This window comes from Ictalurus furcatus, chromosome 4 (assembly GCF_023375685.1).
Source record: "Ictalurus furcatus strain D&B chromosome 4, Billie_1.0, whole genome shotgun sequence".
Lineage (NCBI taxonomy): Eukaryota > Metazoa > Chordata > Actinopteri > Siluriformes > Ictaluridae > Ictalurus > Ictalurus furcatus.
In genome coordinates this window covers 6,103,408-6,247,500 of record NC_071258.1, presented here as the reverse complement: position 1 = coordinate 6,247,500, position 144,093 = coordinate 6,103,408, and the positions used below count along the sequence as shown (strand labels likewise).

Sequence of the window (144,093 nt, the reverse complement as noted above, 5' to 3'; positions counted from 1 at the left end):
GTAACAGCTTATTTGAAGGACATGCATATACTCCATACCTAACCTAACACTTACCTACTGTAAATATATATTTTTAAATTATTATTAACAGGACATTTATGCATTTTCAATGTTTCAGCTCCATTCTTACAGTTGACATTCAAGTTTCTTAAATAAGTGAACATGTAGAAGCTATACATTAGGGCACCATAATAGTGTTATAGATGCAAAACTGCTTATTTCTTTGTAAGAAATCATGCAGTTAACTGGGATATGGGTTTGTACTGGATGGATAGGATGTATAAAACATTGTGCTTTCATAATAGTTACATTACATTTACGGTATTTGGCAGACACCCTTATCCAGAGCGACTTACACTGATCTCATTTGTACATCTAAGAATGGGCTCAAGAGCCCAACAATTACAGCTTGTCGGTACTGGGGTTTGAACTCACGACCTTCTAAGAAATAGACCAACACCTTAACCACTGAGTGGTGATCACCGCCTTAGTTTTTGATCCAAGTGGTGCAGGCAACTTCTCTTTACCTATTTCAATCCGGGCTAAAGAATTCACCGTCGCGATTTGTTAGTGGAGAATGCACGATAAAAATTTTTTTATCTAGTTCTACAGAGAGCTACGTGATTCTGACATCAAAACTATCTAACAGCAGAATGGGAAAAAAACCCTGTGCTATAGTTACGCCCCAAAGCTTAGCCTTGTTACATTCAGTTACATTCTAATGCACAGCTTGTGTTTCATTATACGCTGCTACAGTCTGAATGAATTAGACAAACACTGTGTCGTTATTTTGGATTTATATGATAGTTTTATAATGCTGAATGTTTTGAGTCAGTTGAAAATGCCAAGCTATGGCACATATTCAGGCAATGCTTATTGTATTATTGAAAATGTACCATATCGACACGTGACTGTACTGTATCGAATTCTTATTTTGTGTATCGTTAAACCCCTAGAATACTGCACAGGCTCTCCATACAAGGAGAACACCTCATTAATGTGAATTAAGTAACTTGCGGCATAAGAACACAACATTTGCAGTTATAATGGTCCCAAACAGTCCATTCATAGTAACTGTATCCTCTTCAAGTCAGGTTTTCATTATCTCGTAGATACCCTTCAATTTATAAAATATTACCATAGTTGTGAAATGCTCATTACACTCATTCCAAAGCATCATATTTTCTGCATGTGTTGATGCTGCATCCTGTTTTGTAATGCCTCGTCTGGAGCCTCTTAGCTAATGTGACTGAATGAGGTTATGCCAAATACACAGCAGCAGAGCTTCCCTTCAGGCGAATAATGACTTGTTCGTTAAAAAAAAAAAAAAATAGCAGCAATTTCCATCTCTCTACTCCTTTCTGACCTTGTCTGAATGTTCCTCATGTTTCAGTCTCTCCAACAACTTTATTTCCTCCAGACACGCATCATGAATAATATATCTCATACCAAACCTAATAATAAAGAATGGGAGAGATTTGTGAAACTGCATAACTGGGTATTTTTTTTTTGGTCTTATTAAATTCAAAACAGAGAAAAAGAGATGCTGGTGAGGGATCAGCTGTTTATAGCTGCTGCAATGTAAGTGATAAGGGGAACTGACCTGCTTAGCAGACGTTCTACAACATCTGCTAAAATAGCTGTTACTTAAGAGGAATGAGTCAGTTCAGGATGTGCTGTTATAGGAATATGGTCAACTCTGGGGTGGTAACTGACATCACACCATTATGTTGTGGATTATTTTCCTATAACAGCATCCCTGAAGTGTTTTATTCCTTACTTACAGAACAGGATGTTAATTGCATCTCTGTCTTTTCAAAGGCTATTAGATTTTTTTTTTTTTAGGAACGAAAAAGGAGAACTTGACAATATTAAGCTCAAAGAGAATCTCATGCAACATTCTTCATGACAGTCGGTAGAGCATGAGACAGGGTCATGGTTTTGAGTCCCATGCTGAGCACCAAACCCAGCCATTGGGGTTGTACAAGCTAGTGCGCTCTCCATGCCAGTCCCAAGCCCAGATTAAACGGAGGGTTGCGTCAGGAAAGGCATCCGGTGCCCAATCAAATATGCAGATCATGTTTGGAGATGGCGGAGCCGCTGTGGCGACCCCTAACGGGAGGAGGAGAAAAAAAAAGTCGAAAAAAAAATGAAGAAAAAAAGAAGAAAAATAGGATAAAACAAATAAAAATAAGAAGAAAACGAAGAAAAGAAGAAGAAGAAGAAGAAGAAGCAGCTCAGGGGTTAAGGCACTGGGTTACTGATCAGAAGGTTTGGGATTCAAGCCCCAGCACTGCCAAACTGCTGCCACTGGGCTTTGCACAATTTACATCTGCCATTCTGGCACAAACCTCTAATGTGGGCGGGGCTTAACAGCAATTTACTCTCATTGGCAAGTGAGATTTGACCAGGAAGTAGAGACATCAGTGTTTTGGAGAGCGTTCTGGATGCGGTTCTCTGTATAGTTAAAGTGTTTGTAATGGAAATTACTTACTTACTTATTCAGTATATTACTTTATATTAAACCTTAATATTCGTAATTAATATTTGAGGTTTGGGTAGTCTCATACGACTATTTCATTGAGATGAGCTCTCAGGAGAGGCACGGCACGGCGGCTTCATCATCATTGTTGTCATCCTTCTCAGCTGGACACTCGAGCTGTCGATCCAAATCTCACTTCCAATGAGAGTAAATTCACTGTTAAGCCCTGCCCACACAAGAGATTTGTGCCATGATGGCGAACGTAAACTTGCGGAGCGTAAACAAAAATTGGCAGCGTATTCATAAACCATGATTAGCGAAAAGGAAGCTTAGAAAACTGTTAACAAAAAATGCTGTTTATTTGAAGACCATGTTAAACTTTGGCCATTGAGTTCACTGTATTCAGTTTCAGAGTGTTTTTCTTCTCGCACACTGTATATTTTTGCTCGCTTCTTGAAAAGTTACGTTCAATGAAAACTCTTGGCACAAATTTTATTCCATACAATATCCTTGCTAACCCTGCTCTCTGACCCCAACTTCCTAACAAGCTGGGATATGCAAAGACAAGAATTTCACTGTGCAGTAAAGTACAGTATTTGTAACAAATAAGGGCTTCTTCTATTATAAACAAGTAAGGGATGTAAAATTATCTGGAATGATGTGAAAAAACCTGCATAAAATATGGTTTATAGGTTTTATAAGCGTTGCTGTCCCAGATACAGCTCCATTTTGTGTTGCCAGCGTTCAGGCCAGGTTTTGATAGACTGTAATTAGAACCATATTATATCTGACCCCCGGATGAAAATCACCACTGGCGTGTGTAATGAACAGTGACAGCTAGAGCTGCCAGCTTCAAAAGAAGCTGAGGACTCGTGTCTGGTCTTATTGGCTCGTCTTTTCTTTTCATGTGCAATTCCTCCGTCTATAAACCATAGCCAAATCATTGGTGCAACACACACACACACACACACACACACAAATAAAGATAACTAGCATTAAAAAAAAAAAGGATTTGATGGTTTTCATTCTCGATCTTGACTCAGTCTTGCTTTCATTTGGAGACATTCTTGACCTTGACTCCCATGACTTTGTCTTCACTCACTTTTGAATAGTCCTGGTATTAGCCTTGAGAATGTAGTTACACTAAATGGCCAAAAGTATGTGGATACCTGACCACAGAGTTACACCCATATGTGGGCCTTCCTCAGACTGTTGCCACAAAGTTGGAAGCACAGGATTATGTAGAAGGTCTCTGCATGCCTGACCTCAACCCCATTGAACCCCTTTGGGAAGAACTGGAACTCTGACTGCACACCTGGCCTCCTCATCCGACATCAGTGTCTGACCTCACTAATGCTCTTGCGGCTGAATTAGCACAAATCCCCACAGCCACACTCCAAAATCTAGTGGAAAGCCTTCCCAAAAGAGTGGAGGTCGATAGAACACCAATGGGGGACTAAACCTGGAATGGGATGTACAAGAAGCACATAAGGGTGTGATGGTCAGGTGTCCACAAACATTTGGCCATATAGTGCATAGGTGATTTCCTTCGTCCTAATGTATCAGAATGTGGTGATACAGAGTGAAGCGGTTTAACATTGATCGCGTCTTCATGGGTTCATGGAATGATTTCACGTCCATTGTCTAGCAAATTTGGTCTTGGCCAATTCCCATTCACCAGCTACCATCTGAAGAGGGTGAAGCCAGCCGATCGCATCTTTTTAAACTGCTGAACATGCTGCGTCACAGGGCAGCGTAACACACTCAGAGGAAAGTGCTATCTGCCCTCTTCTGCATACATGAGCTCATAGATGCCCACGATTGGCTAGAGTCGCTGTGATTGACAGGAGAAAGAGTACACCATCTGTCCCACCCAGAGACCACGGGCAATTTTGCTCCCTTAGGTCTCGGCCATGGATTCGAACTTTCACGATGATAGGACGAATGCTTTACTGTTGCGCATGATGAGAAGTTTTTTTGTTTTCTTGACTGATCTTCTAATGAACACATGTATTGATCACAAATTGTAATGTCCTACATACTCAGATTACACGTGCTGGCTTATTAAACTGTTGATGCCATGGACACCATTCATCACTGAGGAAGTGTATTGCTATTTCCATAGTGACAGCACCATGCGTTTTGGTTTTTAGTTCCTGTTTAGATTCTTTTCTCCTCCCTCAGTTTGCCTTGTTACATGGTCAAGCGCAAGTTTTCCAAAAGTCCATCCATCCATCTATCTTCTATACCACTTATCCTTTTCAGGGTCACAGGGAACCTGGAGCCTATCCCAGGGAGCATCGGGCACAAGGTGGGGTACACACTGATAAGAGTTCATCCTACTATAGCATTAGATTTTATTACCATTCTGTCACTTGCCTTCTGGACAGAGGCAGTTTAACTGGTAATGAGCTTACATTGTTTTTCAGAATACGAAGGTCAGTATGCATCCATCCATCCATCCATCCATTTTCTGTACCGCTTATTCTTACTGGGTCACGGGGAACCTGGAGCCTATCCCAAAGAGCATGTTGCACAAGGCAGGAGACACCCTGGACAGTGTGCCAATCCATCGTAGGGCACAATCACATACACATTCACACACCCATTCATACACTACGGACACTCTGGACATGCCAATCAGCCTACCATGCATGTCTTTGGACTGGGGGAGGAAACCGGAGTACCCGGAGGAAACCCCCACAGCACGGGGAAAACATCCAAACTCGGTGTGTTCCCCCTGCTTTGGGGGTTTTCTCTGGGTACTCCAGTTTCCTCCCCCAGTCCAAAGACATGCATGGTAGGCTGATTGGCATGTCCAAAAAAAGTGTCCGTACTGTAGTGTATGAATGCGTGTGTGATTGTGCCCTGTGATGGATTGGCACTGCAGCCTTGTGCCCTGTGACCCAGTAAAGATAAGCGGTACAGGAAATGGATTTATGGATGGATGGATGGCACAGTTAACAGAAAAAACTGTTTAAAAAGAAATTTTGCTTGGACTCTCTAAGTGTCGAGACCTAATTTGGAGAAGGACATGCTTATGACCCCCGAAGCATGCCCAGGACATTGCAATTTATCCAGTCTTATTTGTCAATTTAAACTGCTAAATGAAACTGGTGGCAGCTAAAGCTGGGCAATATAACAATAGAATATTGAAAATGTGATTTCATGTCCCAATAAAATTTTTTGATATTGCAGGGAATATTTATAAAATTTGTATTGATATCAAATTATTTTCGAATGGTTTTCTTTACTTATTTATTTTAAACCATTTTTTATTATTTAGAATTTTTGTAATTACATTTTTTTTTACTCTACTTTCAGTATTAAACAGTGTATTTATTTATTTTGCATTAAAATAAAAAGTATCTTCAAACTGAGTTTTCCACAAGTGTTTTAAATCAATACTATTGTTTTGAAGCCAGTTTATTAAAAAACCTATATCGTCACACATACAGTGTATTGTGATATGATGGGGGTTTTTTTTGTCATATTACTGTGCACAGTCGTAGTGGCAGCTTGGGGAAGGTTTCAGCTTAGTCCATCATTTTAATTAAGATCAAATTAATTAAATACAGTTTTGGATTTGAAAAATGATGTGGGAGTGCATTCCAAACTGCTTTCGTTCCCCACCTACACAGTTCTCACTGTCAAGGTTGTAGCCTTCAGACAGTAGTAGCCCGCTTTCTTTAGTTAGTTAAGTGAAAGAAACGGATACAGAAACAGACAGTTATGTAAACAAAAGGAGAGAAAGATGCACTTCAATCTCACCTCAAAGTCTGGCAGCAGGTCATCTTCATCCTCCATGCTGTAGGACACGCTGTGGACGTCTCTGCTTACTGCCAGCAGCTTCCGTTCCAGAGGAGATCCGGGCCCGACGTCCATGAACGTGGTTTCCAGATACTCCTTGCTGTGGAGGCCCAGGGAGTCTGCAGGGCCCCATATCGGTGGAGCAGAAGTAGTGTAGAAGGACTCGAGTGTGCTGGGGAGCGAACAAGGATCCAGCAGCTGCTGCTGAGATACATCTGTAGGACCAGAAACGCTCCTCCATGCTAGCAACGGGGGTCTTTTTTCCTCTTCGCATCTCACAAAAATGCCCTTGAAGAGGCCGCTGTTGCCCGTTCTGGACGAATGTGTGGGGCTGTCATCCAAAAGCGGGTGCTCCAATTCATCCAGGCTCTCCATCCTGATTCGAGGGACGTGACTGTTGAGGAGATCTCAGACGGAGTTGAGCACAGCTCTTGCTTTTATTCTAGAGCGTGTAATCCATCTTTAATATATTTCTTTTAATTGTTGCTTCATACAAGCATGAATCATCTTGTAGGTGTGGAATAAAGACGCACGCGTAAATTCCTCACCCACCCCCCACCCCCCCTCCTTTCCTCTCTTCCTTTCCTCCCTCCAAGCTTGTGTCAGGTTCGATTGTGCTGATAAGCTCGTCGATCTCGTTCACGTTTCACTTTCTGCACACGTCAGAAGCCATCTGCTCCGGGCCAAACGAGGGCCAAACCTGTGGTCAGTGTCACATTTCACATGATGGGATGAAACTCTGGCTTATAAATATTCTGATCAGCTTTGAGAAATGTAGGAGTCAATTGCAATGATGGAATGCTTTGTTAGCACGCCGTTGCAGTCAGGGTTGGGATAAAGAAAAAGAGCTTCAATTGCTAACTGTCCTGAAGGTCTGTCAGTTCTCACTGCCAATCTAAACGTATTGGACTCGACTAATGAGGTCAGAGCACTGGACTCGGATTGAGATGCAATGTAGACGATGGTAAGAAAAATAGTAAATGATCTATCGGAAGAAGGACAGCTAAAGGAAATACATATTGGATAAGCAGATGTTTGTGGGAAAAGCAAAAAATTGGTCCTACACCTGGCAGACTATTGAAAAAATTATGAACCCTACAGACATTTCTGCAGTATGGACAGTGTTTGAGTGTTGCAGAAATAGAGTCTGCTCAGCCGGTCTTTTCGCTGCCCACTCAGTGTGTTGCTGGAGGGAAAAGTGATGAAGAAATCACAGCTTGGGGGTATTGATTTATTTGTGAGTGTGTGTGTGAGCGAGTGTGAGAGTGAGTGAAGCCAGAGTCTTCCTTTGGGATATGTATTTTTAATGCTGTCCTGGCCGGAGCTTCAGTCAAACCGGGCGGGAAGATATCCAAAGATCGAGTACCCGATGTACTTCTGCTCTTGTCTCAGCGCACCAATCTGCACCAACAAAAAGAGAACAAGGTCAGTGTTTAATCTTGTCCTGATGCTCAATGCACAACAATCACTGATACCAGAGTGCGCTGACATCTAAAGGCCAGGCGTTTTGCTCGCACGCCTGGAAAAAAAACAGCACCAGAGGTCACAGACTGAATCGCAGGACGTCGGCCCTCGAGCGACATTCCGGGCACATGGATCGCTCAAAGGATTGTTGTGGCAAAGCGAGGGCAGAGGGTGACTTGTTGAGGCTCTTTAAAAGGGTTGGATGGCTTCCAATTGTTGGTAAAGCACTAAAACATTTATCATCGCAACCCCATTCTGGGCTTTCGGCCTTACTTCAAGCACATGACGTGCAGCATCAGTGGCTTCACGCTCTCAGCATACAAATCTCTAAAGCTAAAAGAGCTGAAACCGAGCCAAGTCAATATACTAGCAAAGAGAAAGAATAAGAGAAAGACAGAAAATTCCCAGAATCCTTTAACATCAAGCCGTCTGGTTTTGACAGCCGTCTGAAAGGAAAGTGATAGTTTATATATCCACATTTTTGTCCAAGACCTTGACATTAAGGACATTGGGTATTCTCTCTGTAGCTCTGCCAATCCACTGAGTTGGCAGGGCAGTAAAGCATCAGATCAATACTCTCACCCCCGCGCTCTGATGTCATCAGGAGTTGCATTCCTCTTGCAAAATGCCCTGCAGCTTCTATTTATGTTTACTTTGAGCTGGATTTGTGGAGCATTTGTCATTGGGACATGAGTGAAGTTTATGGATGTGTCACTTTACAATACAGATGTAACCAAAATTTGCACGAGTTATTCAGACCGAACGGATAATGTGTTCTAAATGGATACGGATATAAATAGGAAGTGCACTAATTTGCATTTCTTTCTTTCTTTCTTGTTTTTTTTTTTTTTTTAGAAATCTTGCCAGAAAGGTTCACATGGCATTTGGTTAAAACTAGAGGTGTGCACAGCAAAAAAAAAAAAAAAAAAAAAAGCAAGGTCTTATGCTCAAATATGAAGCTCACAGGACAAATAAAATAAAAAAGTCAGTGTACAACTGACCATCACACCATATGTGCGTCTTTCCCAAACTGTTATGAAGCACAAAGTTGTATAGGATGGCTTTGTACTGTATGCTGCAGCAATTTCACAATTTCCCTTCATTGGAACACTGGAAGAGGCTTAAACAAAAGCTCCATGAAGACATGGTTTGCCAAGTTTGGAGCAGAACAGCTCAAGTGGCCTGCACAGAACCCTGACCTCAACCCCACTGAACCTTTTTAGGATGAACTGGAACGCTGACTGCACCGCAGGCATCCTCATCTGACACGTATCAAAATCTAGAGCAAAGCCTTCCCAGAAGAGTGGAGCTTATTAGAACAGCAAAACAATGACTGACACTGGAATGGGATGTTCAAAAAGCACATGTGTGTGATGATCAGGTGTCAACATCCTTTTGGCCATATAGTGTATATTCATCCTTAGTAACTGCCTGGTCAGGGTAGGAGTCAGTCAGTACGTTTACATGGACAACAATAATCCGATATTAACCCGATTAAGACGATACTCTGATTAAGAAACTACCATGTAAACAGCCATTTTTAATTACCTTAATCCGATTAAGGTCATACTCGAAGTAAACACAAATCGAATTAAGACATGTGGAGTACTCCTGTTTTAGTCACATTATCGACGTGTATTACAGACATGTACACACCTTAATCACACTATTAACGTCGTGTGGGAGTTTTCGCCGCATTTTGCGACAGGACATGTACACACAAGGCACTGCTTAACCGTTTGACGGCAAACATGAGAGCACAGCTGCGTCAGAAACTATGTACTTACCTGCTATATTGTAGGCGAAAGACATGTATTTCAGCTACTATATAGACGGTAAGTACGCGGTTTGGGATGCAGCCCACGGCTTCAAGCAGTCGTCTATTAGCACATATAGCGCGACACATAATTAACTGCACTTGAAGCTTTCGTAAAATTATAAAAAAAAAAATAAAAACACCCAAATCTGTACACGGTACCATAACGAAGACCAACTGTATGTTGATACGTGAAATTCCGGAGGGAATGTCGGACGGCGTGGCACGGGGAAGTAAAGACGTGTGCCGTTAATGCATCTACGTTCTATAAGATGTAAAATGGGAACATGAAAGGAATATTCTAAAAGCGACTAATGTAAACACCTTAACCACAATATTGTCTTATTCAGAATAAGGTCAATAATTACACATTTTTTCCCCCCACAATGTTACTTATGACTATAAAAATCATGTAAAAGAGTCATATTTATATTATAGAAATCAGGCTCATGATATTTTGGCCCATAATTTTTTTTTAAAGGAATGACTGTGGTTTGAAATATGATTTTAACTACATCACTATAGCATTTGTGCATCTGTTTATTTTTTAAAATCACGGTTACAATGGTAAAAGCGAACAGAACCGAATATACTGTTCAGTTGTGTTGCATTTTCTATTAATACCAGATGCTTGGACCTGTACGTTTGTTAGTAATACATCAGCGCAAAACAATGTCCCAGATGTGTCAGTGCTTCAGCGTGCAGGCGTTTCAATAGTTATGGCAGGAGGGTTCCTGTGAGGTCTACAGCATCTCAAAGAGGAGTTTCGTAGCTCCCTGTCAGGCGGCACAGACCGCACGACATCTGCAGTGACATCTGTCTGTCATCTTTAACCTCCCCTTTTCCCCATCAGCACACTGCCTGTCTACCTGTCTGACTGCATCAGCACCAAACATCTGACTTCCTGTGATTAGTCAGGCAAACAAGTTGTGGCTCGGCTCGTCAGGGAACATTACGTCTGGAACGAACTGATTAGTAATTCTGTAGGTTTGAAGCAACATCTATACAGTGTAGTACACAAATACTTATACAGTGCCCTCCACATATTGGCACCCTTGATAAATATGAGCAAAAAGGTCTTTGAAAACCTGTCGTTATTGTTTAACCATTTGATATTTTGTTAGAAATATTCACAAAATGTTGTACTGCTCTCCCTGGGTGACTAGGAACTGTTGGGTGAATTGTTCAACCATGACTTCTTGTTTCTCAGGGGTATAAATATGAGGTAACACATACTCTAAATTCCCTTAGTCATTCATAACAATCTGTAAGTCCAAGGAATATAGCTGTGATGTGCGGCAAAAGGTTGTTGAGCTTCACAAAATGGGAAGTGACTATAAGAAAGTAGCACAAGCATTGAAAATGCCCATTTATACCATCAGGGCAATAATTAAGAAGTTCCAGTCAACTGGAAATGTTATGAATCAACCTGGAATTGGACGTGTGTCTATATCGTCTCAACATACTGTGAAGAGGATGGTTCGAGTCGCCAAAAAATCTCCAAGGATCACCGCTGGAGAATTGCAGATGTTAGTTGCGTCTTAGGGTCAGAAAGTCTCCAAAACTTCAATCCGAAGTCACCTACATCACCACAAGTTGTTTGGAAGGGTTTCAAGAAAAAAAAAGCCATGTTTCATAATAGGGATGAGTGCTATAGACTTAAATCTATCACAAGATTTCATTGTATTTTTTGCGGTAGCGATATAAATAACGATATGAAAATAGTAACATTATCTTTTTGTCGATACTTGTTGACACTTTCTCTTTGTCCAACTTCTGGCTTTCCTCATATTCTGGTCGGTGTTTTTGCTTGAGGTGGTGGAACAAATTTGATGTGTTTCCACTTTTTGTTGACACAGGGTTTTGACACACTATACAAATCGGAGGCGTTTGATTCGCATCTGATCTTCTGTATCCGGACCACTTCCATATTATGGAGGAAGCTCCTTTTTGCCGATTCGTTCTTCTTCCTCGTCTAGGGTTGGAAGTCCACCTTCCGCCGTTCCGCACTGTATCCTCAATATTGCGGGATGACAAATTATTATCATGGGGAGGAAGTGAACCGGTATATCATGGACGATATGATATGGTAAAGCCCTATTTCACAACATGTCTTGGGTGGTCTAAATTTATGCTAAGGAGAAAATTGTGTAAATGCCACTCTTTCTAGTGCCCTTATACATCCTTAATGATGTTAGATTTGATTCATGTTCAGCTGAAGGACATGGCATTGAGGAGTTGAGGAGGCGTCAATAAGAGTAATGAGCAGAAACTCTAATGTATAATTCATGAAGCTGTTTAGTAAGTGAAAATCCATTCAGCAGATTAGATGTAGATAGTAAAGTTCTCCGTGATGCTCCAGCTACAGTACGGTTCTGTTCCATTGCTCCTGTATGGAAGTGCATGGATAAATGGTGATGGAGAGTCAAACATCATGCAGAGAGACTGATGGAGAGTTCGCTGACCTCTTGCATTCTTCATATGTCTGGGCTCTGGGGTAGGGTGGCTAGACAAACGCTCTTTCTCACCAAAAAAAAATTAAAATCCAAGTCCAACTAAATCACCCTAAACCATGTGGCAAAATGTGTTATGGTCTGGTGAGACCAATTCCAAAATGTATAATAATTCCATAATTTCAAAAGGTATGTTTGGTGCAAACGAACACCATACCCATGGTGAAGCATGGTGGCGGAAGCATGCTTTTCTTCAGAATTGGCTTTTATCAAGGTGGAGGGAATCATGAATAGCTACAAATACCAGTTTGCCAAGAAGTCAAGATGTGCCACACTGATAGACTCTTAATCAAAAAGACTGATAATAAAATCAAAAGGTGCTTCAACAAAGTTTTAGTCTAGAGGTGTGCACATAATGAAGCACAGCGACGCAGCAGGCATAATAATATTAATTCAGGAATGCTTACTGTATTTTTCAATACACGTTTGTCTCATTGATTTAACAAGTAGATTTTATACATGAATCGGTTTTTATAAAAATGCAATGTGAAATAATGTTAATTATTCATTACACAGTTTAGGCTTTACTCAGGCAAAGAAAAAAAAAATTCAAAATATCATAGACAGTTTAGGGAAAAAATTGTTGAGTTGTTTGGTAATCAAAAGAGTCAACTCTTATTGGTGAGCTGAGTCAAATGATTCGACTCACTGAAAAGAGCCGGAATTCCTGGTTTCCATGTTTCCCTGGTTTGTTTCTTTGATGTTTCTTGTTTTTTATTAATGACGTCCTGCACTTGCATCTGTCTCAATGGACTCCATTATGGCGCGGTGAGTCTGCTAGAAAACTCTTCTACTGGCCCCATGCCTCCAAGATTGGTGGGTTCATGGAGCTCATGGTGCAAAGCAAAATCAAAAGAAGCGGATGCAAAATGAACCACTATTGGAAGCGAATCCTTTTTTCATGTTCCGCGTCCTAATCCTTTCCAATAGCTAAACGGCCTTTTTTTCCAGGTTTTATTCACAAAAACTATTAGAGTTGAGCAATTCGTTATGAATCTCCCTGAATCTACAGTCTGGACTAGAAAGACATCAGCCCTAGCATTGGGTGTATTCTTCCTACAACCACTGGTGGTGCTGTTGCGCTTGGTTCCACAAAGGTCCAAAAAAATAATCTGCCCTAAGACCACAGCGAATAAAATCTGATGCTAAAAATTAAACGTTCCATTGATGTCTTGTTGTATTCGAAAAACAGGAGGGCTTTTAATCATAATTATAATAATAATAATAATCTTAATTATACCAGCAACCCCCTGCTTTCAGATATACACATATTATCAAGCCAGTCATTTAATTTCATTAGCATATCACAAATAACACACCACACGCGTTCTCGCCACAATATTGTCCAGGACAAAAGCACTCAGCTTTATTGCCCTGTCCTCCCCCCAGTTCTCTGTAAAAGGCTGCTGTCAGCTGCATTACAGCACTGCCTCTCTTTCTGATTACTGACTCCCGAGCACATAAAACCCCCAGCTCAGAGGAGAGAAGCCTGCAAGGACAGGATGACAAATCGCCACAGACATTTTTGTAGTCACCCCCCCTTCCTTCCTCCCTCTCTCTCTCTCTCTCTCTCTCTGTCTCTCTCTCACTCCCCCCCATCATGCACATTGAAGCCAGTGTCCTACTACATTTCCTCTCAGCATGTCCTCAGCCCTCTTCTCCCTCAGCTCTGTTTGTCAGCCCTTTTAATTTGAAATGTCATTTTCCACTTTTAATTTAGAGGCGAACACAAACATCTCACTGATATTCGTGTGGCATATTTCTCTGGAGAGTGTTAAAGCAACTGCCAAAACACATTTTCCCCCTGTCCCAACTGGAGTCTATCAGCCAAGGTATGTTTAGTGCTTGACTTTTGCTTCTTTACGGAGCCACAAGACTAACTTTGCTGATAAATAAGGGAAGGTTATACACATAGCTACCAGTTTAGCACTGATTTAGCAAACATGCCTAACTCATCTGTACATAAGCAGTTATGTAATTTAGCAAAATATCCATAGAATTTAATAAACCCAAAATACTGGGCAGCTGTGGTTCAGGTGGTAGAGTGGGTTGTCTACAAATCGCAGAGTTGGTGGTTCGATCCCTGGCCTGCCCACATGCCAAAGTGCAACAACCCCAAGTTGCTCCTGATGGCAGGCTAGAACCATTGGTGTGTGTGTGTGTGAGTGAGTGAGTGAGTGAGAGAATGGGTGAATGAGACAAAGTGTAAACCACTTTGTAGAACCGCTAAGATTAAAAGGCGCTATCTAAGTACAGACCATTTACATGGCTGTTAGAAATATATTATACGACTCTTGAATTCTCAAATCTGATTGGTCAGAAGGTATTGGCTACATTTCTATAACAGCAGCTCATGTAATACATTATCATTTCTATACTAACAACTCATTCACAGGGACTCATACGGCAGAAGCTCTACAGTACTCGTTTTATTTATATATATATATATATATATATATATATATATATATATATATATATATATATATATATATATATATATATTACATATACATATAAAAACAAGAACATAAAGCGATGTTTATTTAACATTTTTGCTGCAAAATACTGCATTTGTCTGATTCTTATTTGTTTTTTCATTTTTAGTTAACACTTTATCCTGATCAGGCTCGTGGTGGTTCCAGCGTCTATCCCGGGAACACTGGAGGCAACGCAGGATGTGACACCATTTTTCACACCTAAGAGGATTTTTAAAGTAGCCAACCAACTTCATGGGGTGGAGGGAGGAAACTGGTGTACGCAAAGGAAACCCATGCAAACACTGGGAGAGCATGGAAGACTTGTTGGTTTCCTGAGTTTAACCTGGAGCCTATCCCAGGGAATGGGTGGCACAAGGTTGGGGACACCCTAGACGGGGTACCGACTCATCGCAGGGCACAGTCGCACACCCATTCACACACTAGGGACAACTAGGAAATGCCAATGAGCCTACAAAGCATGTCTTTGGACTGGGGGAGGAAACCGGAGTACCCGGAGGAAACCCCCGAAGCAGGGCGGGAAACATGCAAGCTCCGTCCACATATGGTGGAGGTGTGAGGAAAACATGCCTCTCCCACCCCCACCCCGGGTTTAACCCTATGACTTAATTAGAAAAATGACTTCGGGGGCAGGCAGGAGTGGGATTTAAAAAAAAAAAAAGAAAGAAAAAAAATCAATCCCGGACACAGCACCAGAACAAATTATGTGCTGAGGAAGAAATTGATTTCTGCTTCAGGATGGTGGCTATGACTGTTTTTTGTTCGGAGACATCCTTAAACGATAAAAACGTGTCGTACGGTATCAGACACCATGCAAAAACAAGTCTCCTTGATATCCTGAGCAACTTGACATAATTTGAGGTGAGTGTGTGATTTAGGCATGAAATCAACACAATGAAGCTGCACCACTTATCCTACATGGGGTTGTGGGGAGTCTGGAGCCTATCCCAGGGGACTTGGAGTGCAGGGCGGGGGCCACCCCGGCTGAGGTGACAACTCTTCAGAGGGCACAATTGCACACACACTTGGAAATGCCAATCAGCCTACAACGCATGTCTTTGGACTGGTGGAGGAAACCGGAGTACCCAGAGGAAACCCCTGACATGCAGAGAGAACATGCAGGCTCCGCACATACAGGGCGGAGGCAGGATTCGAACCCCCAACCCTGGAGGTGCAAGGAAAGTGTGCTAACCACTAAGCACCCCCTCCTTCCCCCGCAATGAAAGTCAACAAGAAACAAGGTTTACAGATAACTGGACAGAGACGCAAGTGTTTATCCTCTGTTCAAAGTAAGTGTCTCATCTATTCAGAGTCCATAGTGCTAGTTAAAAGTGGTAGCTCAACAGTTAAGGCTCTGGGCTACTGATTAGAAGGTTGGGGGTTCAAGTCCCAGCACTACCAAGCTGACCCCAACTTCCTAACAAGCTGGGATATGCGAAGAACAGAATTTCACTATGCTGTAATGTATATGTGACAAAGGCCTCTTCTTCTAAATGGTAAATTTAAGCGCCACTGTATTTAAAAGTCTTGAAGTAAACACCAATGGTTAAGCATTAAAAGATAACTGTTGTCACCATACATTCATGTTAGTCCCATATGCGGATCTTTAGGATCTGGAGCTTCACAAATTTGAGTAGAATACCCCTGCTAATAAAGCATGTCGTAGCTGATATTTCACAGGTTGTGTTAGAGTTTAGTAATGAAGCATCCAGGTCTTTTCACACAGTGTCCCTGGCACAATGAAGAGCCACAAATGGAGAGCGAGTAGGCGTTGCTCATTAGCGAGCAAAATGTGTGCGCTAGCAATAGTTGTGCTATCCAGCGTGTGTATACAGTACATCCTGTTATTAATGGACCAGATCCTGATTTGCCACCTCTGCACTCCGGCGAACTTCTCCGCTTCGGTAATTCCACCACGCTAATACCTCCAGCTCAGCGGTGTCACACTATGAGCAGAATGGAAGCTGTATAATTCTTTCCAAATGACATTATAATGAAGGAACAAATTCGGAGAGAGGAGATTTTTTTTTTTTTAAATCGTGCTTCACGGCGTATGTGTTTGCAAATGAGCACATTAATCAGTCATCTCTCAACTTCGCTTATTATGCTCTTTCCTCTCCCACATGCACACACTTCTCTCTCTCGAGTTAGCAGAAGGCAGTCAATATTATAGAGTAGCCATGTGCGTGGAACTTAGCAGGATGATTTTCTTCCACCCTCAGGCATCTCCGGCAAGAGGGGGGTGGGGGGGCTGATGGTTGACGAAATATGCTGATAAGCTTTCAGCTTGTTTGGTTTTGCAAAATTCTCATAAGCCTGCAGTTCATATAGCACAAACATACAGTATCTGACTGTTTATGTGTAAGCTACACTTACTGGCCACTTTATCAAATGAACACCTTGTTAGTCCACATTGTAGGTCAGATTAGATTATGCAGTTACAGATTATGGCTCTTTTATTTTCTCTATCCTGTTATCAGGGTCAGTTTCTAACCACAGGTCTAACAGTCTGGCTGGTTATTTATGGTTCAGGTGTGGATAAATTCATTCAGCTATCCCACCAGGCAAACGAAAGCTCCCATGTGCTGCCCAGTCTCATGTTATGCTTGTATGCTTGCCTGGAAGTCCAATTAACCACCCTGGCACCTAAACGTAATTCAAAATGTAAATGTAATTCACAAATATGAAGCACTATTTGTGTTCTTTAAACCCTTTCTAGCAGTACAATAGCATTCCATATCAAAATAAGTAGAAGTTGACTTATCGGACATTTTCAATCGGTATTTAGAAATGAATCGTTTTATCACCGCAAGTCTGTTATAATATTAGTCAGGACACTGTTGGGTTTCTGTGTGTAGAGTATCATGACCCTGTGTTTAGCCGCTGGTGAGCAGGGCAGTGGGAAACGGCCCAAGAGAACCCATGTCACACCCCTCTTCATCTCCCTCCGCTGGCTTCCTGTAGACGTCCGTATCAAATTCAAGGCCTTGATGCTCACATACAAGACCTTGTCTGGAACAGCACCCCCGTACCTCAACACTCTCCTTGAGGCTTAAGCAATCTGCGATCGGTCAACAGCCGACGCTTAGGAGTGCCTACTCAGCGTGGCTCAAGGTCCCTTTCCAGGACCTTCACTCTAACTGTCCCTCAGTGGTGGAATGAACTTCCAACCTCAATCCGGACCACAGAATCCGTCACTATGTTCAAAAAACAACTCAAGACCCACCTCTGGATTCAATCTTATGTTGTCCACAGGCGCTTTCTTTCAGAATAAGTTTCCTTTAGCTAGTCATGCTCCTCTCCACTGGACTGGTGAATAACTGGAGTAAATAACATGAATAACGTTGTATATGTATTAGATTCTACTGTACATGTTTCTGGGATGCTGTTCGTGTTGACGCAGTAAAGTGATGACCGAGACGAGCGTAAGCAGTTTCCTTTTTTAGCTGACGCGAGGATTGTGCAGTCAGTGTCAAGACCTCGAGTCTGCATCAGAAGGATAAATGAACAGGAACTCAGTGGTACTCAGCACCAGGTTAATAGAATACTGATATATATTCATATAGCCACAAAAATGACAATATTTCACAATATCATGATACACAGTATGTATCACAATATTTAATTCGTTTGCTAAGTCCTGACAAACCTGGAGACCACATTATGGACCATAGACTTGGTTTAGTCATCATTAACTGCAAAGGTTCAGCAACCTACCAATAGAGTTGGTGAGTATTATAAAATCACAGATAGAATTTTGTACTCAGTATAATAATGCCCGTTATTATGATATCGATCATTATATTGTCTAACCCTTCCTTGGTTTGGTCTTTTTAAACGTTTCATTGAGGTGAACGAGTCCGTATAGAGTCGTTCATCTTGTTCAGTGTTCTCTTGTTCAGTGGGTTAGTGTTTGAGTCAGTGAATGACCAAGAACATGACTAAGATTCTGTCCTCTCTCATTCGGCAGGTCAGTGAGTCTTATGCTCAGGGTTTACGTCACTGACGAATTCGGTCATGACCGAGGTTCTCTCCTCTCTCATTCAGCGCGTCAGGGTTTACGTCACTGACGAATTCGGTCATGACCGAGGTTCTCTCCTCTCTCATTCAGCATGTCAGGGATTACGTCACTGACTTGTTCGGTCATGAACAATGCCACTTTTCCACTACACAGTACGGCACGACTCGGCTCACTTTACTTTTCCGAGCTTGCTTTTCCACTGTGGTTTAGTGCCGTCTCAACGTGGGTTCCATCTTCCACTCACCTTCACCGTGTACAAATACACAGTCAGGCCGTATTCTAAACGCCTTTCCTGTTCACTGAACACGGACCCTATTAAGGATGTAAAATATTGGCGCTCTAGAACCTACGTAGTGCTCGATACGACTAAGTTAGATTCAGCCGCGACAGGAGTGACTTCAATAAACGCCTGTTTGGAAATAGCTAACAAGTGAGATGTAAAAATCTAAGACACTTACATTTTTGGCAGCCGCTCTTATCCAGAGCAACTTACATTTATCTTATTTATACATCTGAGCAATTGAGGGTTAAGGGCCTTGCCCAAGGGCCCAACAGTAGTAGCTTGGCAGTGCTGGGGTTTGAACTTCTGACCTTCTGATCAGTAACCCAGAGCCTTTAAACACTGAGCCACCACTGCCCCAGACAGAAACCTTTGCTGTGATTTTATCTGTAATGAGAGAAATGATTTCCATTAATAGAATATTACCGTACGCAAAGCATGTATTAAACCACACATTTATTCAGGCGCAATACAGAACCAGTCCTTAAGGAGAATTCCCTACTCCATCAGAGAGTGGCTCATGTTTAGTATCGGCTCGGCTCGCTTGGGACCTCGACCGAAGTGGTATTAAAAAAAGCACCAGGTACCAGTTACTATCCACAGTGGAAATCCCCCAAAAAGCGAGCAGAGTCGAGTCGAGTCAAACCATACAATGGAAAAGCACCATTAGGTTCTGTCCTCTCTCGATCAGCAGGTCAGTGTTTGAGTCGGTGAATCTTTTGCACGTGACCGAGATTCTCTCCTCTCTTAATCAGGGTGTCAGTGTTTAAGTCAGTGAGTCATCCGGTCATCACCAAGATATCGCTCTCTCTCGTTCAGTGGGTCAGAGTTTTGAATTAGAGGTTGACCGACTGATCGGTGTTGCGGATTAATCGGAACCGAAAAATCCACACCGACAGTTTTTCCCGGTTGCGTTCGTTGCAGGAGCGGCTGAGAAGTGTTCTTTATACAGTGTACATTATACATAATACTGTCATTATACAGCATGAGAACGGCCTCTAGAGCCGGAATAAAAACAATCGCTGACAAGTGTTTTTTTTTTATTCATTTCGGATGTCTTTAGTTTTTATTCGTTTTTATTTGGAGTGTTACTTTTTTGGTTCAGTTTGGATGTCTATCATTTATTTCCTTCAATATGTATGAATAGCTTCTACATTCATATTTAGATATTTATTTCATTTTATAGTACATTTTCATGGTACAGTCAGTATTGTATTTATTTTGGTAATCAAGTGCAGTGATATTTCACTTTGAGCGTTGTGTTTTTATTCGGTATCAGCTTTCGGATATCGCGTCGGTAAAATCCGATATCGGTCGACCGCTAGTTTGAATCTGTGAATATTTTTTGCTCATGCCTGAGATTCTCTCCTCTCGCGTTCAGCAGATAAGTTGAGCCAGAGAGTTCAACGAGTCGCGTTTAAACTCAATAGGACCGAGGTGGAAATTTCCAGCGTTACGGCGAATAGAATTTAGAGTGTATTATTAGATGTTCTCAGATTGCTCATACTGGCTTCAACGTTCTGGTCAAACCGAGCAATGAAATGAATCTGTGAACAAATCGAAATGAATCATTTGACTTAAATGATTCAAGATTGCAATAGAACGATTGTAATAGCCCCTCATCATTCTTATTATTCCACTGAAAAGACCTTGTGATATAATGTATAGCACAAACTGGATAGTTTCACTGTTTAGAGATTTATACATATTAGTTTTTATCCCTTCCATCTAATTTCATGAGCAGCGTTCACTGGTTAATCTCCTATACACTTATTCCCAAACACTCATATTAATCACGGTGAATGAGCGCATGCTTAGATAGGCAAGGCTGAATTTCTGTCCGGATGAACGAGTGTTCCTGAATGATCATCATCGTCACTGCAATCAGTGTAGGACATAAGTAGCTGTTAATTGTTTGTCACCTACGCTAGGATCTTGCTAACACACCGGGAGCTGCGAAATACAACAGCGCACAGCATGGGACAAAGTGACAGAGCTATACACACTCTCACGAACACAGTGCCCTTCCTCGCTGCACTTCATTCCAGTGAAGTATTATTCTGCTCTCACTGAAAGGAAGAAAATGAGATTTGACCGCTGTTAAACCCGGCGATGTGTGCATACCATATGCAATCTCATAATCCCTTTTTCATCGTAATCTGAAATATGGTTTTATCAGGGCGATTGTGCTCAAAGGTGTATGTGTAGGAGAGTGTGAAAGTGTGTAGATTCTCAGGCATCACAAACATTGAGTGGGGAAGCAGTGTTGTAATAAAAAAAATTTTAAAAAACAACTATAGAAAATATTTCTACTGTTGTATTGTCCTTAGGGATAAATTGAGCACCAACGGAGAAAGCAAACACAGATCCTGGTTTTATATTTCTGCATGCAGATGAACTGAAACAGTGGAAAGAGTGCAGTGTTTCAGCAGCGTCCTTGCCAACACCAGCCACTGCAGAGCATCAATAACCCAACCCTAATGCAGTGTGTGATAGCAGCGTGAACCTTGTATCCTCGTTACATCAACCTGGCACTGTGTTAAAGCTAAAAAAAAAAATAAAAATCACAACAACCAGTCAGATTGTTAAGACTGGCTTTGTTGCCAGGTGGAGAAAACGGACCAATACACCATTAACCCGTAGCAAATCAGAATCAGAGTTCTGGACATCGATCGGTGGAAAAACAAATGAGGATTGACCTACATGAGCATCGCTGATGATTGATGATCTGAAATACTGAGTGCTCACACACTTCGGTCGCTAGATAGGTTTTATAAGTAGAAACTTTTGCTAAACCACTACAGTTAATATTATGTCGAGGGCGCACAAGTTTGATAGAAACTTATAGAATAATAAATAAATAAATAAATAAATAAATAAATAAATAAAGTTCTAAACTAGGGTTTTGATGCACAACCCTTATCAGTGAGGTGGAACCTTTAAGGGTATGTCCTTGTACTGTATTTTTTTATTAAGCACCATAATTGTGCAACCTTTATGTTTAATATTATCGGAGACTGTGATCTTTAAAAATAAACAAATAAATAAATTTTTAAAAGATAGTAGTACTAAACTAAGGTCTAAAGTTCCAAATCATTGTCTGCGTGGTGGTACATTGTTTTGCACTTTTAATTAGAGGAATTGTAGTTGAACAGTGTTAACGTACCATATAGAATTCAGTCTGTACAGGATTTCGCAACGTTCTCTTCTGATTATCGCGGCCAAAAATGCTCGATTTTGCGGCGGCTTTCCCCCCACCAACTTGCTGAGTTTTTTTTTACAGAAAACTACTTGAATTGGCGAAACTGCATTAGCATGAAATTGTTTCGCACGGTCTTTCGCGGTGGTGTTTGTTCGTGAATGAGACCTTTTAGCTGTACTCGTGTTTGACGCACGTGAATCGAAGACGGCTTTGGCTGAATGCGCGTCATGTGACGCGTCTTAGCCCAGAACTGTGGAAAATCTGCGGTGATTGTGAATAATTGCGAGCGCCTCTGAATATTGTAGAGCTTGATTTTACATTAATTACACAAATCGCAAAATTCTGGAGGGACAGATAATTAGACTTAAGGACCCGTGTTGTACCCTTGAGAGTACTGCCATGTTTAACATGGGCTAAGAATACAGGAATGTAATATAATTCCAGAAACAAAAAGGTACTAAACAAGGGTTTTAATGCACAACCCCTCATCAGTTAGATGGTAGCTTTAGTAAGTAAGTAAGTAAGTACATTATATTTATATAGCACATTTAAACACGGCAAAGCTGACCAACGTGCTGAACAGAGTACAAAAAAATTAAATTAAAAAACAGCATAAAATCAAACAGAGACAGACAATAGACAATCGTAAAAATGAGATTAAAACACCTGGGAGAAGAGATACGCTTTCAGCCTCTTTTTAAAAATGATAATAGAAGGTGCAAGCCGGATGTCCAGTGGCAATTGATCCCATAAACGAGGGGCGGCGACTGAAAAAGCTCTATCCCCCTTAGTTTTTAAACGGGATCGAAGGACATACAAAAGAAACCAATCAGAAGATCTTACAAATCTGCTAGATGAATGTGGTGTAAGAAGATCTTTGAGATAAGAAGGAGCTTGATCATTAAGAGTTTAAAAGACCTTACCTTTTGTTGCACCTTTAATTAGAGGAATATAATTGTAGTTAATTATAGTATTAACGCATAATCAGACCTAGGGACCTGTTTGTACCCTTGAGAGTACTGTCATGTAATGTAATGTAGGTACTAAACTAGGTTTTCGATGCACAACCCCTTTATGGGTACAGTCTTCTACTTTTATTTAGAGGAATATAATTCAAGAGAATATTATTAAGCTCCATAATTGCGCTTAGGGGCAACCTTTACGTTTAATATTATCGGAAAATGTGATACCATGTTAGAAAAAAAAATGTAAAAAAGTACTAAACTAGGTTCCAAGGCTCCGAATCTTTGTCTGTCGGGTGGCATGTTTATTTAGAGGACTATAATTGTTAGTTGAACATTATTAACATATAAGGACCTGTTTTGTACCCTTGAGAGTACTGTTATGTTTAACATGGGCTGAGAATAGAGGAATGTGACAACATCCCAGCCTTCAGTGTACAGAATTAAATTATTAGAGAGGAACATCATTAAGGTGCACTGGCACACAGTGGAGCTTTGAGTCACATTGTAAGTAAGTAAGTATTTATATAGCACATTTAAACACAGCAAAGCTGACCATTATACATTCTCTAGCTCGTATGCACATAGTACTTCTAGCACATGTGTAAATATATGAAATATGTCTAATAGACTTTACTGACTCATTCAAAGTAAAAGGTTTTAATATAATAGAGAAGATCTTACCCCTCTCCTGTGATGGTGGTCTTGCTTGTGTTCAGTTGAAGCTGATTGGTGTGTGTGTGTGTGTGTGTGTGTGTGTGTTAGGTGATGATCTCCATCTACCTGGGCTCACAGCTATGATCACACCAGCCTCCTGTCATGCTGTGTTTGCGCGCGTGCGCGGTTCCTCCTCACCACAGCACAGCCTGTTTGACTTTCTCAGGGAAGGAGGTGCTGTGGCTTTAATCCGGTTAAAAGTGGGGTATTTATATCACCGTTACCGTTTTAAGTCTCTCCGCAAAGACTTTCAAACTCAAGCGCAGCTCAGCAGTACTCTGTCGCTTGTACTTTCCTCTCTCTCTCTCTCTCTCTCTCTCTCAGTGACTCTACTCTTATCTCTGTCCTCGGTTATATTCCACACCACAGTAACAGTGCAGCCCAGGGTCTTAGTGTCTGCCCGTCTCTTTAGTGATGTGTCGTTCATGAACGATTCACTCATTTTGAACGAATCTGTAATATGACTCGGGAACAATGAGTTGTCTTAGAGAGTGATTCGTTCATTTTTGCATGAGCTGCAACATCCCCATAGATTCTGTACAGGAAACAGAAATTATTAGGTCACGTCTTGATCTTGAGGGTTCGAGTCGTTCGTTCTACCAGTGACTGCTGCATAGGCAATGCATCATGCAGTACCGGAAACAGAAATGATTCGAACACGTCTCGAGTCTTCGGGTTCGAGTCGTTCATTCTCCTGGTGATAGATGCATAGGCAATGCACCATGCAGTAAAAGAAACAGAAATGATTCGTTCAAGTCTCGAGTCTTTGGGTTCGAGTCGTTCGTTCATCACGTCACAGGTCCACTGCATTCAGTCTATGGGGTGGTCATGGGATGAACGAACGACTCGAACCTGAAGACTCGAGAGATGAACTAATCATTTCTGTTACTGGGGAACAGACTTGACAAATGTGACGTGACATTTGTCGTGAAGAACGACTCGGATCAGGAGGTGAGGTGAACTAACAGACTGCATAGCCTGAAGACCCAGCTAAGCAATTAATTTATCATTTCTATTTCTCATAATTCGGCCTTGGCTGCTAACTAAGTTAACTAATATTTGTCTCCTTCACGCTGATCATTGTACACACAAATGTGCCATTACTATAAGAACACACATGGCCATATCTCCCTGCAGTTCTTGCCTGGTTTCCCACTGAAGCTAAGCTGGGTTGAGCCTGGCTAGTATTTGGATTGGAGACCTCCTGGGGAAACCTAAGGTTGCTGCTGGGGGTGCTCACTGTGTGGTCTGTGTGAGGCCTAATGCCCCAGTATATTGACGGTGACACTATACTGTAAAAACATCACTGTTTTTCAGATGAGACATTAAACCGAGGTCCTGACTCTCTGTGATCATTAAAAATCCCATCCCCCATTGGCCCATATCTACCATGGCTCCCTAATAATCTTAAGCTCTGAATTGGCTACATCACTCTCCTCTCCTCTCCACCGATAGCTGGTGTGTGGTGGGCGTTCTGGAGAAATATGGCTGTCATTGCATCATCGAGGTGGATGCTACACACTGGTGGTGGTTTGAGGAGATTTCCCCCCATACAACTTTGAGTGCCTAGAAAAGCGCTATATAAATCTAAGGAATGATTATGATTATATAATTGTAACAATAATGTAGTAGATATAACGTAAATCAGATGTTCCCTGTCTCAGAGCAGAGAGCTTGAGATTCTATACTTTAAAAATATATATATATATATATATATATATATATATATATATATATATATACACCAACAAACAAATTATACAACTTCTCCCAGTCAACACAAGATTTAAAAAAAAAAACAAAAAAAAAACAATGCCTATAATTCACTTTGGGGAAGGAACACACTGTAGCCATTGCTGATAAATTTTTGGCAACATGTCATAGACTAAGGTCGAATGAATAATGTATCCTTTTAACCAGATGCACCATTGATGATGCCTCTAAATGATTTTTAAGAGATTTTGTCTGTTTTGTCTGTTTGTTTCTCTTAGTTTCCTTTTGATAAAAATATGAATAGGTCTTTGTATGCATGCATCCTCATAGATTTTCTGACAGACACAGGATGCTACAAAATATTCTTTCCCACAATATGTTATTATGACTAAGAAATGAAGAAACAGGAGAACGGGAACAGAATGTAAGAGAGAGCTTACAATAATGTTGTATTAGTTCACAAATAAACCCCCAGCATCCCTAAATTCATACCAGCAATCTCTTCAATTTATTTTTCACCAATATTATGACTACTATTTATGTTTAAAAATAGACACACCATGAGCGGAAATTATCCTGTTCTTTTTTGGATTTCCTTCACCAGGATATTCTAACCCTGCTGAGGATAAAGCAGAAAGCATGACACAGACACTAATAATCAATAAATGTCCTCTGGGATTATACAAACTATTTCATAATGACCACACTCACACTCCTAGCTATACTCTTGTGCACTCGTGCACTCTCTCTACTTTTTTTCTGTGTCATACTCTTTCATCGTTGTTGGATTGTGTCGTGTAGCATAGCAAGAGTGTGTTTGAGGTGTCGTTTGTCTAGTTCTGTTGTTGTGGCAGGTGTTTGGCACAGCATGGATTAATAGCCTTTCCAGCTTCACATCATGTCCACATTTACACACCAGCCAGATGAAAACAAAGATAGAGGGAGGACTAGGCTAATTCAGACAGCATTAGTTCAACATGGGCTGATTTCATCCTTTACAAGTGCTACACTGTGATTCCACTTCATTTCCACCCAGATGGGCAATATCAGTGTTTATGGGCAATGTCAGGTCTCCTTCCCAGCTAAAAATGTAGGACCAGTTTCATGTTGTGGTCCTAGATTTCCAAGTGTTTTGAGAAGTTTTGTATATAATGTTTTCTATGTTTCTTCAAAATTTGTACAAGATTGTTAGTGTAGAAATGCTCGCACTATTCATTCATTCATTCATTCATCTTCAGTAACCACTTAATCCTGGTCAGGGCCACGGGTGTAGAGTCAATCGCAGGAACACTGGGCGTGAGGCAGAAATACACCCTGGATGTGATGTCAGTCCATCACAGGACAACATGGCGATGCATTCATATTTAGGGGTGATTTAGAATATCCAGTGCACCTTCCAACATGTTTTGGGGAGGTGGGAGGAAACCAAAGCACTTGGAAGAAACTTGCAAGGTGGCTTAGTGGTTAGCATGTTGCCTCGCATCTCTGGGGTTCAAATCCCACCTCTGCCCTGTGGGCATTGAGTCTGCATGTTCTCCCCGTGCTTCAGGGGTTTCATCCAGGTAATCCGGTTTCCTCCCCCAGTCCAAAGACATGCGCTGTAGGCTGATTGGCATTTCCAAATTGTCTGTAGTGTGTGAATGTGTGTGCAGTTGTCCATGTGCCCTGAGCTCCCTGGGATGGGCTCCATGCTCCCCTGCGACCCTGTGTGGGATAAGCAGTATGGAAAATAGATGGATGGATGATTACCTGAATTTAGCATTGAACTCTAATAACACTATCAGGCAAATGATTATTCCAGTGGATTTTTTTTATATATATATAATTTCAAGAATATTATTTTTGGACCTTTACAGCCTGACCTTCTTTTAGCCACCAGTTTTAGGTTAATAAAACATTTAGTATTTCTGTTTCCTGGATTATTTGAGAACATTTTTGCATAATACTTACAAATATTCCTACAATACTGTTGCAACAATTAGGATGTAGGAAACGTAACTGAACATTATTGAACATAAGTGGGAATGTGGTGTGAGTAATGTTCTGATAACATTGTCAAGCAAACCATTATATATATATATATATATATATATATATATATATATATATATATACATATATATATATATATATATATATATATATATAATTATTATATTGCAGAAATGTTATTTCGGGAATGTTCTGGTCTAACCTTCTTATAACCTGTCACATACTTGGTGAACAGTTTTCAAATTTTCTCTTTTAGCTGGAACCTGTGGTGGAAGAAAGCTATTCCAGCTCAACATAACTTCTGTTTTTCAACAAACTCAAAAGTTCTCTGGTAATTTTAGTTCTTTATAGACATATAGATGTCTCTGATCTTTCAAGCAGATGTTGGCAATTGGAAATGTTTTTCAAGCACTGCTGCATGGCATGAAAATGACTAGAGAACACTGAAAGACATCTGGTGGTTATGGAATGATGGAATGATGGATTAGTTGCTAAACAAATGTCTTATAATGTAGTTGATGTGGGTTTATCACTTCAGAAGACTATGCTAGAATTCTTTTTTAAGTAAAAACAGCCCAAACGTGTAAAAATTGATACTATAATGACTGCTTTATATATATATATATATATATATATATATATATATATATATATATATATATATATATATATATATACCATCTTAATACTGAAAAAAACCCTGAAATACTATGGGATCAGATACTGACTACAGGGTGCGTGGGCATGTGTGTGTGTATGTGCCAGAAATGGACTGAGTGTATGGAGTGGAGTGCACATCAGCCCAATCAGGAGTCAAGGATTGATGATTGAGCCTAGTGAGTCACACATCACACTTCAAAGCAGATCATAGCTTCACTTACGTCTGCTGAGTCATACAATTCTTACCATCCGGTGAATACATTACACCAACTTTTATAGTACATATACTGTACAGCAGATATGACTATACATTGCTATGTCTGAAAATTTACAACATCAAGTCTCATATAACATTGATATAACATCGATGAAGCAAATATCCATTGTAATAGTCTTTAATTTAGGCAAGATATTAATTTTATAATAATAATGCTAACGCTTCACTTGAACCCTGTCAATGGGATATACTCTAGTTAGCATGTTTGATAACAGATGGTATGATCCATGTGTTTTTAAATATGGTCACTTTGTAAGCTATTTTAAATTGGCCAGAGAAAATACTCATTTCTGATTGGCTGACAGTTGCCTATTATTTTCTTATGTCAGGATACCAGTCTAAAATACTGATACTGCAACATGTAATTAAGGTTTAGGAATTTCCCAAAGATCATGTTTAATTGTAGAGCGAGCATGACATTGAACACTCTCTCTCTCCCAGCTAAAGTTGTCCTATTAAATAGAATATGATCTCATAATGGTAGCTGTTTAGACTTAATACACAGTAATTTACCTCTCTGAGAATTTATACAGTACGCCCCAGGGAAATTGTTGGCTTTTTTTGACATATTTGGACAAGCACACATTTGAGCCTCTTTGAAACAATGCCTATTAATCAAGTTGATGCACTCAACTTTTCACAAATTATATTGACAAAAAACAGATCAGTCACATGGAAAAAGTAAGTACACCCCTACATTTATCACACCTTCAAATCCATAAAATTCTAATCAAGTGTTCAAGATTGGTTGCCAGTGATTAGAACCTGCTTAGGGAGTGTAGGTGGAACCTGTCTTTATACTCCTCTCATATGTAGTGTCTGGTGTTCCCTTTGCTATTGAGGTGTGTGGTGTCATCATGGCAAGATCTAAAGAGTTCAATAAGGCCTTCAGAAAAAAGATCATGGATGCTTATAAGTCTGGCAATGGCTTTAAAAAGATCTCCAAATGATTCATCTACAAATGGTGTGGATTTCAAATGACTGGCAATTTGTTCAGGACTGGCTGTCCCAGCAAATTCAGCCAAAGACCAGACCGATTGATGCAAAAAAAAAAAAAAAAAAAGCCTCCAAGAACCCCAAAATTTTATCACAGGATCTGCTAGTAAGTCTTGCAACTGTTGGTGTCAAAGTGCATGCTTCTAGAAATCAGAAAGAAATTGCACAAATTTGAGCTGCATGGGAGGCGTGCCAAGAAAAAGCATTTGCAAGTCTACAGTTTGGCAATGAGCATATAGGCAAATACCAGGCCTTTTGGAATAATGTACTCTGGACAGAGGAATCAAAGATAGAGTTGGCCACAATAACAGCAGACATGTTCGGATCAGACCAAAGACAGCTTTTCATGAGAAGCACCTCATACCAACTGTGAAGCACAGTGGTGCCTCAGGAACTGGACAGCTTGCATTCATTGATTCAACGATGAATTCTGTATCATATCAAAGAGTGCTTGAAGATAATGTGAGGCCACCTGTCTGAAAGTTGAAGTTGAACCGAAAGTGGACCTTTCAAAAGGATATTGATCTTAATGACACTCGCAAATCCACCAAGGAGTGGCTCAAAAAGAAGAAATGGAGGCTTATGGAAAGACCTAGTCAAAGCCGGAATTTGAATCCCATTTAAATGTTGTGGGGGGATTTGAAATGGGCAGTACATGCAAGAAAACCCTCAAACATCTTGCAACTGAAAGGATTTTTTCATGGAAGAGTGCTCGAAATTTCCAGCAAGCCTGGTGGACAATTATGCAAAATGCCTACAAGAAGATATTTCTACTAAAGGGGGCAATACTAGTTTCAGAGGCCAAGGGTGTACTAACTTTTTCCACAGAAGAATATCACATCTACTGATATTTCTGTTGAATAAATGATTTAAACAGCTATTTGTGCCTTGTAGTTTTGTTCAAGTATATCAACTTTATTAATAGGCACTGTTTCAAAGATGATCAAATGTTTGCTTGTCCAAATATGTCACAAAAGACTATTTCCATGAGGAGTACTTCTTTTTGACTGTATATGTCAAGAAAACAGCTCCAAACTGTCCTGCCAGATGTATCAATTTCTTTACGTTATTTTCTCCAGAAGTGAAGAACCTGTTTTTTCAAAAAAAAAAAAAAAATTGCACTTACTGCTAAATACTGTATAACAGCATGTCCCAAAGTGTGGCAATGATTATTATACAAAAAAAAAAAAAAAAAAAAAAAAAAAAAAAGATCTATTAAACAACATGGTACACTTTTCTATCTGCTTATAATTTAATTTAATGTTGTGGAACATCTGTTTTCACATTGTATCAAGTTATAGCAGCTAAAAACAGCTGTTCCCTCACTTTTTCTTGAAGTTAATAAGACAAAAAAAAAAAAAAAGCAGCTTGTTACTGAGAAACTGCCAAATATAGCATCCTCAATTCTTTGACCTTCTCTTTTGGCGGAAATTTAAACAGCTTTACCTCTGATCAACTCTACCTCGGGGATAAAACACTGACACTGGAGACTCCTTTAATAAACGCCTGTAAACATCTATCAGAAAGCTTCAGCTTCTCAATGATTATGCGTTTTTCTTGTTGAAATAACAATATGTTTCTTTTAAAATGGGGTTCATTAGAATTAGATTATGTAGCATGTCCACCATTCGAGTCCCTGTGAAGAGAAATCCACACCTTCCGACCAATCAGGTTTGAGAATTCAACAGTGCTGTTGTTTAAGATCCAAATAACTGCCACACCTTTTATCATGGCTTACCATGATGTCATTAATAATGTTATAATGATGTTGATGATGTTAATAATAACATTTATACTATGTTATTAATAATGAAAAAACCTCTGAAGTGTTTCGCACATTTGCGGTAAATTTGGTAATTTTAGTAAATAACATACACTGCTTCTGCTTTAATAGTGAAATATCCACAATATCTAGACTGTGCATGTAGAATATCACCACAGTAAAACAGAGTAGCACATGCACATTTTGATCGCTAAACAAAGAGAAACAAAAGCTATAATGTTACAGCATGTTGACCTTTCTCCACAGCCCCAAGGCAAAGTCTGCAGAGTTCATCGTCACTGTGTTTTCGTGATTACAGCTAGCACACCATCGCCTCCGGATACTGACCTTTACATACATGAAGCTAATAATGGTCAAGGGAACAAAGACACACACCCCCAACACTCACACACACACACACACACACACACAGATACAAAGACTGTATAGTGAACCAAGCGTCATCCTGAAAAGAATCAAATGAAGCACATAGTGCAGACAGCGTGAAATCATCTCCAGCGACAGCTGAGCGAGCTCACACACCTGACAACACACAGATAAATGAGTTCGGCTCTCCTCCGCACTGCTGTTCGTTACACCTGAGAATACACACACCCACACACACACACACACACACAAAGAGACACATACACATGGAAATATGTATACAAAGCCATTTAAGCATGCATTCACACACAGCATGCAGAAAGATGCATTTAAAAAGCAAAGCAACTGTCCTGATGTTATGTATGTATATTTCATTAAAGCCATTGTGTTTGTATCAGATCAGTGCATTTGCAGTACTTTGCATAAATATTCACCCCTCTTGAACTTTCAAATTTGTACTGTTACAACCTGGGACTGATATACACTTCATTGATAATTTGTCAAGAATCTACACAACATGGCCAATAACAACCTGGAACTGAAAATTTCAAGGTTTTTTTTTTTTGGAATTGTTGCGTTCAAAAATGCTGCGGCTTTTTTTTTTTTTTTTTTTTTTTAAATTGTAACGCAATTTGCGAGTATTTTGTGCTTTTCTTGCGAAAAATTTCTTGAATTGGCAAAATTGCAATGGCACGCAATTGTTTTGCGTGGTCTTTCTCAGTGATGTTGGTTGGTAAATGAGACCTTTTCGCTGTACTCATGTTCCACGCATGTGAACTGAAGAAGGCTTTGACTGAATGAGTGTTGTGATGATGTCACATGACACGTCTTGGCCCAAATCTGTAGAAAATCTGCGGTAATTCTGAATAATTGCAAGCTCCTCTGAACATTGCAGACTTTGCTTGATTTTGCAGGAATTTCTGCAATCGCAAAATCACTAATCCTGTAGGGACTGCCATAAAATAAAAGCTTAGTTAGTTTAGCTTTTAATCAATTTATGTGAAGTATCTGCCATATAACCAAGTCCCTCCAGGATTTAGTGATTTTGCAGTCACACAAATGAATGCAAAATCAAGCAAACACCTTAATAATCACAAAAAAACAAAACTCTGCGGAATCCTGTATGGACTGCTATACAGGTGCATCTCAAAAAAAAAATTATATCGCTGAAAAGTAATTTTTTTTCCGTAATTTCATTTAAAAAATTGACCTTTCATATGTTCTTCTGTGCCTCTCCACTCTTCCTCCAGACTCTGGGACCTTGATTTCCAAATGAAATACAAAATTTACTTCCATCTTCCCCATGATTGTGGTTGTGTGTACTGAACCAGACTGAGAGATTAAAGGCTCAGGAAACCTTTGCAGGTGTTTTGAGTTAATTAGCTGATTGGAGATCTTCTCAGGTCGACATTTCTCTATTATAAATTCTTTATTCTAATATTTTGAGATACTGGATTTTTGATTTCCATGAGCCGTAAACTGTTATCATCAAGATTAAAACAAGTATATATTGAATTATTTCACTTTATATGTAATGAATCTAGAATATAGGAACGCTTCACTTTTTGAATTAAATTACGGGGGGGAAAAAACTTTTCCGCAATATTCTAATTTTTTGCGATGCACCGGTAAGTCCCTGTGTAAGTTGTTGCTAAAGAAAGATAATGTAGTAGAATGAGTGCATTAATATAAACCTGTGATTTGGCTTTCAGCCCTAACTGTCAGAGCTGCTGCTATATTAATTAATAGTAATTTCATTAATATGAAATTAATTTCATATTTCATTCATTTCATCTTCTGACCAATCAGAGCTGAGAATTCATCAGGATTGTAGTATAAATGTAAGCATGAGATGACTTAGCACAAGTTGGACTTGGAGCTGCTGACAAAGTCTGATGTCCCCCAACCATTATATTTTCACTGGTAGAAAAGCAAGTCTGTAAAGAATATACAGAAAAGTACAAAAAGATGACACTATACAGTATAAAGAAAAATACTGTATATCAGTGCATTCATTTGTCTTTTCTTTGAGAATTGCAAAGGCCATTTTACATTCTAATTATTTACCATGATAAAATTAGTGAACTATTTAATGAATAAACCATTAAAGGGTGTGATGGGGAGGTGTGATGCGACCCGGTACAAAGCGGAGCTAGTTATCATGCTGTAACTAGTAGATTATTTTCCTAAAACAGCATAACCTGATGTGTTTTATTCCTCTTTAACCACATCAGTTTGCTGACATTCATTTATTAAAGAATGACACAGCATACTTTTTTATTGGTTTATGGTTATGTATGTTTAATATTTGTTCTGAAAGGTCTGCAAATCCAGTTCACCAAGGTTTACCAAGAAACCACAAAGCAAAATGAACCAGTATTTTACTGTACATGGTAGTTTCAAATGCCTGGATTGGAAAACCATGAATCATGTGTGTTCCTCACTGTTTAGATAATAATAATAATTATTATTATTATTATTATTGGCTGATTATTATTCCAGAGCCAGAAAAGGTTTCATTTTTCACAAGAGACATTTCAGTGTAATCATGACTAATTATATTTTTCTGCTGCTGAGAGCGTTGTGGTATTATTGCCATTCTTATGTAGTTATTTTTAACATAATGGAAGATAATGATGGAGGGTTACTCATGCTTTATGCAGAAAAATAGTAAAGTGTCATGAATGCAGGAAAATAGTAGCAGAATTCCAAAGGAGGGATTTGCATTTTGCTTAATTCTTAAATACAGTATTATATATATATATATATATATATATATATATATATATATATATATATATATATATATATATATATATATATATATACATACATACATATATATGTGTGCGCAAACCATCCATAATGTATCATCTTTATGCACAATGTATCATTGTAACAATCTGGTGAACAAGGACCTTTTTTTTGCTGATGTTTAAATATTAGTATTTGTGTGTGTGTGTGTGTGTGTGTGTGTGTGTGTGTGTGTGTGTGTGTGTGTGTGTACTAGAGCCTCTGCATGTCTAGACAGTGAAAAAAAACATTGTCTTCAAGCTATTTTCTGATACTAAACGGTTCCACCTGTTCCTACCTGTTCAGTATCAGAGCTTATCAAATACACACACACACACACACACACACACACACACACACACACACACACACACACAGCAAGCTTTTCTAGAACATTCCTCAGGAACTGTAAAATGAGAGATTAAAGAATAATTTAAGTAGAGACACTGGAGGGAAAATGAAATAAAATGTAATCTATATAACTGACTATCCAGCATCTTTCTTTCCATTTTAGATACATCTCAACCATCTCACTTTCTGTCCTTCTATCTTCTTTCCTGCTCTACTGACATTCAAGCGAGAGCTCATCTTACTGACAGAAATGTGACTGAGTTCGCGTCTCTGTGCACTTATCTCTATCGTTATACAGCTGTTTTCCTCAATGTGACATCCTTTGAATGGAGTGCATAATTGTAACAGATGGCCATGAATCTGAAACACATTCTGTCATTACTCCGTATTTAGTGGTGTCATGAACAATCTCATTACCGTCCAATTTGTTTACCACTTCATCCATGAAATTTTCAATCTTGCATGCCAATCCATGCTATCTTCTGGTTGATATTTGGAAAGGCATCAACACTTCATGACCGCTTAGACTCAGATGAAGCGTAGTGAAGCGTACTGTATTTAGAAATGTACTGTATTTATAAGTGTACTGTATTTAGTATAGAGACTAATGGATGTATGGATGGATGGATGAATGGATGGATGAATGGATAGATGATGGATGGATGGATGAATGAATGGATGGATGGATGAATGGATAGATTGATGGATGGATGGATGAATGGATGGATAGATGGATGAATGGATAGATTGATGGATGGATAGATGGATGTATGAATGAATGGATGGATGGATGGATGGATGGATGAATGGATGGATGGCTGGATGAATGGATGGATAAGGAGGTTGGAACATACAGTAGGTGAGTGTGGAAGGTAAAGGATTATATATGGGAACATAGATGTATGTGTTGCAATAGATAGATAGATAGATAGATAGATAGATAGATAGATAGATGGTATTATGGATTGATGGGTAGATGAATGGTTGGATAAGAGAATGGATGGTGGGTTGTGTGGCTGGATTGATGGATAAATCAATAGGACTTGGTGGATGGCCGAATTTATGCTTGGATAGATGGATGGATGGCTGGATGGATGATGAACTATTTATGGACAGATAGATGAAGAGGTTGGAGGATGGATGAGAACATGGGACCATAGGAACATAGACGTATGTGGTTCTATAGATAGATAGATAGATAGATAGATAGATAGATGAATTGATGAGATCGTGAATGGATTTAACAAATAAAAAAGCTCAAATTAGAAAAAAGTAAATAGGTTATTCTACCTGCTAACTAAATTCATTGAAATCTGTTTTTCTTTATTTTCCCCTCATATAATATTCGTCCAGAGTGTGTTTGTATACACATATATATATATATCATTACTTGTCCATGTTATCTATATAGGAAAGACTTTTTTATCAAACATATAAGCTGCACAATCTTTGATGCACAATCACTGTATTACTGTTGCTCTGATAACAGGCAAAGATACAGGAAATTGCTTCCATTTATACTGGAAGAAGGGGTTTAGTCCAGATGGAGGATATTGTTGCATGCACAATTTATACTATGATAAAGGTTTATCTCTTGAATGAGCAGATATGCAGTGGAATGGTGAAATGTTTTCATTCAACACAACAGACCTCAAAATGGGTGCAAAGATAGCTTCATACTTTTATTACAATTTCCTCCTAGACTGGAGCAGGAAAACAAACAAACAACAAAAAAGAATTTACTATGAATAGCATCTGCTGTCAGATCAGGACATTTAAGGATAGGGCTCGATGAACAATAAAATAGCGAATATAGCAACAGTTAAATAGCAAATATAGCAAATATAGCAACTACACAACTACTACTACTACTAATATAGCAACTCCTCATTTTCTTGCAATAGCATGCAAATAGTACAGGTACTGACTTTGTATTTATACTACAGGAATCCCTGAGAAGCTTGAGATAAAATGAAGTCTGTCTGCTCTCATTTTGCAAACATCAATACAGCCTCACACAGCACTGGTAATCGTAGGTCTCCACTGTAGTGATTTTAAGAAGGGATTTCAAAGTGACAACACCACCACATCATAGAATATTACAGAAAACTCACTGCGTTCCTTCTACACATCATTGCCATTATCCCAGCATGCAGCATTTTCTCTCAAGTCACTCATTAATCCTGCATTAAATGTGCTCAAGCCAAGCTTCAGACTTGAACCTGCAGTGGGAAGCTGGGTTTAAATATTTGCTGTGAAAATTTTGGAGAATACAAAGGCTCAGATGTTATAATGATTAATTCACCTATTGATTTATTTAATAGATTTTTTAAATGAAGGACTATTCAACAGTTAGGATGTTAGGATGCATGGCATCATGGTCTCTAACAAATATCAACAGATATTAAATGAAAACCTGACTGAATCTGCCAGAAAGCTTCAAATGGGCCGTGGTTGGATCTCCCAGCAGGACAATGATCCAAAACATACATCAAAATCAACACAAAAATGGTTTACTGACCACAAAATCAAGATCCTGCCATGGCCATCCAGTCCCCTGAGTTCAAAGCCATAGAAAACCTGTGGGGTGAACTGAAGAGGAGAGTCCACCAGCATGGATCTTGAAAATTGAAGGATCTGGAGAGATTCTGTATGGAGGAATGGTCTCAGATCCCTCACCATGTATTCTCCAACCTCATCAGGCATTATAGGAGAAGACTCAGAGCCGTTATCTTGGCAAAGCGAGGTAGCACAAAGTATTGACCACGAGGGTGCCAAAAATTGTTGCACACCTCTATTTAACAAATACATTATTTTTGATAAACATGTGTTTTGTTTGCAATTGTTTGATATCCATGAGAGCAGAGTATTTTTGTGAATTTTTTTAACAAAAGATCTAAAGGTTAAACAATAAAGACAATTTTTCACAGCCTTCTTTGCTCATATTTACCAAGGGTGCCAATATTAATGGAGGGCACTTTATATACCACAGTTCTGATTGGTTAGAAGGTGTTGGTTCATTTTCTGTAATTGTGGCTCTGACAACAGCACGGTTCATAATAATGTTCGCTTGTTCTTACACATTATCATTTTTATACTTGCACATGGACTTTTATGCTCCACATTAACAGATTTTTACAAATGTGTGTAATTGTTGATATCAGTATCGGTTTTTTTTTTTTTTTTTTTTTTTTTTTTTTTTTTTTTTGGTAAGAGCTAGAGGGAAAGCTGTAACTTAAGGTTTTCCAACATGTGAACGGTTTCACTGTAAAATAACAAGCTGCAGGGTTTTTTTTTGGTTTTTTTTTGTCTTATTAGCTTCAAGAGAGTGAATAAAGATAGGCTGGCAAAGGAATTTCATAGCTTGTTACAGTGTAAGTGATAACAAGAACTAACATTAAATGTTACTATATCAAATGAAAGTATGATGTGTTGTTTTTAATTTAATTAATTAAAAATTGACTGCAAACTGCATGTAATCATATTTGTAATGCATGACAAATTGTTGTGGTATAAGAGGTGCAAATCCCTGTGGTACACGCTGTTATTGGAAAATAATCAACTTCACTGGCGATAACAGTAATTCTGCTTCATATTCGACTGCATCACAACATCCTGTCAGTGATTACTTTCCTATAACATCCAAGTAAATCTGCCATTTTCAATTCCAATCACCTTAATGGCTACACATAGACAATATGGAAAAAAAAAACCCCACCCAGAATGATTAGACCGGGGCAATTTTGTTAGTATGTAGTGTTATTTTCAGGTTGCGGTGGACTGGTTAGTGTGTGTAAGTGTGTGTGTGTGTGTTAACAAGGACATTTTACAGCAGTAAAAGACCTTGGTGTGATTATTGACTCCAGTCTATCATTTGAAGCTCATGTAGATAATATTACCAGGATAGCCTTCTTTCATCTCAGAAATACTTCGAAGATAAGAAATATATTGTCACTACATGATGCAGAAATATTAGTTCATGCTTTCGTCACCTCTAGACTAGATTATTGTAATGCCTTACTGTCTGGATGTTCCAGTAGGAATATAAATAAGCTCCAGTTAGTCCAGAATGCAGCTGCTAGAGTCCTAACTAGAACCAGAAGATACGACCACATCACCCCGATCTTATCAACACTGCATTGGCTCCCAGTGAAATCTCGCATTGATTATAAAATACTATTATTGACCTATAAAGCACTAAACGGTCTCGCGCCACAGTATCTAAGCGACCTTTTGGTTTTCTATGATCCGCCACGCCTACTTAGGTCAAAAGGTGCAGGCTATTTGTCGGTACCTCGAATAGTGAAGGCTACAGCAGGGGGAAGAGCTTTCTCTTATAGAGCCCCACAGTTATGGAACAGTCTTCCAATTAGTGTTCGGGACTCAGACACAGTCTCAGTGTTTAAGTCTAGGCTTAAAATGTGTTTGTTTACTCAAGCTTACCATGAGTAGACTTTCTGTTACTCAAAGCACAGTCCTAATAATCTTTTCTATAATTCTCTCCTTTTGTCAAGCCACACACGATTTTATGGAGATACTAGAGATCCTGATCCTCTCTGCTCTCCGGACCTGCCTGATCCGTTTCGGATGTCCTACCTCTGGATGGAGCTCTCATCTACTCCAATTCCAGATTGCTGGGACTACGGCTGCTTCTAAGGCCAAACAGACTCAATATAAAACCATAATGAACTTTTTCACACTATCTGTTGTTACCCAGATGAGGACGGGTTCCTTTCTGAATCTGGTTCCTCTCAAGGTTTCTTCCTCTTAACATCTTAGGGAGTTTTTCCTCGCCACCGTCGCCACCGGCTAGCTCAATTGGGATAAATTCGCACTTTTAATATCTGTATACCGTGTTTATATATTTCTGTAAATCTGCTTTGAGACAATGTCTATTGTAAAAAGCGCTATACAAATAAAATTGAATTGAATTGAATTGAATTTTGTATGCAGCAGCCACTAATGAAATCCACTAATTCCCCCACTGTAAGATTCAGTTTATTGAGAAGGAGAGTCTGGAGTTATATAAATATATAAATGAATATAACCTAATTTATTAACATTCAAAAAGAACTATGACTTCATGAAAAGGTTTCCTTTAAAGAATATACACACTCACTGACCATTTATTAGGGACACCTTTACACCTGTTAATTCACACAATGGATACAATCATGCAAATACAGGTCAAAAGCTTGAATTAATGTTTACATGAAACATCAAAATGGGGGAAATTGTGATCTCAGTGACTTGGCATGGTTGTTGGTGCCAGACGGACTCGTCTGAGTATTTCAGAAAGAGTGGATCCCAACATGATCTGTTGCTATTGTAGCCCCTCCTCTTCGAGGTTCGATGTGTTGTGCGTTCTGAGATGCTTTTCTGCTCACCCTGGCTGTAAAGAGTTGTTATTGAGTTACCATAGACTTCCTGTCAGCTTAAATCAGTCTGCCCGTTCTCTTCTGACCTCTCTCATCAACAATGCTTTTCCACTCAGACAACTGGTGCTCACTAGATGTTGTTTTTTGTTTTACGCACCATTCTGTGTAAACTCTACAGACTGATGTGTCCCATGAGATCAGCAGTATCTGAAATGCTCAAACCAACCCATCTGGCACCAAGTATCATGCCACGGTTAAAGTCACAGAGATCACATTTTCCCCAGTCTGATGTTTGACGTGAACATTAAATGAAGCGTAGGACCTGCATCTCCCTGATTTCATGCTTTGTGCTGCTGCCACGTGATTGGCTGTTTGAATAATTGCATGTATGAGCAGGTGTACAAGTGTTCCTAATAAAGTGGAACAATTATCAAGCTTGGGACATATTAATTTGTGGTCGTAAATGGAACACGTGCTGGTTGTTACTACAGAGGAGGGTGAATGAAGATGATGTACATCAGCAGACAAAACAAAAGAATTAGAAAAGCTGCTAATCATGTTCCACAAGACTACATATCTCCCTCTCAACTCTCTCTCTCTCTCTCTCTCTCTCTCTCTCTCTCACTCTGGAGATGTGTGTGTGTGTTTTCTGTGAGCGCAGCAGTTTTGCTCCCTACCTCTTTTTCCATTAACCTCAGTGGGAACTGAAATAGCACTTCATTAGGAACAAGAAGCAAGGAGGAACACAACAAAGACTAATCAAGAGGAACGAATTGCTATCACCATGGTCTAACATGCTCTTCCGCTCACACAAACACCTACCAGCGTGTACAGAAACCCTGCATCCTCAATACACATATATACACACCATTCCACCTGCACAAACATCCATGCAAATACTCACCCATCCATATATTAGTATTTTTTCAAATGATCAGCTTACTTAGCATACACAATAACAGCAATTGTTAACAGTAGAGCAATTTCAGATCTCCTTATCAAGGTACACTAATCAGAGAACACACACACACACACACACACACACACACACACATCAAACTCTCATACACGTAGAAGCTGTGGATCTTTTGAGCTCCATCAAGGTTTGATGACTGTAAGGAAGATGGAAAAATAATGAAATAATTGCTAGAGTAGCCATTTAGCGGGATTAGAGACACAAAGCAAACAGCTCTCAGATGAGAAAATGGCTCATGAGCCCTTCAGGCTTTAAAAGAGAGAGAGAAAGAGGGAAGATGCAGACAAAAAGGTGGTGGGGGTGGGGGTTGGGGAGGGTTCTCAGTCTCTTTGGTACTGAAAGTAATGAATAGTGTGTGGTGAGGAGTGAAGGCGAGCTCTTAATGGAGGCAGATTAAGGGCAATTGCTATTGAGAGCGCTGCAGAGCAGAATGACAGAATGAATGATTGGGGTGATGAGAAACAACAAAACATGGGGATGATAAAGAAGAGAGAAAGGATGCTTGTGACCGTAGATTTTGTTGGGCAGGTCGACATTGATAACAACACAGCCTCAAGGAAAATTAAGTCGAGAGGATATCACTCTTCACTTATGCTAACGACTACTAGCTACTGAATTTTTAGAGTAACACTGTAATGGGAAACACACGTACAGTCATCCAGCATACTCTCTCACAACTCGTCTCACTTTAGACGTGAATTTGTTCAACTGGGTTTGATACAGCAAACGCATTTCCCATCACCATTGAGCAAATATAATTAAGAAAGGCTTGCCAGCTAAACTTCATTTAGATTTCCAGCCCGACTACAATTCAAAAACCACACAAAAGACCTGGAACTAGAGATCAAATTCAGGAATTGTACAGACAGAGACAGATTTTTTCACGCTTTTTGCATGGGAAACAAGGTCACCATGGTGCATATGCATTTCTGGTTTACATTTACGGCCTTTGGCAGACACCCTTATCCAAAAGGACTTACATTTATGTCATTTTATACGACAGAGCAGTTGAGGGTTAAGGGTCTTGCTCAAGAGCCCAGCAGTGGCATTTTGGTAGTGCTGGGATTTGAACTTATGACTGTTTGATCAGGAGTCCACTGTCTTAACGACTGAGCTACACTACCTTTAGCCACTCCCTAAGCCCCTTGTTCCCTCTCCCAATCTTTGCAATATATCTTACAATAAAAATGGTTCTGTACATCATAGACACATTCTCTGCACTTACACTTCACCTTTGTTTGCAGAAATTTATCAGATGTAATTCCAATTATTTGTTATAAATCAAGGTCTTGGTGGCCGTGGGGTATTTTTTAAACTAGCCCAATTTGGCAAAAACCTGCAACCCTGTTTATTTACTGTGCTGTCTGTTGCTCCATGCTCAAGGATGGAGCAGCATGATTCCTGCCCCAATGGAGCTCTGTTAGCTCTTGTTACAGTTCCCATTTTTGACCACTAGGTGTAATTCAGGTGCAACTCTTAAGGTATGTTCAAACATATAGTGACTCACAGTGTGTCAAAAAGCGACTGGAGACCATTCGTTTTCAATGAGAGCTGGCGACATTTACCGTCGGCAATTACATGTGGGCATGTCCAGCGAGGTGAAAGAGTTGAGAAAAGTTTAAAATTTGGAGCGGCTTTGTGCAGGGACTACCAATGGGTATAAAGACAGTAGAGCTTGATCATGTGATCCGTGATCCTTCATGTTGACTGCAAGTCCGAACTGTTTCTTGAACTCAGACAATCCGGCGCTTGCACTTTCGAGGCAGAAAGATGACCGCAGTTGCAAAGAACACACACGGCTTCTCCTTCATCTCATAGGATATGATGCATATATACACCGGTGAATTTTATATACAAAATCTGTCCCTACAGAACGTTACATTTTAGCAGCAATAAAACTGGTTTGTTGTCAAAAATGGAATTACGCCACCCACTGATAAATGTTACAATGGCGACCAGTAGTAGGAATGCCTACTGGTGACTTCATAGTACAGCGACGGGCGACTTGTTTGGACGAACCTTTAGAGAATCTATCATCTAGAAAGGCAAGCAAATCAATGGCTTCAATTGTTTTTTAATGGTTGGTTTCTCACAAGAGTTCATTAGTATTTCAACAGAATAAAAAATGTATGGTGCTGTGAACGAGGACTTTATGAAGATTAACATATCTGCTCACTTGTCACCTTGTAAGGGTTTTAAAAAATGTACAGATGTTCATACATGTTGATTTGGAGGATTTTTCTTTCTCTCTTTGTTTTTCTTCTTGCCTGCTCCTCTGAGATGGATTATGACATTTGCCATTTCATTATGTTCTTAGGGAATAAAGGTTACTTTGGCACATCTTCGTGTGTGTGTGTGTGTGTGTGTGTGTGTGTGTGTGTGTGTGTGTGTGTGTGTGTGTGTGTGTGTGTCTGTGTGTCTGTGTGTCTGTGTGTGTGCATGCACCAGAGAAGGGCTGATGTCAATGCTGCAATCACTGTGAGTAAGCCAGGAAAGGCAGAGTGCAGAATAGACCAAGAGGAAAGGAGGAGGAGAAATAAAAAAAAAAAACAGGCAGATTAAAAATGGAGGGGGTGGAAGTGCTGAAATGGAAAAGTTCCCCAGGAGACCCACAAAGAAGGAGAGAGATAGAAAGTAAAGAGTGGTAGATGAAAGTGGAACCTTGTGTTTCTCTTACAGTCAATTAACTGTATTAACTTTTCAAGATGCAGTGTTTTCTTCTCCTTCTTTGCTATTACTATTAATTACTTCTGTCAAGAGCTTTTTTTTGTTTTTATTTTTATCCTGGTCAGGGTTGCGATGGATCCGGAGCCGATCCTGGGAACAATGGGAAACGACCGCAGTGCATTGCATGATACAGTGCATGCAGACATTCACACAGTCGTTCACACCTGGGGGCGATTTATAATTCATACACAGCGACATGCTTCATGGGAGAAGCATTATGGTGTGCGTGTGCGTGTGTGTGTGTGTGTGTGTGTGTGTTTCAGGCGCAGTAGTGTTACTGGGGTTTTTAGACCACACTTTAGTAAAGCACAGCCTATGTAACTTCTGGTGAGAGGTTGTGAGAGGGGGAGAGCAAGAACAACAACAAACGGTTGCAGAAAAAAAAAATACAGAAAAAGGGATAAACACAAAGCTAGGGAAAAAGACAACAGACAGAGAACACACTAGAGGCAGAATGTGTGTGAGCAATAGAAATAGAGAGAGAAAGAGGGAGATGGGTCAGTAAGTGCCGAGCTCTCCGCTTCTACTTGCTGCTGATGCTCCTGTCTTCCTGAAGCACTGAATGATTTATTAAAGTGTGGAGAGGGAGATGAGCGGAGGAGAGGAGAGGGTAGCCAGGCGAGGCCTGATTAACCGGGGGAGGGAGAGAGAACAAGCAACCCTCTATTATTCATCACTCCAGAGGAAAAGAGGGAAGAGAGGACAGCAGAGCGGAGATATTTTTATACAGCATGCTCTGTTTTATCGGTTTTAGTACTTTCTGCTGCAACTGTGTGCACACTCGTGCGTGTGTGTGTGTGTGTGTGTGTGTGTGTGTGTCTGTTACAGTGTATGTCATACAAAGTACATTATCTAGGTGAAATGAGAGGGGCAGGGAATTAATAGAACGAGGCTAAAAGAGTGAGTGAATGAAGAAAGTGGGGTGGAGGTGGTGGGAGGAGGAGGAGGAGGAGGAGAGAAGATATACTGGGTCAGTGATGAAGAGTTGAGAGCCGTGTTTGGGATGCTAAAAGAAGAACCTAAATTACACGTTTGTTTTTTTTTTGACCTCGAAGCACTTTCGAATAATAATCTTCCTCTAAACTGGTGGCACGGTACCACAGCTCCAGAGTCCCTGGTTCGATGTTGGGTTACACATGTTCACCTCGTGTTTACATGGGTTTCTTCTGGGTTCTCCAGTTTTCTCCCACCTCCTGAAAACAAGCCGGTAAGAGGATTGAGTACGCAAAATTGGAAATTGACTTTGGGAAAATCCAAGAGGGTCAATGATTTAACAAGACAATGAATACATGAAGGTACTATGACATAACAGGGTGTACTCCATCTAATCAATGGTGAAACACAGAATTGGTGTAAAGGATGAGGACTAAATGAATGAAAATGTTGGATCCTGCGAGATCCCAATCACCATGGACACCATGTCTAACGTAATATTTTGTTTGAAACACAGCTCTTGCTTGTCAGTTTGGAGTGGTTACAGACCCACCAGTTCCCCTTGCTATTTTGTTGTCTAAAATCATTCAAAGCTGCACTTGTTGAGCCATCATTAGACTTGAGTGGCACTGATTTGACAGATGCAATCTCACTGCACACAGATTTTAACACCTTTAATACTTTAAAGTAACCATCAAACCATTTATGACCCTGGATCCGAGCCAGAGAAAAGAAAGGAAGGGGCTTTGAAGCTTAAATAGGTGAAAACACATTATCTTAATGGTGTGTGTGTGTGTGTGTGTGTGTGTGTGTGTGTGTGTGTTGGGGTGGGGGTGGTGAATCCTTCATTCTAATTGCTTTCACTGTAATTGATTAGTGTGCAAATTAGAATGTCAGGATATTAGGCTTACTGACTCTCTTATGTAAGGATGTGGGATTTTGCTTTTTAACAGGCATGTGCTGAAAATTGTTTATCACAATAGTTTCAGTAGTTTCTGCACAATAATGTTGTCCTGGAAATGTCGAAATAGCATCACTGCCCCGTGTTTCGTTTAAGAGAAGACATGTCTGAAGTTTGCCTCTTTACATTTATACTGTTACAAGGTTAATGTAGTTAACAAGTGGTAACACTTTACTATAAGGTCCACAAATAAGCATAACTAATGCTGTCATAGTAATCCTTGGTGCGTCAGGAAATAATGAGGCATATAGATTAACAGCTTCTTGTAATGTGCAGTAATAGGCAGGACGCAAGAGCAGAAACTGTCAAATGTGTGTTTCATTTGGATGAATCCAAGAATCATACTTTACATTAACACTGAACAGGATCATTCTTAATCATAAGATGGGGAAAACATGAGCATACTTAGAACAAGGTATGGACTTAAATGCACGATAAGAGGATCCACAAAGACAATACACGACAGGGTATAAATAGGCAAACTAGTCAAGGACTAGAAACACAGAACAGGTGAACACGATAGGGTAAAACACCAACAACAGGACAGGGGCAGTGGCGTTAGCTGGACTGTTAATCATTTGAAGCTGAGGCCAGATTCTTCTCCATCAAAAAACTTTTCAAAATATACTTCTAAATAGACTATTTCCATTCATTTTAATTTTTTTTTTTTTTTTGCATGTCAGGGCTAATTGCTTAAAAATGTGAACGTTGGACAAAATATGATTTATTAAATAATTTTGATTATTTAAGTTTTATGATCAATTGCATTGATCATAAAACTTGCCTCGGGTGTTATCATTGTTTGCAGGACTACCAGAGTGTCAAAATATAAAACTTTTTGGCTGTCTAACACAAGACTACACTAGTTTGTTGTTGCTTGTGCGATGGCAGGTATAGTTTCTATTTACATTTTTCAGTCCAAAATGTAACTATATTAACATATTAATGCAGTAACTATATTAACATATTAATATAACTATATTAATGCAGGTACAATTCCACCTTCAAACACTGGGAGGAATTTCAATCACAAAATACAGTACATGGGCAAAACTTTTTTCACCAAACACCTATTCATCACACCAATACATGTATGCGGTTTTCCCCCAAACTGTTGCCACAAAATTGGAAGCAGACAATTGTATTGAATGTCTTTGTAAGCTGTAGAATTACAATTTCCTTTCACTGGAATTAAGAGGCCCAAACCTGTTCCAGCATGACGATGCCCCTGTACACAAAGCGAGCTCCATAAAGACATGATTTGGTTAAAGACACCAAGCTTGATGTGGAAGAACCCAAGTAGCCTGCACAGAGCCCTTACCTCAACCTCACTGAACACCTTTGGGATGAACTGGAACGCAGTGCCTGACCTCACTAAGGCTCTTAATTCCTTAGATTTATATAGCGCTTTTCTAAGCGCTCAAAGAGCTTTACATTGTGTGGGTAGGGAATCTCCTCAACCACCACCAGCTTGTAGCACCCACCATGATGATGTGATGGCAGCCATAGTGCGCCAGAACACCCACCACACACCACCTATTGGAGAGGAGAGGAGAGAGTGATGTAGCCAAATCAGGGATGGAGATTATTAGGGGACCATGACAGATAAAGACCAATGAGGGAATTTCACCCGGACACCAGGGTTATACCTCTATTTATTTACAAGACGTGTCCTCTTGTGGCTGAATGATCACAAATTCCCACAGCCATGCTCCAAAATCTAGTGGAAAGCCTTCCCAGAAGAATGGCGGTCATTATAACAGAAAAAGCGGAGTAAAATCTGGAATGGGATTTACAGCAAGTACATATGAGTGTTATGGCCAGGTGTCCAAAAACTTTATTAACCATATAGTGTGTCTTAACTGATCAATTGATATATATATATATATATATATATATATATATATATATATATATATATATATAAATTTTTACATTCATGAATTCCTTCAGTTGACCACCTCTCTTCTCTAATCAATTGTCATTACACAATAGAAAAAGCCCATCTGTCCATCTATTGACAGTTCTTTATATATTTATTCAAGTGCAGCTGAAGGCCTGCCATGTGAAAGGCTTGTCAGGAAGTGACGGGCCAAAATGCCATCGCTGATCCTCGCTGATCTCATCATCAGACTAACACGGACAGAGAGGTAGACCAACAGAGAGAGAGAGAGAGAGAGAGAGAGCGAGAGAGAGAGAGAGATTTGTAATAAACAGACGGTTAAAAGACAAGATTATTACGCTGTCTAATAAACCGTCACAAAGTATTATGAGATTGCATATGATAGCATAAACGTCTATAAATTCAGCTTGATTTATGACGTAATTATTTTGGAATTAACACAGCAAGCTGTAACAGCGTTAGGGGAGATGAAAATGTAAAATGCCAATGACTCGATTTTATATCAATAAAAATGTAGAATCTGTTTTTATATACCTGATGTACTGTATCTTATCAATCTTAATCTTAATACTCTCATTTATTAACAATACAAACTTTTTTTTTTTATGATTTACAAAGTTGTTTTTAAGACTTCTTTTCCCTTATTAGGACCGGAATATGATCTACAGAATGATCTACAACTTTTTTTTTTTAGCCAGGGATGCCTTCCAGTATTAAAAAAAAATAAAAAATAAAATATCCATGGACCCAGAGAACAGATTTTTACATTTTTTAAAAACATTTTAACAATTAAAATGTAATAATGCATTATTCAAATATGTACCATCCAAAATCATATATATTAATTGGAGCCATAGATTAATTCCTGAATTTCCCACCCAAACCCAAACCTATTGCATTGAGTTAAAACACTCTGCATCATATAAACAGTACTTATTATAGCTTTAGTACAATTGCAGTTACATTCAAGTTTTCACACTTGTTTTATATCTATTTGCTGAATTTTATGACACATTAATTAGTACATTAATAACTACCCTAATTAAAGAATAACTATAATGATTATAACAAGTTTGCTACTATCTTGTTATTGTGGAAATAGGTAAAATAAATAAATAAATAAATTTATTAAATAAAATAAAACAATCAATATCATAATTAATATTTGCCAAATGATTGCTAATATATATATATATATATATATATATATATATATATATATATATATATATATTAAATTGTATTGGAGTTCTGTTATTTGCAATTATTTATGCAAATGAAGTTTCAATTACTTTAATATGTGTACATTTTCATACTTACTAAAACTAAAACTAAACTAAAAATCTAGTCTTTGGATGATGTTAGAATAAAAAAAATGATTATTTTGCTATGAATACACACAAGAGAAAGACTTTTACAGAACAGTTTGTTGGGAAATAATACCTTTATTGTTTAATCAAGCAAACATCATTCGCTGCTTTTTAACATGTCATAAATACAACAGTTATCAACATTTTTGAGAAATTAAATAATAATCTTTTAAACAGGCGTAGAAACAAACAGGTGAAATTTCATGAATACATGTCATCTAGAAACTTCATCTAGAATTTTGTGATTTAGAGAAAAAATATTTTTTTAAAAAATACACAGTGCAGTTTCTAGTATGTACCATTCATAAGATTTAGAAGGAAAATGTATATCATGCCATAAGTACACATAGATTGACATATATAGAAGGAATCTTCAGGTTAGTGAAGAGGGACACATTAACAGTCATGAGTAAATCACCATGCAATAAGAAAGGGCGTGAAACCTGACGACAAATGCAAATGAAGAGAGATTGAAAAGTACAAGTGCACACAACTCGATGGACACGGTCCATGTTTCTGACAGAAATGTGCTAAACATCGGTGTTTTGGGTGCAGCCCACGTCTGCAGCTCTCCATCCGCCCCCTCACTGCTGCCATAATGGAGCTCCAATGAGGCTTCAATGTGCTCTGACTGCACAAAATCAAACATTCAGCTCAACAAATACGTGATCCTGTTCACTGCTCTTAACAGCAATACACATCAGCACAACGCAGGCTGAGTGGTGTGTGTCTAGTCTAGATCTGCTAGTGTCTAGTATTATAGTTGAGTATTTTGGCTGAATTAAACAATGTAATGACACTCAATGTAAAGGAGTCATTGGTCTCATGCTTAATGCCAATAAACACTTAACCTTAATGCTAAACATTATTAGTGGGCTAGCAGTTTAAATTTAATGCTAAGAATTGAACAATCTCAGTAACAAATATTAGACAGAAATAATGACAAATATTAGATACTAGTTTGGTGGTTAGTGTTCACGTTTAGCAGTTAGCCCAGTGCATAATACTATAAATGGGAGCTTTGCACGGTCATATACTGTCAGAGTTCTCACATTACTGTAGCTAAAATGCACATTATATAATGATATGTCCTGAAATTAAAATCTGCCAGAAAGTCAGATTAACCTACGCTCTTTTCTCACTTTATTCTTATGTCTTTATGTTCTTTCATTGTACTTTTCTGTTTGTGTATTAAGTTGTAGAGAGGTATTCACATGTGTACGCAGCATCCTGTTACTGAGCCAGCAGGAGCTAACTGTGTTAACTGTCTATCATAGGACAAATACACACAACTACACGCAATTCCACAGCTCACGGATTAATCATGAACATGTGATTGGCTTACGTACATACTTGATAAATGACATAAATTCCTCCATACAAACAGTAAACTGTTTAAAGGAAGTCATTCATCAAAGACAGAACTTTTGATTAATATTACTTAGAATGTGAGGACAAAATGAATGAAGCCAGTTTATCTTTGTTAGAGTGAATAATTAACTTAAGTGTTACAATATTTACAGTATTTCTGGAGGAAATTCACAATCATTGTTACCCTTCCCAGGAGTGGTCGACCAACAAAGATCACTCCAAGAGCAAGACGTATAATAGTCCGTGAGGTCACAAAGGCACCCAGGGTAGCTATTGGAAACATGTTTTGTGGAAGGATGAGACAAAAATAGAACATTGTGGTTTAAATGAGAAGCGTTATGTTTGGAGAAAGGAAAACACTGCATTCCAGCCTAAGAACCGTATCCCATCTGTGAAACATGGTGGTGGTAGTATCATGATTTGGGGCTGTTTTGCTGCATCTGGGCCAGGATGGCTTGCCATCATTGATGGAGCAATAAATTCTGAATTATAGCAGCAAATTCTAAAGGAAAATGTCAGGACTTATGTCCATGAACTGAATTTCAAGAGAAAGTGGGTCATGCAGCAAGACAACGAGCCTAAACACACAAGTCGTTCTACTAAAGAATGGTTAAAGAAGAATAAAGTTAATGTTTTGGAATGGCCAAGTCAAAGTCCTGACCTTAATCCAGTAAAAATGTTGTGGAAAGACCTGAAGCAAGCAGTTCATGTAAGGAAACCCACCAACATCCCAGAGTTAAAGCTGTTCTGTACTGAAGTACGGGCTAAAATTCCTCCAAGCCGATATGCAGGACTGATCAACAGTTACCAGAAACGTTTATCTGCAGTTATTGCTGCACAAGGGGGTCACACCAGATACTGAAAGCAAAGATTCACACACTTTTGCCACTCACAGATATGTAATATTTCCCTCAATATGTAAATGACCAAGTATAATATTTTTATGTCATTTGTTTAATTGGGTTCTCTTTATCTACTACTATTAGGACTGTGAAAACCTGATGATGTTTTAGGCAATAATTATGCAGAAATATAGAACATTCTAAACCTTTCAAGCACCACTGTAGATTAGCACTCGTAGGAGTTATCTAATTAACTCCAGGAGAGTTAAATGTTCAACACTGAGATGGTGTTCATTTAGTAAGATTTTTAACTCTGTTCAGTGTGGATTATATGAAACTCTCACAGAGTTAAATTAACACTGGCGCATTTGCTGAGTGATATTCCTATTCACTCCTTTTTTTTATTCATGTTAAAATTCATTTTAGGTGTTCTTTTTTTTGTCACTACAACAAAAGAGGCTTTTTTTTATTTTATTTTATTTTTTTATTTTTTATTTTTTTAACCAGCAACAATAACAAGAAGATGAGACAGCAACTGCAGAGACACATTTCTGTGTTTATGATGCTCTCTGCTGGTGAGCCTTGTTTCAGCTACTGTACATTAGAGAAATAGATAACAAACATAGGAACATGTCCATGATTGCGTCTCATCCAGGAAAGGGCATTGGCAAAGCATTGATGAGCAAAGTTGCACAGGTGAGGGATGTTTTTTTAAATGTTGGTTTTTCAGACAATAGGTAAATTAGAAGTGCTTGAGGCATCATTTAAGAAATTTAATTAATCGTTGTATTCAAAAGTAATGTGTATAATTGTCATATAAATATTGTGTTATTATTCATTTTCCGTCATGTCTGTAACAGCTAGGACAGGCCGCTGGCTGCACTCAGCTCAAGTTTACTGTGTTGAACTGGAACGAGTCAGCGCTGGACTTTACCGGAACCAGGGTCTCATGGACCTGACCTCTGACATGTTACCTTTACATGTGCTGCCATGGGAAAGCCTTTCTAAAGATAGCTGATAGAGATAACTAAATTTCAGGTTCATTTCAAAGTCATTCCAAGCTCAAAGTTATTGGTCCAGCACTGATGGAAGCAAAAATATATATATATATATATATGAAAATGAAATTTGACTTATCTTAATTATTAATTATGAATTGTCTGTTGTTCAGAAGATGTTTAAACTGTTTTATTCTATTAAACATGAATATTGGTAAATGTTATAATGCAGACTGTGAATGTATTTATTGATTTTAAGGAGATCATCACATCAAAAGATAAAAATTCTCATACAAGGGCATATATGTGTGACGGCCTTGGAAAACAGAACAAAGATGAAGTAAAATCTGCTTTTGAAAACAATCAACTTGTTGGATAAGTGATTATGCTGTATATTAATGTTTACAAAACCAGAAAATTACAAAAATTAATAAAAAAAACTATAATCTGTGACAATCCTGCAATAGGTATTAACCTGCAAAATGACAAAAAATAAATAAATAAATAATAAAAATGCACGTTATCATGCACTATCACACTGCTATGTTGTCAATGGGCATGTTAGAGAAAAACTTTAGTCGAAAGCAATAACATTAATGAGAAATGTACAATTCAAAGAAAGACATAAGTAAAAAAGTCATTATATATACACTGCTTTCAATTCTATTTAGATCAGTGTGTGTAAATGTGTAAATGGGACCAGGATTGCACTTTGCTCTAATAGACTATTTATTCTTTCCTCTCAAATATTTATCTAATTGTAAAGTGTGTTATGAAGATAGCTGTTATATTTTATTGCGCCTGCCAAACAGTACAGCTGTGAAAAGAGCCTGGGGCTGCTTGAGAGATTTAGAGGCAGTTCAGTAAGAGGTTGAGTTGATGTCCATGTACAAATTAGCCTTCTCAGAAGACCAAAACAAAATTTCCCCAGTTGTATATTCATTGTGTGGGGCATATCTGTGAGCAACGATTATGGAAGTGTTCCAAGGTGTAGATTCTTCTGAAGATACCTACTGAAGAGCTGTATTGCCATACTGCCAGTGTTGCTGGGTGTGCTGAAGGTGGATCAATATGTAGGAGACATGCAGCATTAAAAATTCTGCCACCTTGTGGTTGATGGAAAAAAATTGCTCTTGGAAAGCAATTACTATTACTACTACTACTACTACTACTACTATTAATGATGATGATGATAATAATAATAATAATAATAATAACGAAAGCTGCAAGCATTCAGGTGCCAAGCACCCAGACTCTGTAAGCCACACATTCACAGACACACTACAGTTGTTGCCTAAGCAATCACAGGAAAGAAGAGCCATAAATTTAGGCAAAGGGATTCAAGAGTGATTTGTAGTTTAATTCACGATGTGTATTTTTTGACCACGGACAGTGGTGAAATTCTTTGACTGTAGGAGGAAAGTTCTAGATGTACAAATGGACAGCAGGGTGGCATTGCTGTTGCAGTTGCCACTACTGCTGTGACCTGTGGTGTTGTCTGATGCTACTTTGACCTGTGATCATGATTGCTACTGCTCTGACCTGAAACTTTTTTCTTCTTGCAACTTAAAAACATCCAAGTTATTTATGTTTTTCTCATCATTCTGGGCTTTTTTCTTTCTTTGTGCAAGTTTAGACAGGTCTCAATATGATGTGAGCTACATTTGGTGAAGATTGGACAAAATTTGGAGGAGGAGCAGCAAAAATTGCAGTTAGATGTAAGCTTTTTTTTATCATGTTATTTTTACTTTTGAGCAGTAGGTTGAGATGGCACAAAATTCGTTGCATAGTCTCAGTTCATGGTCCTGAGAACCATCCATCCATCCACCCATCTTCTATACTGCTTATCCTTTTTAGGGTCACGGGGAAACCTAGAGCCTATCCCAGGGAGCATCGGGCACAAGGCAGGGTACACCCTGGACAGGGTGCCAATCCATCGCAGGGCACAATCACATACACATTGGTCGTGAAACCGTCTACCAAATTTTGTGTCAATGTACAAGTCGTTGCTGAGATACAGCCGCACTTCATGTTTGGCGGCTTCGAGGTCAGATCTGTTGGCCCATCATGGGCAAACCATTTGGATTATTAGAAATTCTTTTGATAGCCTTACTCTGAAGATGATGTGTGCCAAATTTGGTGACGATTGGACAAAATTTGTAGGAGTGAAAAAAAATGGATTTTGACAAAATCCAAGATGGTGGAAAATCTCATTAGGCATTTAAATTTTAGACACATGGTTCAAAAGTTATGACCATAAAAGTACTTCCAAATTAGGCCCAAATTTGACCCAATGGTGGTGATAGAGCATTGGCAGCACTTCAGCCAAATTTGATCAGAATGTTCCCTCCCCAATTAGTGTGCCAAATTCACAACTTTTTACCAGACGGTTCTGTGGACTGCCACAGACACCCTAGCAAGGAGAAGTAGAAGAAAAAGAAGAAGAAAAGGCAGAATATTAATAGGGTGCCTACACAACTTTTGTGCTTGGCCCCCTAATAATAATAATAATAATAATAATAATAATAATAATAATAATAATAATAATAGTTGTTATTATTATGCATTGTTAAGCCACATGGAGTCCACTTATTTATACCACTTCTGTTGTACTGTGTATAGTTTACAATACATGAAATGAAACACATACACTTAATATTTACTGTTTTTAATATAAGTTGATAGAAGTTTTTACTGTATCACAGAAAATGCAATATGTTATTTTGTAACAGCCTGTGCCAGCTATACACACACACACACACACACACACACGCATGCATTCATTCTTCCACACAGCCCTGTGAGAGGGGGTTAACATGTAAAGTGATACCAAAGCCTTCCTATGTATGAATGATGACAATAAAAATGCATTCTAAGCAACATACTGTACAGGATTAATGTTCGTGGTAAACATTTCACAATGACTAAAATAACAGACAATAAAGAAAAGCCCAGTACACTAAATATTTAGTTAGGAGAGTGGTAAATCTAATAGGCCTAATTCTAATCTAACTCAGTGTATCTCAAATTCATACAAATCAGACCATAATACATTTGTATGTTGTTAATGCACAACTAATCTCTCTAATCTAATCTAATCTCTCTCTGTCACTCTCTCTCTCACACACACACATAATCAATAATCACATCCAAATTCAATACTGAGATGATAAATGAACAAATTCCTAGCCAATCTGAGAGATGACAATTTCTCTCAGTATTTAAGTCACTGTGATCTTATGTTGATCATGCACATTCACTTGGGAAATAATCTAATCCAAATATAGCAGCTAAAGGTTAAAAGGTTTTATTTAAGGGTTCTTTGATAAACCTGGGATTTGAACACAAAACCTTCAGGTAACTAGCATTTCAGCCACTGAGCCTGTCATTAATAAAGAAAACTTCACATTTAAACCTTTGTATGGGTGTGGTGGTCCGGGAAAACCTGTCGGATCTTGCTGTGGCTGAATTCTGGCAAATGGCCACAAAAAGACCATCAAACAGTAGAAAGTAGCCTAAATAAAAACATTTTATATACATATATTTAACCAAACCAATGTGGAATTCCACCCCCCCTCAAATTTAGGCTACTTAAACAAAAAAGCTTGGAAGTGACATTTGCCAAACAACAAAAGCAAATTAACCTGTCAGAATATTGAAATATGGTTTTGATAACTTGGTTTTTATTTTGTTAAGAACTTTTTATTTGTATAAATGTGACTTATACACCTCTACTTCCAAGGCCTTGACATAACTTACATAATTAAGAAAATACAATGACTACAGGAAAAAACAAGACCAAAAAAAAAAAACCATCATAGATGTATTGTAGTGATTCTGTGGTGTAGTACAGGGGATTGGCCTGTAGAGGGACCTCTAGCATAGTGATTTTGGCCGCACCTTCGGGAAAAGCTGTAACAGGATGAAATACGAGATCAGACATTAAGCACAAAACTCAACAAGGCAAGAGCAAGAAAAAAAAAAAAATATATATATACACCTAAAGATATTGATGCACTGATACCAAAACCAGTATCGGGTATTGGCCCAATAAGGTAAATGGTCTACACTTACAGCGCCTTTTAACCTTAACGGTTCTACAAAGCGCTTTACACCGTTTCTCATTCACAAACACAAAAGGTGCTAGCCTGTCATCAGAGGCAACTTGGGGTTCAGTGTCTTGCCCAAGGACACTTCGACATGTGGACGGATGTGGGCTGGGGATCGAACCACCAACCCTGCGATTAGTGGACACCCCGCTCTACCACCTGAGCCACACCATATAGCCACCGCTGGAAAGGGGTCAAAATATACAGAAAATGCTGGAAAAGCAAAGAATGTGCAGGACCTGGAGGATTTTTCTGAAGAACAGTGGGCAGTTTAACTGCTCAGGACAAACAAGGGACTCATGAAGAACTATCACAAAACATAAAAACAGTCGTTGATCATCCAGGTATGTAAACTTATGACCTCAACTATATATTCAGCTTCACTAACAAGAAGCCAGACAGGAAAATATCTGGGTTATTCAGGTGGTGTCAGAGACCTATCCCATTCCTTCATTGCACAGTAGATACACTGGTTTAATACACGTGGCTGATGAATTTGCCAGTCAAACAGGAGATCTTTGCATGGTGAGAGAATGTATACGCTGTCATCTTTATGATTATACACTATATACACTCATATATATGTATGTATATTGCTAAGGAAATGTATTGTCTATCTTTGTACAGTATAGTCGATTAATTATTACTACTGATATAACATCACTGCTGATAAATGATTCATTTTCTATAACAGCAGCTCTGACAGCAGTAACAACTGTAAGGTTTATATGATAAAATTATATTCTAATACGTTATTGTTTCTATAGTAACAGCTTACACACTGACTTGTACGGTGGACGCTCCATATTTTAAAATCCACCAATTTTTATTTATTTATTTATTTATTTAAATGTGTATAACCTTTGATAAGGAGAAGTTTTCTTTTATTTTCATTTATTTAACAATTATGGAAGGAGTCTCCAGTGTCAGTGCTTTGTAGGAGTCAGATTTAAAGCTGGAACTTTTCTGACATGAGAAAGTCTTCAGGATTGAGGGTTTTCTGGTTTCTCAGGAACGTGACAAGCTGCAATTATTATTATTTTGAAATCAATTGACAGGGAAAAAAAAAAAAGAAGCTGACGAGGGAACGACAGTTCACAGACGTTCTACAATGTTAAAAATAACTACAGACGTTTAAAAATGATGACGTGTCTTTCTTTAATTATCATCATACCCCTCCCTTGTTGATTATTTTTCTAACAGCATGTCCTGTTGTGCTTTAACATAATAGTAACATTATGCCAACTAAATCGGCATAATATAGTATTATTTAACTACATACTGCATCTCTTTCCACATTAGATGCAGTAAATGATACAAATTTATTGTATGATCTATATTTGTGAAATATAGCCTCATCACTAATTAACTGTACAATCCATATTTGTATATTTTATTATATTATAGTCCAAATGAATGAATAAATCAGCTACTTCGTAGATCTAGTATTATTAATAATTAACTTGTATGATCCATGTTTGAACAGTACTGTACATATGATACTATTCCTAATATTAACCATATGTTCTCTTACCCCAAAATAGTTATTTGGGACCAAGCCCTCTCGCCCGCAGAGTGAAGCCCACCACCAATCCAACCCCTCGGGTTTCTGCAGGATGGTCACCATGTCTCCCTCCTTGAAGCTCAGCTCATCAGGCGCCTGGGCCGGGTAAGTCCACAGAGCATACAGCACACCGCTGTTCTCCACACCCATGGCCTCCTCCACTCCTGACATGACACACACACACACAAATATACACCTGTATTACTATTTCTACAGGTATTTCCCACTGAAACATGTAATGCTTTCACTATATACTGCTATATAATGTATGCACCTTGTATTAAATTTTGGTTACACGTCAAGCAATGCACTCATTTTAAATAGTGCACAATTAGAGAATCTAAGCCATAAATAAATACAAGTGAGATGAGAAAACGCATGCGAGTTGTTTATCGGAAACTATAGATCGAATTGGAAACATCGGAGATAAAGTCTTTATCGCTCTAATTAGGAGCATCTAGCTATACCGTGTCTTAAAATTGATAGTAGCACCGTCTCAGAGTCTTTTATGTATACGATTACATGATTTACCCTCACATCCTCTTAAGAAAACACTCATGTAGAGTCCCATATACAGTACAAATACACAAGTCTTTGGTTCTGTTTGTTAAAAAATTTGTGTTGCATTTCTGTCTTTAAGATGTACATGAAGGTTGTGGTCATGTGTCATGTAACTGATGATGTCATCCTGACCTCTAAGGAAGCTCTCACACTCTTCGTAACCCACAGCATACGGGTCACACTTCTGCACCGCCGTGGCGCCGTCGCTCTCCGTCACCGCCATGACGGCTGCACCGTTACGCACCAGAAACTCACACAGGGCCCGGTCGTTACAGGAGGCAGCGCAGTGCAGGGGTGTCCTACAAACACACACACACACACACACACACATTCAGAGTTCAGATACACATTACGGGTGTAACGCATTGCCAATATCTGTATCGTAATTTAAATGTGAAGAGGCGTGGTCAAAATCGGATTAAATATTAAATATGAACCCTATCACTCCACCCCTGGAAACGTCCCAATATATAAACAAACCAGTAGCCTAATTGAAACCACTGTGACCATTACCAGGCAGTTACTAAGGATGAATGAATGAATGTTTAAAGCTATGTATTTGTCTCATAACACATCTAATTTAAACAGGATGCCCGATCTATCTTTCTGGAAAACTTTCTTAAAAAAACAAACAAACAAAAACAAAATTAAAAAAACACAATAGTGCACCTCCAATTTGCATTTTCCACATTAGAAGAAGAAGAAGAAAAAGAAGCCTTTATTTGTCACATATACATTACAGCACAGTGCACATTATCCATTCATTCCAAACAATGTATTTGTTTACATTTGTTTTACACGCACATGGTGCAAATTCAGTCTACATACAAACCTGTGATACACACATAAACCACACATACACAAATGAGGGAAGGTGTGAAACTAACCAGCCGTGGCTGTCTGGAGCGCTGACATTGGCACCAATGTGTATGAGGAACTCCACTACAGCATAATGCCCACCACAGATAGCATTATGAAGGGCGGTGATGCCCTCATCATTTGGCTGGCTCGGGTCAGTCATCTAGTGAAAAAAGATACATTTAATACATATAAATGACATAGGTGACATTATGTGACACAGGTTTTATGCAATGTGTGGTGAGTCAGTGTGGTGTGGTGTGTTGGGGGCTTGCTGACCTGTACGGCTCTCTGCACCGTGTCCAGCTCCCCAACCAGAGCACCGTCCAGCAGCAGCACCAGAGGACTGAGACGGGCACGGGGCCCCTTTACGCTACTGCCTTTAGGCTTCCGCAGGATTGACTGAAGACCCTGAGACACACACATGTGCGCAACACATAAATGGTTAAATACTCCTGATTCAGAAATCTTCTTGTGATCATAGCTTCCTTCAATTAACACTACTCTAGCTTTTATAGTTATTGAATTATTACAGGTCCTAAGCCTAACTGAATGGTCACTTGATTTGAATAGGTTTAATATAATGCTTTTTGAGTTCAAAAAATATCGCTACGTTTTGAAGTTAAGCGTCTCCCCTCACCTTCTGCTGGGCTGGCATAGCCATGTTTGGGATCGTTGAAGGTGGAGAAGGTATGGATGGTGAGATCTCCTCTCCATCTGAGGAGCTGCTCTCGCTCCCTGTCTCGACCTTTGTTTGGGGTCCTTTCCTGCCGAATATTTTTTTCATCACCTGCTTGTACTGGTTGGGACGAAGGGGCATCATCTTCATGCTCTGCGAATGGTCGGCACTAATGGAGCCACGTTTCTTCAGAGCACGGGGGAACTCAGCTCGGATCTGGAGCAACACGTCCATATCAGGGACCCCAGGAGCCTCCGGGGCCACCACTGGCTGCAAGCGCGTGGGGCTTAGGGGCCGAGGAGCCGAATCCACCTCAGGATCATCAGTGTTAGCCTCAACTTTGGGCTCTTTACTTTGCTCGGGCAAGGGGGCCGGCTTATTTATCGAGTTTGGTTTTGTAAGCTCCACATAGGTTGACTTGGGGGCTGACAAAGAAACCCATACACAAAAATTACTACAATAACCATATTTTACTACTTACATTATCTTCAGGAAATGTTTCCCTTCAGGTTTTCATTACAAGCAAATTTTTCCACCTCAGCCAAGCCATATCTGGGTATAGACTAGCATTATCCATTAGTAATGTAATGGAAATGTGCAAATTCACACTTTCCAGGAAAACACGTGAATAATAAAAAAAAAAACAAGAATCCCACTTCCAACTCATAGTATTTCTGCACAGAATAGCTAGGAACTCTATTTAGTACCTTCTGCATAATAGACTGGAGGTCTCTGCTCTTGAGGGATAGGCTGAAAGTGGCAAAGCAACTCTCTGGGCATAGACAAAGGCTGGCATGTCATGCTGAGATCTCGCTCGCTCTCAGTGCCACGTGGATATCTGGTTGCTGCTGTATAGTATGGGTTCTGGAGCCTCATGATGACAGACAGGGGGATGGGTCTACTCGGACGGAGCCTGGGTGCTGCAGGAGGGATGGACACGCGGGAGATGATTGGCTGAGGATTAAAAGGTGACTGGGTGGATGAAGCACCATCAGGGGGCACAGAGATACGGGTGTTCCTGGGCAAGGAGCCATCGGCTGATGGAAGATGACGGGGCAGAAGGTCCTGCAGACAGAATGTTTCGAAGAACATGGAAAGGGTTGGAAAGATGCTTCAATGATACACCATGAACATTAAAGAAATAATAATGAATTTAAACTAATTTCATTTGAATTTAAACTAAAGATGAATGAATGAACACTAAATCTGTGCATCTCAGAGGTCGTCCTTTGTCCCATAAGCTTCATATCTGACTGCTTGATCACGCCAGTATGAAAGGAAAAACATTCTGCTCATGTGATGTTTTTATTGCGTCCCCTGTCTTGATGCACACCTCTATCCCAACCAGATGCCTTGTGAACCTTTCTGGCAAGTTCACATGGATGTTTGATGGAAATATAATAGGATCTGGGCATATATTTGAGTTAGATAGACTTCCAGTATTTCGCGTCGATGGTCTGGTGCAAAATTACTCCTCCAGTTCAAAGACATGCGCTGTAGGCTGATTGGCATTTCAAAATTGTCCATAGTGTGTGAATTGGTGTATGAATGTCTTTGCGATTGTCCCCCAACCTTGTGCCTCGTGTTCCCTGGGGTAGGCTCCAGGCTCCCCTGCGACCCTCTGTAGGATAAGCAGTACGGAAAATGGATGGATGGATGGATGGATGGATGTTTCACGCTAGTTAACTCAAGCTTATCTCTAAATCTATTAAGGCTAATCCTAATCACCACATTTTTTTTCTGTTCTATAACAGACAATTATAGAATTAGCCAATTGGGGTGATGCATTTCCTGCTTCAAACCTACTAGCCGGAGAGCTACACTATAAGCCTAGCGATATGGAGGTGAGAACCGATGAAGTAGCCTGCTGGAACTGCAAAAGAAAAGTAGATCGGGGTTTATAATATAGGTGTAATTTTCCCATATTATTCAAGTTATTTTAAGCTTTTTTTTCCCCCAGTGGAACAGCCATAAAGGTATTTTATGGCAACGTTATTAATATAGAAAGATCGTTTGATGGTAGATTGTGCTATAATTGATTAAATAACAAAGTCATGTTATCACCGCCCCTACTGCTGTCTGACATCTGAGTCACCTGAAATGAATCACGCTCCACAAATTAACCGCCACAGATCAGGGAAACAATCGTGATTTTCTTTAGCATATTTACTCACCCCACAGAAATTAGTTTCTGGTTACGCCTCTTTCGTGACTTACATCACGCACAGCACACAGTAGTCGATTTTAACCTGTGTTTCAGACCACGGTCAAGCCAACCGCTATAATAAACTGGAGTGCACATACTGTAAATACGGCGGTTTATGGTAACCTCCTGTCAGATATTTTAAGAAGCAGAAAAAAGGGCTACTGCTCATTGTTGGCTGAGTTCACAAGCTGTATGATAGAGCTGTTGTGAATTCTAGATCGTGGGAAAATGTGGAGCTGGTCTTCCAGGGAGTCCTGGCCAAAATGGCAGCATAGATAGTTTTGAGGTTTTGTTATTTAATGAGGCTTAGGGTCAGATTTGGCCCTCGGGTCTTGTGTTTGACATCATATTGTAAGTACGCTCTGTCACTATTAAGACGAGGAGATTAAAATTAAGCACACATACAAACACGACAACTTACAATAAATAAGTTGATCTCCACTTATGGGAAAATTGTAGGGCAGGGCACTATGTTGCTAATCTGGAAAAGGCTACTCTACCAGACATGCACACATACATACGCACACACCTTTCGAGGTAAAGTGGGTGAGTCCAAGTTGGACTCCCTCCAGTTGCTGTTGGGGATAGATGGTCTGATCCACTCATTCTCTGGAATGTGAGAAGATCAGAATAAGTGTGCACTCTGCTATTCCATACCTGCTGCTTATCATAGGCTTAGTTTAAAAAGGTTAAAAAGATATGCTCCAGATCACGGATAGGAGATTTGGTTCTTATCTGCGGTGTAGACTCACTGTCACTTGTGTGGTGTGGTTTTCTTTCATATGAAACATCCAGGTCTGTCTCGTTCCATTTTGCCGGGGTGCTCTGCCTCGATACACCCTCATCTGCATGACAACGATAGTGAGAGTGAATTTAAAGCAGGACTATAGAGAGAGAGATTAAGGACACAAAAACTCACACACACTTTTGACACTTTTCCACAATGCTGCCTTCAGAAAAGCATGATGACTCACACTACACACACACACACACACACACAAACACTAAACACACACCTCCATTAGCAATAAAGGGCTTTGAACATTGGACTGGAATTCTGACAGAAAACCTGCTTGCTTCGTGCTTCACATTTGACCTGGGTGGAGCTACACTATGGGTGCGATCGAGAATGATGTAGCATTTGTTACTGTTTTGCCGTAATCACTCTGATGATTTCTTGAATTTCATTCTGCGGTCTCATAGGTCACCATAAACCGTAATTGCATTTTGAGAGAATTAACTCATTATAAGATCCATGTTAATGTTAACCTCCATGGCAGCAAAGTGTTATTGCATCATAAAACATATGTTGAGCTGTGAGATCATAAAACATGTCTTCTGTTATATTACTCTCTTACAAGGGGAAAAAATCGTCTACCTTGGTCTTATGACATTTCAAGCAATGTATTATTCTACATGATCAAAAAATGGGTGACTTTAAACATCCGATTGCCATACTGTACAGTTTTCCTTCCACCTACCTGTAGTTTTAAATGTGCTGAAATTGCGTGGCAACGTGCTCGCTACCGATTGGCTGAAAGGTCCGGGAGAAGGAGCTCTGTCCATCCTGGGTGATCTACGACCAGTGGTGGAGGAGTCATACGAAGGCACTGGTTTGGCTGGGACTTGAAGCATGCTATGAACAGATTGTGGCTCATATTTGAAACCAGGTGAGAGTTCTGCGAAGGTGAACGAGCCACTCAAGTTCCGCTCATGTGACCTGGCAGGGTTTGGCGATGCCCGGCGTTGGGTATGTGGGGACTGATTTGGGGGCGTCTGGGTTCCACGAGAGTAGACAGGCTCACTGCGAGTGTTTCGAGGTTGAGTTGGTGCATACTGAAAGACCTGCTGGTTTGGGGAGGTCGGGAGGTTCTTACTACTGGTAAAGAAAGAGTCTGATGAACGAGTGCTGGGCTCTGAAGCTCTGATGGGCGGGGTGAATTGGGGTAAAGACATGGTGCCTCTATTCATGACACTTCCACCTGCATCTTTGCTGGTACTTGCAGTGGAAACACTGGTGGTACTGGGGCCAGACTGAGTGGAGCTGGTGGTATTCTGTGGTCTCAAGCTGGAGCTCTATCGTAAAAGGGCATAAGAATACAATGAAGAGTTCAACATGGTAGGTGCATCTGTCTGCTTATTGAACAATACATTCAACAGACTGCATAATTAAGTAGGCCATTTCGCATAAAATGCTGCTTATATTATGTGAGGTGTAATAAACATTTAAACTTATCAAGGCCACACTCCCTCCTTTGAAAAAATAGCATCCTCTTTATCTTGAATCATGGAAAAAAAAACTAGCATACTAGCATATTAGCTCGGGAAGATCTATGGTCATCAGCAAGCAATAGCTGGAAGATTCTCCCAAATCTTTAAGGTCTGGCTTAAAGGAGCGATTTGGCTTCCCGGTAAGTTACGATACGGACAGCCAACGGACAGTGCACTGAAAAGTTAAACTATTGCTAATAATCAGTAACGACTGGCCACAGACCTAATGCTTAATTAGTTCTAACTTTTCATTCATAGCTTTTGTTTTGGTATACTGTATACTACTAAGAGTCTGAGTAGATCACACAAACACTACATCATTAATAGTGTCAATTATTGTACTTTAATAATGTTGAATGTTTTAATCCATTGTGAATGGAAAGTTATGGCTCATATTTGGGTAATGCTGTATATCGGAAATAATATTCAGATAACCGGGACCAAAAATACTGCAAAATACAGCATGCAGGGTCTTTGTTAAATATGTGTTTCACAGAATGAAGCCATGGAGGCAAAGGGTTACAGATGTAGGCTAGCTAGATAATATTAAGCTCGGTTGTTCACAGTACTATCCAAGGACTATCGTCGCTGGACTAATTTCAGTAGCTGGTGGCAGTCAACATTTACATCAAAATTTATTGGGAAACAAGACTAAAAACAATGGGAAATTAATAGTTGAAACCGAGTGAACCAACCACAAGTAGGGTCTCTCGAGTGGTATCTAGTGTCCTGGTGGTGGCAGCTCAGAGACTGTGTATATTTGATATTTTTTATATATAGTCAGCGGTGGTCCATTTGCACTGATGGACAATTACGAACAGGCTACAGTCAGTAATTTTATACCAATAGTGTGATCTATAGTAGATCTATAGTAGCTGCACCTGATAGTCAGTGTATACATACAGTATATGTAAATGGTCTGCACTTATCCATTACGCTTTTATCCAAAGCGCTTTACACTGTCTCTCATTCACCCATTTACACACACCAATGGTAGCAGAGCTGCCATGCAAGGCGCTAACTTGCCATCGGGAGCAACTTGGGGTTCAGTGTCTTGCCCAAGGACACTTCGGCATGTGGAGTCATGTGGGAATCGAACTGCCAACCCTATGATTAGTGGACAACCCGCTCTACCAGCCTGAGCCACAGCCAACCAATTGGACTATAGTCCAAAACACCATCGTCAATTCCAAGACAAGTCCAATACCAGGACTAACCAAGATCAATTCAAGGTTGAGTGTTAAGGGGACTGAAGCTAGGTCAAGATTGAGATTAAAATGACTTTGCAAACTTTGTGGCATGTGAAAAATAAGACAACATTCAGTCAAAACCAAGACCATATTTCGCAATACTAATGCCCATGACTGAGACAAATACAAACGCCCAAGTCAGTGCAGAAAACATCTTGAGCCCTTTGTACCAAATAAACTGTAAGAACTGCTATTTGTACTGTTTCTGAGGTTTTTTTTACCTACACGTTTAACTGGTTTATCTCACGTCAATAAAGAGCTCATTTAGAGTCCCAGTAGGATGTGAGGTCAGACAGTAATTACGCTGTTAAATACAAACACATGTCTATGGTGGAGCACTCTTATATAACTGCCATACTGCATGCTTTCTTTACCCAACTGCCATACTGTATTTTTTTTTATATGTTTTGTTTGCATATGAAAAAAACAGAATCCTGAGCGAGATACTGTCAAGTTGAATTTTTTATTAAAATAAAAAGCTAGCATAATAGAGCAGTCGGATGTGAATGAGTAGAATGATTTACCTGTGCTGTAGAGCTTCCAGTGTTGGTAGAGGAGATATCCTGCAGGAGGGAATTAAACTCACGAGACAGCTCATCCGCCGTCGCCAAAGACGCATTCAGGTCATCCGTGATGGACCGGACTACAGGCGAAAACAACAGAGATATTCACACAAAGCCATGTCCAAACTACACAGCACACACCACAGACCACATGTGGCACACCTCCGTTTTGAAAAAAAAAAAAAAAAGGCAGGATTCTGAAAATAAAATTCCTAGTTTCAACAATGGATGTTATCATCACCGCTTCCTGTTTCCCCTCTTTTTTTTAAAAGGCCCATATTAATGTTTTCAAGATTTTGGGAAGCGATAACTTCAGGGAAGACGGGGAAATTCAGGAATGCTGGCAAAAGAAATACTTTTAACTGAGTTCAGATGTATTAGCTGTAGTAGTAGTAGTAGTAGTGAAGGAACAGAACTAGTGAGTGTAATCTGTCAAATCTTTACTTATACAAAACTATTCACACAGCCAGCAGAAAAATCCCGTTAAGCTAGTCACTTTAAGTTAAACGCAATCATAGCCTGTTTCTTATAACTGGCTATTAATCGAGAGCCTGTGGCCCATCCCCTGGATCTCAAAAAGAAAAGTTTGGGCATATGTGATGTAAACTGTTAGTAAGACTTTAAAAAAAAAATAAAATAAAAATAATAAAATATATATATATATATATATATATAAAATAAGATCCAAATCTGTATCACTTGAGAGCATTACTGTAAATGAAGCTCAATAATAATAATAATAATAATAATAATAATAATAATAATAACAACAACAATTTGTTCTGGACACCAATGAATGCCTTAGATTTTAAAAACTATAATCAGAAATTATATTTTCTAAAACATGTTTGTCTTTAGCATTACATACAGTATTTTAGACCTGATTGTTAAAAAATGTTTAGACATTATAATATAAGATTATTATTTTAAAATAATATATTTCAGGTATACAGTTTTAGCCTTATGGACAATCCATTTTTAATATTTGATATTTAGACAGAATCAAAATAATAGTTCATTTAAAATAAAAAAATAGTTCATAAAAAAAAAAAAAAAGGAAAAACCACCAAAAGGTCTCTTGAGTCTTCTCCAAAAGTGTGTTTGAAGGTGTCTGAGCAGAACAAACACGCGGGAAAAGTGCAGTCTGTGTGTGTGTACTGACAGACATTTAATCCTCAATTTTAGGATTAAAAAAAAGACAATATCTAAAGAATCCAGATATGTGAATAAATAATTTATGCATGAAAGTAACTGGAGCTAACCTTATTAACCTCTTAACTGGAACTAACCTTATTAACCTCTTAACTGGAACTAACCTTATTAACCTCTTAACTGGAACTAACAGTCAGTGCGTTTACATGGACAACAATAATTCACTATTAACCCGATTAAGACAATACTGTGATTAAGAAACTACCATGTAAACAGCCATTTTTAATTACCTTAACCTGATTAAGGTCATACTCGAAGTAAACACAAATTGAACGAAGACATGTGGAGTACTCCTGTTTTATTCACATTATCGACGTGTATTACAGACATGTACACACCTTAATCACATTATTAACGTCGTGTGGGAGTTTTCACCGCATTTTGCGACAGGACACGATCACACACGGCAGTGCTCAACCGTTTTACGGAGAGCAAGAGAGCACGGCTGCGTCCCAAACCGCGTACTTACCTGCTATAGGCCTGTAGTGGGGAAAAATACATGCATCTCGGCTACTATATAGACAGTTCAAGCAGTCGTCTATTTGCACGTACAGCATGACAAATAATTAACTGCACTTAAAGCGTTTGTAAAAAAATTAAATAAAAACACCCAAAACTGTACACGGTACCATAACGAAGACGAACTATATATTGATACGTGAAATTCTGGAGGGACGTCGGACGACGTCTCGCGGTGACGTAATGACGCGGGCTGTTAATCTAATTATGTTCTAGAACATGTAAAACGGGTACATGAAAGGAGTATTCTAAAAGCGACTCATGTAAACACCTTAATCACATTATTATCTTACTCAAAGTAAGGTCAATAATTAGATTACTGCTGTCCATGTAAACGTAGCCACTATTAACCTCTTAACTGGAACTATCCTTATTAAATGCTGAGTATCAAGTCATGGCAAAACAAAGCCTTGAAATTAAATGAATTCTTCCCTGAATATCATAAAATTCTCTGGCATGAAAGTACTATCATTTCACTTGTGGGGACATGTGTCCATTGTGTTTGTAAACAATAAAAAAGATGATCATATGAGAATTAAATGGCAAATAAAGAAGACAAGAAGATTATTTCTCACACAGCATGCTGCTGCCCAAGCTGTTGTCGGAGGACATGATTTCAGGCTCTTCCTGGAGGTTACTGCACAACTTCAGATTAATTCAACACACTTCCTGGGGGATTAAATGAGAAATTATTAAAACACTTCAATTCAGCCTGATCTAAAACTTGGAAGTACACTAGAGTGCCTTGCATAAGTATTCCTCCCCTTGAACTGTTCCACCTTTTGTAGTGTTATCACCTGGAACTAAAATGGACATAATTGGGATTATACATTATGAATCTACACAAAACAGCATAATATTGACATGGAAGGAAAATCAGTATAGTTTGCAAAATTATTTATAAATAAAAATAAATACATCACAAATGTTTTGATTGCATACATATTGCTGTGAACCAATCATTTAGTTTTGGTGGAACCAGTTGCCATCAGGAGTCATGCAGTTAGTTATTATTGTGTGCAATTAAAATGTCACTTGATCACTATATAAATACACAAGTTCTTGGAAGGTGTCGGAATATGTGAACAATACTTGTATTGCTCTCTGCTTGTATAAAAACTGTGTTGGATAAAAGCGTCCGCTAAATGAATAAATGTAAATAATTTGTTAGAGAGCATTCCTACTCAAAGAGCATCATAAAGACCAAGCAGCTACCAAAACATACATACATTATGATAGATGGATAGACAGATGGATAGATGGATGATGTGTGTGTGTGTCCCATTGGTGCCAATCCCATTGGTGCACCTATGGCACCATTCCTACAGTGAAACAGGATGGTGGTAGCATCCTGTTAAGTGGATGCTTTTCATTAGCAGGAAATGGGAAACTGGGTTAGGAGTTCAGCAGGGATCGGGAAACAGGGACTGAGTTGAGGGTAAGATGGATGGTGCCAAATACTGTGCAAATCCTAGAATAAAACATGGAGTGGTTCAAAACCAAGAACCTGTAGAATGCCCCAGTCTAAGCCCAGACCTCAATCTGATTAAGAATCTGTGGCAAGACTTGTTCTCCAATGGTCTCCATTTAATACATAACGTGAGCAATATTACCTGAACGAATGGGCAAAAATATCAGGATCCAGATATGCAAAGCTGACAGAACAATAGCTCAGAAGACCCACAACTATAATTGAAGCCAACTTCAATTATAGTGCAAAGCACTGTACAACTTACTAAAAGACCAATGTGAATGTAAAACTGAGCGTTACCTATTTAAAACTGAGTCACAGATGTCACAAGTCTCTCCATGTAAGCTGAATCATTTCACCTGAAGAGAATAGATCATACCAAATAGGTTAGAAAACACTGGCTACTCTTAGAAAAGAAGTACAATAAAAGTCTGTTTCGGGCGGAAAGAGGGATTAATTAAATGCTTTATTACTCCTGAACTTTCAGCTTTGTTTAAGCTGTTTTCTCTTCAGCACTGTGCTGCTGGACCTCCTCCAGTATCCCATAAATCCGTGGGCCTGTCTTGTTGTGCAAAATCAGTGTAGAGTGTGGCATACTGCTCCTCCTTTTCTTTCTCTCTCTCTCTCTCTCTCTCTCTCTCTCTCTCTCTCTCGGCCTCACCCTGCGAATGATTGTACACTCAAAGCCAACCTGGGCACCCATTCATTTTGTGACCTCAGAAACAGAAACCAGTTCAAGTTCAAACAGGCCTCTAATTCAGTCCCTGAGCTTAACTCCATCCTTCCTCTCCACACACACACACACACACACACACACACACACACACACACACAAACAAACATGAGCCATCATGCATACTGAACTCAAATCACACCTTCTCACTAGAATTCTAATAGCCAACAAAAAAAATCTGTGATTTATGAAGCTCTGGTCTCCTTGCTACAGCCTGGTGTGCTTACACTACTAATTATCAGTGCCTTTTACTTCCTTGGTTGTTGCTCATACACTGGGTGGGTGAGCTGCAAGTCCAGACAAATGCAAACAACCTGAAACACCTGTAGCAGCTGATGATGCTGTACACTCATTCCTACACCTGTAGCACAATACACCATCTGTTAGACACACTTGCTAAAGTTTTCCTGTCATTCATGCATTGACTCAGGTTTCTAAAGTTCCTATGAATGACATGAATTGTAATGCAGGATTGAAGGGGGGGGGGGGGGAGGGGGGGAGTATGGAAGAAGAAGCCTTCATTTGTCAAATATACACATTACAGCACAGTCTGTACAGGGGTCTGCCATGATACGGTGCCCCTGGAGCAGATAGGGTAAAAGGCCTTGCGCAAGGGCCCAACAGTGGCAGCTTGGTTTATTAAGAACCTTGCAGCCAGAACTACTGTCTGAACCGTGCTGTTACTGACAAGTAATGGACACCTTCTAACCAATCAGAATCAAGAATTCCACAGTCTGATTTCACTGAGAGGTTTTTTTTGTGGAAAACTATTTTAATTGGCGAAATTATAATCGTGCAAAATTGTTTGCACGCTCTTTCGCAGTGGTGTACTTAGCTGTACTCATGTTCAACGCACACGAATCGAAGAAGGTTTTGGCTGAATGCAGGTTGTGATGATGTCACATGACGTGTCTTGGCCCAAATCTGGGAAAAAACGTGGTAATTTTTCAAAATTACCACACTCCTACGAATATTGCAGAGTTTGCTTGTTCTTGCGTTAATTTCCGCCACTGCAAAATCCTGAAGGGATTGTTCACTGTACCATTAGTAGCCTACTTTATGACTAATCTAATTCAAATCAGATAAAAAAAAACTATGTTATAAAAAAAGTGGTGTAGTGTCTTACTGGCTATTTAGTTCATTTCACAAGGCTTTAAAATAAAGAAAATATGATATATGATTAATCAGAAATCAAATAAAAAGAGACATTTTCTGAATGCAGCAATAAGTAGTTTACTCAATATATAAATGGTGTTAATATTTAAATCAGACAATTTGTTCTACTGAGCACAGATATTCATCAAAGGCCATTACTGAACACTGATGGGAGTAATGTTAACTTATAACAAAACTAACGGAGAGCAAAGTGATGATGTTAATTGTTTGAAACCTGCTGCTATTGTTAATTACAAAAATCATTATTTCTCAATTTTTCCACACACACACACACACACACACACACACACACACACACACTTATTATAGTATTATATTATACCTTTAAATGTTACAGCAAGTCATTAATAAACTGCTTTCAGGATTGTGTCGTTGATCTTATGACGAGTGTATGTGAAATACAATGGCACAAGCAAAGTGACTGAATCCAGACATGAGATAAGAGGTTTAGGGTCACATTAGGAAGGGCATTTACTCATCACTGGGTGAGAGGGAACAGATGACAGGAAAGGAGTGATTGTGAAAGAGAAGAAGGTGTGAAATATGAGACATGAAACAAAAGATATAGCAGTTAAGTATGAGTCAGTGTTAGTCAGAATCAACCCCTGAACAAGATCTGGCTGAGGTGAGCATATTCCTTCTCCTGAAAGTGAAAATGTTTGCTTCCATAGCAAGCATTTACTCTTCACTAAAAGTGGAAAGTTAGGTCTGGCCTTCTTACATCACCACTCAGTCATGTATCTGTAGCCTTATACTAGACTTCCCTAAATCCTAACCTTCCTGTGGTCACTCCTGCTTAAATTCCTCCATCTGAGAAATAATCAGTCAGATTCTTAACTGTACAAATACAATACTAACTTGGGGTGGGGGGTACATTGATTCAACTGTAAGTGAAAATGACCCAGCCAATAACCCAAAGGTTGGGTTACACCAAACCACCCAAGACTGAGAAAATAACCCAATTAAATTACCCAAAAGGCTGAACCCAGCGTTTGGGTAGAGAAAATAACCCAGTATTTTTTAGAGTGTAGACATACCAACTAAGGGCAGGGATGGAAATATCAATAAATGAAACAAGCAGATTTCTTGTCCAGGCTATTAGTATTTTATTCATAGTTGCCCAGCAGTTAAGTAGGTTCAACAACCATTCCATCCATCCATCCATCAAGAAGTTTCCATACTGCTTATCCTACACAGGGTTGCGGGGAGCCTGGAGCCTATCCCAGGGAACTCATGGCACAAGGCAGGGGACACCCTGGACGGTGTGCCAATCCATCGCAGGGCACAATCACACACAGATTTGCACACCATTCACACACTATGGATAATTTGGAAACCAAATAATGGGCGGTTGGGGGGGGCTTTTGAAAGGCGGGTTATCAGTTGGTTTGAAGCAATGATGCACCGTTTTGCTCTAAAAGTTGTGCAAACTACTTGTTCTGAATCCCACCACACACCATCATCCATGGAGCAAGCTAGTTGACGGTAGAATGTGTGTGTGTTTTTTTTTTTAACATGGCAAGCTTAGATGAGAGACGAAATTTTCACAAAACAGGAACACGAATATAGAAACCCTGTCAAAACAAGCCAAAAATAACATCTGGCGCATTAAAACCGTCTCCTGCACACCCATTAGCACATTTCATTGCAGATTCCGAGTAAAAAAAAATAAAAAATAAACATGACACTGGGCAGCACATGGGGAATATTACATTTATGATTTGTCCAGCACTGAAGGGTGTCATAATATTGAGTATAAATTGAAAAGAGAATCTGAAGCAGGTCTAATATTAACATTAATATTACAAGCTCAAAAGAACCTTTATTTGTAGACGCACCACTTCAACAGACTGACAGCATCAGCTCACACAAACACTCTAACCTGTAATCATTTACTGACAAAGTCTCACAGGAAATGAACTTGGTTAGCAGGTGCAACTGGTTTCAATGAAATGTTTTCACCATCTGTTTGTTAAAAAAAATACTAAGCTAGTGAAATACATCTTAAATCAACAGCATTAGTAATCAGATAGGACATAATGTCTGGCATTTCTATAGCTGGTGGCTTTCCATGGCATCACGCCAAGTCCACTCCAAGCTCTGTTGGCCAGCATGTGATTCAGGAGCCTGTCTGTGATTCAGTCGAGCCGAGTGCCAGACATTCCTCAGCAGTCACACTGAGCAACCACCCAAAACAAACATCGCTACTAATAAGGGCATATTGGAATAAACACATACAGACTTACATGGGAGGTAGGTACAGATTAACACATACTCGTACACAAAACAAAACGTACACTGTACAAACAAAGAAACAAGCTCATGTGAGGTTGAACAAATCAAACATGCAAACTTGTAGACCTAAACTCTGAGCCAAAGCAAACTCACAAGAACAAAAACAAACTTGCACATACGGCACACATACAGTGAGGGAAAAGAAGTATTCGGGCACTTTTGTTTTGGTTATTTAATATACTTCAAGTGCAGCTATCCACTTCAAGTGGCTCAACTTTGGCCCATTGCTCTCAGCAAGTCGTCTTCACAAGGTTTCACTTACACGGTTCCTCTGATGGACTCGCAATTTCACAATCCCTCATAAATAAAGTCAGGAGATTGGGTAGGCCATGCAAGCACCTTCACCTTCTTTTGTAGAAACCAGTCTTGAGTTATTTTGGCTGTAAGTTTGGGCTCGTTGTCTTGTTGAGTCGTCCATATTTCTCCACAGATTAATTTTCTTGGCTGATACGATTAAATTCTCCACTAATATGTCCAGATACATTTCTCCATTCATGTTTCCTTCAATGACATATAATGCCCCAATACCATTTACAGTGAAGCATGTTCTGTGTGATTGCTGTTCCTGTTGCTTTTAGGTTGTCCTGCAACTCTTTTCGAGAGACTGTTGGCTTCTCTCTTAACTTCCTTCTCATTAGTCTGAGAGCGTGTTGTGAAATCTGTTCAAGGACAGTTACTTATGGTTCCATGAGCTTTCCACCTGCATATTATTCAACCAATTGTACTGACAGGGATGTTTAAAGTCTTTCCTATGGCTCTGAACATTAAGTCAAATTTGCACAGTGACCCAAAGTCAAATATGACCCAACCTCACAAACCTGCACAAGGACCCAAACTTACAATTTTTACAAAATTTCTGCTTGAATTTCTATTGCCACTGTGCCGTGCAGTATGGTTGTAAGCCTGGACCCAAAAATACAAGCTTGCACACTTGCAAACCTCATGCCAAACGGACACATGGACCAAAACTCGCATACAGACCACAAGAGCCAAAATCAACCAAGCCCACAAACCAAAAGAACACATGGACTCAATCTTCCATATAAACCAAACTCCAACCCCAAATCCCTCCTATACGGACCCAAACTTACAGAAGGAAAATTCACAAAAAGTAAACCCAATCTCTCACATAGACAAAATCAACCTGTAAGCAGTTCCAAAATCATACAGGTGCCTATAAACCTTGTAGGTATCTCATTATTAATAGTTCGGTGTTAACAATAAAGTAACTTTTGCTAATAAATTCTTTAAAAAACCCAACGACAAACACCACATTTGATATGTTGTATCTCTGGGTTTGGAGCAGTCTCCTTTTTGTACCCGTTTGGCTGAGGAATGCCACATGATATTGCAAGTAACCTAAAGTGAACACTGGAAAACAAAACTGTTAAAATTTTTATGCATGTATAAGCCTCACACCTCCGGGGTTGGGGGTTCGAATCCCACCTCTGCCCCGTGTGCAGGGAGTTTGCATGTTCTCCCTGTTTCCTCCGGATACTCCGGCTTCCTCCCCAAGTCCAAAGACACGCCTTGTAGTCTGATTGGCATTTCCAAATTACCGGTGGTGTGTAAATATGTGTGCGATTATGCCCTGTGATGGGTTGGCAGCCCATCCAGGGTGTCCCCCACCTTGTGCAGAGAGTTCCCTGTGATAGGCTCCAGGCTCCCCTGTGTAGGATATGCAGTACGGAAAATGGATGGATAGATGGATGCCTGGCAGATCTGCACACACTTGGACACATTTACTGACGGAAAATTTACAACCGTAGTTCTCAGCTAACTGGATCAAACGGTAGATTAGTAAATCCTAGGTCCCTGGGCAGGAAGCCCTCAACACCCCACAACTTAACACATGCAAAATACAATGCACAATCCATGATGAGTATCTGAGTAGTCTCTGTGCTATACAGAAGGCAGTCTTACCTTTAGTATGTTAGCACACCTATTGTGTGAAATCCATAGAATTCTGTCCAATTTTTTTTAAAAGTACTAACTGCTCAGGATCATGTCGATGTCAAACTATTTGCGTGTCTACACAATGACAAAACTTCACAGTTATGACTGAATGTGAAACTAGCCATTCATTTACAGACCTGGATGTTTGTGGGTTGGCATGGGATCATAACATCTTCAAAATGTAAAACAAAGTGTAAAGTATTTCTGACCCAATTCCTTAGAAAGAGAACCAGCTAGAATATGATGACAGCTATCCATTGAATTTCTGGATATTTTATTTCACGTCTGCCTGAAAAACAAAAACAGTCCAAATAGACCACACCTTCTGCATAACATCTGGGCACCATGTCAAGGCTTCCAGGAGGGCCAAGAAATTTGCATACAAGACTAACTGAAGGCAGGAAAAAAAAGACACATGCACATGCTACTTTCCTTAGAAGGTTTAATCGTAACACTGGAGTTTAAATAGACAAAAGACTGGATTATGTGAAGTTCTGCAGGGAAAATACAGTGCCTTTCAACACATCAGCTGGACTGACACACAATGCTGTAAGCAATACCAAGAGGTTTGAGCAATAGAACTACACCAAAGAGCCCGGCACACCCACTTTCTTAGTTTCGAGTTACCAAACAGGGATAGGTAATTCTTTAGAAACTGACAGGTTAGAACTTTTAACTTAAGGAATTTTTGAGGGTGAAGCAATTTATCATTCACTCCTCAAAAAATCATTTGTTACTCATCAAAGCAGCTAAATTTTGATCCTAATAATAATAATAATAATAATAAAGTCTAGATTCTATGGGTGCCTCATATTTCCTTTCCTCACTTCCCCTGCTTGTTCTTAGCTCCTCCCTCTGAGGAAGTGAGGAAATGATACAAAGAAAGAAAACAATTACAGGTGGAATGCCACTTCTATTTCCCAGCTGTATCAACTGTATAACAGATCTGCATGCGCAAATTACAATCTAAATTATGTAAGGAATAATCCATGATAGGGTATGGTGCTATCTTTTTACAGAGTGCCAAAAAACCATTCAGTCCTTTTTGACTAAGTCGGGCAGTCAGTGTAAGTGTGAGTTCTTTTGGCATGTGGTGTTCATGTCGTACAAAGATGAATCATTTGCTACACATTTCCTTTTAAACGCTGACTGTTTCCACTGATAAATAACAGGGGCTCATTCATTCTCTGACCGTGTTTTACCTTCACAAATATGTAAAGTTAGTAAGTGGAAGCAGTGTTCGCTACAAACAAGCTAGCTTATGGTTTACCAGATAAAATTATAGAATAAAATAAAAATTTGTCCATATCTGTCCACATATAACCAGAATGTTTATTGTTGTTCTCATCACTTTAATTTCTCCAACAAATCCCGACTTGAAGTAGGACCAAGCGTCAAGGCTTTTGTACGCCTTCAGGCTTTGCTTAGTGTATTTCCCCGGTGTCGAAATCAGGTGCAAATAAATGTCAAGAAAACCGATTTCTGGCCACATGCTGATGTCCATGGACCACAGGTTCTTGGGCAAGTTGTAAGAGTCACTGTCGAGTCCAACTGCCTTTAATTTAAGATGATAATTGTTGATTATACTTGTGTTTTCGCAGCTTCCCCTGTTAAAACCAGCCATTTTGCTGGATGATTTGCCGCTCAGTCTGGCTGAGGGGGCGTGTTCTGGCGGGAAAGTGTCGCCAAGCACATCCTCTATTGATTGGCTCTTACATCTTAAGACACAATAACGCTCTCCTGTTCAGTAGTAACTCAGGTTTTCCAGCAAGAATTTCATCTCATTGTTTCTTGAAATAAAGTGGCAAAAGCACTACAGTGACATATGATGTTTAAACTTTGATCAGTCTGTGGACTAAAATGAAGTGCCGCAAAAAGTATTGAATTAAAAAAAAAACAACACTTTATAAAGTTTAGAGTGACTTTACAACCTGTAATTGGAAGAAGATGAAAAAAAAACCTACTATAAAAATTATATTTGACTTTATTTAAGTGAAAGGTGAATCAGTTGGTTCAGATATAATTATAGAATTTTTGACCTCAACTCTGGTGCCAGAGTATATACAATATACGTGTGTGTATGTGAAATCAAAGAATAATTATTGGATTATAGGATCAAACATGATCATCATTGGAAGCATGTCTGAGCAGGCAAACAAACAACACAGCAATGTCGCTCAGCTGGATCTCATAGGTTTAGGCTTGATGCCAATTTTGGCTTGTTGCAACGTTCAGATATCTTTGTTGACAGATTACAGGTAGCAAATATACTCCTAACCTGTTCTGTTGTGTTTAAAAAAAAAAAACAAAAAAAAACAACCTACTCTGTTATCCAGAAATGTGCATGCAAATCACCTTGGTAATTTTGTTGTACATCCTGTAGATTTTTCTTCCTATTACTTCATGCCTTCATGCATAACAACAACTTAGCTCATTAAACTCTTACTATTACAGACTGCATGCAAAGTTCAGCTTATAATTCTCAAAAACATACACCATTGAAGAAAAGTTATAGCAAGAAGTAAGAACACGGCTCAGCGCCGATTCAACACAAATGCACAAGTTTTTTTGCGGTCCACCTAAATTTACGCAATGTAAATACGCTTCTCAAACCAATGAGGTGTGCTATTATAGAAAAATGTGTGACATGAAGAATAGTTACTGCAACCACCCTGACAGTGATTATTTTTCGATAACAGCAGTATTTTATTCCTATTATAGAACAGGACTTTCCCAAATATTACAACTTTCTAGTTATTTTATTTTTTTTAAATCACCACATTTTATTCATTTATAATTACATTTAATATTGTGGAATGTCTGCAAAACAAGCTATTTCCAGTTATCACATACGTTATGGTACCTATAAACAGTTGTTCCTTCACCAAACTCTCTTTTTTTTCCTCTCTCCTGAAGTTAATAAAGCAAAAGAAGTGCTTCCTGAGATGTTCTCGGTCCTGACGTCTTTACTCTTGCCGGACGACTTACAGGAACAGCTTTACGCTTAACTGTTACAAAGCACTGACACTGGAGACTCCGTCCATAAATGTTAAATTTCCTTACAGAAAGCTTCATCATATCAACAATTACACTATTTATCCTTGTTAGATAAAAAGTTTATTATTTTTACTTAGTCTTAGATTATATGGAGCATCCATCGACGGTGCAGGCTGGTACTATGGAAACGGTAATGTATTAGTATGAGCGCATTATTATAAAACTTTGATTGGTCTTGCAGCAGGACCTACTGTGAGAGATGCTGCCAATGTAAAATGAATCTGTGTTTCACTGAAGCAAGATATCTCAAACTGTTCATCTAAAGTTTCTAATAATGTTCTGTTTATTCTCATTTTTTTCCATTGCACGCTGTGTGACGTCAGCCTATGGACTAGACGGACATACGGTATGTCAGGAGGCAAAGAAAAACAGATTGGATGTCGGTGTGAGCGAATTCTGGAAAAACAGCCAAAAAAGGACAAAGAAATGAGATTTTCTGCCTTTTCAGAGACATGTCTGTTTTAATAAACTCTAAATATAAACTGATCGTCCAGAAAATTAAAACCACCGGCACTTTGGGTAAGTCCCCCTTGTGCCACCAAAACAACAATGACCCATCAACGCATAGACTCCACAAGACCTCTGAAGGTGTGCTGTGGTATCTGGCACCAAGACGTTAGCAGCAAATATTTTAAGTCCTGTAAGAGGTGGGGCCTCCAAAGATAAGACCTGTTTGTTCAGCACATCCCACAGATGTCCGACTGGAATGAGATCTGGGGAATTTGAAGGCCGTGTCAATAAATTGAATTCTTTGTCATGTTCCTCAAACCGTTCCAGAACACTTTTTGTAGTGTAGCAGGGTGCATTATCCTGCTGAAAGAGGCCACTGCTATTAAGGAATACAGTCGCTGTGAAGGGGCGTACTTGGTCTGTAACAATGTATAGATAGGTGGTACGTGTCAAAGTAACATCTACATGAATGCCAGGAACGAAATTTTCCGAGCAGAACATTTCCCAGAGCATCACAATGCCTCCACCGCTTTGCCTTCTTCCCATAGTGCATCCTGGTGCCATCTCTTCCTCAGGTAATTGATGAACACAAACCCGGCCTTCCACATGATGTAAAAGAAAAGATGATTCATCAGACCAGGCCACTTTCTTCCATTAGTAAAATTAGTAAGTAAAATTTATTTATATAGCACGTTTCACACAGCAAAGCTGACATTTGCTGACATGGACATTGCTCCATGGTCCATGGTAATGTTATGGCTGATTGGTGTATAATAGCAATTGTCAAAATTTTGATCATATGAAGGGTTTTCCTAAGGTGCGACACATATAATCCCACTAGACAATCACTTTACAACTTCTAACACTGGAGTGTCAAATTCAGGAGCTGAATCAATTCTTAATTGCAGTGCTGCAGCCTTTAGGTCTGGATCCGATACTCCTGTTCTAGGGAAAAGGTTCATAGTGCACAAAAACAGAGCTGGATCTTCCTAGATCCCAGATTTTGAAAGCCGGATATTAAGTAAAGCAGTGTTGAAGCCCTGATCCAACTGGGTATGGGCGAAAAAAAAAAATGTTGTTATATATTTCTCAAAAAGCAGCGCATTCAATAAAGCGTGAGATTTAAGATAGATTTAGGGTTAGATTTTTATTTACTGTGGGAGTCTAAACACGTTAGCACTACCTCATGTAGAGAGAATGTGGTCAAGACTGGGGAACTACGAGTTATGGAAATAAGGAGATAAAAGAAGGGCGAGGGGAGACAGGAAATTAGCGACACTAGGAAACTAAGAAATATGATTGCTGGAAAACAAGGGCATTAGGGCAGTGGGAAACTAGGAGTCTAGAACACAAGGAGATTAGGAACGATAGAAGACAGTAGGACACTAGGAAAGCAAGAGCAGAGGTAAAGTGTAAGACTATAATAGACTTACAGACTGCCACAAAGCACGGGTTATACACTACTGGCAAAAATACTGAAATTTGGAAGACGCACATTACATTAGATAAATGTACAGTAAGTGTTTCTTGACATAGATGACAAGAGGGCGGCCTTTTAAACCTTTAAATGTTTTATTGCCATTAAATTACTACCAGACTCTCCAGTTTCGATGCTCCTGTAGTGGAGGCTTGACTAACTAAATCAGGCATATAAATAATTACAAAAATGGTTGGTGTAAAGGGGTAAAGCAAGAGCAAATCACTGCAAACTGACGGAATAACTGGATAACTGGAATGATAAAATTATACGTGTTGGTTATATGGTCTTGATTGAATAGCAGCTCTGACAATAGTGCTGGCCACAAAACAAATCATAGGGCCTGCTGTTATAGAAAATAAATATAAACCTGTCATGTTTTATTCCTTACTAATTGAGTTGAGTTGTGTCATTTGGTTTTTGAAACTAAAAAAATTAAATAAAATAAACACACATCATGCTTCCATCATTAGCCTTTGGTAGCATTTGTCAAACATCTATATTTAATCACAGGTGTGACAAGCGAGACAGAAATACAATCTTGTAGAATGGAGAGAAGCTCAGCATGCATTGATGAGACTGAAGTGAAGGAACCCATGGGCTGTATAAACGTTTAGAGCAATCACAACCAATACCAGAATAACATTTAGTCCTAATATAAGCACTTTTTTTTTATCCCAAGAGTTCTGTCGTCTGTGCTTTTTCTATAATTTGTACTTTGACTGAACAATGTGTGCTTAGCGTAGGACATCTATTTTTAGTTTCTCCTCCGAAGGCATTACAGTGACTACATTTCATCCGTTCTTTCTCAATCAGTGCTGGTGTGAAAAGTATCAGCACAAACGGAGAACCAATCTCACTCGCCTGATACAACCGTCACTGATGCGTGCCTGCATGAATCTACCATTTGGGCTAGAAAGAAATCAGCTGCAGCCTCACTAATTCATACCATACTGTACATTTCTATTACAACAACTGCCAGTCATTACTGTTGTGCTCAGTTCCAGAAAAATCCAAAATGACCCAGTTTACATACTATGGTTGTGATAATCTGATGTAGATGCCCCAAAACACCAGATAACCCTGGTTTGGAGTCTTTCATATCATAGCCCATCAATTTCCAAACTTCACTGACATTCAGTAAAGTGTATCAGAGGTCACAACATGTTCTTACTTGTTTTAACAGAGGTAGTAGTTAAGCAAGTATTTGTGTGTGCAGCCAGGTAAACTAAGCTCAGGCATTTATTATTATTATTATTATTATTATTATATTCTACTTTTACAGTATGCAATCCGACCATTTTTGGATGCTTGAGATCTGCCAACATCTGATTCTCATTAAGGTTGCATGAACGGCGGTGCACGCGCGCACACACACAAACACACTTCAAAGAAGAAGAAGAAGAAGAAGAAGAAGAAGCAGAGAGAGAGAGTCAATGGAATGTCGGAGCATTTCTGTTTACTGGGCGCTGTTTGTTCAACGGTGATAACAGCAGCAGCTTCACTTTTTCACTCAGAACTGTTGCCTCTTGTGTTTGTGTAACTAACTCACAACACACACACTTCATATCTCGCCTGTGGTGTATAAAATATATATTTTTAAAAACCCCGTCATTTTGTTTGGACTATTACATTAAAATACTTTCTCTACCCAGATGTCGAGTCTTAAACCCCCCCCTAGTTCCAGATACCCACTTCTAACATGCAGGTTGACTTAATGCGCATGCGCAGCACAATTAAAAAGCCCCGAAGAGAAAATCACGCCGCTTTACCTACCCCAATAAAGCGGCCAACGGCTTTAATCCTGTAAACTGCGGATGAACACGGTTCTCCTAGGCCTTGTTAACTGCTGTGGTCTGATTCCGAAAGATCAAAATGGCATGCTGCATGACTTCCGTTTGGGAAAACAGCAGAAGAATTCCTCAGTACTGGAGAGATTCTCAGGAGTTTGTGTCGGACTGAGTCCTGCCCACTGCTCTCAAACTCCACCCAGGTGTGTGCAAGACTGGGGGAGACAGGTACACTCAGCTCTACTGTTCTACACTGCTCTAGCTCCTTCATGTTATTCATAATAATGTATTTTATTAGTAGTAAAAAATAAAATAAATAAATAAAGTATTTGTTATTAATGTAATTACAGATCACCAATTGATCCCCCTGTGGAAACTACTACTACTACTACTACTACTACTACTACTATTATTATTATTATTATTATTATTATTATTATTATTATTATATAAATATATAATAAAATCCAAATCGTGAAAAGCATTTTATATAGGCCTATATAAAACAGAGAGGGTATTTATGAAACAGCAATACAATTATATAAAATTGTAATATCATATAAAATCTACATATAATAATAATAGTAAAAAATTAAACATATTAAACTAAAAGTTTTTATTACTAAATAATATTAAATAATAATAATAATAATAATAATAATAATTATTATTATTATTATTATTATTATTATTATTATACTGTGGCCTCACACCTCCTGGGTTTGGGGTTTGAATCCCGCCTTTGCCCTGTGTGAGTGGAGTCTGCATGTTCTCCCTGTGTTTTGGGGGTTTCCTCCGGGTACTCCAGTTTCCTCCCCCAGACCAAAGATGTGCGTTTTAGGCAGATTGGCATTTCCAAATTGTTCGTAGTGTGTAAATGGGGGTGCGATTGTGCCCTGCGATTGGTTGGCACCCTGTCCACAGTGTCCCCTGCCTTTTGCCTGAGTTCCCTGAGATAGGCTCCAGGCTCCCCTGTGACCCTGTAAAGGTAAGCGGTACAGAAAATAGATGGATAATAATAATAATAATTATAATAATAATGATAAGGATAATGAGTCTTTATTGGTCACATATACATTAGAGCACAGTGAAATTCTTTTCTTTGCATACCCCAGCCTGTCAGGAAGCTGGGGTCAGAGCGCAGAGTCAGCCATGATATTATTTAATAATAATAATAATATAATAAGAAGAAGAAGAAGAAGAAGAAGAATGCATCATTATAATAATCTGTTGGGATTCTTCTTCTTCTTATTGTTGTTGGTGTTCCTAACATTTTTTACATTAACAATAATGCAAATAATATACAATAAATATTGTTTATGTATCATGTTTTATAAATACAGAAATTTATATTAACAAAATGATTTTTATTTAACTTATTTTTATGTTACACTTTTGCTTTTTATTATTCATAAATTACATTATTATTTTTAAGTTGTATTTTAATTGTTATTATTTCGTGGTTTTATTTTATTTATTTATTTATTTATTTATTTTTTTCGTAATACCATGGACACAAAGCAGCGCAGCCGCTGCGCAGATTTCAGCGATCTGCAGCACAAAAACGAACTACTGTTTTCCGGGAAACATTAGGTGAAGATTTGCCCAATAAAAATCGCAGAAAGCTTAAGTCAAAGCTTAACGGATGTTGTCGAGGCTCTGGTATGTGTATGAGCTGATATTCTTGAACATCCACACAGACACATTTTCTGGGAAGAGTATTTCGAAGAACAAAATGTATTAGACAGTAGTAAACTAAACTAATCTTGCGCAAAACTAACGCAACCAGTATGCACGCAAGTGCTCTCTCTCTCTCGCGCGCGCGCGCTTTATTTTTTTTTTTTTCCGTCCCGCCTTCGTTCAATGACGCGCTTCCGCCAAGATGGTCGTAGGAGCTTTCCCCATGGCGAAGTTGCTCTATCTGGGCGTCCGTCAGCTCAGCAAACCAGTGGCCAACAGGATTAAAGCAGGAGCGCGGAGAAGTGAATTCTTCAAGAGTTACATATGTCTTCCTCCGGCACAGCGTGAGCACCGTTACTGAGTTATATCTTTAAATTTGTTGTGACCATGACAGCGGGTTGATGGTTAGGCAGAAGCAGAACAGCGCGATTAGCAGCCAATAGGCTTTCCCGGAAGACATCGTTTAACCAATCAGGACCGTGGGCGGGTCAACAAACGCTTGCGATTGAATATGTAGAATTATGGATTAATCAGTGGACCAATGAAAAGCTGAAAGGCGGACACTTTAGCCTCGACAACAACCAATGAGAGTTGTTTCATTTTTATGGGGGTGGAGCCTAGTCGTCATTGCGTGTTCGTTGAACATTTGAAAGTGCCTTCTATTGAAATCCTTATACAGTATAAATAAGAATATAAACAATATCCAGTTGTGGATATCCAACTTTGTAGCATCAGACTCGATCAGAAATCGAGTCTGATGCTACAGAATTGTCTTATATAAAACCTTCATGCTAAATGTTCCTGTATGTAAGAGAGGGAGGAGTTGACCTTAGGTGGCATGCTTTCATAGTCAAAAATTGAGGGACGGTTATTTGCAAGTTAGCTTAAATACTTTTTTCCATAAGAAAAGTATTTATTATAATCTCTAAAATATGATGCATAAGATTTTTTTTTTAACCATTAGACCATCATATTTAAGTGTGCTATTTATAATCAATGACAATGAAATCTGGAGATACGAGGTTTCCACCCGACAGCGACGATATAATCTAATTTATACCAGAGCTCTTACGAATTCTAGAGCGTTCATTAATTTCTATAACAGCAGCTCTGATAGTGGTTTCCGGCTGTAATTCAAATCTCAGCTATAGTTTACATTGTAACACATTAACAGTAACTTGCATGGTGGACACTAAACTGTTGTTATTTAACATCAAAAAAGTATACTCCTCATTGACATGGTACAGCTTTATGAAATGATACATTTATATAACGTTTATGGAAGGAGTCTCCAGTGTCAGCACTAAGTTTTCTGCCACAGGAGAGTCTACAGGATAGAGATATTTGCGCCTTGATGTGTCTCGGTAACATGGCACGCTGTGTTTCTTTGTGTTACTAACTGCAAGGGGAAAAATAGAAGCTGTCGAGGGAATGATTGTTTATAGCTGCATGATGACAGGGATTCACTTGTTTCATGGATGTTCCAAAACATTTAATGTAACTATAAATGGTTAAAAGTATGACGAGTGGTCATACTGCAAAATAGGTATAATTTAAAATAAATAAATAAGAGGGATCCTAAAAAATGCATTTTTTAAATTTAGTACTGCCCTGAATAAGCTATTTCACATAACAGATGTTTACATATAGTCTACAAGACACAATAATAACTGAATTTAGTTCAAAAGTTTACATACGCTTGATTATTAATACTGTGTGTCGTTACCTGGATGATCAGCGACTGTTTTTATGTTTTGTGAGAGTTCTTCATGAGTCCCTTGTTAGTCCTGCGCAGTTAAACTGCCCACTGTTCTTCAGAAAAATCCTCTAGATCCTGCACATTCTTTGATTTTCCAGCATTTTCTGCATATTTGACTCATTTCCAACAGCGACTGATGATGTTGAGATCCATCTTTTTAAACTAAGGACGACTGAGGGACTCGTACACAACTATTACAAAAGGTGCAAACGTTCACTGATGCTCAAGAAGGCAACATAATACATTTAGAGCTGGGGGGGGGGGGGGGGTGTAAACTTTTGAACAGTATGATTGGTGTAAATTGTTATATTGTGTAAATTATTAGATTTTTTTTTCATTTAGCACCTTCAGAAGCTAAATAAGATATTTACATGTTTTCCAGAAGACAATATTATAACAGGACAGTATCTCTTCTCCGCACACCCTGAAAAATGATTTGTTCCTTGCGTAATTATAATGGCGTGTATATTAGTAAATTTAGCATTGGAGCATGTTCTGTTTCTCTGCCTTTGAAGTGTACCACTGGATCGAGATGAAAACAAAGATGAGGATAATGGGCTTCCGTGGCGCTGCCGTCAAACCACTTAACGAGGACGCGGCTGCGGAGCTGGGAGCCGAGCTGCTCGGTGAGACCATCATCTTCCTCATCGGCGGCGGCTGTCTCGTATTCGAGTACAGCAGGCAAGCGTCGAACAGCAGGAGAAAGGACGAAGAGCTGACGCACACTATCAACAGCCTGCAGGTGCAAATTGGAGAACTGGCCCTAACTACAGAAACTCTAGATGCTCAGCTCCGTGAGGTCAACAGGCTTCTTCTGTCTTTGCCACCTGCTCCGAGTGGCAAATAGTAACACCAAACATCAATGTGTGACGCTGGGTGGAACAGACAGACTAAAGCGGTGTGTGTGTGTAAAGTACTAAAATACAAATAAGCTCCGCCATGTACATATGACATTTAATGAAAATACTCACACACACACACACACACACACATATATGTCAACATTTAAGAGGTCATCAGAACCTGTGGTTTATTACATGTACTCATTTTATGGCTTGGTGTTCAGTATTGCGTATATGGAGAGCAAATGTTTAATTTATTGGCACAGTTTAACCCAAGTTAATTTGTTCTCTTATCATGCTCTGCGGAAACATTTCATATTTCTCCGTGGGACTTTTCTGTAGTTCGTTCTAAAACTGTATTGTATCTGGAACATTTTGATTTGATGCCTGTAGCTTGGTTCAGGTTTTAGAATTTGTTTCTGAATGCCTCAGAATTCAGTTCAGCTGAATTTGATAGAATCTATGAATTCCAGGAAAGTCTAATCTTATCCCGAAAGGGCCGGTTTTCATTTCAACCAAGCAGAAGTCACACCTGAGTCTGTTGAAAGCCAAGATCAACTGATTAAACAGGTGGAATCAGGTGTGGTTCCTTCTTGATTGGAACAAAAACCTGCACCCACTCCGGCCCTTTGCGGATAAGATTGGATATCTCTGGTTTATCCAGTATTGACTTCCTGTTGCTCAGAACAGTGAGGGAACATAAAGAGCTTTCACTTCACACACTGTATGTGGTTGTCTGGATTGTTTTGTGCATTTGGTAAGGTTTGTCATGCCTCCCCCTGGCTTCAGTTTCATAAAACTCTAAAACACAATTTTTCACTCATTGTCAGTTAATCCGTTAATGAAACAACTTAGTTGTGTTCGAGCAATGCAAAAGATACTGCGGATAGACTCTGGATGATTACAATGATTATAAGTTTGACAAAAATCGAATACATCCGACTTGTGATTTCAAGCCCCATGCCTGTGCACCGATCCTGTTTGTATTGATTGATGTCTGAAATGACATATGCATAGAGATGTATATTGATTATTGTACAATAAAACGAATACCCTGCCAATGTCTTGGCTGTTTTTTTTTTTCTTCTTGTATCTTCGTTATGATGATATTGAAAGCGTTTGAACATATTGGGTGGTCCTATAGTGTTCTATATTTTGAAAGGTTTTGTACGTACGCAACTGAAATTCTAAAATAGTGTAAAGAATATATTTCTCTGAGAAAGGTAGGTACTGATAGAAATGGAAAAATTGAGTGCCAAGCATCCTTGGGGATCTTCCTGTTTATGTTTGTACATACATGTGCTTAAAAAAAAAAAAAAAAAATTATTTCACATTGTTCAACAAAATAATCAACATTCAGATCAGCCATCAACATAATCCATTTTAATATAAATACAATAATAATAATAAAAAAAACTATTTTACATGCTCCTTAGATAAGAAGTCAACCACATAGAGTAGTTAACATAATGTAAAAAAAAAAAAAAAGTTATTGGTATTTGGGGTAAAAAAAGAGCTTTAAAGACGTTTAAAACTCATCCCAACGTTTAAAAATGCATACTTGAGTTCTACTCTACTATCAAGTATGCAAAGGGTACATCCGGGAAATCTGCGTATACTTGAAACGGTGTTGTGCCCTTCTTAGAACGCAAGTATGGACGACTGCGCAGCCTGAGCCCGCACTACATTAGCCAGCCAGCCAACTAGCTTAGCTAGATGTTGTTCAGTCGGTAGCTGTTCAATAATACCTCGCGTTTCACTTGTTTTGGAGGCTGAAGTCTTAAACCTGACACTTTGCAAAGGTAATAACCTGCTCTTCATGCATTTATTTTTCATTTAATGCAGCAAACTTGCATATGCACAGCACCCTTAATATGTTTCGCACATTAATTGTTGTTGGTCGCTACCTAGTGGTGTGTTGTGTGGCTGTGTTCCAATTTGGTCGTTTTTGTACATGTCGTACACTATGTAGGGCGTAGATAAACACTATTCTCAACTTACGTAGGGCACTTGTATAGGGGTTGTGTATTATACACTGTATAGTTGTTTGTGACTCGGCCTTATGATGTAACGGTAAACATGATGAGGTAGAGGCAGTTAGCAGACCGTTGTGATGGAAACTGTTTAGGTAGCTAGCTAGCTAACCGTACAAGTAGCGAGCTAGGGTGTAATTTTATTGCTATACTAACTAATATATTTGTTTATAGTATGTTTTAAATATGCAACTAAGGAAGGTGTCGTTAGCTAATACTGCTTTACTGAGCTATAGACGGGGGACGTGTCCGAAATTGTACATTTTGTCCCGACAATTAGCCAAGCATACTCAGTTTACTTACTAGGGTGCATTTATTAGCACACTAGCATGTTGCATTTAATTGTAATGTTTCATATGTACACTTATGTATAGATACGTGACTGTAAAATAACCACACTCCCAAATTAGTGCACTATATAGTGGATACGTTGTGGTTTTTGTTTGTTTGTAAAGACATTTATGTACTACATAGTCGGCAGATTTTGTTCTACAGAAATGATCGGTTATATATAGTTTGTATTTAGCATTATACAATTGTGCCCAAAAGTTTGCATACCCCATTGCATAATATGTTAAATCTTAATACTGTTAACAAAATAAGAGTGATCATAAAAATCCCATGTTGTGTGTTTTTTTTTTATTTTTTATTTTTTTTTTAGTTCTGTCCTGAATAAGCTATTTCACATAACAGATGTTTACATATAGTCTACAAGACAAGGTGATAGCTAAATTTATAAAGAATTACCCCGTTCAAAAGTTTACATACATTTGGTTCTTAATACTGTGTGTCGTTACCTGGATGATCCACGACTGTGTTTATGTTTTGTGAGAGTTGTTCACGAGTCCCTTGTTTGTCCTGAGCATTTAAACCACCCACTGTTCTTCAGAAAAATCCTCCAGGTCCTGCACATTCTTTACATTTCCAGCATCTTCTGCATATTTGACCCCTTTCAACAGCGGCTATATGATGTTGAGATCCATCTTTTCACACTGAGGACAACTGAGGGATCGAACACGACTATTACATAAGGTTTAAATCTTTACAGATGCTCAAAAAGGTAACACGATACTTTAAGAGCCAGGGGGTGTAAACTTTTGAACAGGATGATCGGTGTAAATTATTATTTTGTTTAAAGGTCGTTTTTTTCCCCATTTATTATTGCCCTTCAGATGCTAAATAAGATATTTACATGTCACCCAGAAGACAAAATACTAACAGTTTACACCGATCACTGGTAAAATATGCAGAAGATGCTGGAAAAGCAAAGAATGTGCAGGACCTGGAGGATTTTTCTGAAGAACAGTGGGCAGTTAACTGCTCAGGACAAACAAGGGACTCATGAACAACTCTCATAAAACATAAAAACTGACGTTGATCATCCAGGTAACGACACACAGTATTAAGAATCAAGCGTATGTCAACTTTTGAACGGGGTAATTTTTATAAATTCAGCTATTAACTTGACTTGTAGACTATATTCAAACATCTGTTATGTGAAATAGCTTATTCAGGACAGAACTAAATAAAAAAACAACATGGGATTTTTATGATCTCTTTTATATTGTTAACAGTGTTAAGATTTAGCAGATTCTGTAAGGAGTATGCAAACTTTTGGGCACAACTGTATATATGTAGTATTTATATAGTTTGTATATATTGTATATAGTTAATCTGTTTGACAGGTTGCATGACGTTGTTGTTGTTGTTGTTGTTGTTGTTGTTGTTCTTTACCCTCTACTTTTTCCCTGTGCATATTTGGAAGACGGTTCTACCTTAATCTGCAATGGACATTGATGTGAAAAGGCTAAAAGTGAACGAGTTGAAGGAGGAGCTGCAGAAGAGGGGATTAGACACCCGTGGCCTGAAGGCGGACCTGGTGGACAGACTGAAGGCTGCTTTAGAGAGCGAAGCAGCAGCACAGGATGCACAGGAAGTCACACCTGGTGATGGACAGCAAACCGAAGCAGGTAATAACAAAAACATATCATCTCACAATACTTGAAAACATTTCTACAATACATGATAAGATCTGGATCCTCCCCCCTCCCCCAACCAGTTGTGAACCGGTTGTGAATACATCTACACGGTGCAGTATGTCTTGCGCCAAAAGTTCAAAAGTGTGGAGAGCCAATCAGATTGCACATTTGAATTCTGAAGCTTGTGGCCAGAAAAGTGTACAGAGATTATCAGGCAGTGAGTATTTCGTGAGCAGGGCATCTAAGGTTGAGAATGTTATTCTACATGTGCAGTTGCTGGTGATGAGGAGCCTGGCTATGAAGACGTGTCTCACCAGGGACGGCAGGAAGACGAGGGCATTCAGATCAAAGACGAGACAAAAGTCGTCCCTGACGTAGATCACGATGTGAACAGAGCGGAGATTGTCGAGGAGCCTCGAGTCAAACCCGAAACAGAGATGCTGCCTGTCTTCACAGAAGGTCAGATCGCGTTCAGGTTTTACAGTGTCCTTATCTACGGATATAGAAATACAGGTTTAATTACTGCAATTTTGTCTGAGAAGTTGGCGAAGATACCACACTTATCTTTTAAAATGGGCCACAGAGCCCATAAAAATGGTCATAGCAGGCATTTTAAAGCTGGAATGACTTTTTTTTTTCTTTTACACACAGTTTAGTATCAAACCATGCAAGCATTAGACTTATTCATACTAAAACTGTTTGTGTGTTTTGTGAGTTTTGAGATTGTTTGATGTTAAACTAATTAAACAATTTAGCCTCATAGCTCCAGTACAAAACTTTTCTCAAACCCAAAAGACATTTGGGTTTGAGATCAAAAGATGGATATGAGACGAGAGTTTAGGATTTCAGCATTTATTTCCTTGTATTTACATCTAGACGTGTTAAACAACATAAAACATAGAACCTTTTGTATCAGACCACCCTTTTTTTTTTTTTTTTTTTTTTAGGTGAGCAAAAGTTTAAGAAAAGCTCTCACAATGTTTCTGTCATCACCTGTTGTTGTTGTTGTTTTCCTTGGCGGACCCATTTGGTGTCTGTTGCTCAGTACACCAGTGGTTGCTTTCTTTTTCAGGACGTTCGAAATTGTTGTACTGGCTATGCCCAGTGTTTGTGTAATGCCCCTCTGATTGATTTTTCCCTCTTTTTTTTCAGCTGCAAAATGGCTTGCTTTTCTCCCATAGACAGCTCTCTGATCTTCGTGTTGGCTTATCCTTTTTAACAACAAATGCAGACTTCACAGGTGAAACTGAAGCCTAAAACCAAGAGTCGATGTTCAGAGCCATTTATTGTTTAAACATGAACAAGTTTTAACATGTCAGTCACATATTGTTGTTTGTTTTTTGTGCTCACCTACAAGTTTGGTGGTCTGATACAAAATGTGCTATGTTCTATGACGTTCAACACATCTACATATAAATACCAGGAAATAAAAACTGAAATTCTAATCTCTCTTCTCATAATTATCTTTTGATTAGAGGTCGCCCAATAGTGGATTTTACCGATACGGATAACTAAGTTGGGCGGTACCTGCCGATAACCGATTAATCAACCGATAGTTTTTAATATTGATACTGAATGAAAACGTAGCACTCAAAGTAAAATATTGCTGAACTTTATAATAGTAATAATAATAATAAACTTTATTTTATAAAGCGCCTTTAAAAGCAGCTTCTCAAAGCGCTGTACACAAAATAAGCAGTACACAGAAAAAAATGATCAAAGTTAATAAGAATGACAACAATAATAATAAAAGTAGACCTCAACAGTCAAACGCAAGTTTAAAAAAGTATGTCTTGAGTTGAGCTTTAAAAATGGCAAAAATAAACAGTACTGACTGTAACATGAAAATATACTGTACTTTTTAAAAGGAAATGTACACACTACCGGTCAAAAGTTCAGAGACACTCGACTGAAATGTTTCTCATGATCTTAAAAACCTTTTGATCTGAAGGTATATGATTAAATGTTTGAAATCGATGTTGTAGAGAAAAATATAATTGTGCCAACGTATTCATTTCTTTCATTAGAAAACTAACATTTTATTTACAAAAAATATATATTTTTTTAAACGGATGAAATATTCCGAAAAGCAGCCAGTAAGTGTCCAGCGTAGGTGGGAACTCCTTTAATACTGCTTAAAAAGCATCTCAGGGAGATTCCTCAAGAAATCGGTTGAGAAAATGCCAAGAATACATTTGTGGAAATTCTAGGCAAAAAGGGTGTCTACTTTAAAGATGCTAAAATGCTAAATTATTTTGATTTTATTTTGGATTTTTTTTTTTTAATCACAACATAATTGGTATAGTTCCCATAGTTTGTGCTATTCCAGAGTTTCGATGACTTTATTAATATTCTAAAATGTGGGGGAAAATAAAAATAAAGAATGAGTGTGTCTAAACTTTTGACGGGTAGTGTGCGTATACATACATATATAAAAATATTAATAAACATTGAAGTAAATAAAAGATATTCATACAAACTGAACTGAAAAGTAACACTCCCAGTAACTCTTTTTTTTGTTGTTGTTGTTGTTGTTGTTGTCGTCGATATTTTAAACCCATATCTGAAGTATCCCGCACGTCGTGCAGAGTGTAGTCTCTCATATCAAAAACAAACACCACGAGGCATCAGTGCCATTTCGCCTCTAGAGGCCGCTCTCATACTGTATAACGACTTCTCAACCGCTCCTGCAAAGGACTCAACCGGGAAAAACTACCGTTATGGATTTTTGCCGATAACCAATAGTTCCAGCAGTCGGTTATCGGTGCTGATTAACCTGCAGAACCGATCAATTGGTCGACCTCTACTTTGATCTCCAACCCAAACATCTTCAGTCTACAGCAAAGACAAATGAATTGGCCTTGTTGCCCCAATCGTTTCAGAGAGGACTGTGTGACGTGAAACTCTTATTGTGTCTTCAGAGCAAAATGCACTACCAGGTGAGGTGAAGGAGGAGGATGACGTAAAGCCAGAACAGCAGCAAGACCCTAGAGCAGCCAGCGAGTTGGAAGAGGCCCAGCAGGCTTCACGTTACACGTCCCATCAGGACAACCAGGCACCTCACGGCCGTAAAAGGCACCACGACGACGCCCCCGGATATAGTTACTACGAGCATCGAGAGGACAAGAGGTGAGGATTTTGGTTGTCCCAGAACGTGTGTTGGTATAAGCCGTTTGTTTTAAAAGAGAAATTTTAGACGTTGATTATGTTTACTACTTTTGTTTTTTTTTTTATTCTAGGTCCCGCTCACCTCAGCCTCCAGCTGAAGAAGATGAGGAGGATTTTGATGACACGCTGGTGGCCATTGATACCTGTTAGTGTAATTTTGTCTCTCTTTTTCTGTAGAGTGCGGTCTTTGTAAACATTATAGTCGCAGTATAAATGTAGGAAATTACCTACATTTCAAATACAGTTTCTACTGTAGTTTCTGAAGTTTAGAAAAGACTTAAATGAGATTCTCCCTCTCTTGTAGATAATTGCGATCTGCACTTCAAAGTTGCCCGAGACCGCTACAGTGGCTACCCTCTTACCATCGAAGGCTTTGCTTACCTTTGGTCCGGCGCACGCGCCTCATACGGTGTGAACAAGGGCCGTGTCTGCTACGAGATGAGGGTAATAATGTTATCCCGCATAACCACTCTTTGTAACCGTAATGAGCAGGAAAGCATCACATAATGCACAGCATGTCAAACTGTGAGGCATACCGGGCTACTACAGCAGAAGACCATGTCGCTTTTCACTCCTGTCAACCAAGAACAGGAATCTGAAGCTTCCAGGGGCACAGGCTCACACAAACTGAACATCTGAAGTTTGGGAAAAGACCAGGCGATGTGTTGTGCCTCCTTAGATGCCTGCTTTTCTGTTCACCGCGGCTGTAAAGAGTGGTTACAGGATTTGGTTACAGTACAGGATCTGCTGAAACTAGGCCGTGTGAGGTGAAATGTTTGTCTGTGTGTGTCGTGGCAGATAACAGAAGAGATCTCAGTCAAACATCTTCCGAGTAGTGAGCCTGACCCACATGTAGTGCGCGTGGGCTGGTCTCTGGATTCCTGCAGCACACAGCTTGGCGAGTGGAAAACACACACACACACACACAATTGAGAAACTGCTTTACATTTACCTTCATTAAAATCTTTCTCTTGCAGGTTGTGTAAATGGCTCATTTTCTCGTGTATACTTTTAGGTGAAGAGCCATTCTCTTACGGATACGGCGGAACAGGAAAAAAATCCTCCAACTGCAAATTTGAAGATTACGGGCAGAAATTTGGCGAAAATGACGTCGTCGGATGCTATATTGTGAGTTCTGCAGGTATTTCCGAGAACACAATCCTAACCGTTCTTCATAACGATTGTGTGCGGTCATATATGCATGTGCTAATGTTTCAGGACTTTGACAGCAGTCATGAAGTGGAGATTTCATTCTCGAAGAACGGGAAGTGGTTGGATGTAGCGTTCCAGGTCAGAAAGGAGGAGCTGTCTGGTCGAGCGCTTTTCCCTCATATCCTGGTGAAAAACTGTGCTGTGGAGTTTAACTTTGGCCAAAAGGAGGAGCCTTTCTTCCCTTCACCAGAGGGATATGAGTTCATCCAGACTATTGCAGTGGAGGACAGGATTAGAGGCACTGTAGGTCCTGCAACCAAGGCTGACTGTGAGGTTGGTACCATCGGTAATCCCATTTTGTGTCAGATGTATGTTTGTTCCAGTAATTTATTTATTAATTTTTTTAGAAATTTGCACATTCCGAATGAAACCGTATAGGCCTTCAGTTAGACATCTCTGGTTTACATTATACGTTACAATACATTACATGATGTGGATTACATTACATTAGGGGTAAGGGTAAAACAGTGTACCTTTCATGTTTTTTTGTCTTTTTTTTATGTCTTGACTCTTATCTATTGCTGTTTTGTTTTTGTTTTTTTCTTTTTCCTGAGCAAACACACCATATAGTTTGTACATTGCTGTACCTTTGTCTTAGATCTTGATGATGGTTGGTCTGCCCGCGTGTGGCAAAACCACTTGGGCAGCCAAGCATGCTGAGACGAACCCCGAGAAGAAATACAACATTCTCGGCACCAACGCCATTATGGAGAAGATGAAGGTAAGCCTTACTACACCGTTATAGGGATCGGATTCCACGGCATAACGGGTGACATTTTTAAAGAGGACCTGTTATGCCCCTTTTTTACAAGATGTAATAGAAGTCTCAGCTGTCCCCAGAATGTGTCTGAAGTTTCAGCTCAAAATACCCCACGGATCATTTATTATACCATGCTGTAAATGCACCTTTTTGGGTGGTTGCAAAAATACACTGTTTTCGTGTGTGTCTCTTTAAATGCAAATGAGCTGCTGCTTCCCGCCCCCTTTCCGGAAGAGGGCTGCGCCTTCACAGCTCGTGCTTCGGGATACCACGCCAAGAAGAAGTCAGGAGAACCGATATGACTGACACCGTAAATACCCGTGTTCAGCCATATATGTATGAATTATACACAGACAGGAAGCGTTTTTTGGTTAAAAATTAAAACAACGACATAGCTCTGGTCTCCGTGAATACAATCAGAGACCATGATTTTATCCGCATTAGCTGTGGAATTAGCTAACAAGCACATTTGGAAAGGCGATTTGCAAACATTCACAAAATGTAAAGTGCGATACTTACGTCTTCTGGATATGAAGCTGGATCATGAACATCTGGTACTGATCCATGCTTGAGAACCAAGTTTTTAGCAAATCCTGCTTTATATTGACCCTCATTCACAAAGCAGTCTGGTGTAAAATGATTTGCACAAACATGTATGATTTTAACTATTTTTTGGGGCACATTTCCTTCAAAAATAAAACTTCTCCGCTGCGTCTTCAGTGCCTCTGATGCCGGGAGTACCTGAAGACTCTTATGTTCATTCTAACGGCCAACAATAGAACACTTCCAAAGCTTACGAAACTGAGACATTCTTCTTATCACTGTAGCGGCTCCAGCGTGGAGAACATGACGGACTGTGTGCAGCTCACTCAGGGGAGGATCTATGCTAGCTAATAGGGCAGAGTCCATCACCAGTCGTGGGCGGGGCCTGTTCTGACATGACTTCACATTGGATAGAAACCGTGAACGGCTCATTTTGAGACACTGTTTATGATTTATTGGGAATATAAAAAAAGGAGTGGGTGGATTTTTACCCTTGTAGGGAGGTTATGTACACACACTGCCGACACACGTTAATCGATAATAATCGATTATGAAAATCGTGGTCAACGAATGTCATTATCGATTAGTTGGTCTGCGCGCGGTACATTTACTCATTACGTTACTTCTGTTCTGAAAACACGCTTCGGAGAGTAAATACTAAAGGTGTGTCCCAAATAACGCACTATACACTGCGCCCTCTATCTAGTCTAGTGCAGTGTTTCTCATCCGGTGGTCCGCAGACCCCTAGTGGTCAGTGGTGTAATTGCAGGGGGCCAGTGGGAAAGTTTTAAAAATGTTTAAATCCATCCATCCATTTTCTATACCGCTTATCCTTTTCTGGGTCACGCACAGACCCATTCACACACTACTACAATTTGGAAATGCCAATCAAGCTACAATGCATGTATTTGGGCTGGGGGAGGAAACCGGAGTACCCGGAGGAAACCCCCAAAGCACAGGGAGAACATTCAAACGCCGCACACATGGCGGAGGTGGGAATCGAACCCCCAATCCTGGAGGTGTGAGACATCCATGTGACATTTTTTTATTTATTTACTTTAACTATAATTTTTTTTATTCTCTTATTTGGTCTCCATTTGCAAACCAAAACGTCACAATTCCAGTCGTTTTGCAAACCGCCTTTTGCACCACCTGGTGGTAATTTCTCGAATGACTCACATGTGACATGCGGTTTGTATGTACACGCGGTGGTAATGGATGTTCTGGTTGACCACCTACTGTAGTATCGATTAGTTGTTGCAGCTCTAATCCTGAATGTTGAAGGCTGTGTGTATATTGTTTGTAGGTGATGGGTCTGCGGCGTCAGAGGAATTACGCAGGTCGCTGGGACATTCTCATCCAGCAAGCCACACAGTGTCTGAACCGACTCATCCAGATCGCCGCCCGCAAGAAACGCAACTACATTCTGGACCAGGTACTGCCTCCAGCCTCATAATCCTCTACCAAGACAAAACTGTGGATGACCTTTAATGCCATCTTTCTAATGCGTTATTTATTTATCTTTCAGGGAGCCAAAATATGATAGAGTAGAAGAAGCATCAGCCTCTCTTTTCTTAGTTTTGTTGATCCTGTATTGTAAAGAAATGCTATTTTGTAACATGAGAGGAAAGTGATTGCTGTTACTGCTGCAGTATTTTCAGCGTCCTTTATTTTCTCATACTTTTGTATATTGTCTTGTGAGCCTTTTCAATACCATACAAGTAGATCCATTACAGTGTTAAGATGTTGAGAGACAAGTAAGCTCTGCCTGGTGAGTAAGAAAAACAACTTTTGTTGCTTTGGTAATTACCAGAAGTAACCTGCAGTATCATGTACAGTTGGAAATGTTAAGTGTTAATGTTTTGGTAAAGCACCAAGGTAAGTCAAAACTAACATTTTTAGATTTGTAGGAGCTACTCGTCTGGTTTGTAAGGTAAGTAAGGTCCGATGGTGGTGCTTTGGCTTGACCTTTGGAACTGTAAGTTTATTCAGGTAAGTAGTGTATGTGTGTGTATATATATGTCTATGGGACAGAAGCACCAATGCTGGAGAGGTAAGTAACGGTGAGTTATGGGACCCTTTCAGCATATTGTAGCACCATTACATGTAATTTTTAAAAGTATTGAATAAAAGATAATAGAACACAATAGCCCTGTGAAGTCAGAATAATAACAGGATTCAGTTTTGAAGCCAAAATGTCTCCTAGTCTTTTAGTCTTCCCATGATAGTGAAGGAGAAAAGACCCAGACTTTTATTTGAACTTGCATCTCCATAAATTCTTTCTAGGAATAGCATTGTTAAGTTCAGTTCATCTCGATATCTCCCCCAATATTTTTATCCCCCTCATGATAAATGCATTTTATAGGAGTCTGTCCGAATACTCTATTCTGATTGGCCAGAAGGTGTGCGTTAAAACATATACCACCGGTAGTTCCGGTCAGTTTAATTACTGTTCTCAATTAATGCGCTGCCTATAAACAACTGTAACCATAGTAACATACAGTTATAGTTGCATACAGTAGTAAAACTCACAGCTTCATTGTTAGTAGAGACGCGGCACAGACGCAGGTAATTCGCACACACGTCTCTCTCTCTCTATTAACTATTTACCATAATTAATTCAAATAAATGTAATCTTATCGCACTACTTTACAACTGTGTGTGATTTAGAGTAGGTAGAATTCTACATCTAACAATATACCCGTATATAAAATAACTCATGACAATTAACTGTTCTCTGACCATGTGTCGGGTGGTTGATTACCTCCACATCATGCATTAAATCCTGTAACACACAACTAGCTATGGATTATCCCTTATCTTATTTTACGATAAATAAAAGGCCGCGGTTGATGAGATGATCGACCGTGTTGTTTTGGGCTAGAAGTGACAGTCGAGTCTCATGAACACACGTGCATTTTGCAACGCGTATCTGAAATTCTTATTGAGATTGCAGCCCTGCTGTTTATGTTTTCATTTGGTCCCTTGCATTAGCGTATATTACTTAGATTAAAATGACCGATAATGTCGGCTAGCTAGCAGCTGGAAATCCAATACCGTTGGGATTGGTACTTTTTTCGACATCTCCATCTCAGGCTCGTGGTTTGTTTTTCTACCACAAGATTTTCTAATGACCTCATTTGGGCGAATGAGGCAAAATATAAACATATGGCATTTAATCATTGCTAAGCGAGCTCTTTCCTTTTAATGAAAGAAATAAACTGACAGATTTTTTTTTTCTTTCAATATCCAGAAACTCTTAGACCGAATGCTAATAATGTTTTGGCTAACGAAAAAGCTGATTGACGCAAATGAGGAAGTATGCAGTATTGCAAAAAAGGAGCTAGTTTATAACATTTCTGTCACGACTCTTTATGCTACGTCTTCTTCTAGGTGAAAATGTAAACAAACGTGTGATCCTCAGAATCGTGAGCTGTGATAGGGTCATCCGTGCTCTCAAAGGATCTGTTCGGTCGACTTTCTGCCGTCTGTTGTTTCGGTTGCCGCCACGTAGTTCGTTACATTAAGTGGAAAGATTTTGGCAGAAACCTGGATGAACATCTGTTCACAGATACACTTCATAGAAATATAAATCAGGCTTTTTTTTCCCATTTCAGATTCAGCTTTGTTTGAATTTTAGAACTGTGAAAGGGTCCCAGTTATCAGCTGTGTCGTAGGTGCGGATGAGCAGATACGGAAGGTAAGTCAGCGGAGTTGTGAGAGGCTGTCAGTAGCTCGTCAGGAAAAACCCCACTCTCACTTCATCATTGCAGGCTTCGCGTTGCCCAAACCAGAACACAAAGTAACAATAACGAACAGCTTCTACTTCTTTCTTGTCACCATTGCTAGACAAATGTATATGGATCAGCCCAGAGACGAAAAATGCGTCCCTTTGAAGGGTTTCAACGCAAGGCTATTGTAATTTGTCCCACGGACGAGGACTTAAAAGAGCGAACGTTAAAGCAAACTGATGTGGAAGGGAAGGATGTGCCCGATCATGCTGTTTTAGAAATGAAAGGTAGGAATGCAGTGGACAAAAGCAAACCACTTTTCAAACAGATTCAAGATCTCTGCTCAACTATTTGTATGTTTTTGTTTGTAGTCAAACTTGGACGATGCCCCCTACCCCTTTCATCATTGAACTAAGAACTCTGTCTGTTAGGCCCTTGACCTAAGTTTGATTTTTTTTTTTTTAAACATTTAAAAAAATTTATTTCTCTTTTCACCCCTCCCCATTAGTGGTGGGCGGTATACCAGTAAAAGCAGTTTATAACTGCAGTTCAGGTTCATAGTAGGAACTCTATTGGGGGGGTGGGGGTGGGTTGGTGGGGTGGGGTGGGTTAGTGTAATATCACTTACATTAAAAGCTGCTTTTAATGTAAGTGATAAGGGGAACTAACTTGTTTTGCAGACATTCTACAACATATACATTTAACTATAACCATGATGTGTTGTTCATTAATACATTTTAAAATTGTAATCGCTGGCAAAACAGTGTGATATGAGTGGAGTAAAAACATTTACACGTGCTGTTATAGAAAAATAATCCATTTGCAGGTCTGCTTTGTGCTTTTGGCATTGAGCGCATAACTGGGATTACTCCATTTTGTATTTTTAAAAAAAACTGCCTACTGAAGGTTTAGAGAGATTTCTATAGACCATTTAATAGGATAATAAAATATTCGCTATTTTGCAAATATAGGTTTTGTTGTTTTCTGATTTTATTTGTAGTGTAGATAACCTTACACAGACAAACGCAATATTCTTCGTATGTGCCGCCTTGGGCTCGTTAAGCTGCACGAAATTGATTTAAGTCGAATCTGTCATTTATTATATCTGATTATTTCTTTCCATAGAAATGCGTGTATGATCATACACTGCTACTGTCTGCACTATTGTGGTTTAAGGTATTGGCTATATCGCCCACCCCTTACTCCCCATCCTCCTTACCTGCTGAAGCACTGCAAACTGAGCAGATGATCAAGACTTAATCAGTACCATTATCTGGCTTCAAATTGACTGAAATATCCAACACTATCTTCCTGGCTTATTCATACTTTTTCATATTGAGTTAACTCTTGGTTTGCAGCGGCAGTGTTCATTTCTGCCATCTCTTCAATTTAAAACCTTTTGCCTATTTGGATCATTTGATGTTTTCACTTATTCCTGTCTATGTAAACTAGAGCAAGTATTGAATCCCATCCTTTCTGAGAGGCCATGTTTGCTCCAGGTCTTATTGTTTATGTTCTCATCTCTACATGATTGTGTTGTCACCTGTTTTTATTTATTTATTTATTTTATTTTTATAAAGGGTGTTGTGAAATGTTTGCTGTTATATGATATTAATTAAGATTTTTCTGTCTCCTGGTGGTGTGACTCTACTTGTCCCCACCATTTCTTCTCCCTTCTCTGCTACTCTTTTCTCCCTCCCTTTCTCTCTGTGTCCCGTCTGCTTTCCCTCTTCTTTCCGGCCCGATGTCCTTTCGAAGCTAACTTTGTGCTGCCGGAGTCTGGAGATTTCCTGGATGAGGTGACCTTCGTTGAGCTGCAGAGAGACGAAGCAGAAAAGATGGTGAAGCAGTACAACGAGGAGGGCCGGCAGGCTGCGCCTCCACCTGAAAAACGCTACGATAACCGGCAGACGGGTTACCGCGGCCAAAGCAGCAGCTTCCAACGCTATGACAACCGTGGAGGTCCACGAGGAGGCTATCAGAACCGCGGCGGCTCTGGAGGAGGATACAGACCAGGTCCTTGCTCTCTTTCGGCCTATATTTGATCAAATATTATTTTAATATTTTTTTAGCGTTCATAACTATTAAGCTGAGACGTATTTAAACCTAACCATCATGCATATCATGTATCGTAGAAATGTCTTATGATATTACCCACTGCTACACACCTCTTTGAGTAATTATTCCATAAAATCAAACATCCTGTATGTCATGAGTGTCAGTGCTTGATGGAGTTGCATGTATTGGTCAGGTTTTAAACGTGGAGGCTACAACCAGAACGGCTGGGGTGGGAATTACAGAGACAGCTCGAGAGGTGGCTACAACCGTAACCAGAGCTATGGAGGAAGCTATAACAGCAACCACCAAGGTTCCTATAGTAAGGATGGATACAACCAGGTAAGAGTCGTCCATCTCTGACACCCTGGTTCTCCACTGATGCTTTTCTACAATATGGAAATCTTTCATGTGATCCATGTAGAGCTACAACCAAGGATATAACCAAGACTACAACCAGAGCAACTACAACCAAGGCAACTACAACCAAGGAAGCTACAACTATGGGAATTACAGCCAGTATCCTGGATATGGACAAGGCTACAGTGATAATCAAGCCTCTGGGTACAACCAGCAACAGAGCTACAACCAGCAGTACCAGCAGGTAAGACCCGAGACAGATGATACCCAGTGTGTCTCCTTCATCTCCGTTATTAACATGGCAAGTATGTGCACATGTGTTTGGAACGTATTTATAAAACCTTATTTATTTTAATACTTTCATTTCCCCTTGTGTTACTGTCATGACCAGTGATTCATGACTCAAAATCGGGCCCATGAAGCATAACCGGGGGTGGGGGGGCATCATTTTCCAGTTTAGTTACAATAGTGGAAATCACAATCCACCATTATCTGTAATAAATCTGTATTATTGAGTTCTTATTGTTATTAAAATAGGCCTATAAATTCTGACAGTTCATGTGGTGTAAAGCTCAGGAAGTAGAGCTCCAATAACTAGCCAGAATATATGACTAGTTGAATAATGGGCCTAATATTTTAATAATTCATAGAATAAATTCTTACTCGGGGGTTATGGAACTTTTTTTTTTTACAGCTCTTTTCTTTCACCTCCTACTGAAACCAAACCGAAACCAAGTATTGGCTGAGTTTAAAACACAGAACAACGAAATACAGATGACATTTAAAGGGAACTTGTCAGAGAAGTGACATTTCCAGGGGGTTTATGTTATTGAGCTCTTAGCACAGGTGTAGCCTATATATGTTATGGTCATGTGACCTACTAACGATCAAGCACGACCACATGCCCTTCAAGAAGCCAATATAATGAAGGACAAAGCAAGTAGTCTGTATTAAACTCAGTTTTACAGTGCTGTGAAAAAAAGTATTTGCCCCCATACTGACTTCTTCTGTTTGGCTCCTGCTTGGTTGAAATGAAAACCTGCACCCACACCGGCCCTTTCCGGATATGATTGGACACCCCTGCTTTAAACCCTCGTTTTCAGCCGTTTTGATGGGTATTATGTCCTTGGCCAGTAGTACGCATCGATTTGTTAGTGTTTCGACAATGTGTATATTGTGAGAACACTCCCATCTTTGTCATTTATATAGAGATTGCTTTTCCCATGTGAACCAAAATTACTACAGACCTCCTCCAGCAACATTACTTAAAGGAGTCATATTATGCTTTTGAATGTTTTCCTTTGCCTTTACTGTGTGATGTATCTGTCTGTGCAAAGTTACAAAGCTCATAGTCTCCTCCAAAGGGATTTATTCTATCTAACAGAGAACACTGCTCCAGACCTGCCCAAAACATCTCGTTCGAAGTGCATATATTACTTCCGCAAACGTCTATGTCACTGTGAAATATTTGCATAATCCCGCCCAAAGGCAGCCACGAAGAAAGAAGTGAATTGTTTGACGCCATGTCGTGGAGCCACTGTGTGTTTCGATGCGAAAGCAAAACCCCTTTGTTTGGCCTAATAAATTAGGAATCAGTGGTTACTGTTTATTCATAACGCTGTTCCTGAGCAGTACAACCCAAACGTTTGCTTGTGCACAGCACATTTTACGGAGGACAGCTTCCTAAACCTGTGCGAGTACAAGGCAGGCTACACACAAACACTACTCCTGAAAAGTGTGGCGATTCCCAGTTTACTCGGAAAGTCTTGTGCTTACGAATCAGAACCTGTAAATGTGTGTGATTATTTTATGAAGTATCTGCTATTGACTGTTCAAATGCAGAGTTTTGTGTAGTAGACCTCTGCTAACGTGCTAGCTAAAGTTTGCCAAGTTGCCTCAGTTGTTTTAAATGTTTGTTTGTATGTCGGTGGTCTGGTGGACCGGGACGTTGATTGTAGCTGATGTTGTGATTGTTTCTTGAAACGGTTTATATCAGAAGAATCCTAACTTTCCAAAGATATATCACGAGTACCTATGTACACACAGATGCTGTGTACATAGCATAGTTCTTCACTTAACAAGGTGCCGGCAGGCCAGAGGAATTTACATCGTATCTGAAAGGTAAGAGAGTTACAAAATAAAAACTTACCACTATCAAACGTTCTGCTCAAGTCGTGCTTGTAAAGTTGCTTCCGTTTGATCATCCACATTTTCTGAATCTGACTTGGGCTCGAACCCGTACGGTAAAACCAATGACGTCGCGTAGGAGCTTAGAATTGCTTTAGAGTCCTCGGAGGCTGAAGCTAACTCAAGGGGCGTTATATTTCTGACACGCTTGAGGTTTTTGGCCAATCACAATGCAACGGGTCAGCTTTTGTAGAGGACAGGCTTTGGAGAAAACGGAACTCAATCGGAGCGTTTCAGGCAGCCTGGGAATAGAAGTACTGCAATAATGTACAGTATGTGACAAATAATGCGTTTCTTGAACATTAAAGCACATTAACCTATTATATTACACCTAATAAACAAAATAATGAAGGTTTAAAATGTTTAAAAAGCAAAATATGACCCCTTTAACAGACATGCATCTGGAAAGCTTATCTTGTCCGAATAGCATTACAACCACACTATTAGTAGAAATTTGAAATGAGCAAATGTTTACCCAAACAGAACTTAAGCTTTGTAGCTCAATAATCTCTTTGTCTGTTTCTCTCTTTCTCTTTGGCCAGTATGCCCAGCAGTGGCAACAGTACTACCAGAACCAGAGCCAGTGGAACCAGTACTACAGCCAGTATGGCAACTACTCTGGGCAACAGGGCAACAGCCAGGGCCAGTGAAATGTATGTGTGTGTATGTGTGTGTGTGTATGTGAGAGATCCAGCGACATTCTTATAATTCATGTAATCATTCTTGAACCTGCATGCATCAGCACTCATCCTATTTTATCATGACCTTATCCCTTTATATCCAGTCTTCTCCAGCCATTCTAGTCATCCTAGCAGGGTGTATGCTGCATTTTGGATTTGTTTGAGAAATGCTGATGATCTGGTCCAGGCAGAAAACCTTTTATATTGTAATTTAGCTTATAAGTGACTTATAAGTGAAGCAGAATCCAATGTAAAAGTACAGCTGGGCAGGTGAGGGTTAAGGGTTTTGGGTGGCTCTTTGGCAGTCCTGAAATCTTAACCTTACAGTAAATTAGAGGTAGTGCTGCACATATGGACAAGCAGCATATTATAGTTACAGGTTGCAATCACAGTATACTTAGTAGTATAAAACATATTTGAGGATATGTCAAGGTTAAAGCTGGACCTGCATTAATTTAACACATTTTCCCCCCCTGTCAGTCACCCTAGAATATTATCCAGACCCTCTTTAATTTTGTGCAATGCTCACAGAACTAAAAAAAACATAATAATAATAATAATAATTATGTTTGTGTTTGTGTCCTCTTTAGCATTATTATTGTGATAACGATTAGTAAATGATCTATTGTGCAGCTGTAAGTCTCAGTCCACTGAGCGACCACTGCCCTTCAAGAAAGAAGAGTGTTTGTGTAATTAGTTTGAATTGTACATTATGAATATAAGATATAAGATCTTTTAATTTCTATTTAGCTAATTCCGTCACCACTTTGCATCATGCATTGCTTGTGTCTGTTAATATAAAACAATTACGGTTTAATGTTAAAGGAAAAATCCACCCTGAACTACTAGGCATATTAATCTTTATAGTTAAACGGTTTCAACTGGTCCATTTTCACTTGGGTTACTGTTTTCCTACATTATCCACAATGCCCTTCGACGACCTGCTGATAGTGGTGCCAGTCTGCTCAAACTCTGTTCAACGGTCCTGTAGGTTCATTCTGTACAACATCAAGAAAATCAGACCCTATCTCACTGAACAGGCTACACAGCTACTAGTCCAGGCCCTTGTCATACCAAAACTGGACTACTGCAACGCACTACTCTCGGGCCTCCCAGCCAGCTCCATCAAACCCTTTCAAATCATTCAGAATGCAGCAGCATGTCTCGTCTTCAACCAGCCCAAATGACCCATGTCACACTCCTCTTCATCTCCCTCCACTGGCTTCCTGTAGCCGCCCGTATCAAATTCAAGGCCTTGATGCTCACGTACAAGACCTTGTCTGGAACAGCACCCCCGTACCTCAACACTCTCCTTGAGGCTTACGTTCCCTCACGCATTCTGCGATTGATTAACGATTAACCGACGCTTAGTAGTGCCTACTCAGCGTGGCTCAAAGTTCCTTTACAGAATCTTCACTCTAACCGTCCCTCAGTGGTGGAACAGCTAAAGACCCACCTCTTCTGTGAGCACGTAACTAACCCCTAAAACGCCAACCCCACATCATCCTTTAAAAAAAAAAAAAAACTTACTCTGCGCACTTTGCTGCTCTAGAACTCAATTAAAAAATCTTGTATGGTAGCACTACTTGTATTGTTCTCCACTTGATATTCCATTCGCTTTGCTTGTATTTCCTCATTTATAAGTCGCTTTGGATAGAAGTGTCTGCTAAATGAATAAATGTAAACATTAATGCTAATACATCCTCGAACACCGTCAGCTTTGTTATCTCGTAGCTCACTAACTACCCAAGTGAAGAGCAAGTGTGTTGTTGTTGCCTACTCCTGTATTGGCTTTCTCGTTAATATGACGTTGCTTGAAAATGGTGAGCAATGGATGTATACAGTGAAACGAAGCTCCTTCTCTTTTTTGTTTTTAGGAACTAACCGCGAAATATGAGCGTTCTCACTTACATTTGAGATCGCTGAAATTTGTTCTCCTATTAAGCACCATTGTAACTGCACTTGCAGTGTCCACCTGTGACATCAGCATGGCTCACAAGCCGCTGTCTTCTCACAGGTAGACCCTAGGAACCAACAAATTAGCATGAGAATCACAAATCTGTTCATGTAAGCATTTAAATATCTATTTAATGTGTTTCAGGGTGGAGGTTTCCTTTAGGGAAAGTGGAATGTTGATTTAGCACAGCTACATACATTGTAAATGATTACGGTTCATAAATGGCATAGCGGAAAACATGTGGTCTGTGATGTGATTTAAAATTTTTTTTTTTGGAACCGTCTGTCAGGTCTTGTTTAAAATGGAAAGCATTGTTTTGTTTTGTTTTTATTGTAAAATTGACTTTTGACATTTCACTTCAGTAATTGGAAAGATTTTAGCAACGTTGATAATGCTGATCCTGAGCAATTTTTCACAGGGTCTCATCGTGCGGTTTTGTTTTTCATGTTTTGAAAATAAATTCACAACGCAACACCTCTCGAGTCTCAGAAATACTGTACAAACCCCACACGTAGGCATTGCTCGATCCATAGAATAAAACGTCTCTTGTAGTTGTCATTCAACATTTAATGCAAACACATAGTAAAACAAATGTCTTTATTTTTTATTTATTTTTTTATTCCCCCTCCACAGTCATGACCAGAAATCTGGCAGTGCTCTAAGGTGAAAAATACTGTAGATTCATATTAATACATTCTCAATAAATAAATATTTACAGCCTAAGTTCAGGATTTAGTAAGACACACATTCAAGTTGGAAACATACATTCGGTGGAATGTTGTTAGAGGAAACATTTAAAAAACAAACAAACAAACAAACACTGAGTCCACAGTGTTCATTTCCTGCATTCCCCACTGGCTAAGTGTATTCAGTAGCCTTCTTCCCTACTCTGAGGGAAAGTGATGCATTATGGGAGTACAGCACCAGCCGACATGGACTTTTGGCAAGCCAGAGCGATTTACATTCCTATGACACGAGACACAGACGACATCCTCAACACATCTCGATGTAATTCACAGTACAAAACACAGGCGTCAGTGTGAACACAAAAGGCTAAATGTCAAGCTTTTTTGGTACACATGAACACAGCTGTGGCAGTAAGCACCTTTTTTTTTTTTTTTCTCCCTGTGGTTTAATCGTGCGGGTGGTGTAGAGGTGCATAGGAAAGTCCTTAACTCTTACACGCAGGCAGTAGTGGTGAAAGCAGTACTCTGATAGTCCAACTTTGGATGCTTCTGTAGAAATATTCATTAATATTCATATATATTGGCAGTGGATGCTGGTGATTATCTCTCGGTTCTGTTCTCGTCCAAAATGGCTCTGAAGGTGTAGGCTGATATCACGATGGTTTCCACTCAAGTTTTCGTAACATTAATGCATCTGTAGAAGGTGTGTGCACAGTTCGGTTCTTTGTTACATGTAATGAAATGTGTTCAATGTGTTTAAACAGTCTATTCCCAAATACTAAATTGAGGCGCAGTCTTTTTCTGTCTTGGCCATGCACCGGGGTTCAGTCTGGCTCCTTGCGTTTGTCTTTGTTTAACTGGAGCTCCTCCATTTTCTCCTGGAGGAAAGAGCTGGGTGCAGATGAGCCTCTCATTCTGATTGGCAGTGTGGCACTCTGGAACAATACAGGACAAGAGAGGTGATTTTAAAGACGAGGTTTGTCATTTTTTTTTTTTTAGCTCTCTGCTGCCTGCATTTAGAATGAAAAAAAAACTTTTGTTAAGTAGCTTCATCTGATCTGTTTAAAAAAAGATAAATGGCCAGCACATTATCTGCCTGTTATCTGGGTAAGGAGGCAATTTCAGGGCCAGAAAACTCAACAGAAGCTTCAAATCGAGCAAGAATCTGAAGCTATAATGGGCACAAAGACACTGAAACTGGACAGTTGAACATTAGAAAAAGACCAGGTGATAGCCCATGGTAGCCTCAGATTCCTGTTCTTTCCTGACAGGAGTGGAACCAAATGCGGTCTTCTGCTGTTGTGGCCCATTCACCTCAAGATTTGATGTTTTGTGCATGCTGAGATGCTTTTCTGCTCACCACGGTTGTAAAGAGTGATTAATAAGAGTTACTATATCCGTCTTGGCATGAATGTACAGGTGTTCCTAATAAAGTGGCCAGTGGGTGTATATTTAGTTTGTTTCGGTATGCAACAGTGACGGTACAACTGGAGAAAATATAAAACCACAAACGTACTCTATACACAAAACTACATACAAGGTACTTTTACTGTAGAGTAAGAGTAATATGTGCGCACACACACACACACACACACACACACACACACACACACACACACACACACACACATACAGGATGGTATAAATCACAGTGTACACAAACAACCCAAATCAATAAATAGGAACTTTTTTGCACAACTACCTTTTGAAAGGCAGGTTAAAATTAGCCGGTTTATTAAAACCGGTTACTTTATCTTAAACCCAAACCTTAAACTGGGTTTCTCTTACTCCTGCATCTATAACAGGGATGTAACTGAATATATTATTCAGAATGAACAGATCATGTGTTCTAAACGGATATAACTACAGATACTAATAGGAGTCACGGTGTTCGTGTTTATTTTTGACACTAATTTTTATGAGAAAGCTTGCCAGGGCTTCTGGTTGAGTCTAGAGGGACGCAGGGACGCAGGAAAAAGGGTCTGCGAGCAGGAGGTTGTTCATTTGATTTAGTTAGGAATCTCTCGGGCGTGAGCAAGTGGTCAGATACGAAGCCTGCAGGTGTGAGTGAGCAGTCAGGTATAAAGCATGTGCGATAAAGAAAGACAATGTTCATCAGCATGAACGGGAGTTGCTGCATGATGCATTTGCAAGGTTTATTCATTAATCCTTAGTAGCTGCCTGGTCCGGGTTACAGTGGTTTACACTGGCTTCTAGTTTGTTTATACTTTGGGAAATAGAACCAATTAAATTCATTAGAAATATCACAGGCAGATACAAACAGGGAAATAATAACTGCACGAGTGGGATTAAAAAAAAAATAATCATGAACTTTCCAGTTATTCCCACTGGCTGAAAAAAAAAAAAAAAAACCCTTACAGTTTATGCCACGTCCACTTCAGGTTTAAATCTGTACACAGATACAGATAGTGTCATAACCTTACACCCCCTAGTCCATAATATTATCGCATTATGCAGCAATAATTTTCCCTTCATGCTCTTCAGCCCACCAGTCGAAATTTCAGGAACTCCAGACATCTGTAAAGTTGAAATCCACGTTTCCCAGTGTGGACATCTTTTTCGTACCTTCTCAGTGGCTGAAGGAGTTTTGGAATGGTGCAGGTCTTTGCGGTTTGCCACTGGTGTCCATACTCCTGGGTCTGTCTGAGTGGAGCGGTCCGACAGCGAGGCGTTCTCGGCTATGCTCTGCGGTGTGCCGTGACTCTTGGAGTGGTCAGGTCCATTTCCATGAGGAAACACAAATGTTTCTTCCTCACAACCTTATTGAGTAAAAGAGAAACAAAGCAATTAGATAAACACTTTATAATTAGGTGTATTACATTTGGACACAGAGGCCTAAAAATTGTCAAAACTCAATGCATCATACAATGTTTTGAAATGTATCTTGGAGAGTGTTTTTGGAAATTGCATTAAATATGTGTGATAGCATGGGAAACCCTTCACATGGTAAAAATGTTTTTGTTATGTTTGTCTATATCCATCCATCCATCCATCCATCCATTTTCTGTACCGCTTATCCTACACAGGGGTGCAGGGAGTCTAGAGCCTATCCCAGGGGACTCTGGGGACAAGGCGGGGAACACACTGGAAGGGGTGCCAACCCATCGCATTGGCACAATCATACACCCATTCACACATTACAGACAATGTGGAAATGCCAATCAGGATGGTGTACTGCTTCTGGCGAGATTTTGCAGTGTGCAAGCGATGGACACTATACAAGTCAAAAATCCCCATAATGCAACCGGACTGGTGCGGACGAGCTCAGAAAAAAAATCGTGGAAGACAGCGTATCCGATCTTTTTAAGTATTAAATCTTGGTTAAACAGGACTTGTTTAACAATACCCGAATAAATTGTTAACTTGTTGAAGGTTTCCATCCCTTCAGGGTCGCGGGGAACCTGGAGCCTAACCCAGGGAGCATCAGGCACATGGCGGGGTACACCCTGGACAGGGTGCTAATCCATCACATCACATTACAATCATTCACATTCACACACCACGGATAGTCTGGAAATGCCAATCAGCCTACCATGCATGTCTTTGGACTGGGGGAGGAAACCGGAGTACCCGGAGGAAACCCCATGCAAACTCCGCACACACAGAGCAGCATCAGGAATCGAACCCCCAACCCTGGGTGTGTGAGGTGAACGTGCTAACCACTAAGCCACCGTACGCCCTGGGTGAAGGTTTAAACAATTGCCCACATTAAATCGCTAATTCAGTTAAGTTTCCTGTTGTGCATTTTGCCGTTAATGCGGTCGCTGTAATCTGGTGGTCCCTTTAAGATTTTTGTGTTTATAATGTCATCGAAGGTCACCAGAGGAAACCTCCAAAGCACAGGGAGAACGTGCAAACTCCACAAAGGCGAAGGCAAAAGGCGAGAATCGAACCCCTAACCCTGGAGGAGTGACGCAAATGTGCGAAATCTCAAAGACAAGTTCCAGCTTTTTATTTCAATTTGGTGACCTCCAAAAGAAAAAAGGGTTAGGCTTTAACCCAAACCAGGTTAAGATAATAAAAACATTTCTACATTATTTTGGGGATAATCGATATATGTAAAAGCCACAGTGACTTCCTATGGTTTATCCCATACTGCCACACATATCTTATTTTCAGTATCAATGTAATATCTTTAGCTGTCTTCAGCCAATAACTTTACCACCATCTTTACAAAGGTAATTGTTCTATGTACTATGTCATGGAGGAAATCTCACCCCAGCTTCCCTTTGTCCTTATCCCGGATCCTGGACCTGGAGTGCAGGGACAGGAGCCTCCGGAAACCTGGAACTTCATACACTCCATTGCCACCAGGTCTTTACAGTGCTTATGACAGTTTACCCCACAGTCTAGAGAGCAGGACACACAGAGATTGAGAGATATGATTGTGTTTAGGGTTTATTTTCACATTACTTGTCCTTTAGTAGAAACGCATAAATGTATCTGGTCTTACCTTTGCAGTGGTATCCTTGCTTTATGACTCCCCATAGCTGATGGACAAAAGAAAAACAAATAGATTGCATATTTATAAATGGCATCAAATGTCATAAGCAACTTTAGCCAATTAGGTGGAAAATGTAAGCGCAATTACAATTCAGTTCATTTCGCAGGACTAGTACAACGAGCAATAAAAACACTACATGGCAAACTAAAAAAAAGTCCTCACAAATCCTCGGCAGGTGTCGCAGAAGGTGGGCCTCTTGTACGTCATCTCATGGAAGTTGTGCAGGTTGTGGAGGTTGAAGCCCAGCTTAGCACATACTGACATCCCTCGCATGAAATAGGACGTGATCTCCTCTTTGCTAATTTTTCCTTCCCTGGGGAGAGAGAAAACAGAAATATAACAGAATCTAATTTGTGCCAAAAATTCAAAGATTAGGGTTTGTGGAAGTTTCATCCAGAGCATTTTGGACTAATTAAGAAATGTTTGGGGAAACAAACAAACAAACAAACAAAATAACCCAAACAATTTACCCAATTCATCTGCATGTTATTTTTCTATAAAAGAGAAAACGGGTTACATTCATTAAGCAGGTTGGTGCAATCTAAATTATTCAACCCCCATTGTAAATCATGTTTATTGTCAAAATTTACAGACTTTCAGCTGTTTGCAATGAACAAATCAAACAAAAGCAATTAAAATGAAATAGTTCAACACAACGAATGCTTCAGGTGGTTTCCCCGAATTCAACTGAAAATGCAACTTAGAATGATTTCTCCAGTCTCACAATTATTCAACCTCTTCATGGCGAGCATCTTAAGTACTTAGTAGAGCACCTTTTACTGTTATGACCTGCTGCAACGAGATGTATAGCTTCTGGCAGCATTCCTGAGGAATCTCACCACTTTCCACATGAGCAATGGCCTCCAGTTCAGTAATATTCTTGGGTTTGCGTGCTTCAACCGCCTTCTTCAAATCCCACCAGAGATTTTCTGTGTGGTGACTGTGATGGCCCTGTAGACATACACTACTAACCCTAACCCTATTTCAATTGTTTTATTTGATTTGTGCATTGCAAACAACTGAAAGCCTGTAAATTTCCCTAATAAACCTGATTTGCAATAGGGTTGAATAATTGGAGTTGATTGCAACTGTATTTTTTTTTTTTTTAATGGTGTATTTTTGAATAGGAAATCAGTTTCCTACATTAACTGCAAAAATCTACATCTTAACAAGTTAAAATATTTGCTCATTTTAAGCATTTATTCCTAGAAAGAAGCAAAACGGATCTGCCAATAGAATAAGAAAATATAATTCTTGAAATGAGTTACAATATTTAGAAATAGGTTTAATATTCATATTGTAATCTTATGCTAGGGAATACTAGATAAATTTGACTATATTTAAAATTGACTATATGTGTTAAGATGTAATTTTTTTTTTTTTTTTTTGCAGTATTATCCCAATATAATGGTGCCAGTGGGATTTAGCCCTTGCTTGATCTCTACCTAAAGAGAGTGATGCAGCAGGGCTTTAGTCCTTTAGTCTGTCCAGCTCTCTCACCTGCTCTCTCATCTGCACATTCTGTTCAAACAGAGCTCAAACATTCTTGCTAATGCTGCCATCAGTGCCACTGTGCTCGTCTTCTCATAGATCGATAACTAGCCGAGCCAAGCCTTCGTCATAACTTCGGGAGACGGTCATATAGCTACGTTGCATTCTGGAACTTTGAGTCCATGTAATGTAATGTAATGTGAAACAGAACGCTAGTTAGGGTCCTCCGTACCTGTCACTTTCATGAGTACAGTAGGAAAAAGGAAAATTAGCAGCTATCTTCTCAAAGTCCTCCAGAGAGATGTAGCCATCCATGTTCAGATCATAATTCTTCATGATCGACTGCAGAGGGAGACAGAGTCCACGTGAGCTGAGAAACATGTTACATAGTGTGGAATAAGGAAGTGAAAGAGCAGTCAGGAACTGCTGCCATTGTCACTTCCACTGCTGAGTATTTTAATTTTTTTTACTTACGTCCACCATCTGTTTGACGTGTTTAGAGATGGTGTCCGGGTCGAGGCGTGGAGTCACCCCTGACCCCCATTCGGCAACCACAGGGGGCTTCACTGGGGTTACAGGCTAGAATGAGACCGAAAGAAAAAGACAGACACGGAAACGGTTAATTTAAAAGATCATGTGAATGGAGTTTCGTTTTGAACAGTCTCTTGAAAGTTGGTGGAAAAAAAAAACACTGCAATCTGCTGTGCTATGCGTTTACATGTAACACACAGACCCAGGCATCAGAAGGTGTTAGAAGAACCTTCGTACGTAATAAGGCCCATACTCAAAGTGAAAGAGATAACGATCAGCCGCCTGTAAGTACTTCAGATCTTTTCTTGTGGTTTTCTTTGAAGCGTGTGTGCACAGAAGAAGAACACGCTGTTCACTGTACCCATACTGCTGAGGGATACTCCCTGTCTCGAAGTAGTTCACTCACAAGGTCAAGACATTTACCATGAAATGCAATATCCATGCAATGCAAAAGAACACATATATGAAGCCAAAGAGGACCAAATGAGTCAGATTTTAACATATGGTTTCATTATGTGTGGTGATTTCACGACTGGCGTGGCACTTATTGTCACATTATTTACAAATATGTATGTAAAAGCCAAGGTAAAAAAAAAAAAATTAGAAAATAGGTGAAGAATCCAACAACTTATACTCAGAGAAATAATGTTTAAGTTGTTGTTTATGGTCTACATGTAAAAAGTTGGGTTGAATGTAAGACTAATAGGAAACAAATGGATTCATGGCATATTTAACTTAACATTAACAAAGGAGATTAATGATTGTATTCATTTTAATATTATTTCATGTTCTGGTTTTTATATTTATTTATTTTGTAAGCAATATATCCTTTATTTCCTTTATTTATAAGGAACTACAATACCTCTGACTCTCAGACTACATGCAACATCACTTTGACCATTCTCTATAAAAGTACATCCAGTAAAGGTGCTTTTTGTGGGTACGCTTAGATCCATTATACCTTAAGAAACAGCAATGAACTCTTTCTGTAGTTCGGTTTCTGAACTACAGTGTAGCAGATTTCCTCTCGTTATGCTTTTTGTTTAGACTTAGCATGAATAATTTTACCTGTATTTTGGGATTCTTGGGTTCCTTGGCGTAGGAGAGCTCGTAGATCTGGTCTTCGGTGTAGTACAGGTCCAGGGAAAGCTGCATGCAGAAGAAGCAGGACGAGACACACGTGCATATGTACAGGTCAGAATGAGTTTATCACAACCTCAAGCATTCATCCTTTCTCGCTTCCTAATCTACATATATAATCCGACTTACTTCAGATCATACATCCTGCAGCTGTACTCCTAAAGACTGAGATTTTATCATTTTATGAAACTTTACAAATGTACCAATGTACAAATTTGAATGGAATACCTCCGTCGAATATTGTTCACCATTTGTTAACGAACAGAATTTAACAGAACGCGCACACCAGCAAGGTGGTTTTTTTTTTTTTTTTTTTTTTTTTTGTATGAGGTGTTGAGTAATTTGATAAAAGAAGAAGGGATTTGAGCCATAAATAACTCGATCAGTTTGAGCTCTTCAAACAATGTTCAGTTTCTGAGTCCTCATAACTTAAGTCACATAAGTCAATATGACGTTTAACACATGAGTAGTGGTCCACTGGTAGGTTTTTGGACTAGATTTGGACTATAATATATATATATAAAATCTATAGTCCCACTATCTGGTGCCACTCAGAAGAGTGCGGGTTCCTTTTTGAGTCCAGTTCCTCTCGAGGTTTCTTCCTCATTTTGTTTCATGGAGCTTTTTCTTGCCACTGTCTCCTCTGGTTTCCTCATTAAGGATCTAAGTCTACATCCTGATTCCTGTAAATGCCGCTTTGGGTCAAATTGTTAAAAGCGCTTTAGAAATGAAGTTGAAATTCAATCTCAGCACATTTTCCTGGCTCCAGAGACTAGCTCATGAAGGGTCAATTAGCTAAAGAGTTCAAAAGGGTGTTAGAAAAAAAAAAATGAGGTGCAATTTGGGATCCTACTAGGACCTACTGGTCTAGCTTCAGTACATTTCATTGAAGCCAGGTTGTCTTTGAAATGGCATACTATGCATCATACTCATACTAGACTCTAAACAAAGACAGCATGTAGTACACTTGGTGAACAGATATGAGTATTTACAGTACACCAACGATACATAGGAGAGGAGATGATGTACTACTGATGACTACTAATTTAAATCATCATCTCATCTAGGTAATATGTACTACTAATACTACTACTGGTAAAAAAAAAAAAAAAACTGTGGTCAAAACTAGGGCTGCCTCAATATTGATACCGGTATTGGTTATCCATCTGATGCCGTGCCATTTACTTATTATCATATTCATGAAAAAAAAAAGCTCTGATACCACGTGTGAATGTTCATTGCTGCTCTAATGGCACGAAATGATAGCAATCTGGATCACTATTTCATTCATGGAAATCCATGCATAGCAGACTGCAAACTGTGCCAAGTAACATAACATCTTAAACATTAAACTCACGGCAGCAACCAGAGCTGCAGGAAATGCTACAGTAGCTAGGTGGGGAAAAAATGTCAACAGACAACCCTAGGTGAGTGAAAATAACAGTTCTTTCCCAGTGCTGGCCGCTAATGGTTAATGAAAACAATAAAATGTATTTTACTTACAGCTGTACATAAGTGCTCTATTTTAAACTGGAACAAAATGTCCTCTTTTTCATTGCAACCCTACTCGATCCAAGGTAACCAATGTAGCTAGCTAATGCACTTCATGTCAAATCAACTAGCTAACATTATTAAGAACAAGCCTAGGCACTCTGGACACTCATACGAATGCGTATGTGCACTTTTCACGGCTATGTTTAAAGTAGAGAAGCATAAAATGGGCTTAATAAAGTGCCAGAAAGCATGTACTCATACTCAGTCTGATGGTTTCGATAGTCAAGATGGAAACAGTGGCATGTATTGCACAGGTAAATACCTCATTTTTATAGTGTGATATGTTTTCATGTAAACATAAATGTACCTTAGCTAATTCACTACGAATGCAACTGCTAAATAATTTATTTAAGTCTTTATTTGATGCCATGGCTATGTCATTGACCGACTACTGCAGGCATGTCTTTATCTGTTTTATATTAATACCTCTAAGAATCACACGAGCAACAGAGTGAGGCAAAACAGCAAGACAAGTAGAGATGTCTACATACTTACAAACTAACTACAAGTTAATAATAAACCCAGGTGTTGTTGGATCAACAAAGCAGCCAGGTGTACGTGCACAGAAATGTTTGTGTTTTCTATTACTATTTTGAGCATGGTGCCATTGAACTGACCATGTATTTATAACAACACCATTGCACACGGCGTGACTGATACAAACACTTCCGTGAAGGGACGTTTCAAGTTGTACCACTTTGTCTAACTCCATCTCCTCTACTCTCCCCTTTAAAACCTCTATTGGATAGGGTGCTGTGAAAAAGTATCCTGATTTCTTCTGTTTTTGTGTATATCTCATACTAAATAGTTTCAGAAATTAAGACCAAATCTAAGATTAAACAAAGGCAATCTGAGTAAACACAAAATACAATTTTTAAATGATAATGTTACTTGTTGAAGAAAAAAAAAGTTATCTAATACCAGCTGGACCTGGGTGAAAATGGATTTGTTCCTGTTGTTACTAATTCCCGTCTATGAAACTGTATTTATAATGGGGTGGGGTTCAGCTGTGGGTTCAGCTGGACTTGACGAAACCAGGCCTGATTACTGCAAACCCTGTTCAATCAAATCAACACTTAAATAGAACTTTTTCAATAGCAGGAACTTGGTTAAAAGGTCTTACCCAGTAACACGCTATGCCAAAGTTGAAAGAAATTCCAGAAATGATGAGGAAGACATTGATTGAAATGCATCAGTCTAGGAAGGGTTACAAAGCTATTTCAAAGGCTCTGGGACTCCAAAGAACCACAGTGAGAGCCATTATTTCCAAATGGAAATTCCAAAATCTGACCTTCCAAAATTCCTCCAAGAGCACAGCAACTATTCAACTAGGAAGTTACAAAAGACCCAAGGACAACATCAAAGTAACTACAGGCCTCAATGAAGGTCACTGTTCATGACTCCACTATCAGAAAGACACTGGGCAAAATTGACATCCATGTAAGAATGGCAAGGTGAAAACCATTACTAACCCGGAAGAACATTAAGGCTCGTCTGAATTTTGCCAAAAAACACCTTGATGATCCTCAAACCTTTTGAGAGAATGTTTTGTGGACTGAAGAGTCAAAAGTGGAACTGTTTGGAAGACAGGGGTCCTGTTACATTTGGCGTAAACCAAACACAGAATTCCACAAAAAGAACATCATAACTACGGTCAAGCATGGTGGTGGAAGTGTGATGGTGTGGGGATGCTTTGCTGCTTTAGGGCTTGGGCAACTTGCAATAATTGAGGGAAACATGAATTGAAACTCAAGTGCAACTGGATTATGCAGCAAGACAAAGATCCAAAGCATAGGAGTAAATCCACCTCTGAAATCCAGTGCTGTGAAAGACTGATCTCCAGTTATCGGAAGCAGTTTGGTTGCAGTTATCACTGCTAAAGGTGGCACAACCAGATTTTAAGTTTAATCAGGCTAGGTTTAGGGTCGCTTAGTTTTTCACATGGGTGATAGGTGTTGGATCACTTTTTTTGCTTCAGTAAAAAAAGAAATAAAAGCTGTATTGTGTGTTTCCCCAGGTTGCCTTTGTTTTATGTTGTATTTCTTTTGAAGATCTAAAACTATTTAGTATGAGATATACACAAAAACAGAAGAAATCAGAATGGGGCAAATACCTTTTCACAGCACTGTACTCTTATTCCCTCACCGTTAGCAGGTGCAGCAGGTCTTTGTTGGCCTCGAACGGTGGCTTGCACTTGTGGATGGCCAGCAGTTCGCTGATGTTACTGAACAGGTGCTGTAGCTTTCCCAGGTTGATCTTGTCACCCTCCAGGTAGTCAGGCAGTGCCTCATTCAGAGAGATAAGGTCTTTAAGGTGCACACCCAGGATAGGCACTTTAAAACCGCTACACTCATTGTACACTCGTCTGTAGTTATTGTAGTTACTGTAGGAGGAGAGCAACTCTGTGAGCTCGCTCAGCGCCTGCAGACAGAGAATGAGATTTTTTTTGGTTAACCCCTTCTAGCAGTACACTTGCGTTCCATTGTCTTATCAGACATTTTCAATCAGTATAAACAAATGAATTATTTCATCAGCGCAGGTCTGTTATAAGATTCGTCAGGACACTGCTGGGTTTCTGTGTGTAGAGTATCGTGACTCTATTTTTAGCTGCTGGTGAGCAGGGCAGTGGGAAGTGGGATTGGTGTGAGCCCCCTGCTGGACAAACAATTCACACCTCTCCACAATAGCACTGGTACAGACATAAAACAGACAGCACAACTAAAGCTATTTTGATGGTAAAACATCATATACAACTGCCACAATAAGATTATATTGGCTAGCACGTGAAGTCAGCCAACTGCACCTTTTCAAAATGCTACTCTTGCTTCATCACAAGGCAGCGTAACACACTCCGAGTAAAGCTCACACAAGCTCACAGACACCCCCGATTGGCTAGTGTCACTGTGATTGACAGGACAGAGAGCGTATGCCATCCCTTCCACCCTCTTCTGATGATATGTTGAATGATTTTTTGTTGTGCCACTTTAGGGAGCCAAAAATTACGGATTTATTAAAGCCAAAAAGGTAAATTTCAAAGGAAAACCTATAGATAAAAGATTCAGAGACAGTGCTATTATTGGTTGTAAGACACAAATGAATTGGTACAAGTGTCTAATTAGTGCGGGGTTGAATAAAACCAATAACCAGAGAAAAACTTACATTTGTTTTTTTCTTTTAAAATCAACTTTTCTTTTGATATGTACATTATGTTTATACCACATTTCTGTTGAATTCTCGATTCTGATTGGTCAGACGGTGTTGATTAATCTTCTATAACAGCAGCACTGACAATAGTGTCAACTGTAATTCAGATCATAGCTTTGTGATGTGTGTGTGTGTGTGTGTGTGTGTGTGTGTGATTGGCTGGGGAGCTCCAAAATTGTCTTTTGTGGGTAATTTTGTGGGATTGCACAAACCTTGGTGATGTCAGAGGAGAGTAGACTGGCCGTGTCCTTGAGTCGGGAGATGGAACTGTGACACAGACCGCCTATGACTGCCATCAGAGTGTTGAAATTCTGCAGGGACCTTAGTTTCTGCTCGCACACACACACACACACACACACACACACACACACACACAGAGAAAGGGGAAGAATGTTCTATGGTTTTACAGTTCTTATTGTACATCTATTTACTATGTGAGCACTTATGTGTGTTCTGAACACCCTACTTCCTGTAAATTTGCTTTTGAAATGTCCAGGAAGTTTATGTAAGGCACATAGTGTCAGAATGACATACTTATTTAACTACCAACCACTCACATCATGACACACCAGCTCACCAGCTTCCTATGTGTTTGCACAAGTTTGCGTGTCAGTACTGGTGCGAACTATAAAACTACTGCTCAAGGGCACAACATAGGGCTTTCTCAATGACCTCATTTCCTGTGATACAGCAACTAGTACAGTGGTCAACATCATTATATGTATTAATTTAATGGGTGCTGGTTTCTCAGTAATGTATGAGTCATAACAACAACGAATGCCTTCTTTGGAAAATATATTACCTATGTATTAACACACTGACATTTTGGAATTCCTGTGACCGTTACTTCCTCAATAATATGCTGACTCAGTATCTTGGAGTCTTGATTTAACGTCATGTTTCTACGTCAGCCTTCCGCTGAAAATGCATTTAAAGTTCATTTTCAACAATTTGCTTACTATATTAACACTGTTTATAAGAACACTTATTGTATTATTACTCATTAGTACAGTATATAAGAACATGTTGTATTATTACTCATTATTGTATATAAGTATGCTCAGTGTTATTACTCATTATTGTATATAAGTACGCTATAGTATTATTACTCGTTATTGTATATAAGTACGCTCATAGTATTATTACTCATTATTGTATACAAGTACACTCAGTATTATTACTCATTATTGTATATAAGTACGCTCATAGTATTATTACTCATTACTGTATATAAGTACGCTCATAGTATTATTACTCATTATTGTATATATGTACACTCGTTGTATTATTGCTCATTATACCACAGCACTGTTGAATTCCCTATTCTGAGTGGCTGACAGACGTTCTGAGGTGCCCAGTTATTGACCGCATTACAGTTCCATATCACTTCGCAAAGTTAACTTAAATAACGGAAAAGTTAGCCTACTGTCCACCACAGCACACAGATCTAACAGCAAACAACCCAGAAAGTGTCCTAACGCAGGATTATGTCAAAAGATATCAGACTCCGGTATTGCGTCAATTTGACATCAAAAGGAACAAAAGCATGTTAATGTAGGTTCATCTCAGGTGTAAGGAACGACTTACGCAGGTATGATGTACTTCTATTCACACTTAAGTAAAAGTGGTACCATTCAAAGAAACCCTTCAAACTTGATTTTATAAAACTAAACAAAAATAAAATAATTCTAAAATTAAATTGAAAAAAACAAACAAACAAAAAAACAACTTTAAACAAAATAAGAAGCAGTCAAGAATTTATTTCTTTTTTCAATGTTAGTTGCACAACGCTCACGTGGCTTCCAGTTCAGTGTGGAAATAGTGAGTGGCAGTAAGAAAGTGCCTGTTTCATGAGTGTTACACAATGTGCAGTGTGTATTCTTGTATTTCTCTCGAAACATCAAAAAGAACAGGGAAGAGAATCGGTTGTCTCATTTTTACTGCCACAGTGCCTTTATATTTCCTGTATCATGAACATGATAGCTACATATATCTTTACCCAGTCAGACTTAGCATGCTAGCTAATCAAATTAGGTTACTGTTCATAAGGCTAATGACTGTTATTTCACGAATCAGCCTCTAGTTTGGGTTCTGTCCTCAAATATGGTGCTAACTAGTGAGCAATAGTGAATAAATAAATGTTACTTGCTACCCAATGAGCTCCTAAAGATCTATCTACTAAAGATGTATGTGTATAAATTGTGTTGTTGGGAGCTTACCTGTGCTACATGAATGAATTTTGTGAAGACTTCAGCCCTTTGCTGTGGAGTGTGTCTGTTGAGGATCATGAGCTGGACCCACTGCGAGACACCGTTACACAGCATGACAGAGCGTTCCAGAGCCGGGTTATTCCTCACCGAGCCGTGCACCATGTAGCTCCGGTAATCCAGGAACTAAGACGGTAAACATCACACAATTAGCAATCACAAACTCAGCTACTCCTCATAAGTAACCAGTCAAAACATGAGCGCACAATTTCCAATTCAGAGCATGTTAATCATGTTTCGATGACCCCAACATGAATGTATACATGGGACATATTTTTTATAATCAGTCGTATTTAAACGGTCATTATTGATATTGCCATTACTAGGGTGAAGCAATGTTTATTCTGTGCTGTGTAACAGTCTGGAGGAAATCCTGAAGGTGTGAGCAGGTGTGGTGAGTGTTTAAGGTCAGCCCACGCACTGAAACGCTGCAGAAGTTTTTGAACTCCAGGTAACTGAGGTGCTCGGCCATCTGGTCAGCCTCCATGTGGTCAAACAGCAGAGACACCTTCCTCTTCTTCACTGAGGGTGAGGGAGCCAGGCAGATGTCCGTAGGAGGATTACTGCTTTCAGAAATAGAGTGGAAAATAAACGAGGATACATCATTTATTTATATGTTGAAGTGAGTCTGATTCTGAGATTGAAGGACAAGCACGGAATAAAACATAATAAGGTGTGCTCTTATTGGAAAAATAATCAACAACAAGGTGGTGTGATCTGGCGCAGTGTGAAACGGAGTTACTCTTACCGTCCTGAAGTGGATTATTTTCCTGTAATATCATGTCCTGGAGTGTTTTATAGTTACTTTTAATATCGTGGAACGTCCACTAACGAAGTAGGTTTGTTCCTGTTATGACCGACATTACGACAGCTATAAACGCTCATTCCTAATGTTTTATTCATCTAGACAATCTTCACAAATGAACACAACTTTTATGAATTTTGAAGCCTAAATACAATCGCCAGAAGTAAAAAGCTAAAGTTAGGCTAAAAACGAACGTCACCACCGCTACGCTTCCGACAACTCTTTCAGTCTTTATTTTTTTTTTACAAACAAACACCACAATTGGAAAATAGTATAAATGGTTAAATCTACAAGTTAGAAATTTTGATTTGGAATAGTTTGCAAGAGCGCAATTATAAGCACAACGAGGCTGTAGTAGATGAGTTTTCCTGTTCAGCGTGATGACGTTTTATATCCCCGATAACTTCTGTAGTCCCATTTAGCCACTTGTTAGCAACCGTCTTTTTAAAGACAAAATTCTGATTGGGGTATTACTGATGTAGTTTATATTGTAGTATAAAACGTGAACATATCTTGATCTTGTGTTCACCGCAGACCTTATTTCAGGCATTTAACTAAAAACCCATTGACTTCAGGGCTGATGGATGGCGAGTACACAGAAAAATGAGGTTGAGATCACGAGAAAACAACTTTTGTTATGTCAAGATCACGAAAAAATTAAGTCAAGATCACGAGGAAACAAGAAAGAAAAAATGAATAATGCATGGCCGCTTAGGGCTTACGTACATTCCCTAAACCACCTTCTCATTTTTTTCCCTTTCTCATGCATGTAATAAGACAAAAATACAGATTTCCATGTTCACAAAGAAACTGGAAAGTGAAAACTTTTGAAGACGCTCCATTGGCGGAAAACTTCAACTTCTGACTGTTACAAAGCTCTGACACTGGAGACTCCTTCAATAAATGTTAAATAAAACTTCCAGAAAACTTCACCATATCAATGATTATGATTATAGTCTTTCCTTGTTATACAGCACATTATAATCTGTTTACATTAGTCTTAAATTATTTGCAGCGTCCGCCATACAAGTCAGTATGAATGAGCTGTTACTATACAATAAATATATATTAGAATAGTTTTTAAATATGATAGAACCCACCATGTTCAGTTAGCGGCCAATGCTAAGTCTAATTACTGAGTAATTTGTGTCATACAGGGCCTTTTCTTAGTCATTTATCAACACATCTGAGAGAAATGCTGCTATTCCAGATGTCTTGCTTGTACTTTCTCTACAGTGTCTTTATGAAAGACTGAACAGCTACGTACTAGCTAGGCTTAGGCTACGAACGTTAGTCATTAGCCAGCTTATATTCAGTGTCTAATTTCCAGATGTCGAGCAGAATCTTACCAGATTCAGAAATTGAATGCATAAGGATCTAGAGGTTGTTAGCTTGGTTATAAGCAACAGCACGCATGTAAACAGTTTGACGAAAATGTTGATAAAGTTTCATTTAAAAAGCAACTGGACAGAAACTCTGTGATAATCTGTTTTATCGAGATTTTACTTTTACTATCAGTGTCTTTCAGAGATCAGTGATGCAGTCATGTTACAAGATATGAAAATTGTTCAGAACTAGCAGTACTGTATATGGACCATATGCAGTTTAGATCAAATTTGTGATCACTCACGGGTATGGAGTATCAATCAGCTGGCAGTGGGTGTCCTTTTCAGCCCTGACCAGAGCACACATGTCCCCCATGACCTCCTCCAACAGCGGATCCGTCTCAAACATCAGAGGATAATGAGCTATCCAGTGCCTGAGTGAGAAGACGAGTGTAAATATGAAGAACATCACACACAATAGTCCATTCATTGGTAAATGTCTCACAGTACTGACCTTATGAACTGGCAGATCTGAGGTCTTCTCTGGGGTCTCTTCTCCGCAGGACAGTCCTTGTAGGTAATGCCTAGTCAAGGAGTAGTCTTAGAAGAGCATGGACACACACCCTTATTGCAACACACACACACACACACACACACTCAAAGGAACCGGTCTACCAGCAGGCAGATTTGTAAATATGCCCCACAAGGCAGCTCTTGTTTCATTGTTTTGAAGATTAGATGCCATGTGATGCTTTGTGTAGCTACATACTGTATACACCCTGACCTCAGCCCATTAGTATTAAGATTAGGTAAAGACTGCCCCTAGGGCACTAATATGAAATATTGTTCTGGAAGTGAATAAACAGTGCCAAGTCAATAAAGGATATAGAGAGAGCAGTTTATGGGCAAAGATGTGTGACGGTACAACCCAGTTGTGCATCATCAGAGTCATATTGACCAGCTGCATACCTCGGATTAATTTCCCTTCAGAGTCTGTAAAACACAAATAAAGAAATTAGCATCATTTTACAAGTGAGGAGTGATGCAAGAGAGGGGAAGCAGAAGCGAGACAGGCTTTATTTGAATAGCAATCCAGGACAAAGACATTCCCAGGATCTAAAAAAACAGCCAACTAGAAGATTCTTCTCTTTCCCGCACTTTATGGGTTTCAAGACAGCAAAACATTTTAAATGAAACAAAACACTGTATAAGGCAAAAGAGAAAAAAAGACACGACAAAACATTTATGCATATTAGTAATTTTTAGCAAAGTGAGCGCAAAGAACGTCTTTCATGTCTTCATTCCTTTTCCCCTATGACACTATTAGAAGATTACATCATCACTGGTACAAGAAAGACCCAATATAAACATGTGGAGTAGTTCAGAGACAGGCTTAAGGCAAAGTTAGACATTAGACTGGAGCTGAAGCATGTGTATGAGAGTACAGAAGACAGTGATCGTTATTGTGTTACCGTGAGATGACAAGATAATAAAAAGCCCTTATAGAGAAGACTGTAACAACTCGGTGATAATGGACTTTATACCACAGCACAACTGGAATCTCAAATCTAACTTCTCAGAATGTTATCTATAACCGCAGCACTGACAGCAGTCCTAGCTGCAAGGTTTACCTTTATAATGCATGTGTTGTATAGGTTATAGTTACCATAAGCTACCCAACAGCTCAGGGTCTTGTATGGTAACACCACATAACCAGATTATTTATTTATTTTTAAGTGTGTAATCATTGATATGGTGAAGTGTTCTGTGAAGATGTATTGGTTAAACATTTTTGGAAGGAGTCTCCAGTGTTAGCACTTTGTAACATTCAGAGGTAAAGATTTAAGTACTCTTCAGTTTTCTGAAATAGGAAAGTCCTGAAGATTAACATTAGTAACATGTTAAGCTGCAGTTTCTGTCTTATTAACTTCAAGAGAGAAAAAAGAGAGGCAGTTAGACCGGAGAAGGTCTGTTTTATGCTTTTATGCATTGTGTTAGACAGGTAGACGGTGAGAGGGGATGTCATTATGCTAGACAGACAGGTAGACACACTGACCGAAGCAGTGCAGACAGCGCTGGATGAGCTCGTCCAGACTGGCAGCACGAGCACTCGCAGGTATAGTAGGGCTCTGTAGCGCCCGGCTGATCTCCTGAGGACTCGGACAGGTCATCCTTCTCTGTACCGGCCTCCTGGTCTTCTTCATGCTTCCTCCTTCCTGGCGTGACTTCCTGCTGATGAAGAGAGACAAAGCAGTATTATTTATTTATTTAGAAAGAGACCCTTTACAATTAGGTTATTTTGCCATGCACTTTTATCCACCAAGGAAAGAAAGAAGAAGCCAAGAGAGCACGCAAAGAGCACATGCTTTCCATTCGTGGTGTTCCAGCAACAGGCTAGAAGGGCACGTATCGTTCTCACAACCTTTATTGAATAATACATTGCTTGGTGTGATGGCTCCACAAAGAAAGGTGCAGAAACAAACCTATACTTTTACAAGCATCAAGAAAGCCAGGTTCTATGAATATGCAAATTAGAAATGCCCTAAACCATACATACACCAACCCTTATCTCTTCAAAACGAGTATCGCATGTCCTGAATTTGCATACTGGACCATGATTGGCGCTTATATGTTCTGACCAAATAACACTTGCTTGTGTTGATTGCTATCTCAATTTTATTTTTTTATTTATTTTAAATATTCAGCTTTTAGTCTTTATATTTTTATCTGGATAAAAAGTATGCTTGATCAGAAGGATTTTTATATTGAGTTAAATATAAATGTAAGCATACCCCATCCAGGCTGTCCCCCCGACCCCCCATTAGCTCCCAGGGATAGGCTCAAGGCTCCCCAGCGACCCTGTATAGGATAAGTGGTATGGAAAATGGATGGATGGATGGGTGGATCGATGGATGAATATAAGCATGGTCTCGATCATTTGAGCTCATACTTGGTCTCAACTAGATATATGCATGAGTGTGTTTGGGGTTGAGGTTCGGGTTCTGTTCAGGCCACTCAAGTTCTTCCACTCCAAACATTACCATACTGGAACAGGTTTGGGCCTCTTAGTTCCAGTGAAGGGAATTTGTAATGCTATAACAAACAAAGACTTCCCTATACAAGTGTGTACTTCCAACTTTGTAGTAACAGTTTGGGAAGGGCCCACATATTGTATGGGTGTGATGATCAGGTATCCAGAAACCTTTGGCCATATAGTGTATAACCAACAATTTAGATAAACATCAGATATATTGGATATTTTGACAGACACGTTACAGCTACAAGTCAGAAATGTAAGATTCACCTCAAGATATCCATTTTTAAGTAGCAAGCAGAACATAAGCAAGACACTTGCAATCTTTTGGTATGCAAATCAACCAAAGAAAACTGTGCTGACCTGTGCAAGTGAAACGTGCAAGCTCTCTTGCAGGGCCTCAGCTATCTGATTATTGTGGCTTCAACTTCTGATCTGCGTGCTGCGCTCAGAGAGGTTGCATGAGTGTGTGCATGTGTAGTCAGTTTTCATCACTCTGTTTTAGTTAAAGTTTTGAATGTGGGCATAAGAAAGGCTGGATGGAAATGTTTGAAATACCGCACACACACACAAAAAAAAAGATTAATTATTGCAGCTGGAGTAAAAGTTGGTGTACTGATAAAGAGAACATCATGAGTAATGAGTGTTGATAGGAAAAGACTGTAAGGAGTATGCAGTCCATTCTCTCTGAAATAGTGCCCTAGTCCCTATTCCGAACACATTGCAAGGTCATTCTGGACATTCTGCAGCAGGTAGGGTAAATTCCTAGTGTTTCAAATGGCTCTTATGGGGATAGTGCTCCAGTTAGGGTACATACTGGGATTCTGCACCAGCTAGGGTACACACTGTATAAGTGTCCCCAACTGCATCCTAGTCTCTAGGGTACATTCCTAGTGTTTCAAATAGTGCCCTAGTCCCTAGCACCTACAACTGGCAAGGTCATTATTGTGATTCTGCACCAGCTAGGTGTCTAAATGGCACCCTAGTTCCTAGAATCTACGAATTGCAAGGTTACATTCCAAGTGTCTCAAATGGTACTCTATTCTCTATTAATTACATATTGCATGGTCATTATGGGGATACTGCTACAGCTAGGGTACATACTGGGACTCTGCACCAGCTAGGGTGCGTAGCAGCATCCTAGTCTCTATACCCTAGATAGTGCAAGGTCATTATGGACATTCTGCACCAGCTAGGGTACATGCCTAGTGTTCTAAATGGCACCCTAGTCTTTATTACCTACAAGTGGCAACATCATTACTAGGATTCTGCACCAACTAGGGTACATAAGTGTCCCAAACAGCATCCTAGTCTCTATAACCTATGTATTGCAAGGTCATGGACATATAGACATTCTGCGCCAGCTAAGGTACATACCTAATGTTCTAAATGACACCCTAGTCCCTATTACCTGTGATTGACAATGTCATTATTGGGACCCTGCACCAGCTAGGGTATATTCTTAGTGTCCCAAATGGTGGCACAATCCTTATTACCTACAGGTGGCAACATCATTACTAGGAGTCTGCAACAGCAGTGTTCTAAAAGTGTTCCTAGTGTTCTAAAAGGCACTCTGGTCCCTATTTCCTGTAATCTCCCAAATGGTGGTCTAACCCTTATTACCTACAAGCGACAACATCTTTACTAGGTTTCTGCACAAGCTTATGTCTAGCATTCTAAATGCACCCTAGTGCCTTTTACCTGCAAGTTGTGAGGTCAATGTGGGCATTTTTTTAGTACTGGCTAGGATACATTCCCAGTGTTCTAAGTGCTGTCCTATTCGCTGCAAATGGCAAGGTCACTAGATAGTTTCACAGAATATACCACTTAGTGCACTTAAATATAATTAGTATACAGTTATAGAAGTGGAATGATTTTTAATCACACTCAATCTGGTGTCACCCAAATGAGGATGGGTTCCGTTTTGAGTCTGGTTCCTCTTAAGCTTTCTTCCTCTTATCGCCTCAGGGAGTTTTTCCATGCCACCATTGGCAAGCCACCCTTTCCTTGCCTCTAGCTTGCTCATTAGGGATAAATTTAAATAAAAAAAAATTACATATCCAGATTTCTGTAAAGCTGCTTTGTGACAACGTGTATTGTTAAAAGTGCTATACGAATCAAATTGAATCGAATTGAATCGAATTGAATAATTACTGAATGTTTGCTGGTGCTCTTTTGATGAACTCACGTTGTTATTAGACTTTTATATTATAAATTTCAGAAACACAAATTGAAATTGTAGCCCAGATGAAACAGAGAGGCAGAGATTCAGCAAACATGTAGGAACATGTACCGATGTGCGCATGTGTGTGTATATGTGTGTGTATGTGTGTGTGTACCAGCATGGCATGTGTATTGATGTTTACAGAGTGACTCGGCTCCTGTGTTTGCCCTGATGAAATCTGCACTACTGTTTTGGTCATAGCAGTGCACTGTTTGTTGTCGCTGCTCGTGTCCCATCACCTGCCTGGTATCGCAACACACATACACACACACACACACACACACACTCCAACGTATTGGTAGTTACAATGTGTGAATGTCACTTTGCAAAGCTGTCAATGTCAGATATACACCCCCTTTGAACACTTTAACTTTGCAGCTATTTACACCTATTTGCAGTCTGTCAGGCTGCGACTACAACATTTGCCCTTTGTGTTAATATGTGATAGTGTTCTAGCTCTACATTCGACCTCTGAAGTTCCTCATGGCTGCCAACTAGAAAATGCACAGCCGTGTAAAATGTAATACTTTGCTTATTATGTATACTCTCATTATGCGTGTGTACTATTGCTGCCAGATTTTTAAAAAAATAAAAGCTTGAATATCAACTACTCAAAATGTGTAGTTGATTATTAATAAAAGCCTGTGATTTACTATACTACGGACACAGGCACAGAACATAGTGTGCCATTTATATAGTTGTAGTGATACACAGCACAGTAGTGATACACTATGTATTCATATCACATAAACCGTAGAATCATCAATATTAATCCACTGAGTTGGTTTTATATATATATATATATATATATATATATATATATATATATATATATATATATATATATATATATATATATATTTCCTTTTAGATACACAGTCTATTCAATACATATCCATATGGTCACTACATTGTAGTTTATTAATTTATTTAATTAATTTAAATAACAATTAATTTATTTAACTCCTTCGAGTATATAGTCTATTCACTACATACTGTATGATCACTACACAGGATGTACATAATGGAACTGTCAGGTGACCTGAAAACTAGTCTTCAGGTTTAACTCCTATTTAATACAGAGGCTCATTACACATGCAAAGAGGAACGTCCAGTACCAGGAGTACAAGCGACTTATTTGATTCTAATTCAGTAGTCGCACACTGAGGCCTTTTTGTTTGTGTGTTCCAGCAGGTAGAAAAGATAAAGGCTTCTCTGAAAAGTGTAGCATGTATGAGTGTGGTCAGGCTTCATGGCTGAACTGACGACATAAACAGGAAGTTAGCTGCGTGTGTAGAGAAGTGGGGACAAGTTCTTAGAATGACCAACCCCTTTCTCTCTCTCTCTCTCTGTCTCTGTCTCTCTCTCTCATCCAGTAGCACTTGCTCATTTTCAATTCTCCTCTTGTCACTGCTTAGAGTCTCACATCCTAAAACCTTCAGCAGAACATACACATACAGTACATTTGCACACACACACACAGACTTGCTTTTAAGTCTGCATTTTAATCGGTCAACTGTTAAGAGTGAACGAGATTCCATATTTACTTTTCATAAGCACTTTTATCAGTATTGACTCAAAAGAGGCACACGCCTCATTCCACTATTCTTTCCTCTTCACGTTCTCTTGGTCCTAAAACAGATCAGTAAAACCCCATGCAAAATACTCCATTTAATATTTTTGTCCCTTATTTGCATAAACCAACAGTCCTCACATGTTACAGGTAAGAAGACGCCACTGTAGTTACTGATCACACACACACACACACTTCTTAATGCACTCCGAATATGCCAAAGTGTTTTGTAATATGTTTACGTGGAGGTAAATGCTGCAAGATTCTTCAGAACCCGGCTAGTCGTTTACAAACAGCCCTGGGGAACTGTGTATGATTCATTAGGCTGCCATATTTGATATTGCAGCATTCCCTTGTGTATGTGTGTGCATGCATGTGTTTCGGCTTTATACAGCACCTACTCGTTCTCACACACTTTCTCTTCCTCTCCTTCAGAACCCTTTGCTCTATTCAGGTCATTCAGAAAACAACTTCTCCTTTTTTCTTTGGAAATCCCCCCTCAACACTCCCCTCTCCTCTTCCCTGACACAGAAGCTGGTATTTTACTCCAAGTTCCTGGCCAAAGCAACATCCCCACATGTGCGTGCACACACACACACACACACACACACACACACACACACACACACACACAGGAGTCAAGAGTGCTTTTCTCCCAGTAATTGATTAATTGATGCTAGACTCATTAAGACACCACACACACACACACACACACACACACACGCAAAAATTTGCAATCTAATTTTGTATCTACATCTAGTTTACAAATTGATAATATGCTGTACAGACCCTTCTTTATAAACAGAATTATTATTATTATTATTATTATTATTATTATTATTATTATTATTACCTAACTTATTGTTTAAGTGCATACCAAGACCAAATGCATTGAAGAATACAATAATTAGACTTATTTGTTTCCAAATATCTCCAATTTGGTAGATAATCAACGACCAGCCTTGCTTCACATAACTCCACTGATTAAAGCCACGGTTCTCAAAGTACTCTCCAGGAACCCCAGGGATCTGTCAAGCACCGGCAGGGTGTCTGTGTAGTCATTAAATTATCAAAACATTTGATTTAATTATAATTTAATGATTAGTAGATTTATTCTATTTATAATCGAGTCATTAGTCTGTCTGACCCCTGGATTAAACTATCTCGAAAACATCTGTGCATCAACCAAAGAACTAATACCGACTAATACGTCTATGAACAAACTGCAAACGTGTCAATGTGTTAAGTCACATGCAACAAATCATGGTACCAGTCTTGGTCTTTACCCCAGATCTGTTACCTAGAATACCTTTTAGCAACTCAGGGAAATTTCTAAAAGTCATCTCATCCTTTCAGGACCTGAAAGGTTGTACCTTCATCTTGTCTGGGTCCGATCATTCCAAATCCTTGTGGTTAATGCGTTTACATTTAGTACACGAGCTCAACAGATAGACTCTTCACCAGCACTAAGTTTTATAATGTTACAGACATTTAAATTCGACTTGATCCAGTTTATCCTGCAAACTCCCAGAATCCACCAGCGAGTCCTGACGTTCCTGACATTCCTCACTCTCATAGTGGAGTTATTCAATAATTAATAGTAGTAACTGACTAATAAGCTTTAAGATGAATAACTGAATACACAATATTCTGTCACAGGCTTTCACAAAACACAAGGTACACTTCTTCTATTCCAGCTTTTAAGTCAAGCTTTAATTTATTTTTCTGTTCTAAAATATGTCAGCCCCGACTGTGTCGATATTCGTACCTGCATACAGATTGAATATTGAGTATATATATATATATATATATATATATATATATATATATATATATATATATATATATATATATAGTATATATAATTGAGTATATTGAATTAGAATTAACAGACTGACTTTGTTTTTGTTTTTTAATTAAAATGCACTTCCTTAGTTTAGTCATTTACTTACATTTACTTCTTGTTTGCAAACCCAATACACTGACAAACACAATAAACTAAAACGATTCCCAAATCTCCATAATTATGCAGCTAATCAATAAAATAACCAAAAAGCAATCTCAGTGACGTCACACAACGGTACCTTTAAGATTTAGCTCTTGATATTAAATATATGAAAATGGTACTTTTTCGATTTTTGTATATAATATAAAACAACGCTAAAAACGAATTACGTGCGAATACGTGTAAAGCAAATTCTTAGCTAATAAAACGAAGAAAATGTGCTGATATGTATATGATAGATCATCACAACTTATTTGTTTATATTGCAAGACATGTGACACATAGGCACTTCCTAAGTAGTGCTCTCACTGGCTGATGCTGATAGTATCATGTATCTAGGACTGCAATGACTGTCATTTCCCAGCAATCAGATAAAAGCACAGAGATGAAGAAGAAGAAGAAGAAAAAAAAAAAACAACACACACGTCGTGACTGTGACACTTTATCACAACGCTGATGTTTCAGATGTTTCGCACCGTTTCTCTCGGAATAGAATTTCGAAGTAAACTCAGCCACTTGCTGAGTTGCACCACTCACTGCGAGGAGGTGTTGCTGGAGCCGTTCTGCTGTGTCCAGTGCGTCATGCAGAACGATGCCTTCTTCCTCACTTTGCGCAGATCTTCACGAAACGACATCGCCTGGATCTCAAAGCCGAGCCCTACGGCAGGAGTCTCTATCTGCAGCAGATGACGGCAGCGAAATGTTAAGTTCAAAAGCGACCCTGATGTGAAATCCCCTCTCGACAGATCAGTGATAACAAACTTGATGATTCAACACAAACGTGTCAGATATGTAAATCCACCCATCTTCACTTTAAAAAAAAAAAAAGAAGTGCTAAAATGGACCAAACTAACTTTAAATTCAGAAGTCGTGAGGTGTTTTTTGTCTTTCTGGGTTTATGTGTGAGAAATAAGTGCTGTGTGTCTCTAACAGGGAATTGAGAACTGAACTGCAAATTCTAAAGAACGCAAAGGGAAGCCACAACCTTGTCTGGTAACCACAATTATCGTGCCTCTCTGCACTGCAGTGCACAGGCAGCTCTAACGGACCTCGCAAACACACCACACAGAAAAAGGCAAAGCAGTCAAACCCTATTTGCACTGACACATAACCTGTATAGATCATCTGTAAGAGCTGAGAAAGTAGGGAAGGCCCCTGTTACCTTTTTTTTTCTTTTCGAATCATGGCATATGGATGATCTTCTCTGTTCTGAACTCCTGCGCTGATTTTCTGGATGCGTATGGGCATCTGTTCACAAGTCCTGGGGCCCTACTTTCCCATGAGGCTGTGCTGTCGATCGGTTGGCTTGTCACACTCTGTTTATGCCCACAACAGAGACGCTGGGTCCAACCTCTCTCTCTCTCTCTCTCTTTCTCTTTCTCTCTCTCTCTCTCTCTCTTTCTCTTTCTCTTGCTCTCTCTCTCTCTCTCTCTGCCTGAGAGGATCTTCTCAGTCCTGTTCAGTAGCACCCAGAGCACCAGACCTGTACACTAGCAGCTGCACGATTTCTTTCTCGCTCTCTACCACACCTCTACCTAATTGAGTAAACAGCAGAGCGAAAACAAACCAACCGACCACAAGAAGAAAAAAGAAAAAAAAAAGAAGAAGAAAAACTCCCACTCGAGCGACGACAAGTTCAGAATGGTGAAAGACTGTCAGCGAAATAAAGTGTGTCAAGAAGGGAATCTTCCAAAATGAGCAGCAAGCCAAAACTGGTCAATACACACAAGTCCCCTACAAGCACTGGCTCTGAGAGATAAAGGAACTGTCATGTGCATTAGTATGTGTGTGTGATTGTGTGTGTGTGTGTGTGCATGTGTGAAAGAGGGAGGGCAGGACTGCTAGAGACAAAGCCAGTGGGTGACTAGAGAGTTCTTGTGAAACACGGCAGAGTGAGCAATGTGAATTAAACATCATTGAAAAAGACAATTAGAAGAGGGTAGTGAAGGGGTAAGAGTGGGGAAAAAAAGAGTAAGCAATCAAAACTCGATGAGTGTTGATGAGTGTTGGCATATCTGCTATAGAGAGACTCATATATTATGAGAACGGGTATTTTTTCCTAGCCCCTGAGGGTACAGGTAGACCAGCCTAAAATCGACTTGTTAGGAAACCACGGCTTGCCTCTGCTTGTTTAGCCTGTGCTCTCTGTCTACTGCATTTCACATTTCACATGCTGCACTTCGCTCGCTTTCACTCCACCTTACCTCTTTTTTAGCCTCTTTATCTATCAGTTCTGCTCTAACAGTGAGCCAGTGTGTCTCGGCCATGTGCAGCTGTATGATGGACTGAAAGGCGCCCTTGTTCTGCGCCGAGGCCACAGGAGCTGATAGGAAAGCCTGGTGTGTCCGCGCACGTGAATGCTGTGGGAACCTGAGTGTCTGTGTGTATGCGTGCTTGTTTGTGTGTGTGTGTGTGTGGGTGGGTGGGTGTTTGCTCACAGGTGGGACACCCAGCCGGATTGGTGCGGGGATGCTCCGCATGTCAATTCTAAATAAATGCGCCTTTTCTTTTCACAGTCCTGCTCGATTCGCAACTTTGTCCTGGTTACTCGGATTATAACATGCTAATTTTAAAGTAGATAAATCCTATAAATAAAAAAAGTCTTGATCATATCCATTAATTGATTAATTAATTAAATATTAATTCCCAGGTTTAGTGGTTAGCATGTTTGCCTCGCACCTCCGGAGTTGAGGGGTAGTTTCCTACCTTGCATGCTCTCCCCGTGCTTTGGGGGTTTCCTCCGGGTACTTCGGTTTCCTCCACCAGTCCACAGACATGCGTTGTAATCTGATTGGCATTTCCATATTGTCCGTAGCGTGTGAATGGGTGTGTGATTGTGCCCTGTGATGGGTTGGCACCCCGTCCAGGGTGTACCCCTGCTTTGTGCCCTAGCATAGGCTCCAGGCTCCCTCTCGACCCCTTGCCGGATAAGCGGTACAGAAAATGGATGGATGGATGGTTACAAAAGGTCAAATGGGCAGGGTTAGCATTTGTGCCCTTTGAACAAACTCCAACATTTATATATTCACAGTTGCCATTGTTCGCTTTTATACCAATACAAAGTCATAAGCAAAGACATAAAGGTAGCCACACCCTTAACACAACCTTTTATACTCATATCTATTCATTAAAAGAAAAACCCTGCGTCATACAAATCGTTACAAATTTAGAAGTCTAAGACTACTATTACTTTGTGAATGTACTTAAAATGAATGAGGATTTTCTTTCGCCAAATACTTTTACTGACGTTTACATTTACTTTTATTTACTACATGTCGAAACAAACGAATCTCTACATCTAGCTGGCATTTGAGAGATTAGAAATAAAGCAATTCTTAGTTAGCCTTAGGTAATTTATTCCCGCCATGTTCCTTCGTGAAAGAGGCACTATTTATCCATCTATCCATTTTACATACTGCTTATCCTACACAGGGTCGCAGGGAGCCAGGAGCCTATTCCAGGGAACTCTGGGCACAGGACGGGGTGCCAACCCATCATATTGCACAATCGCATACCCATTCACACACTACAGATTCTTTGGACCGGGCGAGGAAAACAAAGTACCCGGAGTAAACCCATAAAAAATGGGTAAGAGCATAAAAGCTCTACACACACAGAGGGCAGAGCTGGGATTTGAACTCCCAACCCCAGAGGTGCAAGACAAACATGCTAACCATTAAGCCAATAAGCCACTTTGCCCCCACAAAGAGGAACTAATTTACTTTAAATGAAATCAGTGTGTGAGTTGAGGCACACATCTATGTCTTTTGTGAACCTTTGTTTAAGGTTTAAATTATAGTAAATGTACAAGTTTTTGCATTTAAAAAAAAAAAAAAAAATTTCTTTAGCTTTAAGTTGAAGTTGTGTTGAAATTGTAGTTGTATCTAGCTTTGAATTGGTTTGTGTGCCTGTTAAAGTTGTCTGATTATACATTCAAATCGTCCCGCATGTGCTCTAACCTGTTGCTCTGGTTACATGCTCATATAGTTCTCAGGTCCTCTTTTTTTTTATATAACCTTACAGTAACTTCAAATATTACATATATATATATGTAAGTGCCATGTGCTAAATGTGAATAATTCAGCTAAACTAGGACCCCAATATAATCCGGTTAATCCATTATTTAATGTGTGAAAGATCTTTTTAGAATTGATTGTTCTAGAAAAGACAGATCATCATGAAGGTTAGGAGACTGTATGTAAATATTGTGTCACAGAGAAGGATCACAACATGGATTACGAGCTCTCAAACAATGTAAACACAGGGATAGTACAATTAGCTATAGCTAAAATGATCTTTTATTAAAGTTTATATACATGTATGTGTCAATCCATTTGCTGCTTGTAACCATTTCTCAACATTTAAACTGAGAAAAATAGTTGCATCTAAATATATGCCATTTTAAGTCCATATTAACGGTGTAATCAAATGAGGAGTCATGGTTTCCGCATCACTTCTCAAGACTTGTGAGCAGGTCCAGACTCATTTCTTACTCTCTCAATGACATATCTTTCCTGTTAGTTTAACTGAAGATATTGAGTGTTGAAGATGAAGTCATGAAACCACTGATGCTAAGCTAGCTTGAAATATGAACGCTAAATATGAAAGCTACCAAGCATGTTGCACTTGGATCCTATACAGTATACGGACAATGTAGAGCACAGCATGATTATTCATGACAGTGGAAATGAGTCTGAACTGTCTAGAACAGGGGTCATCAACTGGCAGATCTTGATCCTGATGGGGACCTAGCAAAGTGTTTTAGGGGACCAAAACTGAAATAATACTGTAATAGAGCCATTCAGTGTATTATAAAAAAAAAAAGCTGGCTGTGGTTCAGTGACTCCAGCTCCAGCTTATCCAATCACATGCATTTATGTACAGTACTTCCTCAAACAGCTCATCAGAGCAGAGACTAGTTTTTGATTGAGTTTTAATTTCATTTACCCTGGTCTCTCTGGTCTGACTGGTCTGATTAGTGAAGTTATGACATAGCTTGTAAAAAAGAAAAAAAAGGAACTGAAAAGAAATAAATGTCAACAATGAAAAAGACGAATGGACAGAGATGACTGAGTTTATTCTCCAAGTTCCCAACCAAACCAAGTGACCGTTTCAAGTTGATAAATGTATGTTGTCTGCTTTATAGGGAATTTTATGAAACTGGAAATTCAAAAATTTTACTTGCATACCCCTGGTATAGAAATTCAGTTTCCTTGAGATGTACTGTATTGGTAAATTACTAAGCTATTCTATATTAAATACTAAATAATCTCAATATTTTCACAGAGCACAGTTTACAGTCTTGCCATCATGAATCATGAAACACATACACGTTGGTGATATTTCATGATAATTTCGATATATCTGTTTATTAGCGCAATGGCGTGCAGTAGCATCACATGGTATCAGATGTTAGTATAGGAGCATTTATATATATATATATATATATATATATATATATATATATATATATATATATATATATATATATATATATATTTTTTTTTTACATGAGAATGGTTTCATATGAAAGCTTGGAATCAAAACAATCCCAAAGCTGGAGCAAGACTTCACAAATTGCATCCCAATTTGCCTACTACTCATCCTAAATCTGAGATTAGAATTAGTGAGTCCCAAATCATAGTATGTTGAAATGAGTAACCTCAAAGGTACCCGAATGGCCTACTATTCCTGGTAGAGTTTCGAAGAGTGGATCCATGGACACTTTTACATCTAATATTGCCCACAACTCCTTGCACAATAAGGGAGGAGTTTTGTGACGGTTTGCTTCACAGAATTCAACCTGCAAACATGGCGGACGAGTGTAATGTCAGTGATGGACGCCGGTGATAGCGGAGACAGTGTGATGCCCTGGGCAATGTTCTGCTGGGAAACCTTGGTTCCTGTCATTCATGTGGATGTTACTTTGACACATACCACCTACCTAAACATTGTTGCAGACCAACTTCTTTGCAACTGTATCCCCTAATAGCAGTGGCCTCTTTCAGCAGGATAATGCATCCTGCCACACTGCAAAAATGGTTCAGGAATGGTTTGAGGAACATGACAAAATGTTCAAGGTGTTGACTTGGCCTCCAAATTCCCCAGATCTCAGTCTGATCGAGCATCTGTGGGATGTGCTGGACAAACAAGTCCAATCCCTGGACGCCGCACCTCGCAACTTACAGGACTTTAAAGGATCTGCTGCTAATGTCCTGGTGCCAGATACCACAGCACACCTTCAGAGGTCTTGTGGAGTCCATGCCTTGATGGGTCAGAGCTGTTTTGATGGCACAGGGGAGGGGGGCTACACAATATTAGGCAGGTGGTTTTAATGTTATGGCTGATCCATGTATTTATATTGCATGAATTTAACAGTATATTTATTTCCTTATCATAGTATACTCCCAGCCCATACAGTATATAATCACACCCCTACTGGTCATGGATATTTTAGAGAGGTGTAAATGAAATGTGAAATAATAAATCAAGGGATTGGTAAATTAAATTATAAAGTATAAGGAATATGAATATATATATATATATATATATATATATATATATATATATATATATATATATATATATATATATATATACACACACACACACACACACACACACACACACACACACACACACATATACATATAAGGAATAATGAATGAAGAAAAGCTGAAATGCAACGAGGAGTTTGTTTACGGTGACACAGTGGGTAACTAGGCAACAATGTTCTCTACTGTTACATGATGTGCTAGTAGGTCCCAGTACTTGCATATTTTTTGCAACACACTCAAAATTATGTACTTTTTCTTCACAAAAAGAGTACATACTTTTAGCGCATAGTATAAGTAGGCAAAATGGGATGCAGCGTGAGAGTCCAGGTTATTTGAAAGGCATAGTGTGATTGCGAACAGGCAAGTGTCATTAGTAAGCATGTGACTGTGAGTGGGGACAGGGTTTTGGAATGGAGGTCAGGTGATGAGGTCATGGGCTGAGGATGATGGGATGATAGTATGCAACTTCAGGAGTCTTAGACATGGGTGTGGCATTTAGTTTCCTGTAACACTAGCCAAAGCAGCTTAGATTAGACTCACAAACAGTCTGATGACTTCAGAAAGTATGACTAAACTTATTTATTAATCATTTGCTTCACACCTGACTTCACTCTGAATCCTTACGGAAATCAATTGTCCACAACTAGGTGGCATTTCTATGCAGTGATGTAATCTTAATGACAAATTAGACCAAGTACACTGTTCACTGTACGTGTATGTCCAGTTCTGGATACAGGGAGGTGTCTAGCAAAAAAGTGCCCCAAATGAAAACAATAATAATAATAATAATAAAAAAACCCATATCAGGCATATCAAAAAATCAAGAACCATCATTCCTTTCATGTCAATGACTTTCAATACTTAGAGCTAGCCTGAAATTGTAATGTTTCTCATTTTCAACTAGTACACATTCTCTTAGAAGCTTACACTACCAAACTGTTTAAGTCTTATAGCATATTTGAATGTATATTGGTATTAGAATTATTGCATGATTTGAACAGTATCTCTCTTTCCTTAGCATGGTATGCTCTCTACCCATATATTGTCACACCCCTACTGGTGAATCTGGAAATGCACTGGTGCTTGGTGCTGGGTAAAGTCAAGGAATTGATTTTGTCTGTCATGCTTTTATAACAGACAGCTAGATACAGCGGCTTTTCATCGTCTTGATACCACTGCACAGTGAAGTTTGAGTCATATAGTCGTATTGATATAGTCAGATTGGATATAGTCGTATTGATCATTTTAGGATTGGGATTAAAGTTAAATCAAACTTGGGAGTGAATCAGATTGTATATAGAAAAGATTGATAAATGAGGTTTTGTGTTGATTCTAATATGTTAAATCTCTCTCATATACACTCACTCAACACGTTTTAAGGAACACCTGTGAACTTCCACATTCGTGCAGTTATCTAATCAGCCAGTCATGTGGTAGCAGTGCAGTGCAAAAAAAAAAAAAAAAAAACCAGGTCAAGAGCCTCAGTTAATGTTCACATCAAACATCAGAATGAAGAAAAAGTGTGATCTCTGTGACTTTAACCCTGGCATTGTTATAGGTGATCTCCGGGGAATTTCTCTAGAGTTTAAACAGAATGGCGTGAAAAACAAAAGACTTAGTAAGTGACAGTTCTGTGGGTGGAAAGGCCTAAGAGAGGTTGGAGGAAAATGGCCAGATTGGTTTGAGCTGCCAGGAAGGATATTGTCACTCAAATAGTCACTCGTTACAAGTGTGGTGAGCAGAAAAGCATCGACCTTGAGGTGGATGGGCTTCAACAGCAGAAGACCACATTGGGACCACACTCGTCAGCCAACAACAGGAATCTGAGGCTATCATGCGCACAGATTCACCCCATACTGGACAGTTAAAGAGTAGTACGTACTGTAAATGTAGCTAGCTTGTTGGATTGGTGATTAAATTAGCTAGCTAACTAGTCCATAGAGTAATTTGATCTTGCGATTCAATGATGCATGGAAACCGCTAGCTAAGTGAAATCAACTAAACAAACAGAAACAGTATTCTATTGCAATGCTTACTTTAATTTCCACGTTCACCCCTGTAGAAGATTTTAGGCATGCGAGAACCTTTTAATTTTCATTTTCAGTAGCCGAGCCTCTTCCAGGTATGCGGAAATCATACCCACTTACACCAAGAGGCAATTTAGAGTAGTCAGTGAAGGTGAAGAAGTCTAGAGGAAACTTACACAGGGTGAACAAGCCAACCAGCTTCCTACACTAATGTCTGCACCAGTGTGATGCAAATATAAGAGCATGCTAGGTAGAAGATGCAATATAGCAGGTCAAGAAACTTAGGAGCCTGGAAGGTGGTTAAAACCTCATGATATGAGGATGGTGGTAGCTCTCCACCCTGGTGTGTAAATATACACAAACACTAACAGAACAAGGTTGATCATGGTGGTGGAGACAGCCAAGGCAACACATATTTCCCCTACGGACTTGTTCCTCTTCTTTTTGTCTGAGATGGATAAAACATCCTTTCCAAGGTGTAACACTGTGAACTCTTCCTGAACCTAAAAGAAAAAGACAGGCGTTTAAATGATCTATCCATGCATTCATGCCTTGGTTCATTGATTTGTTTATTACAAAGTATGCTCTGTTTTTGCTCTATTAATTATTAATGATCAAAAACAACTTTCAATGTTACAATTTGATCACTAGATGGCAGCAGTGGAAGGACCAGACAAGCAGGACAATCGTTCTGGAGGTTGCCATGTGATGTCAGTATGAGGCATAAGAGTGGAGATAGGAAATTAAATTTGAAAAACAAACAAACAAACAAACAAACAAAAAACACACAATAATAAATAAATAAATAAATAAATAAATAAAAGAAAAATAAAAGTAAGAAAGACCAGACATGTTAGTGTATGGATAAGGAGTTTAAAAGAGCAAAGCATTATTCTCTTTCCATCCATCCATCCATTTTCTGTACTGCTCATCCTATTGGGTCACTGGGAACCTGGAGCTATCCCAGGGAGCATGAGGTACAAGGTGGGGTACACCCTGGACAGGGTACCGATCCATCGCAGGGCACACTCACATTCACACACTACAGACACGTTGGACATGCCAATCAGAGTACCATGCATGTCTTTGGACTGGAGGAGGAAACCAGAGTACCTGGAGGAAACCCCCGCAACACGGGGAGAACATGCAAACCCCACACACACAGGGCTGTGTCGGGAATCGAACCCCCAACCCTGGAGGTGTGAGGCGAATGTGCCTTTGGACTTCAATTTTTAAAAGAAAAGCTTACACTCACCATGCAAAGAGTTTTACTTAATCACTTATGTAGGTTCTGTTACTATATGACACTTATCTTCAGAAAAGGACAAAGTAAATGGGGAAGATAAGGGAGGGAGGATAAATTACATTTTTGGCTGAACTTTTCCACTGAGGAATACTAAAGCTTCCATTAACACTGCTTCACTCTGTGACATTCACATATGGATGGCATTCTCTGATTAAGTGTCCTACTCAATTTATAAAACTGACACATGGCTGCTGGCATTGTGACCCTCTTATCCACTGGGAACACTGAGGATTTTACCCAGAAATACCCATGAGGCCTATGGCAGGAAGACAGGTGACTATGGTAAGCTTGCACATCCTAGATTGTTGGATATATTAGAGTCATCGTAATCTGTCTTTACTCTGAGAGGGAGCGAAGAAGTCACTGATGAGTGAATACTTGAGATTTATATTCATACTCTCAAGAGTATTAACAATCAGTGTGGCAAACTTATTGATGAGGGACATTTTTATGTCGTAACACCCCTGAAATATCCATGAAAATGTGTTTAAAAAATTAAAATAATCTGTTAATCGTTTAGTATGTAATTTAATGGCAATCG

General features: G+C 39.3%; 5 protein-coding genes across 12 annotated transcripts in view; 2 read left to right on the top strand and 3 right to left on the bottom strand.

The window, feature by feature from the left end:
- The window catches only part of tmem91 (transmembrane protein 91), a 17,965-nt gene extending 11,199 nt beyond the window's left edge, over positions 1 to 6,766 (bottom strand). The window contains exon 1 of the mRNA XM_053622661.1: positions 6,254 to 6,766. Coding sequence (XP_053478636.1) covers positions 6,254 to 6,667 — 414 coding nt within the window. The 5' untranslated portion in view covers positions 6,668 to 6,766. The remainder of the gene's footprint in view (positions 1 to 6,253) is intronic.
- A 48,041-nt stretch (positions 6,767 to 54,807) lies between these two features.
- ppp1r13l (protein phosphatase 1, regulatory subunit 13 like) lies at positions 54,808 to 83,176 on the bottom strand. Of its 3 annotated transcripts, none has more exons than XM_053622648.1 (14): positions 83,066 to 83,176; positions 82,339 to 82,567; positions 68,523 to 68,616; positions 66,178 to 66,296; positions 63,614 to 64,208; positions 62,885 to 62,977; positions 62,662 to 62,741; positions 60,634 to 60,991; positions 59,888 to 60,351; positions 59,527 to 59,658; positions 59,277 to 59,410; positions 58,522 to 58,688; positions 57,799 to 57,992; positions 54,808 to 56,067 (listed from the first exon to the last, which is right to left on the bottom strand). In XM_053622648.1, the coding sequence occupies exons 3-14, from the start codon at positions 68,557 to 68,559 to the stop codon at positions 56,032 to 56,034; spliced, it is 2,409 nt and encodes an 802-aa protein (XP_053478623.1). In that variant the 5' UTR covers positions 68,560 to 68,616; positions 82,339 to 82,567; positions 83,066 to 83,176; the 3' UTR covers positions 54,808 to 56,031. The 3 variants fall into 3 exon arrangements, with proteins under 3 accessions (XP_053478623.1, XP_053478626.1, XP_053478624.1); XM_053622651.1 differs by having other exon boundaries at positions 68,523 to 68,612; XM_053622649.1 differs by lacking the exons at positions 82,339 to 82,567; positions 83,066 to 83,176 and adding an exon at positions 69,719 to 70,610.
- A 252-nt stretch (positions 83,177 to 83,428) lies between these two features.
- opa3 (outer mitochondrial membrane lipid metabolism regulator OPA3) lies at positions 83,429 to 88,041 on the top strand. Its single transcript, XM_053622659.1, has 2 exons — positions 83,429 to 84,376; positions 86,307 to 88,041. Exons 1-2 carry the CDS (start codon positions 84,235 to 84,237, stop codon positions 86,636 to 86,638), a joined length of 474 nt encoding a protein of 157 aa, XP_053478634.1. The 5' UTR covers positions 83,429 to 84,234; the 3' UTR covers positions 86,639 to 88,041.
- A 244-nt stretch (positions 88,042 to 88,285) lies between these two features.
- hnrnpul1 (heterogeneous nuclear ribonucleoprotein U-like 1) lies at positions 88,286 to 107,778 on the top strand. Of its 2 annotated transcripts, none has more exons than XM_053622652.1 (16): positions 88,286 to 88,435; positions 90,432 to 90,636; positions 90,919 to 91,104; positions 93,567 to 93,774; positions 93,885 to 93,958; positions 94,118 to 94,257; positions 94,612 to 94,711; positions 94,829 to 94,941; positions 95,032 to 95,298; positions 95,624 to 95,746; positions 97,635 to 97,763; positions 100,178 to 100,346; positions 101,818 to 102,075; positions 102,311 to 102,456; positions 102,539 to 102,718; positions 105,204 to 107,778. In XM_053622652.1, exons 2-16 carry the CDS (start codon positions 90,453 to 90,455, stop codon positions 105,309 to 105,311), a joined length of 2,385 nt encoding a protein of 794 aa, XP_053478627.1. In that variant the 5' UTR covers positions 88,286 to 88,435; positions 90,432 to 90,452; the 3' UTR covers positions 105,312 to 107,778. The 2 variants fall into 2 exon arrangements, with proteins under 2 accessions (XP_053478627.1, XP_053478628.1); XM_053622653.1 differs by lacking the exon at positions 88,286 to 88,435 and adding an exon at positions 88,545 to 88,761.
- A 100-nt stretch (positions 107,779 to 107,878) lies between these two features.
- On the bottom strand, positions 107,879 to 136,298 carry rasgrp4 (RAS guanyl releasing protein 4). Of its 5 annotated transcripts, XM_053622658.1 has the most exons (17): positions 134,200 to 134,787; positions 126,883 to 127,058; positions 125,714 to 125,819; positions 125,341 to 125,403; positions 125,132 to 125,260; positions 123,118 to 123,259; positions 122,649 to 122,822; positions 120,642 to 120,758; positions 119,371 to 119,646; positions 115,600 to 115,680; positions 114,475 to 114,579; positions 114,233 to 114,342; positions 112,672 to 112,822; positions 112,459 to 112,495; positions 112,223 to 112,354; positions 110,571 to 110,764; positions 107,879 to 108,919 (listed from the first exon to the last, which is right to left on the bottom strand). In XM_053622658.1, exons 1-17 carry the CDS (start codon positions 134,295 to 134,297, stop codon positions 108,809 to 108,811), a joined length of 2,202 nt encoding a protein of 733 aa, XP_053478633.1. In that variant the 5' UTR covers positions 134,298 to 134,787; the 3' UTR covers positions 107,879 to 108,808. The 5 variants fall into 5 exon arrangements, with proteins under 5 accessions (XP_053478633.1, XP_053478631.1, XP_053478632.1 ...); XM_053622656.1 differs by lacking the exon at positions 134,200 to 134,787 and adding an exon at positions 134,825 to 136,298 and having other exon boundaries at positions 107,879 to 110,764; XM_053622657.1 differs by lacking the exon at positions 134,200 to 134,787 and adding an exon at positions 134,825 to 136,298 and having other exon boundaries at positions 107,879 to 110,764; positions 126,883 to 127,055.
- Between the last annotated feature and the right edge of the window lie 7,795 nt (positions 136,299 to 144,093).

Excerpts from the sequence above, each read along its gene's own strand:
- opa3 (XM_053622659.1), top strand. The coding sequence starts at position 84,235 with ATGGTCGTAGGAGCTTTCCCCATGGCGAAGTTGCTCTATCTGGGCGTC. Across the intron at positions 84,377-86,306 it reads ATGTCTTCCTCCGGCACAGC|TGTACCACTGGATCGAGATG; the intron begins GTGAGCACCGTT and ends CTGCCTTTGAAG.
- rasgrp4 (XM_053622654.1), bottom strand. The coding sequence starts at position 134,297 with ATGTCGTTTCGTGAAGATCTGCGCAAAGTGAGGAAGAAGGCATCGTTC. Across the intron at positions 114,343-114,474 it reads ACGTCAAACAGATGGTGGAC|TCGATCATGAAGAATTATGA; the intron begins GTAAGTAAAAAA and ends CTCCCTCTGCAG. Across the intron at positions 112,823-114,232 it reads TGTACTCATGAAAGTGACAG|GGAAGGAAAAATTAGCAAAG; the intron begins GTACGGAGGACC and ends CTCTCTCCCCAG.
- ppp1r13l (XM_053622648.1), bottom strand. The coding sequence starts at position 68,559 with ATGTCCTCCGACAACAGCTTGGGCAGCAGCATGCTGT. Across the intron at positions 62,742-62,884 it reads ACCACACCACACAAGTGACA|AGAATGAGTGGATCAGACCA; the intron begins GTGAGTCTACAC and ends CTCACATTCCAG. Across the intron at positions 58,689-59,276 it reads GCTCCAGACAGCCACGGCTG|GACACCCCTGCACTGCGCTG; the intron begins GTTAGTTTCACA and ends GTGTGTTTGTAG.
- hnrnpul1 (XM_053622652.1), top strand. The coding sequence starts at position 90,453 with ATGGACATTGATGTGAAAAGGCTAAAAGTGAACGAGTTGAAGGAGGAG. Across the intron at positions 91,105-93,566 it reads GCTGCCTGTCTTCACAGAAG|AGCAAAATGCACTACCAGGT; the intron begins GTCAGATCGCGT and ends TTGTGTCTTCAG. Across the intron at positions 93,959-94,117 it reads GCTGGTGGCCATTGATACCT|ATAATTGCGATCTGCACTTC; the intron begins GTTAGTGTAATT and ends CCTCTCTTGTAG.